This window comes from Ambystoma mexicanum, chromosome 8 (genome assembly GCF_040938575.1).
Source record: "Ambystoma mexicanum isolate Mex_15411 chromosome 8, UKY_AmexF1_1, whole genome shotgun sequence".
In the NCBI taxonomy this organism is placed as follows: domain Eukaryota; kingdom Metazoa; phylum Chordata; class Amphibia; order Caudata; family Ambystomatidae; genus Ambystoma; species Ambystoma mexicanum.
In genome coordinates, this window is record NC_090929.1 from 1,506,991,233 (window position 1) to 1,507,135,411 (window position 144,179).

General features: G+C 47.1%; 1 protein-coding gene and 1 pseudogene across 1 annotated transcript; one reads left to right on the forward strand and one right to left on the reverse strand.

The window, feature by feature from the left end:
* Positions 1–13,494: 13,494 nt before the first annotated feature.
* Positions 13,495–113,361, forward strand: INA (internexin neuronal intermediate filament protein alpha). Its single transcript, XM_069611697.1, has 3 exons — positions 13,495–15,429; positions 92,084–92,208; positions 108,589–113,361. Exons 1-3 carry the CDS (start codon positions 14,383–14,385, stop codon positions 108,863–108,865), a joined length of 1,449 nt encoding a protein of 482 aa, XP_069467798.1. The 5' UTR covers positions 13,495–14,382; the 3' UTR covers positions 108,866–113,361.
* On the reverse strand, positions 41,391–41,762 carry LOC138473805 (large ribosomal subunit protein eL39 pseudogene; annotated as a pseudogene).
* Positions 113,362–144,179: the final 30,818 nt, after the last annotated feature.

Genomic DNA, 144,179 nt, shown 5'->3' on the forward strand with positions numbered 1-144,179 from the left:
CACCCTTGAATTTTCTCTCGATTGGTTCTAGGTTCTTGGCAACATTTTTCATCTATGCGGCTGTGTTCACTTGTTGGTGATATGAGTGGTTTTGAAGGGCTCAATTGTCTGGCCAACATTTGTAGCCTAGCTGGTGGTGGTTGTCTAGTGACAGCTGGGTGCCGCTTATATTAGTGTGTTTGGGTGAGTGTTTGACTGGTGACTTGGTGTATCTGTGTTTGCATAAATTTCTGATTGGATTAAACAGGTGGTATGAGTTCTTTGTGTATTCACTCGTTGTTCTGGGTAGATTGTTGTGTTGTTAGTAAGTTTCTCGTTGAGTTGCGACAGTATCTGGTCTATCCCGATTTGGGAGTTTGCGCTTGGGAGTGGCAGTTCCATGATCCGCTGGTGGCAGAGGTGGATAGAAGGAGATTAGCATGTTTGGTGGGCCTTGGTAGTGTTTGGTTTGTTTCCCAAGGTGGGGCTGGAAGTGCTCAGAAGTGGCAGTTCAAGGTTCCCTTGTGGCAGGGGGGAACGGAAGGAGTTTTGTGCTGTATTGTTTGGTTAGGAGCGTAGTTGTGGCGGCTGGGTCTGTCGTAAGCATGTTAGTTACGCTTGATCGTGCAATTTTCCGGGTGTTGTGGAACTTGATAGATTGTTAAGAGGTTTCTACTCGTGTGTTGGTTTTTGTGCAGGAGGAGGTGTTAGGGTTGGCCTCGGCCCTCTTCAGGTGTGCTTGAGGTGTGCTTGTTTGGTGTAAGGAAAGGAGGTGTTAGGATTTGTCCTCTTCCTGTATGTGTGAGGTGCCAGGACTGATGTCATCTTTAGAATGTAGGTTGTGAGTGTTGAGTGTGAGGTTGGAATGTTTGGAGTTGAATTGGTTCTGACCCAGGCAGTTATAATATGTGAGCCTGGGTGGTGGGAGCCAGTGGGCTCTTGTCCCTTGTTCCTCTTGATCTCTCAAATAATCTGATGGCATCTGATCCTGTAACTAAGAAGCCATTAAAGTAATCTTGAGAAGTACGTATCCAGAGTATCCAGTGTCTTCTTGATGAGTGAACCCTATGGCTGACCAAGCAGTCATAACAGACAGGTACCAGGCTTTGGTGAACTCACAAATGTTTGTGTAGACTTTTTTACACTGGTGTTAGCTTTAAAAACCATATCTCTACGATTTGGAATGCAATACAAGCCTCCTAAATCGTCTCCTGTGTTCGTGTTTAATCACGCTTTTGGCTTTGTCGCCCATTGTCAAAACATTGTCGAATATGTACATACTGACTCCACTCTTAAACATATTCTTCCCACATAGCCCCTTTTTAGCACACAAAAGAGAGAGAAACATAAGAGATTTGGGGCCCCCATAACACATTGGGTAATGTGGTGATGCAGCGGTAAAGTGGCGGCAATGGAATTACCCATGGTGTTTAAACCTTACATAAGAAGAAAAAAGAAACGAGTCATGCAACTGTAATGTGTCCTAAAAACAAAACAAGGAGTGAAAAAAAGAGCTGTAGAAAGTCTGTTGCCATTTCCTATGGTGCAATGGGTGATTGTTTCAACATTTAAACAAGGCCCAGCAGGTACTTCGGCCATTTCATTACCAAGCATTGGCAAGTTGCCATGCCAACACCATAGACTGCGCCCAAGCTCCCCTTTCTGCTTTCTCTTTCATAGCACCAATATTTTGGGCACTAGGTGGCGCTTGCGTCACCAAATGTGCCAAAACCAAAAAGTATAGTGCTTTGGGTTGCCCCTATAATGGAACCACACCTGAGAAGAAATGCCCCTCAACAGCAGTGCCTAAATCGACTTGTGCCAGGGTGGGCAATCACTGCATAGAGCCAGCAGCATTGTGCAGGATATTGGGGAGACTTGGTTCTCATATGGCATATATTCTGGAGCTCCATGGATGGGGGAGCATGCAGTCATCGCTTGGATGATAACTTGAGTGCAGAGAGGTAGTGGACTGCAAATGCCCTGAGGCTAGAGTAGAACAGAAGAGATCAGAGAAAAAAGCGGGTTAATAATGTGGGGTACATTTAAGGCCCTAGGCAGAAATCCCCTTCAACCAAAAACTGGATTTAAACAGTACCACAAAAACGGTGGTGCTTTTGTCTTCCTGGCACATGTGTGGCAAGCACTGAACACTGCCACCGAAAGAATGGCTCTCCATTTGCTGTATTTCCAGTTCAATCATAAGAAAATGACCTGCAGTCAGAACGGCTCTACATTTGCTGTTCTGTCATCTGAAATCCTAAAGTTGCGCACAGCATTCAAAACAGCCCTGCATTTGTTCTTTCTTTCATTTAAAATACCACAAAGTTGTGAGCTTTATTGAAACACACCCCTGCGTGCTTTACTTTATCAGATTTCCAAAAAGTTAGGCAATACCTCCCATGAACGGCATTGTCTGCTGAGAAATTACATGAGGGGCAAAGAGTTCTGCTTTGCACTCAACACAGCTTTTGTTTTCCTTTGATGTGAACCATTGCGCTCAAATTACAGCAAATTAAAGAAATAGCGTGGCTTTTTCTCTTTTCCCATGTCAATATCAGAGAAATTCTGTGCAGTATCCCTTTGTATCCATGAACCAACAGTACCTGCAACCCCCCCCAAAAGACTAATTGAAAGTCAATGCCGTGAGTTGCAGAAACCGCATTTGCAAACTTGAAATGCAAGGCCTGCACATGTGTGAATCTGCTCTTTTGTAAAATAAGGAAAATGTAGTTTAAAAGTTAATGTCAAATGACAGCTTTTGCTCACACTGAAATGTTATTAAATATGTGGGTGGGGGTTTGGCTAGATAATGTAAATTATATTTGTCCCCACAAGACTTGGTTACTTAGAAAAGACTCAGAAACCAGTAAAACTGGGTTTTTGGCCTAGGCACAAAATACAATGGTAAGCCCCTGCCTCCCACTGAAGAATCGCATCCTTAAGTGAACCAGCCCACAAGGACATATGAAAAGGCCAAGAGTGTGAGGATTCACTGCCCTGCTAGACTAGCAGGTAGCCCTGGAAAAAGAAACAATGGAAACCAGCATGGCTGGTGCATGACTAAGAGGTGCGATTTCCTCCAGCACCCACTCTGAAGGAGGAACTGTCAAACTTCAAAGGGCATCATAAATGTCCTTTGTTGTAAGCTGAGCCTGGCAGAGACAGTTCGCTGTGGGGGTCTGCAGCACCGCCCACACAGGTGACAAATCCACCTCATTGACATTAAAGGACTCCTGTATTTTAAGAGATTTTGCCCAGCAACCTGAATAGGTAGTACTTTTGCATTATGCCAATTTTCCATGTGATTTTTGGACAAATGTAAAGAGACCAAGTACATGTTTCTAGCACTTGGTGAACTGAAATGGCCATGAAAAATGCATTTTGGGGTGAATTATAAATGGGACAAATATGAAACTAGGTGGGAAGATGCAAAATGTATTTGGGAATATATGAAGTCATTGGCAGAATTCTAAATATTGTGCATTTCATAAAAAGGGCAAAATTGTGCCAAAGGGCGATGCGACCTCGCACAGAGTCAACAATTGGATTGTACAATTCCCTGTGACCTATGAAATCTGCATATCTACTTCTCATGGCAGTGGCTAGTATCCATTTGAAGTTTTGATCCATAACTAATTTTTGGTAAAAAGTACACATGAGAGACAAAGAAAGGCCATAAATGCAAACACATAAATGATTTCAGTTCCCCTGAACCAATCGGCAGAGGGGGAGCAGCGAGGACTGGTAGGCGTCCTATCCCAGGAGAGGAATCATTTTAGAGTTCTTCCCTCCAAGTTGTAAATTCGATGATGTCATTTTGGCTATATAAGAGGGAGACAGAGAAACGCAAGGAACTTCAAAACTTCACGATACTTCAAGATTCAGAATCCATTCATGATCCAGGAAACCAGATACATCCATCTAGGCAAATCCATTCATCCAGATCCAGGCACACACAAGAATCCAGAAAGAAAGGAGAGGAGGCAGTTAATCCCATTCGAGAGAGCCCAGTGACCAGATCCCTTGCTTAGCTGTTCGGCATCCCATCCAGCTGTCCACAGTGACCAGACCTTGCCTAGCTGTCCAGCATCCCATTCAGGAGAGGCCAGTGACCAGAACCCGTGGCCCAGCTATCCCGAGTGACCAGATACCTCAGCCTAGCTGTCCAGAGACCTTGCTGGCTTTCCAGAATCCGAGACTCAAGCTTACATTGTAAGTAGCACATAACCCCAGTTCCCAAACTGCATATCCCGCTCTTTCGACTCTTGCACCCTATTGAAATCCTATTAGAAAATCCCAAATTGCAAGTATAATCTGTTCACCTTTCCATAGACAAATTTGTAGTAGCCTGTGTAAATTAATGCATTCCTTTCATAAATCTTTCAAAAGTCTGTATAAATCCTTAGCCTTATTTTCCAGTAAATCGATTAATTCCCCTATAAAGAGATTCACAGTGATTTGTTTGACATTTGAAATCAGCCACCTCATTTCAAGTGCCTTTCTTTAAAAATTATTGCCATACAAATACAGCCTTAACAGAATTAGCCTTTGTGTAACAAAAACTGAATTTGCCTGTGTATGGTGTGCTTTCCTAACAATTCCAATTTGCATTGTCCCATAGAAAAACCCAAACTGTAGTCCCATTAAGAGTAACCCCTTTCTGTCAGAATCTTATCTGTTATGTGCCTCTGTTCCTTGTCCTGAAAACTGATTCCCGATTTTGACAGCCAAGCCCTTTCCGTGGCTGCCTGTCATCACAAGTTCTGTGTAGAAACTAATTGTCGTTCTGCCGCATGGGTTTTCTTTGCATTTGTTTTTCTTTTCAAAAATTGATCCTCTCACCTTGTGTTTACATTGCCTTGGTGCCCTACCTAGTAGCCTGTAAGCTTCCCTATCTCTCGAGTGCAGCAACACAAATTTCCTCCCTAGCTATCCCAACACGGTTGCAAACTGCTGCCCAACTAACAAGTGAAATCCGATTATGCCGTTTTGCTCATAAATCTGATTTTCATTTTCTGTTCTGGCCTCCCCTTGGGGTGGTGGGTTGAAAGCTAAATCTGATTTTTCCTTCTTCATATTGACTCCTTGCCACTGCCTTCCATCCACAAATAATTTAGTTAGCAGATGTTTGGGGATGAGTGTTGCAGGGGGACTGCTTAACCCGAATGCTATCTGTTGCTTTTAAAAACGATTTCTCTTTTGCTTGCTATTAAAGGTGTCTGTATATTTTGTTAGGAGTTTGACTTAACTGTGTTGTAGGGATTTTTGCATTTGTATTGCCACAACTTTGGTGGCTGCTGCCCAACTGTTTGATTTTGCTTGATTTTTCATTTGACCATAATATTAATAAATATTATATTGTTACACACCGGCCTGGTTGGTGGACCATTACGACAAAGGGTGTTTGTTAAGGTGGCCGCGAGACGGTTTGGGGGCCTACTCAAATAAAGAACCCCAAGTCGATTAAAGATAAAAAGCGTTTTATTGTGCGCCACATTCCTTGTCAGTGGAAGGAGTCCCTGGCTGGAGTGTGCCTTGTTATAAAACGTGTGTTATAAAACGTGCAGGAAGAGCGGCAGACGATGTAAGAGAAACATGGGGAATAAAGAGAACTCCGCCATGAAATCAAGCACTGAACGACCCTGTCTTCATGCAAATAGAAGCGGATCAGAATACACAAGATATAGAATTCTAGTGCACCTCGGGAGACCAGGACCGAGGCATCTGAGCAGGAACTTCTGAAGGAGAATTGGAAAGACTACCCTGGGATTAGAAACAAGGCAGGAACAGTCGTGGTGAACACATGCAATCGGCAGGTCAAGCTGCAAAGCATCTGGCTTCAGTATATTACTTTGAGTAGTATGATGCAAAGGAGTGGAAAAGAGACACGGAACGGTGCATCAGTCTGTGACATCTCCAAAGAACTCTCCTTACTGGCAGAACACAGCAGCGTCTTTAGGACGTGGGCGGTATGCATTGGCCTGTGGGCCAATGGGAAGCACTGCAGGCACTGGTGCACAGAGGAAGTAAGGCATTATGATTGCTATCTTCTTAGTTCCAGGAGATGTAGATAAGAGGTACGTAGGACGGGAGCGCCCCAGAGCATCGTCTCCCAAGCAGCTCTGGGACCCACTCTGGTCTTCAGAACTTGCGCTTTACTCTCACCACAATTCCACGTGATCGCACCCATATCGTCACTTACCTACCACCCAGTGGTCCAAGTGTAAACAAAAAAGTAGTGGAACGATGTTCCCTCTACCCTGCCCCGCCCTGCTTTCTGCTCCTTCCCCTCCCCTCCTCCATACTCACTGTCACTCCCACCCTCACCCCACCACCAATTTTAAAGCACCTAGCTGGGTCCTTCCTTTCCTCCACTCCACTCCACTCCACCCCACAATGCTGTGTTTCACAACAGTTCTAGCAAGACTGCTGAAAACACTGTGATAGAATAAGCATTTACATGACCACCATTAGTGTGTGTGTCATTGTCCCCCACAGCATGCAGTTCTATGCAGCCTCCCTTTCAAATCACCCACCATTGGCACCTCTTAAGGGACATGCCCAGGACTATAGCCACTGACACCCCCCTCCCATGGGCCTCAGCAATTTGCAGATCACTGCTGAGCTGGGCTTTCTGACTGCTTGGGAATGGGCTTAATGCCCCATGCAGTCTATTGAAATAAAGAAAGCCAACCTTGCACCTGTGAGATAGCGCAATGAGATGTGACGCTGGATTGTTATTGGCATGGCCTAGGTTCCGGTCCCCATCCCCAGGTGGAGAACTGGTTGTACTCCAGGTCAAATACATAAAGTAAGGGAATGATGACAGATTTCCCTGAGAATTAACGGAACTTGTACCCTTTAGCTCCCTCCCAATATGACCTCAGCACCACCCAGTAGCTTTTAGAAAACAGCAAGACAGGTTATATGATACGATTGGTTATTTAATGCGCTTAATACCCAGAGGTTTCAAAACAGGGACCCGGGGATCGAACCTGTGATGCTCCGTGTCGTCTTGTTTCCAAGGTGAGCACGTTGCCCCTGAGCTATCCTCCTGAGACAACAGTAGGTCTTCTTGTCACTGGGGAGAAAACACTAATTATACGGTGCCCTGTTCTTTCAGTGCACAGGCCAAGCAGGTTTCGTAACCCTCTCATTGCTGGCTTTGACTAAACTTATTACCCCACAATTCCTGTTTTTCCAGAAGGTGTGGTAAGAGCTCTGAGGGGGGATATGGACACATTATGGAACACGTTTGGTATGTTTACGCCTGTCGTTGTCTAGGGTCCCCACAAATATAGTCAATATATTCACAAGGCGAGAAGAGCTATTAACAATTTACCCAGCAGGGCATTTGTTTTCCAAGACAGCCTAACATTCAGCAGCAAGTAAGAGAAGCCTATTATTAGCTGACTTAATTGGCTCAAGTGATTGCATGCACGTGCTAACATGTAATAGCCACAATCATTATCAATCAATTAGCATGATAAGGATTTGTGATTCTCAGATTACATTTGCAAATTCTGTCATTAAAATGCTAGCCTCTACCCTTGGTATCTACATTTGCAATCACTTTCTCATCAAGCAGCTGGAAATGGCGTTTATGGAGCTGGGTGGATTCTTGGTGTGTTCTCAGTTATGTATGCATTTATGACTGGCAGAGAGTATATGGACATGTAGCTATTGACTCGAGGAGGCGGTTGTAGGGTGATAATCAGAGGATCTTGAGGCAAAGATGAGGTCCCTAGCCTACCTCATTCAATAGATACCTGGGGGTGCTTTCACCGCATCCATTAATGTTATGGGCAACCAGCCCCTGGGATGGTTACAATAGCAGAGGGCCTGGAAGAAATGAGCAATATTTAGACTGCTAGGCCATTGCATAGAGTGAAAAAAACATATGCAAATCAGGCTTATTCCCACCTCAAAAGGGGATATCCAGCCCAATCTGCCAGGCCACAACCCATTTGCACAAGACCACCGGCAAATTCAGGCAAGTTTCTCTCATTAGGTGAGAGTGAGGTGTAGCTTGTGAATCGTGTCGGGACTTACCCGTTGAGCGCATCTCACCCAGTGTAATATGTGACACCTTGAAAAACATTTCCAAGACCCCTTTTGTTTCCCAGTCCACCTCTGATCATTTTGTGTAATGGCTGAGCTGGATGCTAGACTTTTTTGGGTTGCACTGCTGTTTTTAGATTAAAAGGTGGAAAATATAAATGAGGGTCCCTGAGACGAGTACATAATGCAGTGCAGGTACATGTAGATTGCAAATGTGGTGACAACGAAATAGCTGCTGAGCGTCCTAAACATAGGTGAGACTCAACACATCAACTGTGATTTGCATGCTAGGACATGGTGTTTTCATTTTCCAACTGGAAGCGCACACCAAAAAGTCCAGAATTGCAAAGCACCATTTGCAGGAGCGCTCCTCCATAATCGACGATGGAACGTCAACCTGCCCCATTACAGAAGAGCAGAAACCAGAGCCCAGTGAAAACCTTAGTGCTACCTCAGCTATTGCGTGCAGCTGAGAGAGCGCTCCCGGGTTGGCCTGTGTTGATGGAAGACAAGGTTTCCCCATGTGTTCAGCAACAAAGCTACACATGGGCAATGAGCCATGCACGGCTTTAATTTATTATTTAAAGTGTATATGTATGCGTGTGTTGGGTGGTCAGGGAGGGTCCCCATTATTACGAGGGATTCATGTTGCGCACACCATATTGATGACGGGGGATGGCAGCGAATTGGGGCAATGTTGCAAATCCATATGTATCGAGTGCAGTTAATTATGGATGGGATATGTTACTTTTTATGTTACAGTTTATCATTTATACATATTAGATCGTCACACACGTAGAAGGATACAATATTAAAACTGCAAATGCAACACAAACACAATCCACACGATGGGGTGCTTTGCTCCCTGGTTAGCTGCTTCACATGAATTTTAAGTAGTAGGGCCATTCTTGATGGAAAGAAGAATGAGTTACCTAGTAAGAAGACAAGGTTTACAGTCCCGCAAGGGAACAGATGTTATCTCACTCTTTGTATTCAAATCGTTAGAGGGAGTCAGTCATTTGTTTGGTGGTAATAAACATGAGGCCCGAGGCCAGGGTATCCAGTGGTTAAGTATATTTACAGGTTCATAGGCTGTAAGTGGCCGAATAAATTAGTAGGTCTTTTAGAGGCCCCAGGAGTCTGGGGAATTGAGATCGCAATCAGTAGTTCAAAGAAGATCCTGTTTCTGGAGACCTTCCTTTATTTGCTAAAATATGTAAGCGGACCATGTGAAATTCTACTTAAAGTTAAAGGCCTTAGGCCAGTTATTGCTAGCAATGAATTATGTTTTCAATACTAATGTTTAACTATGTACTGACGTCATGGCCTACTACTGGTGAATCCCAAGAAGAGGCGTGTTTTGAATATAGATCTGAAGATGATAATCAAGATAAGACTGGCCAATGAAAATGGTAAGATTGGGAAAAGATGGGATTTCTATGAATCGGTGTTGTCCAATCATATTTGGGGTGTGGATGGTAATAAAGTATCTATGAGTGTTTACATTGTTGCAAAAAGTATATAAGATGCCAACTGATGTTGTATTGTTGAGACTGGGGTTAGTTAGGCCCTTCAACACCATTTAACCACTCCCCAGTGCTTTGTTCAATAGGCTTGCTTCATTTACAACTGTGTACTCCTTCTTAAGTGGTGGGCCTGTCTTGGGTTAAGATGATTAAATGCCCATCCCCACACATGTGTGCATGTATCTGAGTGATTGTGTATGTGAGTGAGGGTCCAGTGCTTGAATGTGTGCCTGAATTAATGTAGGTGATTGTTGAATGTGCGAGTGAATGAGTGAATGAATGCTGCTGATTGCGTCGGTGTATGAAAGGGGAATGTATGCAAATGAATGAATGTTGATGATTACGTGAGTAAATGAATGGGAAATGCATGCAAATGCATTTTTTGTTTTTACTCAGAGTGAATGTTTGAATGTGCACATTTAAGGGGCTGTAGGGGGGCTTTGCTGCTTGTCTGATGAATACACCCTCACTCACACATATGCACAATGCATCTCATTGTGCAGTGCGTATTTGTGTGAGGGTGTAATGCTTTTGAATGTGCACATGAATTAATGCAGATGATGCTGAATGTGTGAGTTAGTGAATGCTGCTGATTGTGTGAGTGTATGAATGGAGAATATGCGAGTGAATGCATGGGTTACTTACCAGTAATCTTTATTGCTCATAGTCCTACTCTTTCTTGTCACAGTGCTTACGTGACATCACCCACCTTATAAGTAAGTGCTGGCAGGACGAGGAAGATGGACGTGGAGGTAATGAACGCTGATGAATATGTGAGTGTGAGTGTATGACTAGGTAATATGCAAAACAAGTGAATGCTGGTGAATATGAGAGTGAATGAATGCTGCTGATAGCCTGAGTGTATGAATGGGAAATCTATGCAAGTTAATTTTTGCATTCAAGGGCTTTATGGTTGCATGGCTACTTGTGTGATGAATCGGCATGATTGGATACTTGTGTGAATGAGCGAGTGAATGCTGTGTGGGAATGAGCTGATTGTGTGTGTGTGTGTGTGTGTGTGTGTGTGTGTGTGTGTGTGTGTGTGTGTGCGCGTGAGCGCACGTGTGTGCTTGTATTTGTTGGGCTGGGGCACTGATTTTGATGGGTGAGGCAGGAAGGGGTGAATGGTGTGCAGAATTTTTTTTACTGGGTATATATGATAAAGTAAGCATGATAAATGGTAGTACGTGGCTAGACTGTCATTTTGGTGCAGCCAGTCTAGCCATTTGTATTACTATAGCATGACATTTTCTCTGAGCAGCTATGATAAATTAGGCATAAGTGTTATTACATGGCTAGACTGCCATTTTGTTCCAGCCATTTTTACTGTGCCATGACATGTTTTTACTGGGCATCTATGATTTAAAAAAACATGATAAGTGTGATTACGTGGCTAGAATGGCATTTTGGTGCAACCAGTGTAGCCATTTGTTACTGTGACTTGCCATTTTTTTCTAGACAGGTCTTCATTGCTGCAGCCAGTTTTGACATGCGTTCTTATTGCAGCATGGCATTTTTAATAGCAAAGCCAACCGGAGTATGTTCTTACGTGGGGATACTGGCATCGCATATATTGGTAAAGCCAGCATGGAAATATGTTTGTATGCTATAATTACTGGCATTATGCGCAAAGCAGACATGAGTATGTTCTTATATGGGAATACTGGCATGTATAGGTGCAGCCAGCATGGAAATGTATGGGCACGGCAAGCGTGAAAACGTTTTTATTCTGGGATATATTGTGGGGAAAGTGTTGGGAAATACTCCTGTGCACTATTGGCGGCCTGCATCTATTGGATTTTTTCATATGTTACCCTGCAAAACTGATGGCAAACTGCCTGATTATTATCCAATAATTTCACAGAAAGTGTTCTGTATAATGCACCATTTTAACCCATTATTCAAATGTGAAGGGAATGTGTCCTGAACCCCACTTGGATGCTCGGTCTCTTTTGCCTATTTGCGGCACATATTTACGCCCCACCAATTAAAAAATTCATCAGCCGCCACTGGCATTTGCTGCAAAAGCAGGACGGCCTGTGGTGTTGCGCGTGAGGAGATACTGCGAGCTACAGCGGCAGCGACACAGGGAAATGGCGGACGCTCCTGGCTGTGTCATTTAGGATTCTTTCTGAGGCGAGTCAAGCGTCGGAGCAGCGCTGCAGAGTCATAAAATGAGAGGGAATTTTACAGACCCTTAGAGTCCAGGTGCAGTGTGCGTTACACTGAGACGCGTCAACACTGTCGATTCTGACAAGCCTCTACAACTGAGGTGGTCGAGGCGGCCCAGGCCGACGTGGATGCTCGCTGCACATCGAACAAAGGCAATCCCCCTTCCCCCCATATATGGTGCCCTCACACCCGCTCTCTTTAGCCCCCGCTCCCGGCCACCACTGCAGCTCAATTGCCAACGCGTTGAGGCGGGAGCTCTGCTACGAAAGACATGTGCATTTATCATGAGAAATCGGGAAATTCGATGCCTCTTTATTTCCCTGTCTAGCTAGCTCCCCACTCCTGATCTCCCTCCTCTTTTTCCCACCCCTCTCCTCGTGCCCGTCTGTTTCTTCCACTTTTTATCTCCCCACTTGTCCTATATAGGATACCCCCTTGGGTCGCTTCACGACACACGTTTCACCGGGAAGCGCCCTCGTGTCGGCTTCAGCGACCCCCGACAATAGCTGGGCCTGCGGCGGGCACTAAGGGCCAGTACAGACCTGCATCCTGACCCCAGACAAAGGAATTCTAGGCCGTGCCACGCGCAGCGGCCCGTCGCCAAATACAAGCGGTGTGTCACAAGCCTTACACGGCATCTAAAAGTGCACACGTCGACAAGAAGTAGACAAATAAGAAAAAACAGACACAGACTACATCTGAAACGTCCCTGCCTTCACAATAAACAGAACACCAGCTAAATAATAAATGAATCTAAGAGGCACCGCAACAAAGAATACACAATGAGTAATAGCGTTCACCTGCGCAGCGTAACGCCGCACTTCCAGAGGTCCAGCACTCACTGCCAAACACGCGTGTTCAGTAGTGTGCATGCACAAAGTGTGCTCCCCTCATCATGCGGGCGGGGGGGGGGCGGCGGTCGGCGTGCAGGCCCCGCTGCTTCCACCCAAACGAAACGACGGGTGCAGGCAGCCGCAGCCACACCCGCCCGGCGTGTGTGTCTCCCCAAATAACATGAAACCAACCGGTCTGCTTAAACAAACCTGGAAACATCGCCGCATCGAATGATCACCACAGATGCACGCGCTGCGACCACCCTGGCGGGGAAGCATTATAAATACCCGAAAGGGCAAGGTCGACGATGTGCTGATATGATCAGAATAACACACGGAAACATGGACAACCCATCTCCGTGTCCGTCGGTTCCCTAAATCGAAAAACTCGTAGCGCTCGGAAATAGGTTAACCACAAGTAGGCGCTATAAAAAAAAGACATGCCATTTATAGCACATATAGACCGGCGCTGAAACGTGGTCCTACAAACTTGAGGAAACATTGCCTTTTCATTATCTTGCGGGTGGGTTGCGCCTCGAGAGATGTTCATTTGAATCTTGGCGTGGAAAGTGGGAATAGGTTTCAGAGCGCCGCCTTTTGCTATGAAGTGACAGAGGCTGGAGTGTGTCCTAGTCAAACAGTTGGCGGAGTGTGCTCGCGTGGTGCGGCTGCTTTCAGGTGCGGGGCAGAATTCACCCAACCCTCTCCCATCCCCGCGGTGCAATTTGAAGTTGTCTTTATTGGGTGGGAATCATTATCCCACCGTGGGATAATGTGCCAGCAATGAGGAGGGCACCTGGCGATGCATAAGGCGCAGCCTGGGCAGCCTGCGGCTGAGAAGAGGGCGCGCATCTGCCCCCCCCCCCCCCCCGGACGCGCGAAGATGCAGAAGCTTCCCATCCTGGCACGCGTGTCTGGGGTGAAAAAGGGTCTGGAATTGGGAGGCTCTCTGACATCAGCACTGCGGCAAAATGTGCGGCCCCTCCCACAGACCCCCCACAGCCGCACGGAAAGTGACTGCAGGCGGAGGGCGAGCGGGAGAGCTGCGGAGGCAGACTGCAAGGTGCGGATAGGCTGGGCAGAGCTGGGAGCTGCGGCTGCATCTGGGGCGGATAGACTTGGCAGACGTTGGGGCAGTGACTGTGGGTAGACTGGGCAGAGGGGGAACTGGGACTGCTCAGGTGAGGACAGTGACTGTATCAGGTGGCGGAAGGTGAGCCATAGCTCAGGTTTTGGCTGCTATAGAGGTGCGAAAAGACAGGGCGTTGCTTTGGGATCCGGCTGCAAGAGAGGAGACAAAAGACGAGGCAGAGCTTGGGTTCTGGCTGCAGAGATCTGGCTTCAGTAGAGACGTTGAACGAAAGGGCACGGCTTGCGGTTCTGGCTGCAAAAGAGGCGAGGAAAGACTAGGCAGAGCTTGGGTTCTGGCTGCAGAGATCTGGCTTCAGTAGAGACGTTGAACGAGAGGGCACGGCTTGGGGTTCTGGCTGCAAAAGAGTTGTGCAAAGACTAGGCAGAGCTTGGGTTCTGGCTGCAGTAGAGTCGTGGACAGAAAGGGGAAATCCTTGGGTTATAGCTGCAGGGACTAGGGTACATCAGGGCGTGGAACGACACAGCAGGTCTGGTGGTTTGCAACTGCAGAGACCTGAGGTGTGATACGCTTGCTGCAGCTGGAGCATTGAGCCTGCGTAGAGCTGCACCTGAGGGACACCGAAGCACCACCAGCTATCTCCGTTTATTGATCTATTGATCAACTCGTCCTGTATAAAAGGCAGTTGCAGGCTGCAGACTTCACTTCAGCCTCCAGGATGAGTTTCAGCAGCGACCACTACCTCTCCTCCTCCTACAGGAAGGTCTTTGGGGATTCCACCCGTATCTCAGCTTCCCGCTACGGGGGCAGCACCGCCAGGACAACGACCAACATCTCCGGGGGCTTCAGGACCTCACAGCCACGCAGCAATGTCTCCTCGATGGGCTCGTACCGGCGCCCTTCTAGCCGGAGCTCCGGTGGCACCGACACCGTGGACCTATCTCAGGCCTCAACATCCAACAACGAGTTCAAGATCATCCGCACAAATGAGAAGGAGCAGCTTCAGGGTCTAAATGACCGCTTTGCTATGTTCATCGAGAAGGTGCATACCTTGGAGCAGCAGAACCGGCTGCTGGAGGCCGAGTTGGGGGCACTGCGCCAGCGGCAGGCTGAGCCCTCACGACTGGGACTTCTCTACCAACAGGAGCTGAAGGAGCTGCGTACCCAGCTGGAGGAGCTAGCCTCTGAAAAGGCACACGCCATACTGGAGCGTGACAATATGGAGGATGAGCTACAGAGGCTGAGAGAGAAGCATGATGAGGAGGTGCGCGTGCGCGAGGAGACCGAGCAAGCGCTGAGGGCCCACCGTAAGGACGTGGATGATGCCACACTGGCCCGGCTGGACCTGGAGAAGAAGGTAGAGTCCCTCCTGGATGAGATCTCATTCCTGGGGCGGGCGCATGAAGAGGAGGTGGCCGAGCTCCTGGCCGCGCTGCAGGCTGCACAGGTGTCCGTGGAGATGGAGGTGGCCAAGCCCGACCTGACCTCCGCACTCAAAGACATCCGCTGCCAGTACGAGTCGCTGGCCGCCAAAAACCTGCAGTCGGCCGAGGAGTGGTACAAGTCCAAGTATGTGAACCTGAGCGAGCAGGCGTCACGCAGCACTGAGGCCATCCGTGCCAGCCGAGAGGAGGTCAACGAGTACCGGCGCCAGCTGCAGGCTCGCACCATCGAAATCGAGAGCCTAAGAGGTACCAACGAGTCCTTGGAGCGTCAGATGCGGGAGATGGAGGAGAGGCATGGCATTGACGTGTCCAGCCTTCAGGTAAAGAGCAAAGTTCACAAACTTATTGGTGTGGCGCAAATCAAATGGTCAATTTTGAAAATAGCGTTAAAACAGAGAAGCAGGGCTTAAAGTGAGCAGGGTAGACAATTGTTTAAAATGTTCATTTAAAGACAAGGCAATGGGGTACAAATAAACATGAACTATTTCTTTCATAGGCCAAGACATTCATTTATTTAGAATTTAAGGGTCTAGACTGTAAATTTGTTGTCTAAGATCCTAAGCTGCACTGTAACTCCACCTTCCATTGAAGCCTCAGAAATATTCTGTGGGGCTCTGGTAAGCAATGAAGGAGGATCTTAAGTGATCCGACTGTACATGTCCTTTGCCTGCTCATTCCAGAGAGTTGGCTCTCATTTATGAAAACCTTGATGCACCTCAAGCCCCAGAGGCCAAATGGACGTGGCTCCCAGGGATAAACCCCCTCTTGGGTCACCTATTGAATATTTTATACTAGAGAAAGTCTTGGACCAGAAGCAATCAATGGGTGAGGTTTATGAGGGCTGAACTGAGATCGAAGTCCCTAGTCTCTCCCTCATGACCTCTATTATATCTCTCCCTAGACCTTCAGTCATCTAAGCTTGACATTGAATCATTGTCTAATTGGAAAGTCACAATAATTCAAGGTACCTTCTCCAAGTATAAGCGCAGGCATGTGCCGCAAACTTGTTTCGGCAGAAGTCTGGTTGAGTGCTTGTGTTTGCACCTCATCTATACCACTTCAAAGTACTCATATTGATTTGTACTCATGATTGATTTTGCCCACATGTCCTTTTCACTTCTTGAAACCTCTAAAATGTTCAAGCTTTAAACAGTTATTCAATTCAATTACACCACCCGTCACATATGGAGATTATATTTTGAATAATTGCACCTTTTCACTCAAACTAGGACCCTATGGGAGTTGCATGTTTTCTCTTACCCTTACAATAGGGATACATTATGACTTCATTACCCTAATTAGCTCAGGCACCATTAGACTTCTATGATATGATATGATGTGGCATTCATAACGCGCCTGTACACAAGTGTTTCTAGGCATTGTATTTATATATGTGGTCCTGATGAAGACCAATGGAAAAAAAATCTGAATAGCCGAAACGTTTACCATTTGAAAAGTACCACCAAGAAGATGTTCAGCAAATGCGCACGAAATCCCTGTATTCTACTGTAACAGACATGCTAGGATTTATGAGGATGTGGGCTGGCACTATTGGTGCGAGGGTGGCTTTAGCAAGGAGGGTGCTAGTAGTGCGGGTAGTGACATGCTGCACTGGAAGAGAGAAGGGCGCTCACTCTTGGGGTGAAGGTTTTTTAGTGGGATAAATCCAGGGGCCAATGGGGCTAGTTGGGGTGGAGTGGTTGGAAATTGGAGAGGTCAGAGGGGTGATCCCAGTTGAGGGTCAGGGGAGCTGGAGTTGCTGGAATGAGTATTTTTTTAAGATTCTGCACTTGGGGACCTGAAAAGGGGTAGGGGGTTTGATTTTGAGGTGAGTGTGTGTGTGACCGGGGTGTCCTGAGAGTGTTACAGGGGTTGGAATAAGGGTTTTTTCTACTGGGGTTTGACATGGGCCCTCGAGGAGACTGGATCTAGGGGTGATTTGGGGAGCCTGGCGTGTGCTACTGTATGGGTTAAAGCAAGGGTATGGAGTGGGCGGGGGCGCGGTAGGTCTGTACCCTAATAGTTGATGGGTTGGAGGGTAGCTGCGTGGGTATAGAAATATAATTTTTGCGTTGTTGGATCTAGTGGCATGGAGGTTGGCATGGGCACTTTTGTGGTGAAGGGTTTGCAAAAAGGGCTATTGAAATTAAGCGTCCAGGGGGGGTAAATCTCAAACTATGGGGGCACAAACTACGATTTTAGACGGGGCTGTAGTTGGAGCAAAGCATGTTTTTCTAGGGGGCTGTGGGCTGGGGTTGGAAGCGTTGAAGGCATGTACATTGAATTGGTGAAGTTTATGAAACAAGGGGCCCCGAGGGCGCTGCCAGTCTCCCCTGACTGAAGTGCTGTGGCACTACCCTCCACGCCTGAAATAATGGGGGCTCAGACAAAGCCTTCGAGGTGTGGAGGCGGGCAGTGAATGAGAAGAGCGCTGCGTGGTGTATGCTGGGCTTTCAAATAAAGTGCTTTAAGTAAAGGTGTAGATGCCTGGGGTGCAAGAGAACAGTGGTCTGCGGTGTATGTAGTGCTTTTAAATACAGTGCTGTAAAGAAAGGTGGGTCCATGAGAACAGTGATGTGCGATGTATGTAGTGCTTTTAAATGAAGTGCTGTAAAGAAAGGTGAGTCCATGGGAACAGTGAAGTGCGGTGCATGTAGTGCATTTAAATAAAGTGCTTTAAATATAGGTGTGGAGGTATGGGTGTATGAGAACAGGGCACTGTGGTGCATGTCCTGCTTTCAAATAAAGTGCTTTAAGTAAAGGTGTAGATGCCTGGGGTGCATGAGAACAGTGGTCTGTGGTGTATGTAGTGCTTTTAAATAAAGTGCTGTAAAGAAAGGTGGGTCCATGAGAACAGTGATGTGCGGTGCATGTATTGCTTTTAAATGAAGTGCTGTAAAGAAAGGTGAGTTCATGGGAACAGTGAAGTGCGGTGCATGTAGTGCTTTTAAATAAAGGGCATTAAATATAGGTGTGGAGGTATGGGTGCATGAGAACAGGGCACTGTGGTGCATGTCCTGCTTTCAAATAAAGTGCTTTAAGTAAAGGTGTAGATGCCTGGGGTGCATGAGAACAGTGGTCTGCGGTGTATGTAGTGCTTTTAAATAAAGTGCTGTAAAGAAAGGTGGGTCCATGAGAACAGTGATGTGCGGTGCATGTAGTGATTTTAAATGAAGTGCTGTAAAGAAAGGTGAGTTCATGGGAACAGTGAAGTGCGGTGCATGTAGTGCTTTTAAATAAAGTGCTTTAAATATAGGTGTGGAGATATGGGTGCATGAGAACAGGGCACTGTGGTGCATGTCCTGCTTTCAAATAAAGTGCTTTAAGTAAAGGTGTAGATGCCTGGGGTGCATGAGAACAGTGGTCTGCAGTGTATGTAGTGCTTTTAAATAAAGTGCTGTAAAGAAAGGTGGGTCCATGAGAACAGTGATGTGCGGTGCATGTAGTGATTTTAAATGAAGTGATGTAAAGAAAGGTGAGTTCATGGGAACAGTGAAGTGTGGTGCATGTAGTGCTTTTAAATAAATTGCTTTAAATATAGGTGTGGAGGTAAGGGTGCACGAGAACAGGGCACTGTGGTGTTATAGTGATTTAACATAAAGTGCTTTAAGTCATGGTCTGGGTGCCAGGGGTGCATGAGAACAGTGATCTGTGGTGTATGTAGTGCTTTTAAATAAGGCACTTTAAATAAAGCTGTGGATGCCAGCGGTGCATGAGAACAGTGGTCTGTGGTGTATGTAGTGCTATTAAATAAAGTGCTGTAAAGAAAGGTGTGTCAATGAGAACAGTGATGTGCGGTGCATGTAGTGCTTTTAAATACAGTGCTTTAAATATAGGTGTGGTGGTAGGGGTGCATGAAAACAGTGCTGTGCTGTGTATGTAGTGCTTTTAAATAAAGTGATTTAAATAGAGGTGTGGAGGTAGGGGTGCATGAGGACAGGGCTCTGTGGTGAATGTAGTGATTTAACATAAAGTGCTTTAAGTAATGGTCTGGGTGCCAGGTGTGCATGACAACAGGGGTATTGGGTGTATGTAGCACTTTTAAATAAGGTTCTTTAAATAGAGGTGTGGATGCCAGCGGTGCATGAGAACAGTGATGCCAGGTGTATGTAGTGCTTTTAAATAAAGTGCTTTAAGTAAAGGTGTGGAGTAGGGGTGCATGAGGACAGGGCTCTGTGGTGAATGTAGTGATTTGACATAAAGTGCTTTAAGTCATGGTCTGGGTGCCAGGGGCGCGTGAGAACAGTGATCTGTGGTGTATATAGTGCTTTTAAATCAGGTGCTTTTGTATTTTGGAATTTGTAATGCGCACAGAACGAACCAAACCGTACAGCGGCGCAGGTGGAAACATGATTCATACCAGGGGCGTTGCTAGGGGGGGGGCTAAGAGGGCTATAGCCCCTGATCTTTTGGTTGTAGCCCTGGATAGAATCTCAGGAGCTACAGCCAAAAGACTAGCTAGCCCCCAGTCCCAACAGTTCTGACATCAGCTTAGCCCCGGGTCTTTTCCAGACCTAGCAACTCCCCTGATTCATACAGAACACAGCCAAGCCCATATAAAGGACCCCCGGTAAATATATGAAAACCCTGTCTAAACAAAAAAGGCTTCAGTGCTCTGCAGAACTGGTAGAGTGATCTGAGGGTCCTCGATTCTAGTGCTAAAGAGTTCCACAATTTTGGGCCAAAAACAGAAAATCTTCTATCTCCCCGTGATTTAGCCACTGAGTGGGGTATAGATGGAAGGTGAAGATGACTAGAGCACAGTTGTCTTGCAGGCTGGTATGAATGAATCGGGTCCCTCAAATATAGAGGGGCAGTGCCATTTACACATTGAAAGATAAGGCAGGCCACCTTAAACCTTATGCGATCTTCTATCAGCAGCCAATGCAGCCAGATGTGGAGGCCAGAGGTTCATGAGAACAGTGATGCCAGGTGCATGCAGCGCTTTTAAATAAAGTGCTTTAAATATAGGTGTGGATTCCAGGGGTACTTGAGAACAGTGATGCCAGGTGCATGCAGCGCTTTTAAATAAAGTGCTTTAAATATAGGTGTGGATGCCAGGGGTACTTGAGAACAGTGGTCTGCGGTGTATGTAGTGCTTTTAAATAAAGTGCTGCAAAGAAAGGTGTGGCGGTAGAGGGTGCATGGAACAGTGATGTGTGGTGTATGCAGGCCTTATCATTAAAGTGTGTTAAATAAAGATGTGGATGCCAGGCGTGCACGAGAAGAGAGATGTGTTTTTAAATACGTACTTAAAGTAAAAGTGTGGGGGAGGTAGAGTGTTGTTGAGAATAGTGATTTGCGGTGTATGTAGTGCTTTTAAACAAAGTGCTTTAAATAAAGGTCTAGAGGTGGTAAGTGTATGAGGACAGTGATGTGCGATACGTGTAGATCTTTTAAATAAAGTGCTTTAAATAAAGGTCTGGGGGTAGGGGCGTTCACGAGCATAGTGATTGATACGTGGTGTGTGTAAAGCTTTTAAATATAGTGCTTTAATGGGGTTAAGTTATACACAGTCGTTGTTACCCAATTGTGGTTGGCAGACATTTTTTCGATCTTGGGAGGATCTTGGATAAGATGGTCCTGGCAGTAGATCCAGTCTGGATCTTAGAGGTAACCGCTCATCTCACCATGCCTTGTCTCTCAAGTTGGGGACCGAATGTAGGTGACTTGGGCAAAATGTGACGACAATTCCAGCGCCACACCCTGTGTAACACAGACACAGATTATCTGAATAACGCCTTGCTCATGTGACCTGTCACCGCAGAAGCTCATTGCTCCCCTGAGCCATACTATGCGTCCCTAGACAGGTGAATAAACACAGTTGAACAGTCACATCTGCCTTGTTACTCGTCCCTGCACAGCTAGATAGACTCCCGATCCACACTGCCTGTCCCCAAGCAGCTGACTAGGACCCACACTTATTGTCCTCTAAATAGGTTCTTGAAACTGCACCTACACAGCAAATAGGCCCTGAACCATGAAACATATCAGCACAGCTGCCTACAGTCTCTGACGCATGCTACATGTCACCACAACAGCTGAGTTGGACCCCAAAACATGCTACCTAATACAGCAGCAGCTGCTTGAGACCCTGAACTATGCTGTTCCCACAGCAGCAGACTAGAGCCCCGAATCTCATTACCTGTCCCTACAACAGCTGACCAGTACCTTGAACCGTGATATGTGTCCCCACTCCCCACAACAGCTGACTAGGGTCCCGAACCATGATACCTACCACAGCAGCTGACCGAGACCCTGAACCATGTCACCCATCACCAAAGCAGCTGATTGAAAACCTGAACCATGCCGCCCATCACCAAAGCAGCTGATTGAGACCCTGAACCATGTCACCTATCACCACAGCAGCTGACTAGGGGCCTGAACCATGCTACCTACCAGAGCAGCTGACCGAGACCCGGAGCCATGCTACCTGTCCCCCACAGCAGCTGACCGAGACCCTGAACCATGTCACCCATCACCAAAGCAGCTGATTGAGACCCTGAACCATGTCACCTATCACCACAGCAGCTGATTGAGAGCCTGAACCATGTCACCTATCACCACAGCAGCTGATTGAGACCCTGAACCATGTCACCCATCACCAAAGCAGCTGATTGAGACCCTGAACCATGCTACGTACCAGAGCAGCTGACCGAGACCCGGAGCCATGCTACCTGTCCCCCACAACAGCTGATTGGGACCCTGAACCATGTCACCCATCCCCACAGCAGCTGGTCAGGACCCTGAATCATGTTACCTGTCCCCCACAGCAGCTGATTGAGACCCTGAACCATGTCACCTATCACCACAGCAGCTGACTAGGGCCCTGAACCATGCTACCTACCAGAGCAGCTGACCGAGACCCGGAGCCATGCTACCTGTCCCCCACAGCAGCTGACCGAGACCCGGAGCCATGCTACCTGTCCCCCACAGCAGCTGACCGAGACCCGGAGCCATGCTACCTGTCCCCCACAGCAGCTGATTGGGATCCTGATCCATGTCACCCATCACCACAGCAGCTGATTGAGACCCTGAACCATGTCACCTATCACCACAGCAGCTGATTGAGACCCTGAACCATGCTACGTACCAGAGCAGCTGACCGAGACCCGGAGCCATGCTACCTGTCCCCCACAACAGCTGATTGGGACCCTGAACCATGTCACCCATCCCCAGAGCAGCTGGTCAGGACCCTGAATCATGTTACCTGTCCCCCACAGCAGCTGATTGAGACCCTGAACCATGTCACCTATCACCACAGCAGCTGACTAGGGCCCTGAACCATGCTACCTACCAGAGCAGCTGACCGAGACCCGGAGCCATGCTACCTGTCCCCCACAGCAGCTGACCGAGACCCGGAGCCATGCTACCTGTCCCCCACAGCAGCTGACCGAGACCCGGAGCCATGCTACCTGTCCCCCACAGCAGCTGATTGGGATCCTGATCCATGTCACCCATCACCACAGCAGCTGACTAATACACTGAACTATGCTGCCTGTCCCCAGAGCAGATGAATGCTATAGGTAACTTAACAATGATACGTGTTCCCACAGCAATAGAATAAGGTAGGAAAGAACCAGAAGACAGACCTTCTCTGTATCGGCCCCAAGACTCTGGAACCACCTCCCCGGCAACATCACATTCGATACATCGCTTCTACAGTTTAGGAAAGAGCTCAAGAACCTTCTCTTCAAGGAATGGCTCCTCCCTAAAACTAGGTCCACGCACCCTCCACTTCCTACTCCACCTAAGACTCAGTGATCTGCTCCTCACTCTCTCCTTTGAGGGTTGCATGTAGATCCCTTGCTGTGACTTGTCCGCCCTCCCCTGTAAGCTCCCCGCTCCCTTTTTCTCTGCTCCCCCCCCTGTGTTCTGCCCCCAACAATTGTAAAGTGCTCGGTTGCTTCCCAAAGCCAGGTGAAAAGAATTGGGTGAGTGGGCACCGCTAAATTCCGTCTTTTAGAGTAAGTATAGATGGTTGTAATAGATTAGATTGAATCTGTGATCCTGTTGCCAGCAGCCCTCACGTGCTCTTTGCGGTATAGTGTCAATCATTGCAGAACAATAGACCCTAGGTTGCGTAACCTGGGAAGTGTGTATCAACACATTCTACTGTTCATGTTCACAATACAACTCAACAAACATTTGTCTTGACAATGTTCATTCTTTTCACACGTGAACTTCTCATGGCATCGGTATATACTTCAAAAACTGTTCATTCCAAAGACCAGGCAGGTTAATGTCGCCCAATGCGTTTCGGTCAAAGACCATCTTCAGGGACCCAATTCTACAAAAATGAACAAACCCATTTTATATATCATGGTTCTACATATGGCATACGCAAACTTGTTGTTTGCCTTAAATCTTATTTAAAAAAAGAAGTTGTTTACCTGCTTGCTGTGTCCTGGGTGTGTACAATTCTATATCCTTATGGACTTCCTATTAGCCCCTTGATTTATTTGCTGGGGGTCTGGGTTTGAAACCCTGAAACGATAGCTATTTCTATATTAACTCAATTGCAAGTGTTTCTGGGAGTCTGTTTTATAAATAGCTTGTATTTTTGGGAATGCACACCTGTTGCTTCCCGAAGCTAGGTCCACGCTCAATAAATGCCATGACCCAAACTAACCCTTACCCACAAGTGCCTTGCCAGCAGGGCACCGCGTTATTTAATTAACAGAATTGAAAAGGCCCCCTTCGGCGCACTCTCCGATCCCGTGGGTCCAGCAAACTAACCACACCTAGGCACAGGGTGAACAGTTTTGGAGGTACCTGCTCTCAAGTCTAGGCGCCCACTTTCTGGAATTCCCTTCCCCCCTCCATCAGTGCTATCCCCCTGCGCGTCAGTTTCAAGAAGGCTCGAATGATTAGCACCTTATTACCTACTTGACTGTCTTATGACCTGACCTCCCGTTTTTCCACTGTTTTGGTTTCATCTCTTGCGTGCACACCGAGGCCTACGGGCGTGTGGCGCCTTACAAATACTAAATGAATAATAAGACTGAGCCATACTGGTCCGTAGCGTCTGTACCTTTGACAGTAAGGACAGGGAGTCCCTCCCTCCCCCACACACCTTGCTAATCATTGCCATCAGTGCAGGGATCCTCACACCCATTGCACTACTCACCATGAATCTCTTCACACCTTACATCGCCCCCCCACGACTCCCACACACCATGCAACACTAACACTGCTGCACCTCCAGCACCACACTGACTGCTGCAAACCCCCCACACCAGCTCTAGCCACAGCCCCCCCTCGCCCCCGCCACGGAAAACCCCATCTTCCGGACCCGCGGCTCCTCCCCCCGACCTAGCAAATACATCTCCCCCCCCCCGCCCCCCCACCCCCAGACAGACAAGCACTCGGGTGAGGGCTGATGATGCGCAGGGCCCGTTTCAAAATGATATCGGGGGCTCCCTTGCCTTCAGCCTCCACATGTCAGCAATAACAATGCATTGACGTGGCAGAAGTTTAAGGTTTTTAAAAACAATGGCGCAGTTGAAAAACAAAAACGGTATATCATTTTTGTGGGGGTCCTAAGCAATTTCATTAGGTATAACTTGATATCCCTGATGCACCCATCTGTTCACGTAATCAACATAGAAACAGGACTGGGAGGAAGTCTTGTGTTGTGGCTCATACTTCACACAATGTTTAACTTCTTCCTTACTGGATTGCAGGACTCCAAGATCATAATGCAAATGAAGTGGCTTCCTGAGTGAATAAATATGGCCACAGCCTCAGCTAGTGCTTTCATTCTGGGGAGTAATCATAGGGGAGGACATGGGGGGCTTGTGGCATTCAGATTATCAAGGGTTAGGTGTATTGTCCTCTGCATGGCAGAACAAAGAAAGGCAGCCAGCAGGGGAGCTGAAACCCTAAATGCCCACTTAAGAAAACTGTCAGGTTGTCTTTGTCTGAGTCAGAATACCTCCACCCACAACCCCCAGGAAGTGAAGGCCCATTTCAATTGAAAAAAGCATAAAGACTCCTGGTCATGGTTATAGGCCACCCACAGAGATAGTGGCACTCTGGAATCTGGTACTTTGGGATGAACCCATCAACACCCCAGGATTCCCTGCTGCCTCTCCCTCCTCTCCCTGTTATCTTTCCTCTCCTTTTACATTACATAGACTGAAACAGTGCCCATCTCTAAACAGGTCCCTGAATCATACTGCCTGCCCCTTAAACTGATCCCTAAACAAAAATGCCCGTCCACATAGTTCAATTCAGATGTGGACCCCTTGCTCACTGTTCTTAGAGAGGCACAGCTCCACCTCACTGATGAGGCCCGACTAGGCCAAAACACGTGTCTGGGGTTGCTGTTGGTATTCTTGTTCAGAGGAGAGTTGCCTAGCATTTCGGTGCTGGACTGCCCCTGGGCAGAACAAAGACTGATATGCAGGGATATTTCTCCTCTGTGAGAGGGACTGTGAGCTAAAGACTTGGTGGAGACTCTCCCAGGGGCCATCCACCCAAGAACAGGTCTATGGGCCAGTGCTGATAGAGGGACTCCCAGAACCCCCCAGTAGAGGGACTCCCAGAACCCCCCTTGTTTTGCATATTAAGTAGCTTTGGGTTTCACCCTACGTTAACAGGGGAATCCAGACGTGGACCCCTTGCTCACTGTTCTTAGAGAGGCACAGCTACACCTCACTGATGCAGCCCGACTAGGCCGAAACATGTGTCTGGGATTAATGTTGGTACTCTTGTTCAGAGGAGAGTTGGCTAGCATTTCAGTGCTGGACTGCCCCTGGGCAGGACAAAGACTGATATGCACAAATATTTCACCTCTTTGAAAGGGACAGTGAGCTAAAGATTTGGTTGAGACTCTCCCGGGGGCCATCCCCAAGAACAGGTCAATGGGCTGTGTTCGTGCCGGTAGAGGGACTCCCAGAACCCCCCCTGTTTTGCATAGTCAAATACACCCTTGAACCCTTGAACCAAACTTCCTGTCCTCAAAATAGGTCCCTGGACCATACCGCCTGATGACACAAACATACTATGGTGGCAGGACAATGTGTGCTGAGCAATTCCTGCTCAACATGCTCATTGTCCTGGCAGCAGGACACCTTGCCCTTTCCAAAAAGGAGAGGTATTCCACTGCCAGGACAATGTCCCAAGCAGCTCCGGGCATCAGAGGGGCTCTCGCATTGCTCTGTGTCAACAGAGCATCTCAATGTGATCCATTAGACACTGATGGGAGGGAGGGGGACTATTAGCAGGGACTTTTGTCTCTTTAGAAATGTGCATGGGAGGGAGCGATCAGAAGTGCAGAGGTTGCATAATGCTGCATGCTTTATGAAATCATGACTATGGCTTCAAACCCCAGGGGGGATTTGTTAGGCTCACAGTAACCTGCATGATGCTATTGTGACTTTGCATGCAGGAGGTGGAGAATAACACTAAAGCCATACATACTCTTACTGCTCAACATATTTACGTGACAATGTATATAGCGTATAGTTAGCTATGAAATGCTAGTTTATTATGTATTGTGGTGTGATTCCAAGGCATTGCTAAAAATAAAGTAGTATTTAAGCACATGAAATTCAAAGGGGAACCTTAATAAATATCTATATCAACTAAACCTGGGAAGATGTGCCCAGTTGCTTAAATTGTCCACATCCCAGTTTCACCATTTAACTAAAGTGTGTGATCCTGGGCAAATCTTTTAATCACACTGTGTCTTATCTGCAGCTCTGTAAGTGATTCACTTCATAGCTTATGTTAGTATAGCTTGATATTTTAAAAATAAGCCTAATGACTATAGATTTGCTCCTTATTTAATAATAGTGCAATTTAGGTATTTTGCAACACAGTTATTTGCCACTGGGCGTACTGATGGCAGCGTATTCTAAAGTCACTTCCATGGGGCCTCCAGGTATCAAAGACTGATGATGCTCCTTGGGATGTCCTTTTCTGTGAAGTCACTTCTGTTGGTGCAATCCATATGCTAATTAGGAGGTTTGCATGTATGATGCCCCAGAGCGCCTGGGCAGACCTCTGCTAGATGAGTTTCCTGCATCTGTAATTATTCTGCCGTTTTATTTGTTTGGTTATGTGTTAAAACACCATCTGCCACTAATGTTACCAGAAAAGTAGCTTCGTGCAGGGGTGGCCGGTTTAAGGCAGCGAATGAGACCGTGTAGAATTGCACGCACTGCATTTGGGGTGAAAAGTAGCAGGACTTTTTTCGTGGCTCGCAAATCCCAGCCCGCACCCCCTCAACACCCCCCCCCCCCCCCCCCAACGTACCCCTCTTCCCAAACCCCCTACTTGCAATGCTGGATACTCCCTTTCCCCTAATCCCTCATGATGGCACCCCAACCAGGTCCCAGAACATTGTGTGTATCCATATCACCAGTTGAATGCGCCCCCGAAGGACCTATAAGAGTGCTGTGTGACTGGCTCTTACTGCACTTGTGCTGGCACCTCCCTAGTCTACACCACGCCTGCCCTTCCAGTCCTTCAGAGTCCCCCCTCTGCCTCTGCACGGCACTAATTAGGAGCGTGTCTGGTGTCAGCCAAGCGCAGCCTTTGCTTGCTCGCAGCCAGCAGGGGCGCTTCATATTATTTAAAGGCAGTCAGGCGGCGCGCCCTGCAGAAGCAATGCTCCCCAGGGACGCCAAGGCGCGCAGAGGCGGCCGTGGCTGTCCATGGTGCTGAACCGCGCTCTCTGCACACACCAGGGACGCGCTGCTGAACCGCGCTCTCTGCACACACCAGGGACGCGCTGCTGAACCGCGCTCTCTGCACACACCAGGGACGCGCTGCTGAACCGCGCTCTCTGCACACACCAGGGACGCGCGGCGGGCGGCCCCTGCTCCCGCCCCTGGCCCAGATTTCCAGATTAAGATTAATGCGCGAGGCTCGAATAAACTAGGGGAGAACGTAATTGTTTCTGCGCGTTTAAACCCGCGCCCGGGTGTTTCCAGCGAACAGGGACGGAGACTGTGGTTTTGCGGGAACAAGACGGCGTCTGAAATGGCAGGATTAGCAGCAGAGCTGATGTAACTCGGGCAGCAGGTGGAGTGTGCTCGGGGGGCTGCCAGCGCCTCGCTGATTAATTTCGCTGAGTTTTGGTGCGGTTTGATCCCCGTACAGGGCGACTCGGCGACGTTTGAATCGGTGTAATCTCTTTACAAGCTCCGCGTTTAATGCCACTGTTGAGGGGCGTGGGATGGTGGGGGATGTGTGCTCGGCTGTGTAAAAGGAAGTACAGGATTCACTAAGCCCCGAATTCAAGCCACACATTATCGTAATTCACATGGGTACAGATGTTGACGTGCCACATAATCTGTGTGCGTTCACCTGTTTGGGGTGTCTCCAAACCCTTACTATACACACATGGAAAGGACATCTTGTGTGACTTGAAGCACTGCAGGCCGCTCTATGCCTAATCTCGACCGTAATCCACTTCTTCACAGCTGTGTGGTTCAAGGGGGGGGGGGGCTGGGAGGGGGGAGAAACACAGTTGATTTCGATTTCTGCGCCTCCAAATGTCTAAAATCTCGAAGGGATGGAAGGCGTAAACGTTTTCTGCCAAGTGTGCACGCTACAATTTCTGGGATTGAGTCCGATTATGACAAAATACAACTAAAATATTTGAACTGATTTAAAGTGGACATTAGTCAATATAAGCTAAAATCCACATTGTGTAGCAAATTGACCCACCAGCTTGCAACTCGTCTGCAAAGAGAGGACCCCCAAACAATCCTTCCCTTGTCATGCGCCCACCCTCTGGAACTCGATCCTGGTGTCGGCTCGGAATGCCTCCACAATTCTCCTGTTTCGCAAATCTCTCAAAACATGTCTCTTTCAACAACACCTGACCAAGGACTAATTCAAATGGACACACATACCGAGCAGAGACCTAACGGTACTGAGCTACTGTTAAAAGATGGCAGCCCAAATGCCTGCTGCCCACACTCTGTATAGTGCTCTGCTGCGCTCGAGCTAGGTCTGCGCTTTCAACAATAAAATAAAACCCAGTGCGATTTCACTGCTTTTGCATTCTGTCCGTGCAGCAACCTGCACTGAACAAATTGGCCTATTTTGAGCATTTTCTCTGCTTAGCTCCTGTAGGAAACACTTTTTGAGGTGTACGAGAAAAAAAATCACCCGTGCCTCGCCGACGTTCTCTGTACAACCATTAAATGGGGTCATGCGGTCCCTGAAAGGTGAGCAGACCGCTTGTCATGCGTTGAATGACAGACACACAATAGTACTTTTATTCTGGACGTTTGATCATATTCCCAACATGTAAATGTTATTGCACTCTTGGGACACTTTCATTCCACGGTGTGCAGCTCGCCTAAGAGTTGTTTGGTTTGTCCAAGCTTGTGGCGTGTTGTGGGGGTACCTCAAGGGTGCCAGCGTTCATCCATACACTCTGACCTCCCGACTAAAGATTGAATGAATGAATGTGTACACGTGCCTTGAAACTACTATGGTGGTAATTCAGCGCAGCACAAAATCATAGTAAAAAACCGTACGCTAACATGACTTGTATAGCACATCTCTGTGGCATGCACGGCTGTGGGTGGTATTTGTTCCCTAGTGCCTAGGAGCATTCTCATAAGTGAAATCATTGTTTATGAGGTTTGGGGAAGCTGTTCCACCCTAGAGAACACACTGCACCCTGTGTTGTGTGCAATGCGGCACGGGTATTGGTGCATGCGGCGGCATGCGTTGGCGTAGCTGCTGGCTCACATCAGCGCATTTAGCCCTGTGCCTGTAGCAGTCTCATCTCACAGGCATAGCTCACAACCCTTTGAGTGCACGGGCGGGTGAACACACACCACTTCGTTTTGGGCGGGGGAGAGTCCATTGAAGTTAATGGACAGGCAAGGAGAGAGAGCGGACCCTTTCCCTGGCGGGTGACACCCGCAAACGCGTGTGAGTTGAGAGGCGTGCACAGACCAATGTCTCTCGCCCTGTATGTTGCTGTGTCCCCCTAGCCCTGTGCTGTCTGTCCGCCACGTGGCCTTGCCTCAATGCACATCTGCATGGGCAGTGGTGCACGAGAAAAGAATACGCTCAGTTGCCGTGTTTTTCCATTTAGAAACACCGACCGTATTTCAAGAAAAAGACATCTGTGCTGTGTATATCCTGGTTATGGAGTGAAGAGGAGGCAGCACCAGCGCCCGGAACCCCCCGCCCCCCTCCCCCTCCCCTCGGACTGAGCCAATCAGGTGAGAGGTTCGTGCATTGCCATCCCTGCCCTGGATGAGGTGCAGCGAGACATGCAATGTGTTTTGGGATGATTCCCCTGGTGATCCAGGGAGGAAATCAGCCGAGGGCCTTCGCACGCGTACGAGTGGGCGCGCTCGCGCGTGCACACGCACCCCTTCATTTATCCGTGTGCTGCTCCGTGACCTTCAAAGCTTTGCATCGGGTTTCTTCATTTGCAGATGTGGTGTGAATTCCGCACGTGCACACAAACAGCTCCAATGCGTGAAGGCAACAGCAAGCCGCCTTTGTTCCTTGATGCTGGAGTGTTGGGGGGAGATGGGGGGAGGGGTTCAACGACACCTCCACAGCTGAGATGGTTGACACTCAGACTATTAAAAGAGAGCGGCTTTTGCTCCGGGCCGCCGCGCCCTCTATTATGCCTCTATTATAACTCACATGGCTTCTGCTACTGTGAAACATACAGAATTATAGCATTTTATTTATTTATTTAAATGGGTTGCTCTAGTTTACGGGCACAGGGGTTCCAAGTGACATCTGCTATTCTTTAGCATTTGCGTCACTTGCATTATTTTCAGCGTTCATGTTACGTGGCATTTGTAGAGTGCAGTGTGGTTTTCTGAGCTGATGATGGGGACCGTAGTCTATTATTCCTATTTAATAGACTACATGTAAACATATTTTATTTTGCTGTGGACACAAACTATCTAAACAAATCAGTAAGAGAAACTCAGCCACAGAGCTTCTGGAAGCTGGTTGCTGTGGACTTTGATGAAGGTAATGAGGGCGATTCGGGGCAAATCTCTCCAGAATTATGGATTTCCCACTTTCAAGGCTTGCTTTTCGACCCAGGTACTAAGGTGTCAGTAATTCCCAAGTGGAAGTGGAAATGCAACGATGTGTTATTCTCGCAGGAAGACATCATGGATCAATTGCAATCTCTTCAGAAGGGCAAAGGCACTGGGCCGCAGGGTCTTAGACCTCACAATTACATTGTATTGTGTTTGTCATTTATATAGCGCCCCCTTTCCCCATTTGTATGGTCTCAATGCGCATTGTGGTTGGAGCGCCCTCGGTGACCGCAGTCCATGTGTGGGAGGTTCTAAGAGCTAAATTAAAGATGCAGGTGTGCATTTTGCTGGGTGAGATCTTCGGAGGCTGGCTAGGCTCCAGAAAGCCTCCCGGAGGTCCGGCATGTGGGCCGGTGCTGGTGGTGGTTTAGGATAGAGTGCCAGTGCTGGAGAATCGTTTGCCCAGCTAGACCGAAATGTTGTCATAGGTTTCTTCTGCAATTGTATTCACTGTCCCCTCTTGCTTCTCCACTATTTTGACTGCTTACTCTCTGTTCTCTTCTCCTCTCCCTTTCTCCCTTTTCCTATCTCCTCCCCTCCTCCTCCCCTTACTTTCTTCTATGCACTCACTCTATTAGAATTGTCCATGGATCTAGTATGATGGCAACCTCGCCTGTCTCCTCCTCTCTCCCCTTACTTGTTTCCTCCCCACACCCCCTCCAGCACTATCTGAAATGTGGTCAGGCCTAGTACGATAGTCGCTTGTTTTGTTCCTCTCCTCCCTTTCTGCACCCCTCTCCCTCAACTTTTGTTTTCTCCGGCTCTACCAGAAATGCCGTCAGGCCTAGTACGGTAGTCGCCTGTCTGTTTCCATTTCCTTCCCACTCTCCCCCTCCCTTCCTTATCTATGTCTTAACTCTTGCACTATCTGAAATGTCGTCAGGCCTAGTACGGTAGTCACCTGTCTGTTTCCATTTCCTTCCCACTCTCCCCCCTCCCTTCCTTATCTATGGGCCTCATTCTGAGATTGGAGGTAGCCATGGCACTATTTGGGGACTTACCGGTGCATTCCAACCCTGGAGGGACCGGTAAATCCCCATTGAACCAACCATTCCCCATTCCCATTTGAGCCCCCATAGGGCTCAATGGGAATGGGGAAGGCGCTAATTACGGGCCTGCTAATGGCAGGCCCGTAATTAGCACCCTGGTCCCCTAACGGGACCCGTAAGGGAGGTGTGGTCAGACCACACATCCTTTACGATTCCCGCTAAGGGACCTCGGAATTGGGTGGTAAGGGATTACCGGCACCGGTCTCCTTACCGGTGCCCGGTATCCCTTACTGCCCAACTTGTAATGACCCCCTATGTCTCAGCTCTTGCACTATCTGAAATGTCGTCAGGCTGAGTACGATAGTAAATTTCACATCCTTATTGTTCATGGCCTGTAGGAATGTAATTGTATTTTCCCTTGTTCCCTCCCTTGCCTTGAAGCGCATTGTGTATATCATATCATATCATAGGTTGTCGCTGCATACTGATAGAATGCTAGTGCTGGAGAATTGTTGTTTTCCCAGCTAGACTGACATTTTTTCATAGGTTGTTGCTGCATACTAATGGCAGATGTATTGAGGTATGACAGGGGTTTCAGTGTGGATGGCTATGTGTGCTGCTTGACCGGAATAACATAGCCAGAGCTGCCTTCTAGGGTGCCTGGATGGAAGGCCGTGCCTTCGCCCTGTTTCCACAGACAAGGTGCAAGGTATACATACCTTAAGCTTGGATGGAATTCGGCTTCAATTGCGTTTTTCTTGGTCCAATGCGATTGGCAGGTCTTGCTAGTAATGGTTTCCCTGGAACAAAAGTCTGAGCAGTGAGAGAGGGGCCCAGAGGGATGGGGCGGCATGAAGTCTCAGGAGGATAGCTCCGGGCAACGTGTTTGCCTTGGAAGCAAGATGACACGGAGCACCACAGGTTCAATCCCCAGGTCCACGCTTAGAAACCTCTGTGTATTAAGCGCGTTATAAATAACCTATCATATCATGTTATACAATCGTCTGTCAGTGAGGGTTTGTGGGGGGATGACGAGAATTTGTCATGGCGTACCGCTGCGACCGCTGTCGGCATCCTTGGGCGTAAGGAGTGTTGTGTTTGGGTCAGTGCTTTTGTGCACCTATCAACAGTATAGAGTGTGGGAAGATTTCAAGAGGGGGAATGGAAGAGCCAGGTTTGAGTGCTTTTCTGACTGCCAATTGATTGTCAATATTGTGGATGTGCAGGGGTAGAGAGTTCCAGATGGTCGGCGCTTGGACGGAGGAGCATCCACCCAGTCTGTTGAAGTTGTAATGATGTGGGACAAGATGCTGTGCCAGATCTGAGTGTCCTTGAGGGGTGGTAGCGAGTGACTTTGTCTTGGAATAGTTCTGGGCCGGTGTTGTGGATGGCCCGGTAAGTGGTACACATGGCTTTAAAGGTAGTGCATCGTCCAATAGGGAGCCCAATGAGGACTCTTAGTGTAGGGCTGATGTGATCTCTGGGAGGTAGGTTAATGAGCAGGCGGGCTGCAGCATTTTGGATTATTTGCAATTTCCCTAGCTGAAACGCTGGTGCACCTAGGTAAAGGCAGTTTGCATAGTCTTACTGGGAGAGGAGGATGGAGATGATGGCAGAGAAACAGTGCAGATAAGTGAGGTATGGGAAGATACGCTTTAGGATGCGTACATGGAAGAAACAGGTTCTGGATACGGAGATGAAGTGTTGGGCGAGGGACAGATCCGTGTACAGTGTGCATCCAAGGTATTTCACGAGCCACCAGACACCCAGCAAAACTCTTATTAGAGGTGTCCATTCGGGGTGAGGTGGAGGCTCCCGTTGGGGGGGACATAGGGAGTAAGGCCAGGGAATCGGTTGGGAAAGGAGCCCTCTTTTCCTTTAGACTATGATTTCTGTTTTCCCAAGATTGAGGATAAGGTGGTTGGTCGTCATCTAGCAGTCAATATCTGAGAGGCATGATGACAGATTTGGATGCTTGGAACCTGGCGATTTTGGGATTTTAAGGATGATCTTGGTGTCGTCTGCATAGTTGTAGCATGTGAGATTGTGGGAGCAGATGAGTGCGGGTAGTGGGTTTAGATAGATGTTGAAGAGGAGGGAGATAGGGATGCTCCTTGTGGGACCCCTTTTGCACTGGTCGTGAGGCGGATGTGAACGGGTGGAGGAGCATGATTTGTGAGCGATTAGAGATGAAAGACGAGATCCAAGTTAGGGCAGTGTCTTTGATTAATAATGAGTGTAGCCTGTCTAGTAGAATGGTGTGGTCAATGGTATCGAAGGCGGCAGAGAGGTGAAGGAGAATGAGCACAGTGCAGCCTTCTGCTTCCGCAGTTCTTTTTAGGTTATCCCAGATGGACACTAGGGAGAGCTCCATTCGTCAGAGGGGTCTGAAGTCAGATTGGACAGGATTCAGAAGGTTGTTGGCTTCAGTGAAAAGGCTGGGCTGCTTGTTTGCTGTGTGATCCATGAGTTTGGCCATGAAGCGGGTGCTGGAGATGGGTCAGTAGTTCTGGGGGAGGAGTGGGTGAAATGAAGGGTTAATGGGCTGGTGGACACCAGTCCTGACTCAGGTTTTTAACTCAGTTGCATATGCCCTCACCTCCCCCTTCCTGCTTTCTTGGAAAAAATGTGTGGTCATCCCCTTGTTTAAAAAAGGCCAGATGAGCGACCCACATTCCTATCATCCAATCGCCTGAATGGACACCTCTAATAAGAGTTTTGCTGGGTGTCTGGTGGCTCGATTGGAAGAATGGGCCATGGAAAACTGCCTACTCCTGGATATACCGGCTGGTTTTCGGAACGGCTTCTCCACTATCGATCAATGCTTTTTATTGAATAGGATAGTTGAGAAGTACACAAGAAGGAGGGAAAATCATCTTTGTATTGCCTGCTTGGATGTATCCAAAGCTTTGATTCAATTAACTGTATTCTATTGTGGGCCAAGCTTGGTAGGATTGGGGTCCCCCCTGGGCTCCTGTTCTATGTGAACCCCTCAGCTGCGGTTCGGTGCTCCAGCAGCCACTAGTACTCCAGGGATTTTAATACTAATAGGGGTATTCTGTATATTTTAACGTCGTTATATTTATTGTATGTTACTAGATATTTTTCCGAATTGTTTAAACAGTGGAGTTAAATGAAAAACAAAAGAACAATAATCTATATAACAATGCAACTAAAAACAGGTTAGTTGAGCTCTCGTCTGTTTCTTTGTTGCAATGATTCCACGCCCGTCCTATATAAAATCATGCTTTCGTTAACCCATTCACTAATGGCAGCTATTTCTTCAGAACTCTTATGGGACTTGGAAAGCTATCTCTGAGTTCTTGTTTAGCGCCAAGATGCCTTTTTTAGTTGATTGCTTGCGCTTTACGCTTTATACGTCCTTTTACCATACCAGACCATTCATTAAAGGGGGCCTTGCTTCCTCTTACATTTACTGCTCCACATTTGAATAAACTGTGCAATCTTTGAAAGTAAACAATTGCACAGTGTTTCCCATTCATAGTCACAAAGTCTGCAGGCAGAGGTGATCCACTCTACGAAATGTGCGTGATCAACCACCACTTTATTCTGCATCATTCAGTGCTTTGCTCCAGTTTTGTGCAATCGTGCATTCATGACTCTCGTAACCAGGCGAACTGCATTAAATATTCAGATGGCGCTCCGGGTGCAGTTTTTTTTTTCTTTTTCGGAGCAGCCGAAAGGAACATCGGTGTTATAGTTAACTCTTTATGCAGCATCTGTTTTCAATGATGTGATATTATAGGTTATTTATAACGTGCTTAATACCCAGAGGTTTCTAAGCGCGGACCCAGGGATCGAACCTGTGTTGCTTTGTGTCGTCTTGCTTCCAAGGCGAGCACGTTGCCCCTGAGCTTTCCTCCCGAGACACTCCATTACCGGTTCAGCTTAGGAAAGCTAATCATTCACTTAAACAATAGTAACACATTTTTGCAGTCTGACAATTTTCCTCTTAGAACTGTAAACCAGGCCTTATGTTATGTGTTATGTTATAGAATTTATAGAGCTCACAAGCGCCCGAAGGCGCCCTTGCGCTAAAAAAAGTGAATAGGAAACCTAACAACCGATTTTAGAACACAAATGTCTTTAGCAAGCAAAGAAAAGCAAGGTGGTCACTGGTCTTGTGCAACAGCACTGGAAGGGCATTCCATGCCTTAGCGGCAGCAACTTAAAAGGCACGTCCGCCAGTGCGCATCAGTCTGAAACGGGGAACTACAAGAAGAAACACGGATTGAGAACGGAGGCACCGAGTTGGAGTATAGTGAGGGAATTTGTCCTGGATGTATTCAGGTCCCACGCTGTTAAAGGCACAGTGCACCATACACAAGGACTTAAACAAAATCCGCTTTTCCACCGAGAGCCAGTGCAGCTGCCTCAACAATGGAGTCATGTGGGTGTCAAAAGGGGGCCGTAAAATAGCTCTACCAGCAGCATTCTGCAACAGCTGAAGGTGGTTAACCAGATAGCGAGGCTGAGCTAGATACAACGAGTTGCAGTAGTCTAAGCCACTCATAACAAGCGCAGCAACCACCGGGGCATGGCATTTTTCAGGAACAAATGGAAGGACTTTCCTGAGTATAGGAAGTTTAAAATGGCCGCTCTTACATACTGCACGACCTGACCGTCCATAGTAAGATAGGAAGAAATAGTAATCCCCAGATTCTTTCCTGATGGAACAGGAACCGGAAGACGGCCAAGGGCAGCGGGCCAGTGTCCTTGCGTGTCCTTAAGCAGGCATTAAGTGTCCCAATGAATGCTGCTGAGGGCCAGTAGCAGTGCTGCTCAATGGGCCAGATTTCTCCCCATCTGGGATCCGGCAAAGGATGTCTCCCCCGGATCTCAGACCCTGGAAATACATTCGCACAGTTCAAGTGTTTCAGTGCTTTGAAACCTGCTTAAACCTTGCAGAGACGGGATATGAGTCCGTGACTTAAGAACCAGAGCTGAGGCACTTATTCACAAGACAAAGTTCAGTTACCGAGCGCGTCTGCCTGAAAACCTTACACAAATACCCGTGCTATGAACCTACTGACCTTAAAATGATTGGTTCTGATGCTTCAGCTTTGGGTACACAGCTGTTCATTGCCTGCATCAAACAGTATTCCTAATCTTAAAACGAACACCTCTTCGAATAGAGAGCCGCTGACCTCCCCTGTCACATGGAACCGCTGTATTTTAATAAGCCTGGCTCTCAGATACGCATTAGACTTTCTGCAGGAACAGATACCTTTTCTGGCAAGAAAAACCTGTCCGTGCAAAACACCCCGATATGTTCACTGAGATCAGTATAATTTGCTGATTTCAGGATGAAGTCTTTTCAGAACCCTGCCAGCATCACATTCATCCAAACAGAAATGCTTGTGCTTTGCATGAGAATTTCCCTTTTTTTTGTTTAACATTTCTATCTGGCAAACGGAGATGGAAATGTAAAAATGTAATTTGCAGTGGCCTTAAGGCCATCACTGAAAATGCAATCACTGACCCCAAGTGGCTATGAAGGGCCCCTCCCCCCGATTGGGCATCAGGGACATTCACAACTCTAGGGCATGCACACAGGGGCTGGTACTAAGCCCCTCGCACCTGCAGCCGGCCCCTCATCCACTTCGCAAGTTAAGCAGGAGCTTGGGAGGAGGGTTCTGTGACATAAGTGGCGCGCGGGGCACTGTCCCCTCGCATTCTGCACCACAGTTCCTCTGTGTGTTGTGCATGTGGCTTCGTTTGCTTTCTCTAACCCCACAGTTTAATCTTCGTTGAGAGACCCTGGCGCGGGCATGGTATTGGCCAAATTGACCCAATCGTTGCAAAGACCTTGCCCCTGACAGGCCACGACTATACACTCCACACCCGGACTCCACCCCACTGCCCAGCACGCTAGCCATGGACATGAGGGTGCCACGTTCCATCACCTCGGCGCCATGTTTTTTCCTTTCCCACATTGACTGCACAGGACATGCCATAGCCTCAGCCAGCGTTCTTTCACGTTTTACTTGCTCTTAGGACACAGGTACGTGCTTAGCCTCGCTGTGCCTATACAGCACTAGTATCTAGTTCTGAGGTCTGTGCCCGGTGATCATGCTACTGCGCCTGCGCTAAAGGCGTGAGTGGGCGGATTCCTGCCCGCTGCCACCCGGCACAGTCCTTAGAACCAGGTATTATGGCTTAATTATGTGCTTACACTCAGAGCCAATCACAATATAGAGCTCACTGATGGGCGCAATGACTGCAGGGAACACACGCTCAAAGGGAAAAGAGTCACACTAAGAAAAACAAGGAGTAGAGTGACAGGGGAGTGAAGACAGGTGATGCGTGGATGAACCCAAAACTAAGAACATAGCTTTTCTCTCCCTTACTGTAACGATAGCAAAACTACAAAAATAGAAAAGGTCAACTAAAATAAGCACATGCCAGTCCTATGCACAGCTGGCACTAGACTGCCATGAGGATGAGTAAAATGGGCCTAAGAGATCTGCTAGCAGTAAAGTCTGTTTAGGAGAAGAGCCAGAGTGTGACATGGTCCACATTATAACGGTATAGCACTGCTTCAGAGAGGATAGGTCAGGGACAGCACAATTGTCTTGGAAGCAAGACAATGCAGAGCAATACGGGTTCGAATCCTGGCCCACGCCAGTATTGTGCATTATAAAACATTAATTCAGTTTTTAATTAAAAGTCCAATTATATTGGGAGGTAATATCGCATGTGATGATACAATTAGTCCATCTGCTGTCTACAGTAAAGCTATGGAAACTCTTAGGAAAATAGGAGGAAGTGCATAAAACACACGTTCTCTCAGAAATATTGAACCTCAAAAAGAGTGGAATTAGGGCTTGAGGGGAACAAAAGTTTCAGACAATTCCCAACCAGTCTATTCCAGCAAGTTATCCAAAGCAAGGAAACAGGATGTGGCGCAGCAGAACATATGCCTGAATTGAGTACAGGTTCCTTTGAAACACAATTTTTTGATGTATGAGCGCCTTACAAATGCACAATAAAATAAATAAATAAATAAATAAATAGGATCGTATAGAATTAGGGACAACTACACAGATCAGAAACCAAATTGGCCATTGCATCCCTTTCAAACAATAAATCGCCTGGACCCGATAGATTTTCAGAAAATGTCAATAAGAAGGTCTTAAAAAAAGAGTCAATGGTTCCCTGAGGAAGACCAATAAGTCATTCCTGAAAACTGATGCACTGTCCATCTCAGTGTCACAATCGACCACTCCCTTAATTTTGAGATGCTGGAAAGAGAAAACATATTGTAGCTCACACCGCCCCATCTCCCTCCTCGATATTGCTAAATAAACATGTGGGAAGATTATTGCCAATGAGTCCTGCCCATCTGAGTTTCTGATAATATTCAGGAAGGAGATCCTGAGTAAAGAGAAATATATTAGTGGGATTCAGTTACCTCTGCTTCTCCGGTGGTGCTTTTGGGTGATATTGGTCGATTCTCCCCGATCGCACAATTGATGAATATTGTAAGGTCGACATTAGTTGAAGACCAGACTTGTAAGAAGTGCTGATCTTTGCAAGATGGTGGCTAAAGGTCCCGGGAAATAACTAATGGAAAGCATTCCAGCCACCGTTTCCAACCAATGCTCCAAATATCTGAAGGTATGGTCACCATTTCCAGACGTCTGCCAAGCTGGCGGATAAGCCTCCCATCAGGGTCAACGTATCTCTGATGTAAATTGCACCGGGTTGGTTCTCGCTGAAGAGCAAGGAATCTGGGGAGGGTATGGGCGTAACATTAGGGCGAGACACAGGTGTTTGTTCCACCCAACGTTCATGGCACACCATTTTGTCCCTCTCATTTGGCAGGGGCCCCTTTCCTTTAGATGTCATGCCCCACTCCCGCCAACATTTTCAGCAAAGTTACTCCACTGGGGGATGGAGCGGGGAACAGCAGGGTTTGGGGGAGTTGAGCTGGATTGTGGTCTTACTAGGTAGTTTTCTTACTTCCCCGACTGTTGTCTTTCCTACCAGTGGCCTTCGGAAGTCCTTATAATGTTTGGTTAAGTGCATTGATGAAATTATATCAAAATAAAAGTATTACAAAAGAAAAGCAACAACAGCAATATATCCTAACAGCCGACTACATTAGTGCATTGCTTTTGTTTTTTGTATTAATTTGAAGAACAGAGATGTCAATTTCCATTAGAATTTGTTGGCATAAGAATTCCCACAAGCAATTCCAAACACTAAAAAAAATGACATGTTAAAATGGTGGTAATTTATATTTCTGTTTTACTATTCCTATCCTTGGAGAAACCCAATACATCACGCGCATGCGTAAGGGCCCAAACCGGTTAGGTGTGTAGATGCGTAGCTGGTTTTAATGCGCATCATCTGATATTTTTCCAAAATCAAATTTCCTTTCCTAAGCGTATGCACTAGAAAACAGAACAAAAGTAGTTACACAACTTTCAATCTTCTCTTTGCCACAATTTTCAAGCAACACCTCCCTTAGTCCTGTCTTTCTTGCCCACGAATCAAATCAAATGCGTGACTTTCCAGGTGATTCTCCGTGATCTTAGTTGATTTCCTGTTCGACCAGGATTCTGGGATATCCATGTTGGAAGCACCGATGCATTAACTCTAATAAGATGTCGTTTCACTCTTCTAGCGCTGGGGGAAGCACCGTCCTTGGTTCAGGAGCAGCGGCCTGTGCCTGGCCTATTGAGAGTTCGATCAGGATTCTGGGATATCCATGTTGGTAGCACCGATGCATTAACTCTAATAAAGATGTTTCCTTTCCTTCTTCCAGCGTTGAGGGAAGCACCGTCCTTGGTTCAGGAGCAGTGGCCTGTGTCTGGCATATTGAGAGTTCAGTTATTTCTCCCAGCATATTTATAAATTATTCAACCCTTCTCTAAACGGATTACCACTCTTCAATTTTTTTCGCTCTCAGTCTCTCTCTAACGGGTGAATAATTCATCAGGTTCACGCTGCCTTAGCAGCTCACTAGGGACCTTTGTGTCCGGGGAGCCTTATTTTTCTCTCTGTTCCTTTAATATTTGCTACATTTTATTTTTTTCTATAATGCAACACCGACAAATCTGTTTGAGTCCAACTATGTTCCATATAACCTGTGAAATGAGTACAAAAATGGCCTGTCCGAAAGAGGACTAAGATATCAAAAGCACATTTGAAGGATTCTTTCTTTTTTTTGTTTTTTTTTGTTTATAGCATGTTCAGTTTTTTTTCTCCATCAATTTTCTCACCTGCAACAATGCAGGTACATGCACCACGTGGTATTGAGGCTAGACGTTTTTCAAGTCCTCAAAAGCAAACAAATAGTGGCAACCTGCCACCATAATGACATTTGGTCTTCAACTGTTATCAAAGCACAGGAAATAGTTTGCCATCCACAGAGCAGTCTGCAGTTTGCGTTTACAATCCAAGCTTTGTCCTCCTCCAGGGTCTTCTCTTGGAGTTGTACCTGATCTTGTTACCAGTTTTCATGCGGATCCACTGTGGGGTGGGTCGGTTCTGCTTCTTAGCGAGAAACCGCTTGATCTTGAACGTCTTGTGGGAGGACATAGTGAAAGACTTCCACCCTGACACCACAGTGGCGGATCGGGAAAAAAAGACATTTGAAGGATTCTTAACAGCATTATATGTTGGAAAAACGTGCTGTGTATGTGAAAAAGTATGACCTTACCCAACTTATTTCATTGGCTCCCAAAGGTCAGGAGGAGGGATGGAGGCGGAGCCGTGGCAGGGCCGAACAGAGGAAATCCCAGGACATACAGCTATTCGGCAGATTGCAACGCAGGCTTTTATCTGCATATAATGCCTGCGGTCTGCATACTATTCTATGATTGGACTACTGGCATCCCCAAATGCTAATAACACCACATCATGACTATGGGCCTCAATACACGGAAGGCGGTAAACCATGGTGCTATTAGCACCATGGTTGCCGCCGGTACCATACTGGTACCACCATGGAGGAAAGGGGAATTACCACCCCATTCCAAGGTTGGCGGGACGGTAATTCCCCCTTTCTCCATGGCCCTTCCCCATTCCCATTTTTGCCCCATAGGGCATAAAGGGAATGGGGAAGGCGGTAATTACGGTACTGCAAATTGCGGTACCGTAATTAGCACCAAGTTCCCTTTGCGGGTCCCAACTTTAACGGCTGGTCTACACCAGGCGGACGGTCGGGTCCCGCAAAGGGACCTCGTAGTAAGGCGGTAAGGGTTAACGGTCACCGGAACCCTTACCGGTGACCGTTAACCCTTACCGCCTTCCGTGCAATGAGGCCTTATGTCTTTCTTTATTTTAGGGATTGGAATTTGAAGGTATTAGATGTCTATTTAAAGTGCAAACATTTTATAGTTCAAACCTTTCCCTTTCTCACTTGCCTTACCACTGGGTTTCGACCTCCTTCACCAGGAACATCCTCTCAGTGGAAACATTCATGCCAGAGTTAGAAAAGTGAAAGCAGCGTCCAGAAGCTGTAAAATACAGATGTAAATTGTGGAATATTGATTCTTAGCTGTCAAGCAAACATATGAATTTCACGCATATCTGTTTGCTGTTCAGTAGTGAGATAATGCTATACAAACCTTTAAAAATGAGCACCCTAATCTTAATCGGGGTGTACAATGGTGCTGATCCATGAAAATCCACAGAAGCCATATTTCTGGGGATTTTTCCACATCTGCAGCACTTTGAGCCAGATTCACATCCTGGAGCGAGATCCACAGCTGGCAATTCTCTCCATGCCTTTCCCGCTCCGTACAGGGAATCTGAATGCATCTCTTCCTGAATCAGTTCTGGTGCAGGCGGAGAGGCAGAGATTCCGACAGATTCTTGCTGCTCCATGTGGATTTACTATAATAGATGACTAACATCTTTATTCATGACGGGCGCCATTACCAATCTCCACCCTGCGCACATGCACAGCATTGTACTTTTGTATACCTCCGTAAAGCACTGCGTTGCTTCTTGAAGCTAGGTCCGCGCTCAATAAATACAATACTAATAATAATATAAATAATGCATGCATAGCATAGATTAAAGGGGATTCACAGCATGATGCAGTGCACCGGGCCCGCACCCCGGTTTCCGGCCCTAACACCACATAATGCGGTGAATCATCGGAATCCCTCGAAAACAGCCTGCACGGCAGACATGGGTGTGACCGGTCCGTACCAGCAGATTCTACGGCTCATTGATAATGTGGCTGCCAGCGTTCTGGTTCCCTCTTTTATTTGGAGTTAGAGCACTGTCTCCCATTCAAACAGAGGGAAACAATTGAAATCTTTTTTCTAGTGCACATAGCAACACGCTAGGGCAGTAGGCCGCTACCTTCGGCTCTCCATCAGCCATCAGTCAGCATGGCCAATGCTGAGGGATCCTGGGAGTGGTAGCCCAACACATCTGGAGAGCTGCAGATTGCAGACCCTGTATTAGGGGAAAAAACTGTTGAATTTAAAATACTATTAAAATTACACATTTTGTGTGTTTTTCCATCCCGAAGATGACACAATCTGTATCATAGGTATCAGTGCTTAATTTGTCAAAAAATTGGGGTTACACACTATAACTTGCACCTCTCATTGTGATTCATGGATGCACTGACTATCACCTCTTCATAATTAAAGTGAATCTCAGACAATAAGTGCCGTGGCTCAAAAATAAGTGCCAGGGCTTAGCCCCGGCAACAACCCCCACACTTTAAGCACTGATATGTATAAACCTCAGGCCAGGTCTGTTGCACTACTTAGCGACAGAACGACGGTTGAAATGTGCACGAGTCTGAGTCCGTGAAACCTCATGAGGGCAAAAACACAAATAAATATATTAAACACAAGCTTATAAGTGCCTTCAAATTAAAAATGCCACTACTTCAATTGTGCTTATAGTGCATCGTGCTGGCGTTTCCAGAGTTTCCAAAAACTCACACATTTCACAAGTGTAGGAAACTAGCAAAAAGTACCTGTTCTCTGAACAGGTTCTGTAGACTTATATGATAACACTCTCAACAATTGTTGACAATCAATGATCTTTTAGGTTGCTGTTCCGATTCACTTATTGGTTGGTGTGCTTTGCACCCTGAAGTACACTGCACTGAGAAGGGGTGCTTGTGATTGGTTGACATACCCCAGAGCAAACGTTGGGGGGAGGAGGGGTGAAAGTTGATGTGCTGCTGTGCTCTTGCCCCACCTGTCACCTCACTCTGGCGTGGTGCTGTTCGTTGCAGTGCATTGCGGTGGAAATATCTTGGGATCAGTGCATAATAGGGCCTATAGACATGGTTTTGGGGGTCCCATGGGACCACAAGTTTTGTTCCTTGTATCGATACCGGTCCTTCAACGACCACATAGAAGTTTCGCCAATTCCGGGCAACCGTCTCATGTGTGAAGGTGCTGACATCTGTGGAAAAGGGATGGGGTGTCCAAATGTCATGTAGCCAGTCATGTCCGGAGGGTCCTAACAGGTAACTGTGCAAAATCTGGTGCAGGTTGGTAAAGCAATGTGGAATTGCATAAGGAAGAACTCTCCGCCAAGCCACAAAACCACAAACAAATATAACATTTTGCTGGCATCCAGGGAAAGGGGTGGGGTGTCTAAATTTCATGTATCCAGTAATGTCCTAAGGGTCCTAACAGGTAACTATGCAACATATGGTGCAGGTTGGTGAATCAGCGTTTAATTGTATAAGGAACAATGGTTCACCAAGCTATACACCCACAAACAAATATCACCTTGTGCTGAAATCCAAGGAAAGAGGTGGGGTGTCCACATGTCATGTAGTCAGTATTTGTAACGCTCACCTGATTCCCGTAGAGGCGCCGGTCTTGACTGGGCGTATCCCGTATCTTCAAAGGTGATGTGTAACACACGGCTGGCTCTTTGGGCTGGACCTCTGTGCACTGTATGTCTGACTCGAAGGGTAAGATGTCTTAGGTAAGTGAACGCCGTGCTCTCCATCTGCCTCGGGGCAGGGTGCTGTAACCAGTTTCTTCACTGGATAAGGGGAGCAGGCCTCTTGACTTCAGAGGACTGCTGTCCGTCGTTTACTGCACAAACGGTAAGTTTCGAGTAATTCTAATGTCTTTAAAGTCTTTAGTAATGATGTTTCTTGTTTTGCAGGGTTCCGGCGATGGCGGATGACGGGCTGAAGTGAGTTGAAGATGGAGCCCGTGTGATGAATAGAAGCGCCTGGAAGCACGTAAGTAAGCGCTTGTTGCCTGCTTCACGATGCGCTCTAACTGTCTTTTTATTTTGCAGGTACAAGTTCGGAGCGGCTGCATGGTGCCGGAATACCCACTGGGTTAGATGTGGAAAGGAGTAATGGCACGTGAGAATTAAAGTTCCCCAATGTCTTTAAACGCACCTTGTTTTGTCTTTCAGATGCGGGATGCAGCGCCGAAGGCCTCCGGAGCGTGCGAAGAGTTGGTAAACTTTTGTCTTTCAGATGCCGGAATGCAGTGTGAAGACCTCCGGAGCGCACGAAGAGTAGGTAAGCCTTTGTCTTTCAGATGCCGGAATGCAGCGCGAGGCGTTGGTGACAGCCGATGGACCAGGTAAGTGAAGAGCTGTCACTGAAGACCGTAATGCTAACCTGTTCTTTCTTGTCTTTATAGGTGTTGCTGAAGACTGGATTCAGGATGGTAAGCCTTTTTCCTTAGGTCAAGGATCAGATGCAGAAGACACCTTGAGCGTTCTGCTGCAGAGGATGCAGAATAACGCAAAGCAAGATTCATCCATCGGGTGTGGTTTAAATAGCCTCCTGTAGTGCTTAGGTGTCTCCTTCCACAGCCACGCCTAGGTAAGAAAAGAGTTCCTGCTTTCCAGAAGAGTTCCAGTGTTCTGAATCTAGGGAGTGGCTCCTGCCCCACCCAACAGGAAAAGTAGTTCCAAACAGAAGAGGATCAGAGGCTCAACTGGCAGGCAAGTAAGCAGCATGGTCTGCTGCAGGTAAGTCCACCCAAGCATTATGAGCCCAGCGCTTCCAGCGCTGGGACTGGGCATATTTATGAGCCTGGTGCCACTGGCGCCAGGACTGGGTCCAAAAGGTCCCAATTGGGACTGGTTGGCACTCGGAACCTGGGTTATGGATCTGCTTCCAAGGGAGTTGGGAAAACCCTGACCTTTTGGAAGCAGAGATCATGACAGTACCCCCCCTCAAGGCCCCTCCCAAACCGGGCTTCTCCGGGGGTTTTGGCTTGTCAGGAAATGTTCGGTGAAATCTTTTGATTAGGCGAGGAGCGTGGACATATTCAGCAGGTTCCCAGGATCGCTCTTGGGGGCCGTAGCCTTTCCAGTCAATTAGGTAAAATAGTTTAGATTTGGAGATCTTGGAGTCCAGAATGCTTTTGACTTCAAACTCGAGTTCTCCATCAACTAGGATAGGTTTTGGAGATTTAGTTAGTCGGGTTTGAGGTTGCACGGGTTTTAATAGAGAGACGTGGAAGACCGGATGTATCTTCATGTGCGGGGGCAAGTCCAACTTGACCGCTACTGGGTTTACTATGGTAGTGATGGAATAGGGACCAAGGTATCTTGGGTTGAATGTGCGTGGCCCTTTTAGAGGTAGATATTTGGTGGATAACCAGACTTGATCCCCTACTTGATATTGAGGGGCTTCCTTCCGATGTTGATCTGCTCCTTTCTTGTATTGTTCTTTAGCCCTTTGAAGGTGAGAAACAGCTTCCTTAAAGGCTTGGGTGATTGTAGAATGCAGGTAGTCTACTGCTGGTGTTTCAAGATCTTGGAGGGGATCCAACTCCGAGGTTCGAGGGTGACTGCCGTACAAAAGAAAAAACAGGGTTTTCCCAGTTCCCGAATGGACAGAGTTATTGTAGGCATATTCGGCTATCCAAAGGATGTCTTTCCAAGTTTTTTCAGTTTGTTGCAGCATGCAGCGTAAATACTGTTCCAGAGTTTGATTGGTCCTCTCGGTTTGTCCGTCGGTCTGAGGGTGGTGACTGGTCGATAGTCTCACATCAATTTGAGCCGACCGACAGCAACTTCGCCAAAAATGAGAAATAAATTGACTACCTCGATCCGAAATTAGAACCGAAGGAAAACCGTGCAGTCGGACGATGTTTTCGAGAAATTCACGGGCCAGAGTTGCTGCTGTTGGCAAGCCTTTGAGCGGAATGAAATGCGCCATCTTGGAGAATAAGTCCACGATTACTAGAATCGTATTGTATCCGGAGCATGGAGGTAGATCGGTGATGAAGTCCATAGAAAGCGTATGCCAAGGGCGAGGTGGGATGTCAATAGGGCGTAAGAGGCCTGCTGGTCTTTCCTTTTGACTCTTGTTTTGGGCGCATACTCCACAGGACATTATAAAGTCTCTGATATCTTTTTTCCAAGATGGCCACCAGAAGTAGCGCTTGATCTTTTCTGAGGTCTTGGCCATACCGGGATGTCCTTCCATTAAAGAATCGTGATAACAAGAGATTACTTTTTTCTGTAAATATGTGCTGGGTAGGTATAATCGTTCTTGGAAATACAATAAGTTGTCCTTTACTGCAAAGTCCTTTCCCTGCAGATGCCAATTCTGCATGTCTGCTGGAGTTACAAGTTGCCTGGCTTTATCCTTAACTTCCTCTATGGATTCTGTGGCGATTACACCCAGAATTCTTTGTTCGGGAATGATTGGTACAGGTTTAGGGTTGATCAAGTGTTCTTCCACTCCCATCCGAGAAAGGGCATCAGCTTTACCGTTCTTTGTACCAGGTCGATAGGTAATTATGAAGTCAAACTCGGCAAAGAATAATGCCCAACGGAGTTGTCTAGAGGATTGGGCTTTTGCGGTTTTCAAATATTGCAGGTTTCGGTGATCCGTAATCACAGTAACGGTGTGTCGGGCCCCCAGCAGATAATGCCGCCAAGCCTTAAAGGCAGACTTGATAGCCAGAAGTTCCTTGTCAGTAATCGTGTAATTGATTTCAGGAGGCGAGAATTTGCGGGACCAAAATGCCACGGGATGCAACTGATTGGTTACCGGGTCCTTTTGTGATAGAACTGCCCCCATGGCAAGGCTTGAAGCATCAGTTTCCACGATGTAGGGGAGTTCGGGGCGAGGGTGTTTTAAGATTGGTGCAGAGATAAATTTAGTCTTCAAATCCTGGAAAGCTTGTTCCGCCTCGGTAGACCATTGAAAACATTTGTTTTTCTTTAACAAGGCAGTGATGGGCTGGACTATTCGAGAGAATTCGGGGATAAACCTGTGGTAAAAGTTAGCGAAGCCTAACATGCTTTGCACACCTTTTACGGAGGATGGTGATGGCCATTTGAGAACTGCATCGACCTTCTTTGAATCCATACGCACTCCGCCAGGTGATAATATGAATCCCAAGAATTCAACTTCAGTCACGTTGAAAACACATTTTTCCAACTTAGCGAAAAGTTTGTGTTGACGCAATCTTTCGAGGACCATTTTCACGTGTTTCCGATGTTCAGATTCCGATGAAGAATAAACGAGGATGTCGTCAATGTAAACAACAACACACACATCTATGAGCTCTCTGAGGACATCGTTCATAAAATATTGAAAGGCGGCCGGGGCATTGCAAAGTCCGAAGGGCATGACCTGATATTCAAATAGCCCATACTTGGTGCGGAAGGCCGTCTTCCATTCATCGCCCTCTTTTACTCGTACCAAGTGGTAAGCTCCTCTAAGATCCAGCTTTGTATATATGCATGCTTTTCTGACTTGGTCCAGGAGTTCAGGGATCAAAGGTAACGGATATCTATTCTTAACGGTGATCTGGTTCAGGGAGCGATAATCTATACAAGTTCTAAGGTCTCCTTCCTTTTTTGGAAAGAAGAACAAAGCTGAAGAAGCAGGGGACTTGGAAGGACGAATAAACCCATTTGCCAGGTATTGATCCAGGTATTGTCGAAGGTGAAGGTTCTCAGGCTCGGTGAGGGCATAAATTCTACTACAAGGAGGAGTAGATCCAGGTATCAGGTCTATCTGGCAGTCATAAAACCTATGAGGAGGTAGAGAGTTAGCCTGATCCTTCCGGAAAACATCTTGGTATTCTAGGTATTCGGGAGGTAAATGGGGGGTCTCTGAAGAAATTGCTGCCAGTGCAACACCAGGTGGAGGGTGACAAGTAGAGACACATTCTGGAAACTGGACCGTTCTTGCTCGCCAATCGATCAGAGGATTGTGTTTCACTAACCAAGGTATTCCTAGAATAATCTGAAACTGAGGGGCCTTGATCACATCGAACACGATCTTCTCATGGTGTCCATCTTGACTTACTAGCGTCACCTCTTGAGTGGTATGCGTTACTGGCCCGGAGGCTATCTCCGTACCATCCACCGTAGTAATGACGTCCTTTACAGCCTTGGGACAAAGAGTTAGATTCATCCTCAAAACCATTTCATGATCCACATAATTGCCGATGGCACCGCTGTCGACGTAAGCTTCAACTGCATGTAATCGATCCGGATTATCAGGGCTAATGAGGACCATAGGTATCACGAAATGCGAGGTCACGGAACTGGTTTTCACGCTCGGCAAGAGGACCTCTATTCTTGTCGGGCGAGGTCGTTTCCCTGCTCAGAGTTTGTAACTTTGGTAACTGCAGCTCCTACTGCCTTCTTGGCAGGTTTCACCGGACAGTCTCGAAGAAAGTGCCCTGAGTTTCCGCAATAGAGGCATAATTGCAACTGTTTTCTCCTTTCCCGCTCCTTTTGTGTTAGAGGACCTTTCAGACCCCCTATTTGCATGGGTTCCCCGGAGTCTACTCCTTTGGAAGGAGTTGGCGGTTTGGAAAATACTCGAGCATCAAACTTGGAACGATCGGCCTTCCTGTTCTGCAGTCTGTGATCTATTTGAACGACTAAGTCTATATAGTCCGAACAATCTTGTGGGGGATTCACTACTTGGGCTAACACATCTTTGAGCTCTCCACGTAGACCTCTATAAAACAGCGTAATCCTTTTGTCCTCAGGCCATTGAGTTTCCACTATCAGTCTGTTGAAAGACGCAATATAAGCCAAAAGGTCTTGATTACCTTGTCGCAACGAAAGAAGCTCATTGTCCAAGGCCTCCCCTGTGAATGTCTTGCGAACAGTTTTTCCATACTGAGCTGAAAAGCTTGAAAATCACGGAGGACCGGATCATCTTGATTAACTAGAGGGATCGACCAGTCTGCCGCATTGCCAATAAGGTACGAAAGCACGAAAGCTACTTTAGCTTGATCAGTTGGAAAGGCTGCTGGCCGGCATAAGAAATGCAACCGGCACTGATTGATAAATACTGCAAACCTCTTTGGGTCACCAGAAAATCGTTCGGGCGGAGCCAGAGGTACATTCCCAGGTAGGTTGATCTGCACTGGATTCATAGAGGATGTAGAAGGAAGATTTCCCCCAGATGCGGGTAACGGGGTCTGTCCGGCTTGTGACTGTAGCAATTGTCTAGCGAGATCATCTGTTCGCTCCTTGGAAATAATCAGTTCCCTTCTTAGAGCGTTCGTTTCCTGACGGGCTGCATGCACTTCTGCCCTTAGTTCCCCAAGTAACTGGGCTAGCTGGTCGGTATCCGAGGTTTCCATAGCGCCTGGACGGGAGTTTTGTGGTAGGCTTTGCGTTCTGTAACGCTCACCTGATTCCCGTAGAGGTGCCGGTCTTGACTGGGCGTATACTGTATCTTCAAAGGTGATGTGTAATACACGGCTGGCTCTTTGGGCTGGACCTCTGTGCACTGTATGTCTGACTCGAAGGGTAAGATGTCTTAGGTAAGTGAACGCCGTGCTCTCCATCTGCCTCGGGGCAGGGTGCTGTAACCAGTTTCTTGACTGGATAAGGGGAGCAGGCCTCTTGACTTCAGAGGACTGCTGTCCGTCGTTTACTGCACAAACGGTAAGTTTCGAGTAATTCTAATGTCTTTAAAGTCTTTAGTAATGATGTTTCTTGTTTTGCAGGGTTCCGGCGATGGCGGATGACGGGCTGAAGTGAGTTGAAGATGGAGCCCGTGTGATGAATAGAAGCGCCTGGAAGCACGTAAGTAAGCGCTTGTTGCCTGCTTCACGATGCGCTCTAACTGTCTTTTTATATTGCAGGTACAAGTTCGGAGCGGCTGCAGGGTGCCGGAATACCCACTGGGTTAGATGTGGAAAGTAGTAATGGCACGTGAGTAATAAAGTTCCCCAATGTCTTTAAACGCACCTTGTTTTGTCTTTCAGATGCGGGATGCAGCGCCGAAGGCCTCCGGAGAGTGCGAAGAGTTGGTAAGCTTTTGTCTTTCAGATGCCGGAATGCAGTGTGAAGACCTCCGGAGCGCACGAAGAGTAGGTAAGCCTTTGTCTTTCAGATGCCGGAATGCAGCGCGAGGCGTTGGTGACAGCCGATGGACCAGGTAAGTGAAGAGCTGTCACTGAAGACCGTAATGCTAACCTGTTCTTTCTTGTCTTTATAGGTGTTGCTGAAGACTGGATTCAGGATGGTAAGCCTTTTTCCTTAGGTCCAGGATCAGACACGATGGGCGTTCTGCTGCAGAGGATGCAGAATAACGCAAAGCAAGATTCATCCATCGGGTGTGGTTTAAATAGCCTCCTGTAGTGCTTAGGTGTCTCCTTCCACAGCCCCGCCTAGGTAAGAAAAGAGTTCCTGCTTTCCAGAAGAGTTCCAGTGTTCTGAATCTAGGGAGTGGCTCCTGCCCCACCCAACAGGAAAAGTAGTTCCAAACAGAAGAGGATCAGAGGCTCAACTGGCAGGCAAGTAAGCAGCATGGTCTGCTGCAGGTAAGTCCACCCAAGCATTATGAGCCCGGCGCTTCCAGCGCTGGGACTGGGCATATTTATGAGCCTGGTGCCACTGGCGCCAGGACTGGGTCCAAAAGGTCCCAATTGGGACTGGTTGGCACTCGGAACCTGGGTTATGGATCTGCATCCAAGGGAGTTGGGAAAACCCTGACCTTTTGGAAGCAGAGATCATGACAGTATTGTCCGGAGGGTCATAACAGGTAACTCTGCACAATTTGCTGGATATGGGTGGAATTGCATAAGGAACAACGCTTCGCCAAGCCAGACATCCACAAACAAATGTTGACTTGTGCTGAAACCCGGGAAACAGTGTGGGTGTCCAAATGCCATGTAGCCTGTATTTTCTGGAGGGTCCTAACAGGTTACTATGCAAAATTTGGTGCAGATTGGTGAAACGGTGTGGAACTGTACAAGGAACAATGCTTCACCACAAACCAAACCACAAACCCACAAATGTTCACTTTTATAAATATAGAAGATAGATAAAGCGCATTATAAATATAGAAGATAGATAAAGCTCAAACAAAGGACATAAATTGGCTATAGTTACACAATGTGGTCCACCGAAGAGTATCTCATTTAAAACACCAATTTTCTAGATTGGCAGTTAGTAATTTAACAACTGGCTCCCATCTCCTTCTAAAAGTTCCTCAAAGACAGTGTAATTTCTCCCTCTCCGGATATTTATGATAACGATAAAGAAAATAGACATTACAGCTTTCAAAAAAATAAAGAAATACAATTGTGCAGTCCAGTTTGTATATAGTGCTTCAGCATTTAGCCATTTTCAAAGTACTCTCAGTTTTGACAGATAATGGAACTAATACATAGAGAGAATAAGTACTTTGCCCAGGATTGCACAGTGTGTTCAAGGTGAAGAACATAGTATTGAAACCAAGATTTCTTGGATCAAAGGTTTTTATCAGAACTTCTAGACACAACCTACTCTGTGAAAGTGGGGTAAAGCCACTCGGGCAATGATGCCTCTATGAACCAAATACATTCAATCTTACGATTTAAAAAAAAAATACACCCAGTGCAATTGTACACATAGCAGGTGATACCGAGTATTTATCCAAATTCAATACAAGCCTTAAAATTGGTTTCTAGGCCGAAACAATATGAACTTTAACACAATGCTGATTTGTGAGCCACCCACAAAGTTGTGTTTTGGTTTAATGTTATGTTATGTTGACTCATACTATGGACCGCTACCACCCAGGGGCAATCTCCAGGTGCTCACGTGGCTCTGCGAGAAAGAGGAAAGGGTTGGTTAGTGAGGGTTAGGGATAGGACAGGTTCAGAACCAGGAGAAACTAGCATCTGCGTGTGTTGGGTTGCCGGTGGTTTAATTGTGTGCACTGGCTTGCTTTATCGTAAGGGCTGGGCCCAATGTGTGGGTTGTTTGTTATATGTGAATACCTGTTATGTTGGGTGTGTATTTGCGTGTTTTATGTGTGAATTGGCTCGTATTTAAAGTTGTGGTTGAGCGCACTGGCTTGTGTATCTGTAAAGGCTAGGTCCAGTGCCTGGGATTGTTGTTGTATGCAAGTGTTAGTTATGTTGGGTGTGTGTTTGTGTGTCATTTGGCTAGCCCATGGGTGTGTATAGTACAAGTGATGTCTGTAGGAGGGGAGCAGGAGCAGGGTGGTTAGTACTTTGGGTACTCTCAAATGTCATCTTGGTGGCTAATCTTCACAATTCTATATAAATGTGATGCTTGGCTAATCATCACCATTCTATCTAAATGTGGCGCGTGGCTAATCTTCTACTAAATTATCAACAAGGTTAATTTAATTTAAAAAAACATGAACACAGCAATCATTTGTGCAACCCACAAAAAGCAAATGCTTTAAGTTACACAATTTTGAACAAAGCAACAAATGCAGAATAGAAACAAAAAAAGAACAAACATTGGCAAACCAACCATTTTGGCATTTCTGTAAGCAGATGTGTTCCGGCTTTTCATTTATTTTTAATATTCCAACTTTTATATATTACAGTTTTGTACAAATCACTCCAATTAAATGAATATCTAACTATAACTCTTGCAAAACAAAGAAAATGTTACAATCAGCCATTACTTTTTCTACGTACAAAAGAAGATGTCAGGGTTGTGTGCTGGGATCCTGTGACATTAAGTGGCAGAAGGCAATCTTGATCAATATATTTTTATGACACATGGGGTTGATTAATAGCTGTAATTAACCTATTAAATTCAGATAGTTGTTTTTGCAGTTAGAACTGGCTGTTTTAAATAACCTTAACATGACGAGAATTGAGATAACAGAATAAGTGCCACTGGTCAAGCTCCATATGTCTCCATACAGAAAAAAGTGTCAAGTGCCCACATACTTTCTATACCATTAGTATTTATGTCATACATGTGGCTGGCGTGATGGTGCCATCTCCCTGGGCCAACATCGCAAAAACTGCAATTTCCTTTTGTCTGGCACATAAAGAACATAGAGTGCAGACAGAGAGTTACATTTTTTCAACTGAGAAAATAATGACTGCTGGTTACAATAGCAGCTAATGTTTGGGATGCGGGATCAGGTAGGCACGTATCTCGGCTAGCTATCTTACTAATATTTGACATATTTTAACAAAAAAACATTTTTTTGTCAAACTTGTCGAATAAATGCAAACACCGGCACTGTTTTACAACCCTGATATGTATGGCTTTGGTCCCGAGAAGTTCAACTGGTTCTATGTGTTTTAATCAAACTTGAACTGTTCGAATTTCTTTAATAATTTCTTTGTACCAGACCCCTAACAACCGCACACACCTTTCCTCCTGACTCCACCCCAACTAGTATTGCCTGACCCTAACCAACCTTCTACATTTTGGTGGTAAACAGTAAAACAAATTCCAGTAAAAAGAATTGGACCTGTTGATGTTCGACCAAAACCCATAAACCCGTTCATTCACTACAGCATCACCAACTAGCACATGGTGGTATTGTGATTTTGTAGAGGAGCAGCCTTTCCCCTGCTCTTTTTATGACAAGACAGGTAAATATGGTAATTAGGGCCAATACCCCTCTCTCCTGTCTAACATTGTAAAATTCAGGAGTATTGTCTATTGAGGCAGCTAGGCTGCCCTTATTTAAGGCAAATACATTGAAAATAGGTAGCATTGGACACATTTATTTAGGGCAACATAGAGCATGAAGGTAAGGTATGATTACATTGTGCACAACAACAATTATATTATCACAGAATATAGGTTAGCAAAAGATAGCCATTGTATTACAGATGGCTGCAGGTCTCAGAATCTCGTGAAGGTTTAAAAGTGCTGGAAGCACAGGAAAAGTGCTGTGTACAGAAAAAGGGAGTATGCTGGGCAGAAAGCCAAGGTACAGTGAGATGTTAAAATTAAACAGCAGGATATGTGGTTTCCAGCGGTGTGACTATAAAACAAAACTGGCATAACAGAATGGAAAAGAGAAAGTGGAGAAATTAACTAATAGAAAACCAGACAGTCTATTTATGTCTTGAACACAGTGTGCTAAAAGGTCTGAAGACGTAATTCCGGGAAACTTGTTTTTGTCCAGCTTTAAAGTTGCAACATATGTCAATGATTCCGTGAAATTTGGGAAACTACCCAGTCTTGTTAATTTGCATAGAGGGTCATGTGTTTCAGGAAGTGCTTATGTCCAATGGGACACAAGTGATGTTTGGCCCAATGTATCTGCTGCACATGCACAGTATACTCTGCAATGTGTCGCTGCCAGGGATTTCCTGTTATTGCAAAACTGATGTGTAAACCACAAGGATTTTAAGCGAAACATGTTTGGCCATAAGCGTTATAGAGTCATGGCTGATTATTTGATTACATTTCCATGACCAAAGCTTCGACAGAAGCTTCTTCGCTCTGCCTGAACCTATGGCCAACTTTAGATGTCCTAGCTCGCAGAAACCTAATTTAAAAAACTGAAAATCTTTGCCGATTTTGTAAAACACCTAATTAAAAAGAGACATTGGAGCATTGTGTGGTTTATTGTCCTCAATTGAAAGACATTTGTAAGATATACTTTAAAAAAAATGTGAAGAACAAAATGTATACATACAAAAGGACATGTGGCAATGCATTTTTGATCATCTCGGCTGTCCATTAAGATAGCAACTGTACAATTTCTGGATGCTTTGTTCCCTGATAAATGTCACTGAAATAATTCAAGAATTGGTGTTACTTGAAGAGATTTTCCAAAGCTAACCTCAATTGTTTATTGATAAGGTCATTAACTGTTTTTTTATTATTTTGCGTTTGCTTATGTGTTTCATTTGTATGTACTGTAAAAGCAAGGTCGAAGTTTTTTTTCCTAGTTTTATTTGTAAAACTTGTTCCAGTTTTCCTTTTGTATTTTACTTGTTTATGAAAGATAGTTTTACCCCCATTTTCTTATATTGTATTATGGTTTTGTATGTTCTGAATATTTTTTTAAAGGTTGATTGTATCAACCAAACAAATAAAATAAAAAAATAAAAATTTTATTGCATGCCTGCAGGCGTTACTGAGCGATAACGCCTGTATGAACGTGAAGGGAATCTCCCACAATATCATGAAGAGCTTATGCTATGCACCATGCAATGTGCTGTGTGCTTGGTGCATTGCATATCATCTTATTTTTGCACCCTGCGCACAGCAAATACCCACTCACTGGAGACAGTATATGCTACCCCTATGTGCCTAAGGTCCATCATCAAAAAAGGCTCTCTCACTACCCAATGAGATTAAAAAAACATTGTTTCAGGAAGAGCTCTGAAAGTACAAAACTTTAGCCTTTGGAAGACCAGTGAGTGCACTATAAAAAAGACTTAAGAAATAAAAAATGCGTATATTGAGTTCCCTGCACATAGCATTTCTCTTGCCCCTGAAATGTTAGCATGTTTTTATCTCGCCAGATCCCCTTCTCCCCCTCTTTTCTGCTGCTAAGCCATTTCCCCCATAAGAATACTTCTACATGTAGTGCTAGGTGTTCCTTATTCTCCCAGTAATCTTTCAATGTACCTGCGCTATTGCTGCACCAAGTGGATTTCCTTCTTCAATTCTCTATATATTAATCTCAGATTGTTTTTAAAGTTTGATGATCCTTCCTCTATCCCCAGCCTTAATCCTTTTAAAGCTGGCTTGTAAAATAGTGGTATTGACAGGTGCAGCAATTTAGTACATACAGGTTGGGTAAAACATTTCCTCCCACCTACATTAATTCCTCCAATGCTTCTTGATTGTAGGTCTACACTTGCCCGAATGCACCTGCTGGTGGCTGTGCGCATCTGTGTTAAGATATGTTGGGGTAGGGGAAGTGAGGCTGTGCTGAGTGAAGATGAATTGTGGGGCCATCTCCATTTCCATTGGCCGCCTCTTGCCATGCAAAGGGAGAGCCACAGTTCACAGCAGTTGCTGCAGCAGTTCTGTGTTCAGCGATCGAAGTGGGTGGGAGCGGTCAGGAGCGGTGTTCCACTACTTTTATTTTTTTCTGTTTACAATTCCTCGATCCCTGCAGGCCCATCAAGTGTGCAATTAGCCATGAGTGATGAAGATGAACTCCCACTGGATCCATCCACGACATTGCCTGAAGTGAGAAGTGATGCCCCCCGCAGGTCTCGACTGCAAATTGCACCTAAGGAGGAATCTAGCATTGCCAGGACGCCATCCAGTCAGGGTCCTCGCCAGGTTCTCTGGGTGGCAGTTCATAAGGTGATGATGCTGCCAAAAACTCGACCCTCTGTGATGAAGTGTTCTACCTAGTTCCAGGGACCACCCAGGCAGTGACTTAGGGGGCCAGATGCCACCCTGAGCCAGTGGATGTTGAGCCTGCGGGCAGAATGGGGAGATCCCCTGGTCACCCTCTTTGGCTCGCTGTCACAAGCACTGTGCCCCAGTGCAAGGTTGCCCTGACAGCTTCGATCCTTCAGTCCTATATTAGATGCCTCCTTTTTCTTATTCGCTCACACAGTTTTAGATATTACTCCTACGCCGATGATACGCAGTTGCTAGTTCGTCTGGACCTTTCTCGCATGGACACTGCATCTCGGCTGTGGAGTTGTCTTGAGGATCTCGGAGCTTGGATGGCGCTGAACTCACTCAAATTGAATGGGAATAAGACAGAGGTCCTTGTAGTGGGCACCACCTGCCCCCTTTCTTTTTGGACCCCCGACTTTTGGCCCACCTCTCTTGGCCCGTTTCCTCTTCCGCCGCTACTGTGAAAAATCTGGGGGTTAAGTTATCGTCTTCCCTCTCAATAGCTGATCAGGTTGCGGCTGTCAGCAAATCTGGTCATTTTAAACTTTGTGTGTTGAGCAAGGTTCTTCCTTTGATTTCTATCCAATTTTATACTCCAGTGGTCGCTGCGCCAGTTCTCAGCGCGATCGACTACTGCAATACGCTTTATTCTGGCCCACCTGTTTATCTGATAAATAGACTCCAACTGCTTAAAAATGCTGTAGCTAGAGCAATTCTTCACCCCCCATCTACGGGCTCACATGTCCTCAGTGCTCAGACCATTGCATAGGCTTCCGGTGAAGAAGCAGATTTTGTTCAAGTCACTGTGCATTGTTCACTGTGCCTTCTATAAACAGGGAGTGGAATACCTCCAGAATTTTTTTTCTCAATATCTTCCCTCACGCGCTCTCCAGTCTCAGTCTGCTCTCCTGCTTGTGGTTCCACGGTTCAGACGGGCTCGGACTGGAGGACGTGCTTTTTCTCTGGCGGCAGAGAGGTCCTAGAATACATTTCTGCTTACTTTGCGAGCCATTGTTGACCATCTTACTTTTCGACGCTCGCTTAAAACATTGCTCTTTTAGGTACTCTGTCTTTGCTGCTGATCCTCTTGAGCCCTTAGCGCCAAGATACCCTTGGGCGATTGTGCGCTCTATAAATAAATGTAAAATAACATAACAGGCCATGCTAGATAGTGATAGTGAGCTCGCTTTCCACCCGAGAGACTGACACACTCTCTAGGCAGACCCAAAGCCCCAAAAAAGAAAAACAATAATTTCACTTTTTCAGGGCCAGTTCCATGCATCCGTCAATAATAACATTTATTTTGATACCGTTTCACTTCACCCAACGGAATAATACAAATCATTTCAGAGCCCTGACAAGATGCTCCAGGAACTCTGAGGGGGTCTGGGACGGGAGTGCTAGGGGCTGTGCTTGATGCAATGTTGCAAGTAGTTCTGGTTTTTCAGTAGAGTGTTCCTGCACCTATGGTACAATGTTTCGAAACCACTGCAAGAGAGCAATTCCTATACATTCAGGAGGTTGTAGTTTACCAAGAGAGTTTCCAGCTTGGAAATAACATGCTATGGGAATAGGAGACCTGGGCCCGGAACAGGCAGCCCTAGAGGGAGGCAGGGACGGAGGGCTGGAATCCAAGATGGTAGACAAAATGAAGGCAGATTATGGGCCACTAGGCACAAAATAAGCCGAGGTGCACCCAGAAGCAGGAGACAATCCAAATGCTGCCCCAAATACCAGATATAGGTGCAGCCACTCACCAAGAGTCCAGCCCAGGGAAAACACTATAACACCTAGGGTTCCCATTTAGCCAGTGTGGGTTGGAGGAGCAGAAGGCTGAAGTTTGCTGGTGGCTTCTTTAGACTGGAAAGAGTTGGCGAAAGCAGAGGCTGGTGAGACATTTGAGGACAGAGAGGTGGCAGCAGTGGAGAGCAGGAACAGGTGGCAAGAGCTAAGTGAAGTGTTTTGTATTGTATTTGGTTATTTATGTAGCACTGTTTCCCCACTTGTGTGGCCTTAATGCGCTTTTTGCCTCAGTTGAACGCCCTTGCTGACCGTAGTCGATGTAGTTGGAAATTCTAGGGCGTTTAGCTTAGGAGATGCATGTGTGCATGTTTGCAGTTCTAGGACTTGGGTGGCTGGCATGGCTCGACTAAGCAGCCCAAGAGAGGTCAGACACAGGTGCTGTTGATGGTTAGAGATAGATTGCTATTGTTGAAATAAAAACATACCTGAGTCCCAGGCGGGGGACGAAGACGGCCTCCAGCCGTGTGGAGGCTCGGAGCAGGGATGGCCCTGCTTCGAGCCTCCTCATTTGCTGAGGGGCAGCCACGCCCCCCGCCGGGGACAAAGGCATGGAATCTGAAGGATCACCAGCTGGGTAATGCCCCGGCAAGGGCTAATCAGAATGGTTGTTTCATTCTGATTGCACCCTCGCCGGTTATTAATATCAATTATCTAAAACAGGGAGTACAACGGACACCAACAGATGTCTCATAGCATGGTCTCTCAATTTGCTTCAGACAAAATATGCGTTATATAGCTAAAACTCGTGATGGATGACTTGAACCTATGTATTTACTAACGTCATCCTACGTGGCAAATTACTAAAACCTAGTGGAAAATGTGAAAGGCCCAGAGGGAACATCAGGGTATACGTTCCATGCTAGTATAAGAAAGTGATAGGCTTCTTAACATCAGTTGGGGCAACTAAGCCCTCCCCTCAAATAAATCACTATGAACGTCACCAAATACACAACGTCCCATTGGTTACACAAAGTATAGGGCTCTTAATCATGCAGCCCCCTAAAATTGGTTGGCACTCTTACATTTGTCAGTACTTTTCCACCCATGTTAGCAGCACACAAGCTAGACTTCCAGGTTCCGGGTGCTGGTGAGCTGGTCATAACCATAGCTTCCCACCAATTAGCATATCATCTATCATCACCTCAGTGGTCTGCTGTCAATTAAGGCTTTGAACTTGTCCTTGGAAATGTTCCTTGCTCTGTAGAATACAGGGGAGTGAAGGCACGCTCTGCCTTCATGCGTAGGTGTGGTACGTTATATTTGTCCAACTTCATCCTTCCACATGACTTTAGACCACAAATTCGAGCTCTGATGCATTTTAAAATACTATTTTTCAACAGACCTCTGATGTCTTCCTTGTTTTGTCCATGCCTTCTGAACAGGAGTTTTGTTCTTTCTCACAATTTGAAAACTACTTTCTGCTCATCCAAGTCTGATAAGACCTCGGCTTCTTGGTATCCATCCAACCTCGCCTTTCTGAGATCTGCTTCTGCAATTCAATTGCTTTTTCAACTGTGACACACTGGAAAAGAGGCCTTCCTTCTTTTAGTCTAGCTATGCTATAACAACTCGTGGAATCATCCATAATTTATTCATTCGTTCCTATATATATATATATAGATATATATATATAGATATATATATATATATACGTTGGTGCTTGCCGCAATCTATTCACTACATAGCTAGCCTCAAGAGTACTTTGTCTGCTTGTGTTTCTTTGCATATGTACAGTACACGTGTAAAATTACTTGATATCTTCATCGTTTCTGTAGCATAAGTTTCTTCATCATGGGCCCAAGATGTCAATTATCTTTTAATACTTTCTTGATGTCTTAAAGAATATTTTCATTCTCTTGTCTCTGCATCTCTTCTATGTACGTCAGTTCAACTTCATGTGTGATGTCATCAATCTGCTCTTTCATACATTGGTCCTGCTTCACAATGGGAACCTTCCCTCCAGGATTCTCCTCGGTATTGATATTTTCACTGGTACTGCACGTGTCTCACACTCTGGTTCCCAACATATAGGTAATGTGGGCGAGATGGTTGAGATGGGGGTACTTGGCTCCTCCTCTACACAGTGCAGTTGGTTTAGGCATATGGTAAACAAAGACAGAGGCTATGCCTAGATCTGAGAATCCTGTATAGTGGGAGAGAGGCCCAGGTGTAACAACGCAGCAGGATTAATCTTACAGTAAACAAAGATGGAGGCTACACCTATATTTGGGAGTCCTGTATAGTGTGCAACAAGTCTAGTTCTCAAAATGCAGTAGGTCTCATCATATAATAAACAAGGGAGGAGGCTACACCTAGATTTGGGAGTCCTGTATAGTGTGCAACAAGTCTAGTTCTCAAAATGCAGTAGGTCTCATCATATAATAAACAAGGGAGGAGGCTACACCTAGATTTGAGAATGCTGCATGGTGGCCGGGGGGAGTCTTAGGGGGAGGGGAGTGCCTAGGCTTCACAGTGCCGTAGGCTTCAGCCTATAGTACATTAGGATTCTGTAGTGTAACAGAAATTGAAGGTCTGTTGTACCTAGATTTGGGGATACCTTAGTAGTGGGAGATTGCTAGTGTTGAGAGCTTCCCTGAGTGAGCGATGCAGGTTAAGAGTGGCAATTTCATTGTTAGTCGTCTCTCATTTGGGCTGGCGTTGTGAGTGTTGCAAATGTGCCACAGCAAAAGCTGCTGGCTTACCTGGAGTGCTTGTCCGGTGGGAGTGTTGTTCTGGATGGGTTGATGGTGGATCAGGTGTGCCACAACGAAAGCTGCTGGCTTATCTAGAGTACCAGTCGGCTGGGAGTGTTGCTGAGCAATATGTGGTGGTGTGTCAGGAGAAACCGCTGCGAGAGCTGCCGGCCTCCTGCGTTGTGATTGATGCAGGGCGTTTATTAGTGGTGTATTCACGGGGAACAGTGGATTAGGAGAATATTGGGAAGAGCCAGGTTTTAAGGGCTTTCCTGAATTTCAGGTGGTTTTCTGTGTTGCAAATGTGTAGTGCAAGGGAATTCCAGATGATTGGCACTTGGACAGAGAGGGAGGAACCGCCAAGTCTAATGGAACTGTGGGGTGGGATCACTAGGTGAAATGCAGTGCGAGATTGAGGTTCCTGGAAGGTTGGTAGGGGGCAATTTTTGGCTCAAAGGAATTCAGGGGCGGTGTTGTGGACTGTGCGATGGGTGATACACATGGCTTTGAAAGTGATGCATCGAGCAATAGGGAGCCAATGGAGGACTCTGAGGGTTTGGCTAATGTGTTCTCTGGCGGGCAGGTTAATGAGCCGGCGTGCTGCCGCATTTTGGATTCTTTGGAGTTTCCTTAATTGGGATGCTGGGGTCCCGAGGTAGAGGCAGTTTGCGTAGTCTAGGCGGGAAAGGATGATGGAGTTGATGGCAGAGACACAATGGGGATAAGTGAGGTAGGGGAAAATCCACCTGAAGATACGTAGGTGGAAGAAACAGGTTTTGGATACACTGGTGGTGTGTTGGAGAGAGATAACTCTGAGTAAAATTCACATCTGAGGTTTTTAACCACATTAGAGGGTGCAGGTGCTTGTCCTAGTGATTTGGGCCACAGGATTGGTTGGGGGATGAGTGATGTTTTCCTGTAGACTAGGATTTCAGTTTTCCACATTAGAGGATGAGGTTGTTGTCGTCATCGAGTGATCAATGTCAGAGAGGCACGATGATGGGTCCGGGATGACAGAGCCTTCCTAGTTTGGGATTTTGAGGATGATCTGGATATTGTCTGCATAGATGTAGCAGGTAAGGTTGTACGAGCGGATGATTGCAGGAATGGGATGTATGTATAAATTGAAAATTAGCAGTGAAGTGGATGCTCCTTGGCGGACACCTTTACAAACTGGACGTGATATTGATTTGAACTGGTCGATATGCATGATTTGCGACTGGTTAGAGATAAATGAGGAGATCCACGAAAGGGCTGTGCTTGTGATTCCTAGTGTTTGTAGTCTGACTAATAGAATCGAGTGATCAATGGTATTGAAGGCTGCGGAAAGATCTAATAGTATTAGAACCTCCCAGCTGTCTGCGTTGGCTGTTCTCTTTAGGTCGTCCCCGATGGAGTCTAGGGAGGATTCTGTTCCCCTTTGTGGTCTGAAACCTGATTGTGCTGGGTCTAGGAAGTTGTTGGATTTGGCAAATTGGACAAGTTGTGTGTATGCCGCGTGGTCAATCAGTTTTGCAATAAAACGTGTATTGGAAATAAGTCGGTAGTTTTGGGGGAGGAGTGGGTCAAGGGTCGGTTTTTTGAGAATGGGTTTGGTGTAGGATGTTTTTAGGGCTTACGGGAAGGATCCTGGTGTGAGTGATTAAGGATTGTGCGTGCAACGTTACCTGCACAGGTGGAGATTAGTATTTATTTTTTAGCATTGAGAGTGGGCACAGGTCTACTGGGGAGCCTGATGGGCAGCTGACTGCTACAAGCGAGAGGTATTCTTGGTGTGTGATGGGCGAGAAAGAGTCAAAAGAAGATTGCGATTGTGGAGGGGGGTATGGGTGGGGGGCTGCGGGTGAGTGGGCGGTGGCTGTAGGACTTTTAGTTTGGCGATGATGTCTTTCGTTGGCGGCATTGTAGAAGTGGAGCAAGAGGGTGTTGCATAAGGCTTGAGAACTTGGAATGGACAGAGATGGGAGCATGAGGGGAATTTGAATTCTGCTGTGATTTTATGTAGTTCCTTACTTGGGTTGCGAGCAGTTTGGATTCGATTCCCATAGAAAGATTTCTTGCTTTTCCTGATTTCCGATCTGTAAATTCTGGTTGTCCTCGCTAGGGCAGTTTTGTTTTATGGTGAAGGCTCGGCTCTTCAGGCCTGTTCCGGACAGTGCTTGAGAGTTTTGAGAGGTTTGATATTGGGTGTCTACCACCTCGGAATTGGTCCTGAGATCTGTGCGGTATGTTTTGGGAGGGTGAGGGGTTTGAGGGCATTGGAAAGCCAGAGGTCGAAGGAGTCTATTGCTGGGGTCCTTCCACGAGGAAGAGTGAGTTGAGGGAGTTGCGGAGAGAGAACTCAAGATCTAGGGTGATTACCACTTTGTTCCATAGTGGGGAAGTAGAGGGGGCTGTTGCTGGATGTGTGGGGTGTTGGCCACTGACCACAGTGTTGATTGGTATGGTGAAACAGAGTGCTGAGTGATCCGTCCATGATAGGGGGCACAGGGGCTTGGTGGATATGTTTGCGGTGCTGAATATTGCGTCGAGGGTGTGGCCTCTCGTGTGGGTGGGAGTGAAGGTGTGATGTTTCAGATTGAGTGGCTCAAGGCTGTCTGTGAATGCCCTGGTCATAGGGTTTGATGGGGAGTCAAACCATATGTTGAAGTCTCCTAAGATGGTGATGGTTGGGTGTAGGATACGATTGGCAGCCAGTGCTTCACAAAATGTGTCTGTGAAATGTTTGTTATAGCCGGGGAGGGGGTCTGTAGATGAGTAGGAAGCTGTGTGAGGCGGATGGTGCAAGTTGGAGTTTTACCAAGAGGGATTCATAGTCTGTGGTGCTGGTGGAGGTGTCCTTGGTTATTAGCTTGAATTGGTCTTTGTGTAATATTGCAAGCCCTCCTCCCCTTCGTGATCTGTTCCGGACGGTGAGAATGTAACCAGGTGGGAAGCTCTCATGCACGAGGGGTTCGTAGTCGTCTGAGAACCAGCTTTCTGTGATGAATAGGATGTCTGGGTTTTCTTCTGTGATGAGGTCATTGATGTGGAGTTTGTTTTTGGAAACTGACCTGGCGTTGATAAGGATGCAGATATTTGGTGGGATGCCTTTGTGGGTAGAGGGTGTATAGGGATGGGTGGAAGAGCAGGGTCTGATGTGGGGACTGGGAGTGGGGGGAGGATCACAAGGGAGGGGGTGGGGCGTGGGGATGAGTGAGCAGTTGGGATAAGGGGGAAAGGCGACTACTGGCAATGGGGAGGTGGCGTGTGGAGATGAGGGAACAGTTGGATTGGGGGCACAGGGGGTGGGGGGAAGAGCTAGGACTGGGTTGGGCGCGGGTGGGGAGGTTTCGCTCTTATATTGCGGTGGCAGTGGTTGCGAACTGTGTCGGAGAATGGGTGATGATAGGGGGCATTAGGTGTCTGCGGTCTTGCCCTTTCCTTGCATTCTGAGCAGTCATTTGCTGCATGAAGGGTGGGGAAGTGTGAGTGGGGGTGGTGGGTAGTTGAATGGGGGGAATATGCATGGGAGGTGTCGGGGGTCGGGTACTGGCACGGTTGGAATGTGATAGGCATGTTAGGTGTCTTGTTGCATTCTCTGGTGTGTTCTGTGGGGGGATGCTCTCTAATCTGTCTTTCCATCTTGCAGCTCTTATTTGTGCCGAGCTGGATCTAGGGGTCGGGGATAGTGTAACAATTTGAGGCCGGTAGGTATGGTGGGGGTGGGGGAAGAGGAGGGTGAGGGATGCAGGTTAAAGGTGCGCTGTGGGAGTGGGTTGGGCTGTGTGAGGGTGGGGGTAGTGAAAGACTGCGGTGGGTCTCGTTGGGGCTGGTGGATCGCCAAGGGGCTGCATTGTTGTGGCCTGTGAGTAACATGGCGCCTAGTTTACTGTGTTGCGTGGTTGAGGCCTAACATTCGCAGTGCAGTTTGGGTACAAGGTAGAGCGGAACTACCTTTGTGTATAAAGTTGACACAGGTAGGTTTGAGTGCCCTGTGTAGTCGGAGAGAGGAATACGTCCCACAATGCAATTTGAGTACAGGACAAAACAGCTAGATTTGAGAGTCCTGTATAGTGGGAGAGAGGGCTTCATCCAACAATGCAATTTGAGCACAAGATTAAACACAGTGAGGTGGAATTAAAGAGGTGGAATGACCAAGGGCATGGAAGAGCCGGTAGCATCGGTAGTGCCCTGTGTAGTCGGAGAGAGGAATACGTCCTACAATGAAATTTGAGTATAGGACAAAACAGCTAGATTTGCGAGTCCTGTATAGTGGGAGAGAGGGCTTCATCCAACAATACAATTTGAGCACAAGACTAAACACAGTGAGGTGGAATGAAAGAGGTGGAATGACCAAGGGCGTGGAGGAGCCGGTAGCATCAGAAGGAGATGGGGAAAATGATGTAGACGTAGTTAGAGCAAGGGTGGAGGAGGTGGAGGCACCATCAGGAGGGGAAGGGGGAAGCCAGGTGAAGGTGGTGAGACCAATGGCACAGGAGGGGGTAGCAAGATCCAATGGGGAGGAGGAAGTGTCCACAACTCAGGTGGCGAGAGTGATCCAGAGGAATCAGAGGTTTAGACATCAAGTGGCAAAGGTGGTGCAGAGGGAGCGGAAGTAGTAACATTGAGGGGAGGACATAGTAGCAGGGACGAGAGGAGCCGATGGTCTGGAGGCAGTAAATGTGTGTGGTGAAGACGGCAAAAGCAAGGCGGTGCTAGCAAGAGAGAAGGTCAATGGCTAACAATAGGAGGTTAAGGTGTTAGAGTAGAGGAGGAAACGGGAACATCAGGTGGGGAAGGTGGGACTGCGGAGAAGGCAGAAGACAGAAGAGGAAGGTTCTGGCAGGCCAACCAGTCCTAGGCCCACAGGAGGGAGACAGTGGGAGGATGAGCATGAGTAGATCAGGGAGTTTATATTGAGATCAGAGAGGTAAGCAGGTTGGGCCCTGGGTAATGGAGACCTCAAGAGACGCCCTGCAGCTCTCTGTGCAGGCTACTCCTGGTAACCTGTCTGTTAACAGGACTACACGCCTGAGTGAGCCATGAACTACGCAACTAGACAGTCATTGGAGGAAGGGTTCAGGAAACTCAGATGCCCACAACTCCCAGCTAGAGGGGTAGCAATACCACTTTGGAGCTGTAGGCGCTTGGATGGACAATCAAGAGACCATGAAAGGCCGACAACTCAGCGGGGAGGACTTCGGTTCAGGGGAACTATTGGGGGGATAACTACAGGGGGGGGGGTACCTGGCTAAACTAAGGAGAAGCACCATCATGCCCGTATGGTTTGAAAATCTAATTTTTACTTTAAATTGAGGCCTCTTGTAACTAATGACAAAAATAAAAGTGTTCAACTCGCACATATGGCCTTGGCATACTTCTTGCTCTCAGGCAACCATGTGACGCCTCCTATAGATGGCAAGTACAACGGTTACAAACGTCTGAACACTTTGCATCCCACATATAACACCTACAAGGCAGCGAGCAAGGCTCTAGCAGTGCACTGTAATCCACCAGTGAATGCCAAGGCTCTAGCAAAGGCTCTAGCAGTACACTGTAATCCACTGGTGAATGCCAAGGCGCTAGCAGTACACTGAAATCCAATGATTTATGCCAAGGCTCTAGCAGTGCACTGTAACCCACTGGTGAATGACACGGCTCTGGCAGTGCACTGTAATCCACTGGTGAATGCCACGGCTCTAGCAGTGCATTGTAATCCACTGGTGAATGCCAAGGCTTTAGCAGTGCATTGCAATCCACTGGTGAATGCCAAGGCTTTAGCAGTGCACTGTAATCCACTGGTGAATGCCAAGGCTCTAGCAGTGCACTGTAACCCTTTGGTGAATGCCAAGGCTCTAGCAGTGCACTGTACTCCACTGGTGAATGACACGGCTCTGGCAGTGCACTGCAATCCACTGTTGAATGCCAAGGATCTGCCAAGGGTCTAGCAGTGCATTGTAACCCACTGGTGAATTTCAAGGCTCTAGCAGTGCACTGTAACCCACTGGTGAATGCCAAGGCTCTAGCAGTGCACTGTAATCCACTGGTGAATGCCAAGGCTCTGCCAAGGCTCTAGCAGTGCACTGTAATCCACTGGTGAATGCCAAGACTCTGTCAAGGCTCTATCAGTGCACTGTAATCCACTGGTGAATGCCAAGTCTTTAGCAGTGCACTGTAATCCACTGGTGAATGCCAAGGCTCTAGCAGTGCACTGTAACTCTCTGGTGAATGCCAAGGCTCTAGCAGTGCACTGTACTCCACTGGTGAATGACATGGCTCTGGAAGTGCACTGTAATCCACTGGTGAATGCCAAGCCTCTGCCTGTAACCCACTGGTGAATGGCAAGGCTCTAGCAGTGCACTGTAACCCACTGGTGAATGCCAAGGCTCTAGCAGTGCACTGTAACACACTGGTGAATGCCAATGCTCTAGCAGTGCACTGTAATCCACTGGTGAATGCCAAGGCTCTGCCAAGTCTCTAGCAGTGCACTGAACTCCACGGGTGAATGCCAAGGCTTTAGCAGTGCACTGTAACCCTCTGGTGAATGCCAAGGCTCTAGCAGTGCTCTGTAACCCACTGGTGAATGTCAAGGCTCTGGCAGTGCACGGTAACCCACTGGCGAATGCCAAGGCTCTAGCAGTGCACTGTAATCCACTGGCGAATGCCAAGGCTAGGCCAAGACTCTAGCAATGCACTATAACCCACTGGTGAATGCCAAGGCTCTAGCAGTGCACTGCAATCCACTGGCGAATGCCAAGGCTCTAGCAGTGCACTGCAATCCACTGGTGAATGCCAAGGCTAGGCCAAGACTCTAGCAATGCACTATAACCCACTGGTGAATGTCAAGGCTCTAGCAGTGCAGGGTAACCCACTGGCGAATGCCAAGGCTCTAGCAGTGCACTGCAATCCACTGGCGGAGGCCAAGGCTCTAGCAGTGCACTGTAATCCACTGGTGAATGCCAAGGCTCTAGCGTTGCACTGTAATCCACTGGTGAATGCCATGGCACTGCCAAAGCTCTAGCAGTGCACTGAACTCCACGGGTGAATGCCAAGGCTTTAGCAGTGCACTGTAACCCTCTGGTGAATGCCAAGGCTCTAGCAGTGCTCTGTAACCCACTGGTGAATGTCAAGGCTCTGGCAGTGCACGGTAACCCACTGGCGAATGCCAAGGCTCTAGCAGTGCACTGTAATCCACTGGCGAATGCCAAGGCTAGGCCAAGACTCTAGCAATGCACTATAACCCACTGGTGAATGCCAAGGCTCTAGCAGTGCACTGCAATCCACTGGCGAATGCCAAGGCTCTAGCAGTGCACTGCAATCCACTGGTGAATGCCAAGGCTAGGCCAAGACTCTAGCAATGCACTATAACCCACTGGTGAATGTCAAGGCTCTAGCAGTGCAGGGTAACCCACTGGCGAATGCCAAGGCTCTAGCAGTGCACTGCAATCCACTGGCGGAGGCCAAGGCTCTAGCAGTGCACTGTAATCCACTGGTGAATGCCAAGGTTCTAGCGTTGCACTGTAATCCACTGGTGAATGCCATGGCACTGCCAAAGCTCTAGCAGTGCATGGTAGCCCACTGGTGATTGCCAAGGCTCTAGCAGTGCACTGTATTCCACTGGTGAATGCCAAGGCTCTAGCAGTGCACTGTACCACACTGGTGAATTCTAAGGTTCTGGCAGTGCACTGTAATCCATTGGTGAATGCTACGGCTCTAGCAGTGCACTGTAACCCACTGGTGAATTCCAAGGCCCTGGCCGTGCACTGTAATCCATTGGTGAATGCCATGGCTCTGGCAGTGCCCTGTAATCCACTGGTGAATGCCAAGGCTCTGCCTGTAACCCACTGGTGAATGCCAAGGCTCCAGCAGTGCACTGTACTCCACTGGTGAATGACATGGCTCTGGCAGTGCACTGTAATCCACTGGTGAATGCCAAGGCTCTGCCTGTAACCCACTGGTGAATGCCAAGGCTCTAGCAGTGCACTGTAACTCACTGGTGAATACGAAGGCTCTAGCAGTGCACTGTAACCCTCTGGTGAATGCCAAGGCTCTAGCAGTGCACTGTAATACACTGGTTAATGCCAAGGCTCTGCCTGTAACCCACTGGTGAATGCCAAGGCTCTAGCAGTGCACTGTAATCCACTGGTGAATTCCAAGGCTCTGGCTGTGCAGTGTAATCCACTGGTGAATTCCAAGTCTCTAGCAGTGCACTGTAACCCACTGGTGAATGCCAAGGCTCTAGCAGTGCACTGTAATACACTGGTGAATGCCAAGGCACCGCCAAGGCTCTATCAGTGCACTGTAACACACTGGTGAATGCCAAGGCTCTAGCCGTGTACTGTAACCCACTGGTGAATGCCAAGGCTCTAGCAGTTCACTGTAATCCACTGGTGAATGCCAAGGCTCTAGCAGTGCACTGTAACCCACTGTCGAATGCCAAGGCTCTAGCAGTGCACTGCAATCCACTGGCGAATGCCACGGCTCTAGCAGTGCACTGTAATCCACTGGTGAATGCCAAGGCTCTAGCGGTGCACTGTAATCCACTGGTGAATGCCATGGCAATGCCAAAGCCCTAGCAGTGCACTGTAACCCACTGATGATTGCCAAGGCTCTAGTAGTGCACTGTATTCCACTGGTGAATGCCAAGGCTCTAGCAGTGCACTGTACCCCACTGGTGAATTCTGGCAGTGCACTTCTAAATGCTCAGGCAGTGCACTGTATTCCACTGGTGAATTCCAAGTCTCTAGCAGTGCACTGTACTCCACTGGTGAATGACATGGCTCTGGCAGTGCACTGTAATCCACTGGTGAATGCCAAGGCTCGGCCAATGCTCTAGCAGTGCACTGTAACCCACTGTCGAATGCCAAGGCTCTAGCAGCGCACTGTAAACCACCGGTGAATGCCAAGGCTCTGCCAAGGCTCTAGCAGTGCACTGTAACCCACTGGTGAATGCCAAGGCTCTAGCAGTGCACTGTAATACACTGGTGAATGCCAAGGCACTGCCAAGGCACTGCCAAGGCTCTAGCAGTGCACTGTAACCCACTGGTGAATGTCAAGGCTCTAGCCGTGTACTGTAACCCACTGGTGAATGCTAAGGCTCTAGCAGTGCACTGTAATCCACTGGTGAATGCCAAGGCTCTGGCTGTGCACTGTAATCTACTGGTGAATTCCAAGTCTCTAGCAGTGTACTGCAATCCACTGGTGAATGCCAAGGCTATGCCAAGGCTCTAGCACTGCACTGTAACCCACTGGTGAATGCCAAGTCCCTAGCAGTGCACTGCAATCCACTGGTGAATGCCAAAGCTTTAGCAGTGCAATGTAATCCACTGGTGAATGCCAAGGCTCTAGCCATGCACTGTAATACACTGGTGAATGCCAAGGCACTGCCAAGGCTCTAGCAGTGCACTGTAACCCACTGGTGAATGTCAAGACTCTAGCCGTGTACTGTAACCCACTGGTAAATGTCAAGGCTCTAGCCGTTTACTGTAAACCACTGGTGAATGCCAAGGCTCTAGCAGTGCACTGTAATCCACTGGTGAATGCCAAGGCTCTAGCAGTGCACTGTAACCCACTGGTGAATGCCAAGGCTCTAGCAGTGCAGTGCAATCCACTGGCGAATGGCAAGGCTCTAGCAGTGCACTGTAATCCAATGGTGAATGCCAAGGCTCTAGCGGTGCACTGTAATCCACTGGTGAATGCCAAGGCTCTAGCAGTGCACTGTAACCCACTGGTGAATGCCAAGGCTCTAGCAGTGCACTGCAATCCACTGGTGAATGGCAAGGCTCTAGCAGTGCACTGTAATCCAATGGTGAATGCCAAGGCTCTAGCGGTGCACTGTAATCCACTGGTGAATGCCATGGCAATGCCAAAGCTCTAGCAGTGCACTGTAACCCACCGGTGATTGCCAAGGCTCTAGCAGTGCACTGTATTCCAATGATGAATGCCAAGGCTCTAGCAGTGCACTGTACCCCACTGGTGAATTCCAAGGCTCTGGCCATGCACTGTAATCCATTGGTGAATGCTAAGGGTCTAGCAGTGCACTGTAAACCACTGGTGAATTCCAAGGCTCTGGCTGTGCACTGTAATCCACTGGTGAATTCCAGGTCTCTAGCAGTGCACTGTAACCCACTGGTGAATGTCAAGGGTTTAGCAGTGCACTGTAATCCACTGGTGAATGCCAAGTCTCTAGCAGTGCAATGTAACTCTATGGTGAATGCCAAGGCTCTAGCAGTGCACTGCACACCACTGGTGAATGACATGGCTCTGGCAGCGCACTGTAATCCACTGGTGAATGGCAAGGCTCTGCCTGTAACCCACTGGTGAATGCCAAGGCTCTAGCAGTGCACTGTAACCTACTGGTGAATGCCAAGGCTCTAGCAGTGCACTGTAATCCACTGGTAAATGCCAAGGCTGTGCCAAGGCTCTAGCAGTGCACTGTAATCCACTGGTGATTGCCAAGGCTTTAGCAGTGCACTGTGCCCATCTGGTGAATGCCAAGGTTCTAGCAATGCACTGTACTCCACTAGTGAATGACACAGCTCTGGCAGTGCACTGTAATCCACTGGTGAATGCCAAGTCTCTAGCAGTGCACTGTAACCCACTGGTGAATTCCAAGGCTCTGGCTGTGCACTGTAATCCATTGGTGAATGCTAAGGGTCTAGCAGTGCACTGTAATCCACTGGTGAATTCCAAGGCTCTGGCTGTGCACTGTAATCCACTGGTGAATTCCAAGTCTCTAGCAGTGCACTGTAATCCACTGGTGAATGCCAAGGCTCTGGCAGTGCACTGTAACCCACTGGTGAATGCCAAGGCTCTAGCTAGCAGTGCACAGTAATCCACTGCTGAATGCCAAGGCTCTGCCAATGCTTTAGCAGTGCACTGTAACCCACTGGCAAATTCCAAGGCTCTAGCAGTGCACTGTAAACCAGTGGTGAATGCCAAGCTCTGCCAAGGTTCTAGCAGTGCACTGTAGCCCACTCGTGAATGCCAAGGCTCTAGCAGTGCACTGTAACCCACTGGTGAATGCCAAGGCTCCAGCAGTGCACTGTAATCCACTGGTGAATGCCAAGGCTCTGCCAAGGCTCTAGCAATGCACTGTAACCCAATGGTGAATTCCAAGGCTCTAGCAGTGCACTGTTATCCACTGGTGAATGCCAAGGCTCTAGCAGTGCACTGTAATCCACTGGTGAATGCCGAGGCTCTAGTGGTGCACTGTAATCCACTGGTGAATGCCAAGGCTGTACCAGTGCACTGTAAACCACCGGTGAATGCCAAGGGTCTGCCAAGGCTCTAGCAGTGCACTGTAACCCACAGGTGAATGTCAAGGCTCTAGCAGTGCACTGTAATACACTGGTGAATGCCAAGGCACCGCCAAGGCTCTAGCAGTGCACTGTAACCCACTGGTGAATGTCAAGGCTCTAGCCGTGTACTGTAACCCACTTATGAATGCTAAGGCTCTAGCAGTGAACTGTAATCCACTGGTGAATGCCAAGGCTCTGGGTGTGCATTGTAATCCACTGGTGAATTCCAAGTCTCTAGCAGTGTACTGTAATCCACTGGTGAATACCAAGACTATGCCAAGGCTCTAGCACTGCACTGTAACCCACAGGTGAATGCCAAGGCTCTAGCAGTGCACTGTAATACACTGGTGAATGCCAAGGCACCGCCAAGGATCTAGCAGTGCACTGTAACCCACTGGTGAATGTCAAGGCTGTAGCCGTGTACTGTAACCCACTGGTGAATGTCAAGGCTCTAACCGTGTACTGTAAACCACTGGTGAATGCCAAGGCTCTAGCAGTGCACTGTAATGCACTGGTGAATGCCAAGGCTCTAGCAGTGCACTGCAATCCACTGGTGAATGGTAAGGGTCTAGCAGTGCACTGTAAACCACTGGTGAATGCCAAGGCTCTAGCGGTGCACTGTAATCCACTGGTGAATGCCATGGCAATGCCAAAGCTCTAGCAGTGCACTGTAACCCACTGGTGATTGCCAAGGCTCTAGCAGTGCACTGTATTACACTGATGAATGCCAAGGCTCTAGCAGTGAACTGTACCCCACTGGTGAATGTCAAGGCTTTAGCAGTGCACTGTAATCCACTGGTGAATGCCAAGTCTCTAGCAGTGCAATGTAACTGTATGGTGAATGCCAAGGTTCTAGCAGTGCACTGTACACCACTGGTGAATGACATGGCTCTGGCAGTGCACTGTAATCCACTGGTGAATGGCAAGGCTGTGCCTGTAACCCACCGGTGAATGCCAAGGCTCTAGCAGTGCACTGTAACCTACTGGTGAATGCCAAGGCTCTAGCAGTGCACTTTAATCCACTGGTAAATGCCAAGGCTGTGCCAAGGCTCTAGCAGTGCACTGTACTCCACTAGTGAATGACACAGCTCTGGCAGTGCACTGTCATCCACTGGTGAATGCCACGTCTCTAGCAGTGCACTGTAACCCACTGGTGAATTCCAAGGCTCTGGCTGTGCACTGTAATCCATTGGTGAAAGGTAGGGGTCTAGCAGTGCACTGTAATCCACTGGTGAATTCCAAGGCTCTGGCTGTGCACTGTAATCCACTGGTGAATTCCAAGTCTATAGCAGTGCACTGTAATCCACTGGCGAATGCCAAGGCTATGCCAAGACTCTAGCACTGCACTGTAACCCACTGGTGAATGTCAAGGCTCTGGCTGTACACTGTAATCCATTGGTGAATGCTAAGGGTCTAGCAGTGCACTGTAATCCACTGGTGAATTCCAAGGCTCTGGCTGTGCACTGTAATCCACTGGTGAATTCCAAGTCTCTAGCAGTGCACCCTATTCCACTGGGGAATGCCAAGGCTATGCCAAGGCTCCAGCACTGCACTGTAACCCACTGGTGAATGCCAAGGCTTTAGCAGTGCACTGTAATCCACTGGTGAATGACAAGGCTCTAGCAGTGCACTGTAACTCTCTGGTGAATGCCAAGGCTTTAGCAGTGCACTGTAATCCACTGGTGAATGCCAAGGCTTTAGCAGAGCACTGTAATCCACTGGTGAATGACAAGGCTCTAGCACTGCACTGTAACCCACTGGTGAATGCCAAGGCTTTAGCAGTGCACTGTAATCCACTGGTGAATGCCAAGGCTTTAGCAGTGCACTGTAATACACTGGTGAATGGCAAGGCTCTAGCAGTGCACTGTAACTCTCTGGTGAATGCCAAGGCTCTGGCTGTGCACTGTAATCCATTGGTGAATGCTAAGGGTCTAGCAGTGCACTGTAATCCGCTGGTGAATTCCAAGTCTCTAGCAGTGCACTGTATTCCACTGGTGAATGCCAAGGCTCTAGCACTGCACTGTAACCCACTGGTGAATGCCAAGGCTTTAGCAGTGCACTGTAATCCACTGGTGAATGACAAGGCTCTAGCAGTGCACTGTAACTCTCTGGTGAATTCCAAGGCCCTGGTCGTGCACTGTGATCCATTGGTGAATGTTAAGGGTCTAGCAGTGCACTGTAACCCACTTGTGAATTCCAAGGCTCTGGCTGTGCGCTGTAATCCATTGGTGAATGGTAGGGGTCTAGCAGTGCACTGTAATCCACTGGTGAATTCCAAGGCTCTGGCTGTGCACTGTAATCCACTGGTGAATTCCAAGTCTCTAGCAGTGCACTGTAATCCACTGGCGAATGCCAAGGCTATGCCAAGACTCTAGCACTGCACTGTAACCCACTGGTGAATGCCAAGGCTCTAGCAGTGCACTGTAATCCACTGGTGAATGCCAAGGCTTTAGCAGTGCACTGTAATACACTGGTAAATGCCAAGGCTCTAGCAGTGCACTGTAACTCTCTGGTGAATACCAAGGCTCTGGCTGTGCACTGTAATCCACTGGTGAATGCCAAGGCTTTAGCAGTGCACTGTAATACACTGGTAAATGCCAAGGCTCTAGCAGTGCACTGTAACTCTCTGGTGAATACCAAGGCTCTGGCTGTGCACTGTAATCCAATGGTGAATGCTAAGGGTCTAGCAGTACACTGTAATCCACTGGTGAATTCCAAGGCTCTGGCTGTGCACTCTAATCCACTGGTGAATTCCAAGTCTCTAGCAGTGCACTGTATTCCACTGGGGAATGCCAAGGCTATGCCAAGGCTCTAGCACTGCACTGTAACTCACTGGTGAATGCCAAGGCTTTAGCAGTGCACTGTAATCCACTGGTGAATGACAAGGCTCTAGCAGTGCACTGTAACTCTCTGGTGAATGCCAAGGCTTTAGCAGTGCACTGTAATCCACTGTTGAATGCCAAGGCTTTAGCAGTGCACTGTAATCCACAGGTGAATGACAAGGCTCTAGCACTGCACTGTAACCCACTGGTGAATGCCAAGGCTTTAGCAGTGCACTGTAATCCACTGGTGAATGCCAAGGCTTTAGCAGTGCACTGTAATACACTGGTGAATGCCAAGGCTCTAGCAGTGCACTGTAACTCTCTGGTGAATGCCAAGGCTCTGGCTGTGCACTGTAATCCATTGGTGAATGCTAAGGGTCTAGCAGTGCACTGTAATCCACTGGTGAATTCCAAGGCTCTGGCTGTGCACTGTAATCCACTGGTGAATTCCAAGTCTCTAGCAGTGCACTGTATTCCACTGGTGAATGCCAAGGCTATGCCAAGGCTCTAGCACTGCACTGTAACCCACTGGTGAATGCCAAGGCTTTAGCAGTGCACTGTAATCCACTGGTGAATGACAAGGCTCTAGCAGTGCACTGTAACTCTCTGGTGAATTCCAAGGCTCTGGTCGGGCACTGTGATCCATTGGTGAATGTTAAGGGTCTAGCAGTGCACTGTAACCCACTTGTGAATGACATCGCTCTGGCAGTGCACTGTAATCCACTGGTGAATGCCAAGGCTCTGCCTGTAACCCACTGGTGAATGCCATGGCTCTAGCAGTGCACTGTACTCCACTGGTGAATGACATGGCTCTGGCAGTGCATTGTAATCCACTGGTGAATGCCAAGGCTATGCCAAGGCTCTAGCACTGCACTGTAACCCACTGGTGAATGCCAAGGCTCCAGCAGTGCACTGTAATCCACTGGTAAATGCCGAAGCTTTAGCAGTGCACTGTAATCCACTGGTGAATGCCAAGGCTCTAGCAGTGCAAAGTAACTCTCTGGTGAATTCCAAGGCTCTGGCCGTGCACTGTGATCCATTGGTGAATGGTAAGGGTCTAACTGTGCACTGTAACCCACTGGTGAATGACATCGCTCTGGCAGTGCACTGTAATCCACTGGTGAATGCCAAGGCGCTGCCTGTAACCCACTGGTGAATGCCAAGGCTCTAGCAGTGCACTGTAACCCGCTGGTGAATGCCAAGCCTCTAGCAGTGCACTGTAACCCTCTGGTGAATGCCAAGGCTCTAGCAGTGCACTGTAATCCACTGGTGAATGCCAAGGCTCTACCTGTAACCCACTGGTGAATGCCAAGGCTCTAGCAGTGCACTGTAACCCACTGGTGAATGACAAGGCTCTAGCAGTGCACTGTAACTCTCTGGTCAATTCCAAGGCTCTGGTCGGGCACTGTGATCCATTGGTGAATGTTAAGGGTCTAGCAGTGCACTGTAACCCACTTGTGAATGACATCGCTCTGGCAGTGCACTGTAATCCACTGGTGAATGCCAAGGCTCTGCCTGTAACCCACTGGTGAATGCCAAGGCTCTAGCAGTGCACTGTACTCCACTGGTGAATGACATGGCTCTGGCAGTGCATTGTAATCCACTGGTGAATGCCAAGGCTATGCCAAGGCTCTAGCACTGCACTGTAACCCACTGGTGAATGCCAAGGCTCCAGCAGTGCACTGTAATCCACTGGTGAATGCCAAGTCTCTAGCAGTGCAATGTAACTCTATGGTGAATGCCAAGGCTCTAGCAGTGCACTGCACACCACTGGTGAATGACATGGCTCTGGCAGCGCACTGTAATCCACTGGTGAATGGCAAGGCTCTGCCTGTAACCCACTGGTGAATGCCAAGGCTCTAGCAGTGCACTGTAACCTACTGGTGAATGCCAAGGCTCTAGCAGTGCACTGTAATCCACTGGTAAATGCCAAGGCTGTGCCAAGGCTCTAGCAGTGCACTGTAATCCACTGGTGATTGCCAAGGCTTTAGCAGTGCACTGTGCCCATCTGGTGAATGCCAAGGTTCTAGCAATGCACTGTACTCCACTAGTGAATGACACAGCTCTGGCAGTGCACTGTAATCCACTGGTGAATGCCAAGTCTCTAGCAGTGCACTGTAACCCACTGGTGAATTCCAAGGCTCTGGCTGTGCACTGTAATCCATTGGTGAATGCTAAGGGTCTAGCAGTGCACTGTAATCCACTGGTGAATTCCAAGGCTCTGGCTGTGCACTGTAATCCACTGGTGAATTCCAAGTCTCTAGCAGTGCACTGTAATCCACTGGTGAATGCCAAGGCTCTGGCAGTGCACTGTAACCCACTGGTGAATGCCAAGGCTCTAGCTAGCAGTGCACAGTAATCCACTGCTGAATGCCAAGGCTCTGCCAATGCTTTAGCAGTGCACTGTAACCCACTGGCAAATTCCAAGGCTCTAGCAGTGCACTGTAAACCAGTGGTGAATGCCAAGCTCTGCCAAGGTTCTAGCAGTGCACTGTAGCCCACTCGTGAATGCCAAGGCTCTAGCAGTGCACTGTAACCCACTGGTGAATGCCAAGGCTCCAGCAGTGCACTGTAATCCACTGGTGAATGCCAAGGCTCTGCCAAGGCTCTAGCAATGCACTGTAACCCAATGGTGAATTCCAAGGCTCTAGCAGTGCACTGTTATCCACTGGTGAATGCCAAGGCTCTAGCAGTGCACTGTAATCCACTGGTGAATGCCGAGGCTCTAGTGGTGCACTGTAATCCACTGGTGAATGCCAAGGCTGTACCAGTGCACTGTAAACCACCGGTGAATGCCAAGGGTCTGCCAAGGCTCTAGCAGTGCACTGTAACCCACAGGTGAATGTCAAGGCTCTAGCAGTGCACTGTAATACACTGGTGAATGCCAAGGCACCGCCAAGGCTCTAGCAGTGCACTGTAACCCACTGGTGAATGTCAAGGCTCTAGCCGTGTACTGTAACCCACTTATGAATGCTAAGGCTCTAGCAGTGAACTGTAATCCACTGGTGAATGCCAAGGCTCTGGGTGTGCATTGTAATCCACTGGTGAATTCCAAGTCTCTAGCAGTGTACTGTAATCCACTGGTGAATACCAAGACTATGCCAAGGCTCTAGCACTGCACTGTAACCCACAGGTGAATGCCAAGGCTCTAGCAGTGCACTGTAATACACTGGTGAATGCCAAGGCACCGCCAAGGATCTAGCAGTGCACTGTAACCCACTGGTGAATGTCAAGGCTGTAGCCGTGTACTGTAACCCACTGGTGAATGTCAAGGCTCTAACCGTGTACTGTAAACCACTGGTGAATGCCAAGGCTCTAGCAGTGCACTGTAATGCACTGGTGAATGCCAAGGCTCTAGCAGTGCACTGCAATCCACTGGTGAATGGTAAGGGTCTAGCAGTGCACTGTAAACCACTGGTGAATGCCAAGGCTCTAGCGGTGCACTGTAATCCACTGGTGAATGCCATGGCAATGCCAAAGCTCTAGCAGTGCACTGTAACCCACTGGTGATTGCCAAGGCTCTAGCAGTGCACTGTATTACACTGATGAATGCCAAGGCTCTAGCAGTGAACTGTACCCCACTGGTGAATGTCAAGGCTTTAGCAGTGCACTGTAATCCACTGGTGAATGCCAAGTCTCTAGCAGTGCAATGTAACTGTATGGTGAATGCCAAGGTTCTAGCAGTGCACTGTACACCACTGGTGAATGACATGGCTCTGGCAGTGCACTGTAATCCACTGGTGAATGGCAAGGCTGTGCCTGTAACCCACCGGTGAATGCCAAGGCTCTAGCAGTGCACTGTAACCTACTGGTGAATGCCAAGGCTCTAGCAGTGCACTTTAATCCACTGGTAAATGCCAAGGCTGTGCCAAGGCTCTAGCAGTGCACTGTACTCCACTAGTGAATGACACAGCTCTGGCAGTGCACTGTCATCCACTGGTGAATGCCACGTCTCTAGCAGTGCACTGTAACCCACTGGTGAATTCCAAGGCTCTGGCTGTGCACTGTAATCCATTGGTGAAAGGTAGGGGTCTAGCAGTGCACTGTAATCCACTGGTGAATTCCAAGGCTCTGGCTGTGCACTGTAATCCACTGGTGAATTCCAAGTCTATAGCAGTGCACTGTAATCCACTGGCGAATGCCAAGGCTATGCCAAGACTCTAGCACTGCACTGTAACCCACTGGTGAATGTCAAGGCTCTGGCTGTACACTGTAATCCATTGGTGAATGCTAAGGGTCTAGCAGTGCACTGTAATCCACTGGTGAATTCCAAGGCTCTGGCTGTGCACTGTAATCCACTGGTGAATTCCAAGTCTCTAGCAGTGCACCCTATTCCACTGGGGAATGCCAAGGCTATGCCAAGGCTCCAGCACTGCACTGTAACCCACTGGTGAATGCCAAGGCTTTAGCAGTGCACTGTAATCCACTGGTGAATGACAAGGCTCTAGCAGTGCACTGTAACTCTCTGGTGAATGCCAAGGCTTTAGCAGTGCACTGTAATCCACTGGTGAATGCCAAGGCTTTAGCAGTGCACTGTAATCCACTGGTGAATGACAAGGCTCTAGCACTGCACTGTAACCCACTGGTGAATGCCAAGGCTTTAGCAGTGCACTGTAATCCACTGGTGAATGCCAAGGCTTTAGCAGTGCACTGTAATACACTGGTGAATGGCAAGGCTCTAGCAGTGCACTGTAACTCTCTGGTGAATGCCAAGGCTCTGGCTGTGCACTGTAATCCATTGGTGAATGCTAAGGGTCTAGCAGTGCACTGTAATCCGCTGGTGAATTCCAAGTCTCTAGCAGTGCACTGTATTCCACTGGTGAATGCCAAGGCTCTAGCACTGCACTGTAACCCACTGGTGAATGCCAAGGCTTTAGCAGTGCACTGTAATCCACTGGTGAATGACAAGGCTCTAGCAGTGCACTGTAACTCTCTGGTGAATTCCAAGGCCCTGGTCGTGCACTGTGATCCATTGGTGAATGTTAAGGGTCTAGCAGTGCACTGTAACCCACTTGTGAATTCCAAGGCTCTGGCTGTGCGCTGTAATCCATTGGTGAATGGTAGGGGTCTAGCAGTGCACTGTAATCCACTGGTGAATTCCAAGGCTCTGGCTGTGCACTGTAATCCACTGGTGAATTCCAAGTCTCTAGCAGTGCACTGTAATCCACTGGCGAATGCCAAGGCTATGCCAAGACTCTAGCACTGCACTGTAACCCACTGGTGAATGCCAAGGCTCTAGCAGTGCACTGTAATCCACTGGTGAATGCCAAGGCTTTAGCAGTGCACTGTAATACACTGGTAAATGCCAAGGCTCTAGCAGTGCACTGTAACTCTCTGGTGAATACCAAGGCTCTGGCTGTGCACTGTAATCCACTGGTGAATGCCAAGGCTTTAGCAGTGCACTGTAATACACTGGTAAATGCCAAGGCTCTAGCAGTGCACTGTAACTCTCTGGTGAATACCAAGGCTCTGGCTGTGCACTGTAATCCAATGGTGAATGCTAAGGGTCTAGCAGTACACTGTAATCCACTGGTGAATTCCAAGGCTCTGGCTGTGCACTCTAATCCACTGGTGAATTCCAAGTCTCTAGCAGTGCACTGTATTCCACTGGGGAATGCCAAGGCTATGCCAAGGCTCTAGCACTGCACTGTAACTCACTGGTGAATGCCAAGGCTTTAGCAGTGCACTGTAATCCACTGGTGAATGACAAGGCTCTAGCAGTGCACTGTAACTCTCTGGTGAATGCCAAGGCTTTAGCAGTGCACTGTAATCCACTGTTGAATGCCAAGGCTTTAGCAGTGCACTGTAATCCACAGGTGAATGACAAGGCTCTAGCACTGCACTGTAACCCACTGGTGAATGCCAAGGCTTTAGCAGTGCACTGTAATCCACTGGTGAATGCCAAGGCTTTAGCAGTGCACTGTAATACACTGGTGAATGCCAAGGCTCTAGCAGTGCACTGTAACTCTCTGGTGAATGCCAAGGCTCTGGCTGTGCACTGTAATCCATTGGTGAATGCTAAGGGTCTAGCAGTGCACTGTAATCCACTGGTGAATTCCAAGGCTCTGGCTGTGCACTGTAATCCACTGGTGAATTCCAAGTCTCTAGCAGTGCACTGTATTCCACTGGTGAATGCCAAGGCTATGCCAAGGCTCTAGCACTGCACTGTAACCCACTGGTGAATGCCAAGGCTTTAGCAGTGCACTGTAATCCACTGGTGAATGACAAGGCTCTAGCAGTGCACTGTAACTCTCTGGTGAATTCCAAGGCTCTGGTCGGGCACTGTGATCCATTGGTGAATGTTAAGGGTCTAGCAGTGCACTGTAACCCACTTGTGAATGACATCGCTCTGGCAGTGCACTGTAATCCACTGGTGAATGCCAAGGCTCTGCCTGTAACCCACTGGTGAATGCCAAGGCTCTAGCAGTGCACTGTACTCCACTGGTGAATGACATGGCTCTGGCAGTGCATTGTAATCCACTGGTGAATGCCAAGGCTATGCCAAGGCTCTAGCACTGCACTGTAACCCACTGGTGAATGCCAAGGCTCCAGCAGTGCACTGTAATCCACTGGTAAATGCCGAAGCTTTAGCAGTGCACTGTAATCCACTGGTGAATGCCAAGGCTCTAGCAGTGCAAAGTAACTCTCTGGTGAATTCCAAGGCTCTGGCCGTGCACTGTGATCCATTGGTGAATGGTAAGGGTCTAACTGTGCACTGTAACCCACTGGTGAATGACATCGCTCTGGCAGTGCACTGTAATCCACTGGTGAATGCCAAGGCGCTGCCTGTAACCCACTGGTGAATGCCAAGGCTCTAGCAGTGCACTGTACTCCGCTGGTGAATGACATCGCTCTGGCAGTGCATTGTAATCCACTGGTGAATGCCAAGGCTCTGCCTGTAACCCACTGGTGAATGCCAAGGCTCTAGCAGTGCACTGTAACCCGCTGGTGAATGCCAAGCCTCTAGCAGTGCACTGTAACCCTCTGGTGAATGCCAAGGCTCTAGCAGTGCACTGTAATCCACTGGTGAATGCCAAGGCTCTACCTGTAACCCACTGGTGAATGCCAAGGCTCTAGCAGTGCACTGTAACCCACTGGTGAATGCCAAGGCTCTAGCAGTGCACTGTACTCCACTGGTGAATGACACAGCTCTGGCAGTGCACTGTAATCCACTGGTGAATTCCAAGGCTCTGGCTGTGCACTGTAATCCACTGGTGAATTCCAAGTCTCTAGCAGTGCACTGTATTCCACTGGTGAATGCCAAGGCTATGCCAAGGCTCTAGCACTGCACTGTAACCCACTGGTGAATGCCAAGGCTTTAGCAGTGCACTGTAAACCACTGGTGAATGACAAGGCTCTAGCAGTGCACTGTAACTCTCTGGTCAATTCCAAGGCTCTGGTCGGGCACTGTGATCCATTGGTGAATGTTAAGGGTCTAGCAGTGCACTGTAACCCACTTGTGAATGACATCGCTCTGGCAGTGCACTGTAATCCACTGGTGAATGCCAAGGCTCTGCCTGTAACCCACTGGTGAATGCCAAGGCTCTAGCAGTGCACTGTACTCCACTGGTGAATGACATGGCTCTGGCAGTGCATTGTAATCCACTGGTGAATGCCAAGGCTATGCCAAGGCTCTAGCACTGCACTGTAACCCACTGGTGAATGCCAAGGCTCCAGCAGTGCACTGTAATCCACTGGTAAATGCCGAAGCTTTAGCAGTGCACTGTAATCCACTGGTGAATGCCAAGGCTCTAGCAGTGCAAAGTAACTCTCTGGTGAATTCCAAGGCTCTGGCCGTGCACTGTGATCCATTGGTGAATGGTAAGGGTCTAGCTGTGCACTGTAACCCACTGGTGAATGACATCGCTCTGGCAGTGCACTGTAATCCACTGGTGAATGCCAAGGCTCTGCCTGTAACCCACTGGTGAATGCCAAGGCTCTAGCAGTGCACTGTACTCTGCTGGTGAATGACATCGCTCTGGCAGTGCATTGTAATCCACTGGTGAATGCCAAGGCTCTGCCTGTAACCCACTGGTGAATGCCAAGGCTCTAGCAGTGCACTGTAACCCACTGGTGAATGCCAAGCCTCTAGCAGTGCACTGTAACCCTCTGGTGAATGCCAAGGCTCTAGCAGTGCACTGTAATCCACTGGTGAATGCCAAGGTTCTACCTGTAACCCACTGGTGAATGCCAAGGCTCTAGCAGTGCACTGTAACCCACTGGTGAATGCCAAGGCTCTAGCAGTGCACTGTACTCCACTGGTGAATGACACAGCTCTGGCAGTGCACTGTAATCCACTGGTGAATGCCAAGGCGCTGCCAAGGCTCTAGCAGTGCACTGTAATCCACTGGTGAATGCCAAGGCTTTAGCAGTGCACCATAAGCCTCTGGTGAATGCCAAGGCTCTAGCAGTGCACTGTACTCCACTGGTGAATGACACAGCTCTGGAAGTGCACTGTAATCCACTGGTAAATGCCAAGGCTGTGCCAAGGCTATAGCAGTGCACTGTAATCCACTGGTGATTGCCAAGGCTTTAGCAGTGCACTGTAACCATCTGGTGAATGCCAAGGCTCTAGCAGTGCACTGTACTCCACTAGTGAATGACACAGCTCTGGCAGTGCACTGTAATCCACTGGTGAATGCCAAGTCTCTAGCAGTGCACTGTAACCCACTGGTGAATTCCAAGGCTCTGGCTGTGCACTGTAATCCATTGGTGAATGCTAAGGGTCTAGCAGTGCACTGTACTCCACTGGTGAATTCCAAGGCTCTGGCTGTGCACTGTAATCCACTGGTGAATGTCAAGGCTATGCCAAGGCTCGAGCACTGCACTGTAACCCACTGGTAAATGTCAAGGCTCTAACAGTGCACTGTAATCCACTGGTGAATGCCAAGGCTTTAGCAGTGCACTGTAACTCTCTGGTGAATGCCAAGGCTCTAGCAGTGCACTGTACATCACCGATGAATGACATGGCTCTGGCAGTGCACTATAATCCACTGGTGAATGCCAAGGTTCTGCCTGTAACCCACTGGTGAATGCCAAGGCTCTAGTAGTGCACTGTAACCCACTGGTGAATGCCAAGGCTCTAGCAGTGCACTGTACTCCACTGGTGAATGACACCGCTCTGGCAGCGCACTGTAATCCACTGGTGAATGCCAAGGCTCTAGCAGTGCACTGTACTCCACTGGTGAATGACACAGCTCTGGAAGTGCACTGTAATCCACTGGTAAATGCCAAGGCTGTGCCAAGGCTATAGCAGTGCACTGTAATCCACTGGTTATTGCCAAGGCTTTAGCAGTGCACTGTAAGCCTCTGGTGAATGCCAAGGCTCTAGCCGTGCACTGTACTCCACTGGTGAATGACACAGCTCTGGCAGTGCACTGTATTCCACTGGTGAATGCCAATGCTCTGCCAGGGCCCGAGCAGTGCACTGTAACCCACTGGTGATTGCCAATGCTCTAACAGTGCACTGTAACCCACTGGTGAATGCCAAGGCTCTAGCTAGCAGTGCACAGTAATCCACTGCTGAATGCCAAGGCTCTGCCAATGCTCTAGCAGTGCACTGTAACCCACTGGCAAATTCCAAGGCTCTAGCAGTGCACTGTAAATCGGTGGTGAATGCCAAGCTCTGCCAAGGCTCTAGCAGTGCACTGTAACCCACTGGTGAATGCCAAGGCTCTAGCAGTGTACTGTAACCCACTGGTGAATGCCAAGGCTCCAGCAGTGCACTGTAATACAATGGTGAATGCTGAGGCACCGGCAAGGCTCTCGCAGTGCATTGTAACCCACTGGTGAATGCCAAGGCTCTAGCCGTGTACTGTAACCCACTGGTGAATGCCAAGGCCCTAGCAGTGCACTGTAATCCACTGGTGAATGCCAAGGCTCTGCCAAGGCTCTAGCAATGCACTGTAACCCACTGGTGAATGCCAAGGCTCTAGCAGTGCCCTGTGATCTACTGGTGAATGCCGAGGCTCTAGCAGTGCACTGTAATCCACTGGTGAATGCCAAGGCTCTACCAGTGCACTGTAATCCATTGGTGAATGCTACGGCTCTAGCAGTGCACTGTAACCCACTGGTGAATTCCAAGGCTCTGACCGTGCACTGTAATCCATTGGTGAATGCTAAGGGTCTAGCAGTGCACTGTAATCCACTGGTGAATTCCAAGGCTCTGGCTGTGCACTGTAATCCACTGGTGAATTCCAAGTCTCTGGCAGTGCACTGTAACCCACTGGTGAATTCCAAGGCTCTGGCAGTACACTGTAACCCACTGGTGAATGCCAAGGCTCTAGCAGTGCACTGTAATCCACTGGTGAATTCCAAGGCTCTGGCAGTGCACTGTAACCCACTGGTGAATGCCAAGGCTCTAGCAGTGCACTGTAATCCACTGGTGAATGCCAAGGCTCCACTGGTGAATGCAGATTATGAACTTTTCAATCTGAGACAAAGCACACTAGGTGAAACGGGAGACCCTAGATACCTTGCACACCTGATTGCATTAACATGCACCCCCATGAATGAAGAAGACGAGGTTCATGCTCAGTTGATGAAAGGGTGTTTAGGTGTCACGCTGCAGAGGCAAATTCTGGGGGAGCGTGGTATCAACCTTCAAAGAATTCTGGATCTAGGCACCAGTCATGACCCCGTTGAGAAAGGACAGGAGGCCGCACGTGGATAACGGGTTGTGTATCTCTTTATAGACTACAACCTGCTTGAAGGGTCTTTCACTCGACCCCGACTGTGTTCCCCTCCAACTGCTCACCCTCCATTATGCCCTGAGCAGTTGTATAATTCTCAACCCTAGGTGGTCAACATATGCAACTCCACTTCTGCTTCTTTGCCTGTGCCCCAATACTTCCCTGTTCTCGTCCTTTCAGGAGGTCTCCCCTAAACTCCACTTTCCTACCTCCTCCACTGCTCCACCCACTGTCCCTGTGTTGTACCACCCTCTACAACCACTCCCCCATTTTCCCTGATAGTTACCCCTGTCCTGCCACCTCTGACCCCTCCCCACTTCATAAGCATATCCCCTACTATACACCCCCTCCCAACAGAACTCCATTAACACCTTACTTTCATAAACCCCCCACATTAGCTCTCTATCACCTCCCACATCAGCCCCACCCCCAATGTACATGTATATGCCCACCATGCATTCCCACCACCATCCCCTTCCATCCCCTCACTCATCTTGTAGATTTGGGTGGCTGCTCATTACTAAGTGGTCAATCAGTTGGAAAGGTTGACCTGTTTAAAGGGTCTACCAGTCGAACGTGATGACCACTTAAGGATGAGCAGTTGCATCAATGAGCAGTTAAGGTCAAGCAAAAGACATAATACTAGATAAGGCAATCAAAGTTCTCAAAGTGGAAGAACCAGGGCTTTAAGTGGGCAGTGGCTAGCTGGGACAGAGTCGCAGCAGTCTCTAAAATAAGCTGCTGACCCGGGGCTAATGCAAAACAAAAGAGGTGATGGCTGGAAGGTTTGATATTAATCCTAACCTCTGGCATTTCTCTGGGCAACCCTCCAGACCATCGTTTTTCAGCCTGCCAAGCCATTACAGAAGGGGAAAGACCATATACAAATCAGGCTTGGTCCCACCCCAACAGGGACATACCAGCCTGAACTGCTAGGCCAGATCCCTTCTGCACGATTACCACAAGCATCCCCAGACCTATTTCCGCTTCATCGGATGTCCTCAGTGAGGAGTAGCATGGATCTCTAGGCCTAGCAGGCTCAGGACCCACTTCTGGGCACCTGTCTCACTCAAGGTGACTTATGCAAAACAAAAGAGGTGATGGCTGGAAGGTTTGGAATTAATCAGAACCTCTGGCATTGCTCTGGGCAACCCTCCAGACCATCGTTCTTCAGCTTACCAAGCAATTACAGAAGAGGACAGACCATATGAAAATCAGGCTTGGTCCCACCTTAAAAGGGGCAATACAGCCCAAACTGCTAGGTCACATCTCTTCTGCATGAGACCGCAAGCATCCCCAGACATGTTTCTGCCTCATCGGCATCATCAATGAGGAGTATCTTGCATCGCTAGGCCCAGCAGGCTCAGGACCCACATCTGAGCATACCTGTCCCACTCGGGGTGACTTATGCAAAACAAAAGAGGTGATGGCTGGAAAGTTTGGAATTAATCCTAACCTCTGGCATTGCTCTGGGCGACCCTCCAGGCCATCGTTCTTCAGCCTTCCAAGCCATTACAGATGGGGAAAGACCATATGCAAATAAGGATTGGTCCCACCCCAAAAGGGGCCATCCAGCCCAAACTGCTAGGTCACATCCCTTCTGCACGATACCACAAGCATCCCCATACATGTTTCAGCCTCATGAGGTGTCATCAGTGAGGAGTAGCTTGGGTCTCCAGGCCCAGCAGGCTCAGGACCCACGTCTGGCCATACCCATCCCACTCGGTATGACTTATGCAAAACAAAATAGGTGATGGCTGGAAGGTTTGGAATTAATCCTAACCTCTGGCCTTGCTTTGGGCAACCCTCCAGACCATTGTTTGTCAGCCTGCCAAGCCATTACAGAAAAGGAAAGACCATATGCAAATCAGGCATGGTGCCACCCCAAAAGGGCCAGTCCATCTGAAATGGTAGGTCATATCCCTTCTGTACGAGACAACAAGCACAATATACATGTTTTGGCGTGCCCCGAGCTATGCCAGGGCTTCCACACCTATCCCTACTTTTCACCCAACCTTTGGGCCTCATTACGAGGTGGGCTGTAAGGGGTTAACAGCACCGGTAAAGGTGCCGGAGCCGTTAACCCCCTACCGCCCTATTACAAGGTCTCCTTGCGGGACCCGCTAAGGCTGGTTTTACCAGGCGGCCCTAGCGGGTCCCGTGAGCAGGCCAGCATGCTAACAACGGGCCCGTTATTAACGAAGCAGTATGTGATTTATGCCACCTGTTCTGCCAGATATGCCACCTGTTCTGCCAAGTAAGAGTTAGCTCTCTTTTTCTTTACCTCTCTGGTGCATGTCATCTATGGAAAACCTAATAGGTGGTCCATCTGTGGTGATGTTTGCCTCCCTGAATTGGCTGAATCACTCTATGGCCCTCATTACAGTTTTGCCGGTATCCCGCCGGTAATTCCGGCAGGATACCGGCAAAATTGCCTTACCATTTCTGCCACCCGAGCAGAAGAAACGCTGATAAGTTCCCATTCCATTGCTGTGGGAGATCTCTCCCATGGTATACCAGAGGTCTGGGGGTCTGCCTGACTCTCAAGGGCCCCAACCCCAGAATAGACAGAGTACTCAGTCAATGGCAAGTTAGAACTGTGGTTTATTGCAAATAAAACCAACAGGGATCAATACAAGACAATGAGAATTCTCCCGTACATCTCAGCTCTCCATGTCATGCTGTACATTGTGTACAAGTATGGTGTCATCACCTGGGCCCTTTCCCCGAAAAACATATAATCACAGAGGATTGGGTATCGAGAGTACTATTACCTATAGGGATACCCTATAGGTGTTATTCTACTGGTCCTTGCATGTCAGGTGGCTGGCCTGTCCCGTCCCCAAGAAACTATTATATTGTTGCAGAGTAATGGGCTTACCATTGGTTTGTCCCCTTTGCCATCTACCCCAGGCTTTCTAAGCTGTGATTGGTTAGAGCTGATCTCCCCAGGCCAAGGACTCAATTAGGTTCTCAGCCCTCTGTGCACGTCTTCAAGGTGATGTGAATGATGATGTGTCTGCATTGTAACTTGCATGTACTACCTTTGCCTATGAGAATGCGCTCCTTACGTTGCAACACTTGTTGCCGTCTGCGCCTGACTTGCTGGGATCGGCTCCACTTTCTCACCATGGGTGACGGTCCATTGTCTTGTTTGGCTGTACCACGTGCTTAGGGACCATAAAATTTAGCTCTTCAGCTTGCATTTATGAGGATTTATTCCGTTTGTGTGCATCTGGTGCCCTTGTCGTCCGGAGATTGGAATGTGTCTGCGTATCTCTGACCTTGGCTGTGAGCCTGCTTCGTGCTCTGTGCCACCTGAATCAGCTCTCCCCTTCTCAGGCTCTGTGGCTTTTGGGCCTTCTGTAATTTTCCTTAGACATATAATATAAATTCGACATGTTCATGCTACTCTGAGTACTCTATACGTTAGTCACACGTGGTCGTATCAGGTTCCATATATTTTTCTGTAGTCCTATATGGTTGTCTAATGCTGCTACGTTATGGTATCACAAATGACATCAGCATTGTGGCTTCTTGGTGCTTAGTCGAGACTGTCCACATAGGTATTTCCGTCCACGATCTCTGTTTTTTCTCCTATGCCTGTGAAGATGTATGCAGGATTTGGTCTGTATGGTTGGCTGAGAGGATACCTTTCTGTGTACTTGTCAATCATTGGTGCATTCGGAATTCAACCAAAATAAGATGGGTGGCTGTGAACGTTTCTGGCTCTTCATCTTGACATGAATCTGGGGGTGATGAGGGGCATCCTTGGAACCCTCTCTTCACCATGGAGTCCAATATGACTCCATGGATGTGATTGCTGGAAGTACCGGCACCGGTTTTACTAGTGCCAGTGATCCTGGCATTTATATGCCAGTAGCGGCCTGAACTCCCGGCAGGTCAGGCTTCCCAGTAAAGCATGCGCCCACCAGCAAACTTGTGTTTCTCTGGTCCAGAGAAAATGCCAGTGCCAGAATTACTGGCATTTTTTTCGAGACCGGGGAACTTATAATGAGCCCCCATGTCTACACATTCCACTGAAATTGGGTCTTTGTTGATCCTAAAGGTATTATTGTTCCCTTTTGGGCAGATCCATGACGCATCTGCCTGGTTCGGTTCCAGAACCGTAGGCTTGTTTAGGACTCAAACATGGATTTATCACTTGGGCGTTTCCAGTGATCCTGAAAGCCCAGGTGGATACGGTCCATTCGGCCGAAGGAACTATTGTGGCATCTGGCTGCTGGTTTATAGTCAAATGAGGCCACCAGGAGACATGCTGTGAAATTATAAAGATGTTCTCACTTCCGTACCCAGATTTTATCCTCCATTAACCCAATTGCTCCTCTTTTAGAGGGATTAAGCCCCAATCACACACAGAGAGGGTTCAGTTTATAATGTTCTAATTGGAACATATACTTTGTTACAGGGCCTACTTGTACGTGCCCAAACGCATGTTGAGGTCATGAGTTTATACCATTTGCACTGAGGCTCTGATGGACACGCATCATGGAGGTGCCTTGATATGATATGATAGTTTATTTAAAACGTGTGTGGACCCGGGGCTCGAACCTGAGTTGCTCTGTGTCGTCTTGCTTCCAAGGTGAGCACGTTGCCCCTGGTCTATCCTCCCTTCAACCTGGAGTATGTTTTTTGTCCTAAATGAAGGTCTGTTTCTCTTATATTTTGCCTTGCATGATGTAGGGCACCATGGTACCACCAGCTGGCAATATCGCTAGCCCGTAACGAAACTGCAAGCTCATAAACAGGGTGCTACAGATGTGTATCAACCATTGCCTTCAAACATTAGGCAATGCCATCTTTCAATGCTCTTGCTGTATGTTAAAATGGCTGCCACGCCCTTCCTTGTGCTGTTCCTTCAGATGTCTTTCGTTCTCTTGGAGTGCTGTGTTAAGCTAGAGGCCAGCTAAGACCGGGGTATCTCACTTGTTGCGTAAAAGAGCATGACTTTTATAAACAAACTCATTCAACATCAAGATGTCTTGTAATGGCAGTGTTGATGCTCTGCCATGTGAGGGCGCTGTAAATGAGTAATGTTGTGCACCTTCTTTGCCTTGAAAATGTGAAGATTCATGCGTGTGCTTCTCCTCGTTTTAGGACACGATCAACCACCTGGACAATGATCTGAGGACCACAAAGGGTGAGATGGCCCGCCATCTGAGGGAGTACCAAGACTTGCTGAATGTCAAGATGGCTCTGGACATTGAAATCGCTGCCTACAGGTAAGGCCAATTCCTCATGATTTTCTTATCTGATGAACAAAATGGATGACCCCTTGTTTGGCAAAACCAATTGAATGCCAGTAGGAAATGTATTCATAAATAGTCGCTTGGTAGACCATGTCCTAAATAGAGATTTAATAACCGTGAAATATCTTGACGATGCTAAAGCCAAATGAGGCGTGAAACATGAGCGACTAGGAATTTAAGCCACTGAGGTAGGAATCAAAATGGAGGTAACCTGAGATTTCCTGAAAGGCTGCTTCCTCTGAGAAGTCAGCGAGACTGGGCCAGTCAAAACGAAGCCCCTATGTAACTTAGTTTTTCACTTTTTTTAAAAAAAAAACATTATGGGCCTCATTACGACCCAGGCGGTAAGTTACCGCCTGGGCCGTCACTTTACCACCATGGCGTAAACTACGTTTACGCCATGGTGGTTGGCGGACTTACCGCCCCATTCCGACCTTGGCGGGGCGGTAAGTCCCCAATCCCCATTTACCCTTCCCCATTCCTATTTTTGCCCCATAGGGCATAATGGGAGTGGGGAAGGCGTTAATTACGCCACCGTAAATTACGGTGGCGTAATTAACTCCATGGTCCCTTAGCGCCATGGATTTTAACAACCGCTAAAAGCGGGTGTTAAAACCTCCATGGCGCTAAGGGACCTCGTAATTGGCGGTAAGGGGTCGGCGCAGCTAACGCTGGCGTAAACCCCTTACCGCCAGGGTCGTAATGAGGCCCTATAATTTGTGATTCCACCTCAAAGGAAGGGGGACCGGAGGATGCCACGCCCACGGTTTAAAAGTACCCCCAGATTCAGACACTTACAACACTCTTCCACAATGACCAATGAGTTTGATGTGGTTTACGCAAAAGTGTCCTTTGCATCACCACGTTTGTGTTTACATTACTTCTTTCCACATTGCTACTGTGAAAAACAAAATACGTCATTTTCCGTCACTGTAACTGACTTAATAACATTCGTTTGGTCATTCATTCAGAAACACTAAATGGGGATTAACACAGCCATACCACCACTTGTGATCTGGTGAGAATTCCTTCTGACCTAGTCATGGTAACGGTAAATCCGTTTGGTGGTACTCTGACAGATTTACCACCAGAATACCGCCCAATCTGTAATGAAGCCCATAATGAAGATTCCCCCTGCTAATAGCGCTGGGAGCTCTTGATTCTATTAAAGACACGGAGGTGAGCATTAAGCTTTATCTTCTCTTTTAATCTACTCTCCAGCAGTTTCAACAAAATATACATTTTCTTTCAGATACATTGTTTTGTTTTTTTTTTACAAAACTTCAAGTCCCATCATCCTTGTAGTCCTTAGTCTCTTAGCCATGTGACCTAGTCCTTCCTCTTCCTCTGTTTCTCCTCTTCTTTGACTGCTTCGAACTGCAATCTTTTCCAAACTCCATAGCCAACCTGGCCAACTTTTATTCTGAACTTCCTGCTTTATGCTGGCACGGACTCTCGCATTTCAACTTGCGGATTCGCTTCGAGCGATCTTTTCTCCACTCTACTGATTTCAGCCGTTTTTCTGCTCGTCTCCTATGATCGGAAATAATAATAGCAACATGTTAGGGTGCGGAATACACACCCTATTCTGGAAGGAATGATCATGTTAGTCATATGCAATACATCATTTATTCAGATCATCATTGATTCACATCTTTAGTGTATTTGGGTCGGGAATTTAATGCTCGCCTCCTTGTCTTTAATAGAATCAAGAGCTCCCTGCGCTATTAGCAGGGTGAATCTTCATTCTATGTCAAGACAGAGGCGAGCATTAAGCTTGTTCAAAGCTTCTTAATACTGTTTCTGCAATTGAGTTAATTGGTCGAAAGTAAAACGTTCTAAACGTTGTATCTCTAGCCCAATCTGCTGCTTTCATAATGTCTTGCAAAGCTGCGCCTTGTCCTAATGCTTTCGAGGCCATTGCTCCTCTAACTGAATGGGCTCCAAATTGTGTCATGTCTATGCCCACTAGAGTCATAATATCTCTGTCCCATCGCGCTATAGTGGCTGTTGCTACTCCTTTGTGTGGTTTCCTGCGCGCTATTAACAATTGGGGTGTTCCTGCTGACCTTAGCTGTGCTGTTCTACTCTCGTACTCTTTAATACATGCTGCTACGCACCACTTCGGGTGCTCTTGCATATAGGGGTACGTGATTGTAGAAGAATCAGTTTTCGTTCTTCTGGCTAGGTTAAATGTTACTCCTTCAGGCCCATATGTCTTTCTATTTACTTCTAGTGCCTTGACGTCTGCTACTCTCCTGCATGACACCATGCACAGTAGCATAGCTAGTTTTTCTGACAGCTGTCCTAGCGACATATATCTGTTACTGGGCCAATCTGCTAGTAGCTTCAATACTACATATACGTCCCATAGTACCTCGTACCTTGGCTGTGGTGGCTTCCTAAATCTTATTCCTTTAAGAAGTCTTATCACCGCTACGTTCTCTCCTATTGGCACTCCTTCTAGCGGCAGGTGGCCTGCTGAAATTGCGGACCTATAGTCTCCTATTGTTCTGTATGCTTTGCCATCTTGTAGGAGTTCCACTAAGAAATTCAGTATTACGACTAGAGGGGCAGAAACGGGATCAATACTTCTCCACCATGTCGACCACCTACTCCAAGCTGCGTCGTACCTCCTTCTAGTCGAAGGTGCCCAAGACTCGGTGATGAGGCTTGCAGCTTGAGCCGAAATCCCTGCAAGATTCCAACGTCTCCTGCTATCCTGTTCGCCATCAATGGCAGAGTCCCCTTCACTCTCAGAGGGTGATATGACCCAACTGGGTCCGTGAGGAGGTTTTCATTTTGTGGAAGTACTCTCGGGTAGTCCACTATCAGCTCCATGAGCGTTGGAAACCATACTTGGGATTTCCATATCAGAACCACAACTATCAAATTCACTGCTTCCCTGCGTACCTTTTCTAGTACCCTGCTCATCATTATGCACGGAGGGAAAGCGTAGAGTGTCGGCTCTCTCCAGTTCTGTAGAAAAGCATCCACTCCTGCTGCAGCTCGGTCCAATCTCCAGCAGTAAAACCTCTACTATTTCTGTGCGTTCAGTCTGGACGCAAACAGATCTGTGTGTACTGGACCCCAACGGTCTTCCAGCTGCCAGAATATCTCCCGGTCCAGCATCCAGTCGCTGGAGTCTGAGACGTGCCTGGAGTTCCAGACCGCTATTACATTCAACGAACCCGGTAAGTATTCGGCTACTACCGAGATCCCTGATTCAAGGCAGGCGTGCCAAAAGTCCTTGGCTATCTCCGCTAACAATTTGGATCTTGTCCCTCCTAAATGATTGATGTATTTGACTGATGAAATGTTGTCCATTTTCAACAGAATACAAGAATCACTTTTCCTTTTGTAAAAGCCTTGATCGCGAAGGATCCGGCTAAAAGTTCCAGGCAGTTTATGTGTAGTTGGAGCTCTTCCGCGCTCCACCTCCCTCCTGTCTGGAGGTCTCTGCATCGGGCTCCCCAGCCTGCTCTGCTGGCGTCTGATTCTATTATTAAGTCTGGACGGTCGCCAAAGATGGCTCTCCCGTTCCAAGCTTCCATGTTTGCTAGCCACCACTCCAGCTCTGTCCTGGATTCATGGTCTAAGTGCACTAATTGGTGGTAGTGCAGCCCTTGCTGAAGGTGCTTTATCTTCAGCCTTTGCAGTGCCCAGTAGTGTAGTGGGCCTGGAAATATTGCTTGTATCGATGCTGCTAGTAGGCCTACTACTCCCGCTTTAGTGCGCAGTGATATCACTGGTTTGCTGAGACATGTTCTTACTTCCCTTTTTGTGTCTCTGATCTTCCTGCTTAGAAGTTCTAGAGTTGCTGTCTTGGTATCTATAATAAATCCTAGAAATTCTATCCTCCTCGTTGGTTTCATCTCTGACCTCTCCCGACTCACTAGAAAGCCCAGGGAGGTCAAGAGCTTCACCACCCAGTCGGTCTGGTCGTCATGATTCCTGCTCCTCATGTCCCGAGCCCTCCAGGATGTCAGGCTGGAGCCATGCCACGATCACCTACATGGCCCTCAAGGGCCTCTCCATCCCTCTAAAGACCCACTTGGAGTCAGACTTGGCGCTTGTGGCACCAGACTCACTCACTCCCATAGGATAACATTGGGGATTGGACTTGTAGTGCATTGATGGGGACAAGATGGATGCCCCCACATATTTCGGTTCCCAGAACTGCATGTGCAGTCTAGTCTTTTGGGTGTGGTTCAGCCCAGAGATACCTGGGATATCCAGAGACTATTTAAGCTGAGAAACATGCTTTGTGTTTTCTGCACCTGCAGTGTGACACTCACCGTGTTCGGATCGGTCTCCAGTAGGCCTGCATCTTTCTTCTGCGCTCAGCTCCTGCAAGAACAAGAACACCGTTAGGAACAGCCTTACCTTGCGGCGCTTCTGCCCATCTTTCATCGCTCCTTCTGTTCTGCGGGCATCTTCGGCGGTGTCATTCCCATCCCGGCAAGCCGCATCCTAAGGAAAAGGGAAAAGAACAGAAAAAAAGGCATTAGTAAGCATTCTGCAAATCTTCGCTTATTTTTAAATACTGTACGAGCTTCAAATGCTTACCTGAATCCCAGCCGCTCTGGGGCAACTCTGTCTCCGGAACTTCTCATCCATCTGCAAGAGGGAAAAGACACTCCAGGTTAGCGTAGAAACATCTAGAGGCGCCGCATACCGCGCTTACTCGCCGCATTTGTTCTTCATAACCGGCATCCACGCTGAAAACGTCGCAGCACCTAAAAGACACAGAAAAAGAACTCCGTTCAATACAAATACAAAAGGGGTGCATCGCGCATCGCGCATCACGCATCGCGCTCTCACTCACCTTCAGCACTACTCATCTCAGCAGCATGCCGCCATCCCCGGACGCCGGCTATCATCTAAGGAAGGAAAGGAACGAAGTTAGAGAACTGTTCAAAAGACTCATTATACTTACCTGTCGGACTCTTGCCAGTGAAGTAACTAGGCAGCAACGAGCCCGCATCAATCAACGTGCTCCTGCGCTGAAAGCAGGATGGAGAGCACACTATCCAAGAAAACAAGGTGAGCTGTGGATCAAAGGGAAGGGTTGGACCCCGGGGAAGAAGGGGTTCAAGGACACAGAGACAATAGGGAGTTAAACTCTACCAATCCTGAGGTTTCGGGCCCAGTCTCCAGTCGAATAGCCTCCAGGGAAGGGTTCTAGGTCGTAAGAGGTCAGAACAGGCTGAGTGACATCCCCGTGGATACCAGGTGAGCGTTACAGAACACAAAGCCTCACATCAAAATCCACCTGGGCATCATGGAAACGTCAGAAACCGACCAGTTAGCCCACATGTTGGGGCAGCTATGTTCTGAAGTACATGCAGCCAGGCAGGAGACCAACACCCTGAGGAGAGAGCTGATAGTAGCCAAAGAACGTACTGATGATTTAATCCGGCAACTTCTCCAGTCACAAGCAGGGCATGCACCATTGCCGGGAAGTGTGCCCTCGATGCCAGCGCCATCAGCCAATCCCGTTCAGATAACCCTTCCTGGGGCAGTTCCCTTGGCCCCACCCGAACGATTTACGGGGGATCCCAAGAGGTTTGCAACGTTCATGAACCAGTGCCGCCTGCACTTCCTTTGTAGGCCAGGGGCCTTTCCGAATGACCAATCACGGGTCGCTTTTGTGCTATCCTACCTGAGTGGTAGCGCCACAGACTGGTCTGTACCCTTTGTGGCCCAAGACAATCCTTTGCTGCATGACTTCAGGGGCTTTCAGCAGGAGATGGAAAAGGTGTTCATCCGTCGTACTAATGGGCAGGCATTAGACAACGAACTTCTGTCCCTAGGCCAAGGCAATCAAGACCTATTAACATACATATCCACGTTCAATAGACTCGTAGTTGAAGCAGAATGGCCAGTGGAGAAGAGAACCATGTTATTTCATCAGGAGTTGTGGGGGGAGCTCAAGGATGTTCTCGCACAAGTAGTGAACACCCCGAAAGACTGCTCAGAATTCATTGACCTTGTTGTTCAACTGGATCATAGGTTGCAGGTACCGAAGAGCAGATGAAACCAGACCGGACCCTCGCCCTATGTATGTGCGTTCAAAGGACAATAATGCCCGAACAACGAAAGGTTCAGGAGAACCAATGCAAATTGGGAGGGGTCAGATCCCCCTTGACTAAAGCTGAAAGGGATAAAAGGAGACAGCAGCAGTTATGTCTGTACTGTGGAAGGTCAGGTCAATTACTTAAAGAGTGCCCTGTGAAGCCACCGAGGAGGACGGTAGGAGCCACGGACAAGGAAGATACCATCAAGGAATTGGAAAACTCCCAGGCCCGGCAAGTGTAGAGGTCCACTTGTCGAGCGAAGAAAGTGAACTACAGACCTCCCATTTTGTACTATCTGTGGTCTTGACCAATCACCAACAACCATCTCGGATGCACGCAGTAAAAGCGTACATAGACAGTGGAGCCGTTGGGAATTAAATCGACCAGGATCTTGAGGCAAAGATGGGGCTTCTGTTACGCCCTAAATCAACCACCGACACTGTTACCACTGTCCACGGCACGGAAATAGCTTCTGGTCCAGTATCCCAATGCACTGCAGCTTTAACCCTTCTGTGCCAGGATGGACACCGAGAATCTATCGTTTTTTCGACCTCATTAAGGCACCACAGTTCTGGTTGATTTTGGGAATGCCATGGTTGGTAGCTCACAATCCTCGAATCGATTGGCGAGCAAAAGAATTGGCCTTTCCCGAGACTTGCGCCCATGACATGTTATCGCCAAGAGAAACAACCAATAAACACCAGAACCTCCACGCTTGCGACTGTGGCAATAGGCACCCTACCAAGTGAATACCAGGACTTTCAAGATGTCTTTTAGAAAGAACAGGCTAATACCCTGCCACCGCATAGACCATACGATTGCCAAATCGACCTGATACCCGGCGCACAAATCCCTTGTGGGCAAATTTACGCACTCACGGAACCAGAAAACCAGCACCTGAAGGCCTATCTTGACCAATACCTGGCCAACGGGTTCATCCGTCCCTCGAAGTCTCCAGCAGCCAGTCCTCTATTCTTCGTACCGAAAAAGGAGGGGGACTTGAGAACGTGCATCGACTATCGCGCACTGAACCAGATTACCGTAAAAATTCGCTACCCCCTGCCACTGATCCCTGAATTGCTTGATCAAGTCAAAGATGCCCAAATCTACACAAAACTAGACCTGAGGGGGGCATATCACCTTGTTTGAGTAAAACAGGGGGACGAATGGAAAACGCTTTTCGCACCAAATATGGCTTGTACGAATATCAAGTAATGCCCTTTGGCCTTTGCAACGTGCCTGCTGCATTTCAATACTTCATGAACGATGTCCTATGGGAATTGATTGATGTCTGTGCTCTAGTGTACATCGAATATATCCTAGTATATTCCGCATCAAAGCAGGACCACGTTAAACACGTCCAATCCGTATTGGAGAAACTCTGTCAACACCAGCTCTACGCCAAGCTCGAAAAGTGCTCATTCCACATCTCCGAGGTGGAATTCCTGGGCTTTATTCTCAGCCCGAATGGAATCCGAATGGATGTACACAAAGTAGATGCTATCCTGAACTGGCCATCCCCAAATTCATTCAAGAGGATTCAAAGTATGCTGGGTTTTGCAAACTTCTATCGTCGGTTCCATTTCTATACCATTCATCCCAGGATTTTTTCAAATCGTGCATCCCATCACGTCATTACTAAGGAAAAGCAACAAAAAGTTCCAGTGGACGACAGACGCAGAGGAGGCTTTTCAGGAACTCAAAGCAAGATTCACATCTGCCCCAATCTTACGCCACCCTCGCCCTGATCTCCCATACCCAGTGGGAACGGATGCCTAAAGCATGGCTATGGGAGCCGTCCTCTCACAAAAGGACTGCGAAACGGGCCAGTTACACCCTGTTGCCTTCTGGTTCTGGTCGCGTAAATTCACCCCCCCCCCGGACTCAATTACACTCTCACAGACAAAGAACTCCTGGCCATTAAGTCAGCCTTTAAGGCATGGCGTCACTACCTCTTGGGCGCCAGACACACAATCACCTTAATAACTGACCACCGGAACCTCCAGTACCTAAAAACGGCAAAGGCCCAATCTTCACAACAACTACGTTGGGCTCTTTTTTTTTGCTGAATATGACTACGTGATTACATTTCGACCAGGGGTGAAAAACGGGAAGGGCGATGCCCTTTCCCGTATGGGGGTGGAAGAGCAGGCTATCAGACCCCTGACCCAATAGCAATCATCCCGAGTGACAAGCTCCTAGGAATCACAGCAACCATAACTCAGAAAGAATTACATGAAGAAATCCAAAACCTGATGAGTCCGGAGCAATTACAAGCGTGGAGTGCACAAGGAGAACATTACATGATAAAAGATCAGTTGCCCTACTTCAGGAATCGTTTATTCTTACCAAACCAAGAACTACGAGAACAAGTCATGTCCGGTTACCATGATTCCTTGATCAAGGGCCACCCCGGAATCGCTAAAACCCTAGCCAAGGTAAAACGAAATTATTGGTGGCCCACGTGGCGTAAAGACATTATCCAATTCATCCTATCTTGCGAAGTGTGTGATCAAAACAAGTCATCCAAGCAGAAACCGGCTGGGCTATTACAACCATTGGAAATCCCACCAGCACCCTGGCACACGTTGTCCCTCGATTTTATTACTGACTTACCACCCAGTCAAGGGTTTAACACTATTCTTGTTGTCGTGGACCTATTTTCAAAAATGGCACATTTCATTCCTCTTAAGGGGCTCCCAAATGCTTCCACTCTGGCAAAGGTATTTCTTGAAGGCATCGTACGGCTCCATGGGTTTCCTTCAGTTTTGGTCTCAGACCGAGGTACTCAATTCATATCTAACTTCTGGAGAAAATGCTGCTCTATGGCCCAGATCAACATCCGGCTATCCACCAGTCACCATCCCCAAATAGATGATCAAACTGAGAGGACAAATCAGACGCTCGAGCAGTATCTGCGTTGCATGTTACACCAAGCTGAAGGAAGCTGGTTCGACCTATTATGGATAGATGAATATGCTTATAATAATTCCCTACACACCAGCACTGGGCAGATACCCTTTTATACCATGTATGGCAGGCACCCACATACTTCCGAGTTGGACATTCCTACAACCCTGGAAATGCCAGCAGTCAAAACCTTGCACACGACAATTTCTCAAACCTTTAAAAGGGCAGCTGAACACCTACTTCAAGCTAAGAATCGCCAAAAGAAGTTTGCTGATCAACACAGAGCAAAGGCCCCCAACTACCAAGTGGGAGACAAAGTCTGGCTGGCGTCTAAACACGTGTCCATTAAAGGAGCCCGAATTTTCCGTCCAAGATACCTGGGTCCATTCACTGTCACCTCCGTGATAAATCCTGTGGCGGTCAGACTAGCTTTGCCGTCAAACATGCAGATTCATCCTGTGTTTCACGTGTCTCTCCTTAAACCTGTTCAACCTGGGACCCGGGTAGCAACGCCAACGCAGCCAGTAGTAGTCGCCGGGGAGCCAGAATTCAAAGTCAAGGACATCCTAGATTCAAAGTACGTCAGATCCAAATTATACTACTTAGTAGACTGGAAGGGATATGGTCCACAAGACAGGACATGGAAGCCTTGTGAGTACATCCAAGCACCTCGCTTGCTTAGACGATTTCATCAAAACCATCCAACCAAACCAGGATCAGACAGAAGAGCCACCTTGAGAGGGGCCTTGGGGGGAGTGCTGTCATGATTCCTGCCCCTCATGTCCCCAGCCCTCCAAGATGTCAGGCTGGAGCCAGGCCATGATCACCTGCATGGCCCTCAAGGGCCTCTCCATCCCTCCAAAGACCCACTTGGTGTCAGACTTGGCGCTTGTGGGACCAGACTCACTCACTCCCATAAGATAACATTGGGGATTGGACTTGTAGTGCATTGATGGGGACAAGATGGATGCCCACACATATTTCGGTTCCCAGAACTGCATGTGCGGTCTAGTCTTTTGGGTGTGGTTCAGCCCAGAGACACCTGGGATACCCAGAGACTATTTAAGCCACACCCAGGCTGAGAAACATGCTTTGCATTTTCTGCACCTGCAGCGTGACACTCACTGTGTTCGGAACGGTCTCCAGTAGGCCTGCATCTTTCTTCTGCGCTCAGCTCCTGCAAGAACAAGAACACTGTTAGGAACAGCCTTACCTTGCGGCGCTCTGCCCATCATTCATCGCTCCTTCTGTTCTGCGGGCATCTTCGGCGGTGTCATTCCCATCCCGGCACGCTGCTTCCTAAGGAAAAGGGAAAAGAACAGAAAAAAGGCATTACTAAGCATTCTGCAAATCTTCGCTTATTTTTAAATACTGTACGAGCTTCAAACGCTTACCTGAATTCCAGCCACTCTGGGGGAACTCTGTCTCCGGAACTTCTCATCCATCTGCAAGAGGGAAAAGACTCTCCAGGTTAGCGTGGAAACATCTAGAGGCGCTGCATACCGCGCTTACCCACTGCATTTGTTCTTCATAACCAGCATCCACACTGAAAACGTTGCGGCACCTAAAAGACACAGAAGAAGAACTCAGTTCAATGCAAATAAAAAAGGGGTGCATCGCTCACCTTTAGCGCTCCACATCTCAGCAGCACGCCTCCATCCCCGGACGCCGGCCATCACCTAGGGAAAGAAAGGAACGAAGTGAGAGAACTGTTCAAAAGACTCATTATACTTACCTGTCGGACTCTTGCCAGTAAAGTAACTAGGCAGCAACGAGCCTGCATCAATCAACGCGCCCCTTAGCTGAAAGCAGGACGGAGAGCACACTATCCAAGAAAACAAGGTGAGCTATGGATCAAAGGGAAGGGTTGGACCCCGGGGAAGAATGGGTTCAAGCACACAGAGACAATAGGGAGTTAAACTCTACCAATCCTGTGTTTCCTGCCCAGTCTCCAGTCGAATAGCCTCCAGGGAAGGGTTTGAGGTTGTAAGAGGTCAGAACAGGCTGAGTGACATCCCCGTGGATTCCAGGTGAGCGTTACATACACTGAAGAAATGCACCTCAACTGCTCACCCGAGCAGGGTGTGGAACCAGCAGTACACAAGGGGTTCACCCCACATTAGAACTCAGGCAGAGACTGAAACCGAGCAGGTTATGGCAGACAAACAGTTAAGGTAATCACCAATGCCATATGCATCACCCAACAAAGTTGCCGACCTTAAGCGAGGAATACACTGAGCAAGTGTACCTCCAACTGCTCACCCTAGCAGGGTGTGGCAACCAGCAGTACACGAGGGAGCACCTCGCAGTAGAACCCAGGCAAAGCCTGAAACCGAGCAGTTTATGGCACGCTTACAGGGAAAATAATGACATCTGCCATATGCAGCACCTAAACAAAGCTGCCGACCTAAGGAAAGAACACACTGAGCAAGTGCACCTCAAACTGCTCACCCTAGCAGGGTGTGGTAGCCCGCAGTACACGAGGGGCAACCTCGCACTAGAACGCAGGCAAAGCCTGCCACCGAGCAGGTTATGGCACGCCTATAGAGAAGGCCATCACTTAAGTTATATGCAGCGCTTAAACAAAGCTGCAGATTGTCAGCTCATCAGGTTCCTGAGTGGGCACTAAAATATATATTATAAAACATCGCTATTAAAACATCCAATTAAAATGACAATTTTTAAATATATCTAAAATAAATATGTACTGGAAACATCGGGAAGTGAACCCAGGACCTCCAGCATGGAAAACATGCAGCTCCATCATTAAGCGATCCTGCTTTTTAAATGAAGCGAGGGCTTTGTTACACTCCAATATAAAATCAATGAACAAAGCCATAAAGGGCAGGCAAAGACCAAATCACATTCAAAGTTACCACATAATAAAATGCTCATACATGCACCCATAATATATTAAAATATTTCATAACATTTTTTAAAATATACATATATATTAAAATGTAAAAGGTTTCCTGAACCCTGCGTGACAGCACTGGAGGACTGGAGCTCTAACTGTTGAGCTATGTAGTCTCAACCTCCACTGGCCGGGCCTGAAGCAAAGGTTCTACCTGGCCGGCGCGTGTTACGTACAAAGTGGGTGGGGTGGGCCTCCCAGGCTCGGAACTCCCGAAGACAATGCCTGGAAGAAGACGCAAACGGAGGCATCATAAACATAAAGCCTAAAGCATAAAGGCTCACACGCGTCGGGTCTGAGGTGAAAACCTCTAATAGACCGCGCGTGTAGGCCTGTTGTGGGCGGGCTAGAAAGCCGGTGTGCGTCTGGCCTGAAGCTAAAGCTTCCATCAGGGCCGCACGCGTCGGGTTGAGAGAAAGCGGGGCTCCGAAGCGGAGCTGCTTCCTTAACAAAACAAATACTGTTTTAAAAACAAAGCGGCGCTCGCATGCATACGTTACAACACTGCAGTCTCAGTGACACATGAGAATGAACAACCCAATAACCTAATTAGTGACACCAAAGTGAAGCAGTAAGAGTGTAACTTAAATGTAAAACACCATACACATTCTAACATATCCTATATGTATATATATAATTTCCCAATAAAGTATAAATATTATGCACTCTACTGAGACTAGCATGCAAGCACAACTAGAAGGAGTGACTTAGCTGTGGTGTTAGCAGCAAAGAAAGAGGAGTTGGGTTTAGAGTGATTGACTTATATAAGGAAGGGTCCCTGCTCATTGGTCTCCTGCAGGTCATGACCTGTCCTCCATAATGGATTGGGGAGCTCCCTTAGATTGACATTGAACTCTATTTAGTTCTGTTCTTTACAACTTTTTTGTTTGTAAAAGGTTTTTCTTTGCTGCTGTGGTTTTAGAGTAAAGATTGTTATTCATAATATGAGCCTCTTGTCTTGTCATAGAATCAGCACTTGAAGGTCAATTTTAATAGGGAAAAGGGGAGTTTAAATCTGTTGAAATCCAAATGTCAAAAACTTGCATCGTGCCATTTGTGAAACTGATGTAGGTTTGAGGAGGGCGGGGGCCTAGACAGATTGAATATCGTGTACAGAAGGCCTTACACAGAGATGATTTAAGAAGGCCTATTTGAGGACAATCACCTTGGCAATGGCACAGGGTTCTCGTGACCGGGACCACTATGGCTGGATGTTCTTAAGGCAACAATGCTTAAAAATAGTTTTGGAGCTGCAACACACACTGTGGGCCTAATTTACAAAGCGCTGTTCAATGGGTTTGGCCTTTGCAAAACACTTTGGTAAATCAGGCCCTCTGGTGGGAGCAACTAAACCAACTTTGGGCTTGATCTCGATAAACTGGGATAAGTGTGATAAGTCTACTGGAGCTGTGGGCCTAAACATGTAGAGTAGAGAACTCCTTAGAAAAATAGGCCTTGAAGGAAGCTTTGGCTCTCATATATTTAGTAGAAGCCAAGCAGACCCGAGTTTGGACAGAGGGTGTTTGGAGGCAGGCCATCTTGGGCAAACAGTGGACTACTGAGACAGATGCGCACACTGAGGGGCACCACGTTTAACTAGCTCTTTGGTTGCTTGTGACTTCAGAGAGTTGACACCCAATTTGCATTAAATGTTGAATGGCAGCTATGGGTACAGACTTTGGCAGATGTAGGGCTCGTTGCCATATGAAACTTTCAATCCGAGGAAGGGGAGCAATGGTCCAGAAGAGGTGGATTTCACAACCATAAATTAATTTAGGAATAATTTCCCCTTCATAGAATCGAAGTGATGGTAACAATGAAAACCTGTCAAATTTAACGTCCACTCTTATCAGTTGATTTGCTAGAATAATGGAATGAGCCCACAACCATTCGCTGATCTGGACTTTAAATGGACGGGACACAATCGGAAAACCCAAATATGTGAAGCTATCAACCCATTCTAAGGGTTGATCTTCAACCCACCATCTAAAAAAAAGTGATTTCTTTCTCTATGAACAATGCATAATTTTTGTTTTCTTTGAGTTAATCGATTGTTAATCAATGACTGCTTACAAAGCTGCCGAAAGTCTTCATCTGCCTTTGAAGGCCGATTTCTGTGGTGTCAAATAATAAGAAGTCATTGGCGTAGCTTAAATACGTAACTCTCAAATTATTCAATTTAGGAGGTACAATTGCCACCGGATGAATGCAGTCCTCCACATCAGACATATAAAGGTTGAACAGACAGGGGGCCAAAATGGACCCCTGTCTGACACCTCTTGATGTGGGAATAGATCTAGACAAGGCACCAGATGCATTAAGTCTCACCGGTATTATGCACTGTTCATGGAGCACAATCAAAAGATGAAGAAGACCATTTGTGGATCCCCCAGTTGCTTAATTTGGAACAAAGTAGACATCTGCAAACTGCATCAAATGCAGCAGAGATATCGATGGTGGCTATAAAAACAGAGTTGTGGTTTTTTTTGCCCATGCAAGGGATTGGACCGATTTTAATATCATTCCATTAAGTGAGGTGCTCATGTGCTTACGAAAGCCAGTCTGCCATTTCTTCAAGATACCGGCTGTACTGGCTCAAGACTGTAACTCATCCAACAGCAATGTCACAAAGACGATGTTGTCAGTGTCCAGAATGGCTACAGGCCTGTAGTTGCACGGATTAGAACATGATCCCTTTTATAGCTAGGCACCAAATGGACCACTTGCCAAGAAGCCGGAGAAATGTGTGTGGCCAATATATGTCCAAATAGCATATCTAATACGGTTGACCGAATTTTCCCGGGAGCTTTTGAATAGGGCATTCGACAGTTTGTTTGGACTAGGCGCACGCGAGGAACTGATCTTTATTAGGATCCCTTCATGAAGAATATTAACATGGCATCCATAAAGACATGAAGAATACTAACATAAGCAATGTAGAAGCTGAAAGCTACACGAGTGACATGCGACTAAAGCTCACTAACATAGACATTCGAGAGTAATGGGCACCCTTTTTTTTCCAAAATGGAAGCAGCAGCACGCTTCTAAGTTAATGAAAGGCCTTAAGACTTCACAAGAACAAAAAATGCTGAATTTACAGAAATACAAATCCGTGGAGAGCTCAGACAGTAGCTAAACAGATCAAGCCACAGTACTGAGAAATTAAGGAGGGTCTGAACGTCTCAGAAAGAACACAAGATAGCAATTGCCAGAACGCGAGAAAACCACAACACTTGCACATATTTGCTAAAATCCCAATAAATACAGTGTGAAATAATTCCAAACACAGTCTCATCACACATGACACAAAACTGAAGAACACTGTCTATTCATTAGCAACCGATACAGATAGGACACCTGCCTCACTCCTTACACACATTTCCAGGCATGAGATGCCATACAAGGCCAAATACAGAGCAATCATCCTGGCTCATGGCCTAGGAAGAAGGGATGGTATCTTTTTTCATTGAAAGGAAAGCAGTCCATGGACCTCTCTTCCCCTAATCCTGTCCGGCTCATGTCTTGAAAACCTGTCAGTTGCCCAAGGTTGGTCGGTAGAAAGTCAAACAATCAAAACCCCCAATGTTAGGTCACCCAATAACTTATTAAGCCAATCAATAGCTTAGTGTAGAGATGATGTGTTTTTATTATTATCAATTTAGAGGTGGTCTCAGGAGGAGCTATCAGATTATTGTTATCCAATTAGAAGTTTAACCCATATAGAATGCATATGTAGTCAATCCCCTTAACCAATTCTCAGTCCCCTTAGGTTTTCTATGAAGAGATTATATTGTGATGTCAGTGTTTAATCCATTGTTTGTTTTGAATTTACTGAGAGCGACACATTTCTTGCTTGTTTGCTTTATTTGGATGTTAATAAAGCTGAGTATTGCATTTCACTTTGTCTATTTCCGTCATTGAGTCTGTTTTTTTCTGGCTCCTGATCCTCTGTGTAATTCAGGGGTTTTCCCAGGCCGTCTAAACACCATATTCAAGGGGATGAGAACCTGAGCAAGAGAAATCAAAGTAAAGTGGTCTGGGACCCTAAGCAGTACCTGGCAGGGGAGTACACCAGGACCGCCTACCAACCCACTAAAAGAGCTCTAGCAAGAGAAGCCTGAGAAAGACCAGGGGTAGGGGTACAATCCCCCCACCTTTGTCAAACTGCCAAGAGAGGCCTGAGAAATGCCAGGGGAAGGGAGACATTCCCCATTTTTGTTCAACTATGAAGAGAAGCCTGGGAAAGGCCAAGGGGAAGGAACACATTTCCCCCACTTTTGCTGAACTATCAAGAGAAGCCTGAGAAAGTCCATAACATTTGTATAATGTCCTTACAATTGATTGTAGGAGTTGCCTTACTTATGAATCATAGGAAAGTACTGCTATGCCTTAGTACTGGTTGTCTGTGTCCAGTTTTTCTAATGTGATTGTTTTTTTCTGTCCTTATAGGAAATTGCTGGAAGGTGAAGAAACCCGATTTACCACCGGAGGAATTAGCGTTTCGACTCAGAATCCGTATTCAAATCCTGGATATTCCTTTCAGTCTAGAGCGTATGTGTCAACTCCTTCGAAATTATCACCCACTCTCATACCTGTTAAGAAGGAAGAGCGGGATGAGACATCAAAACTGGTGTCTAAGACGCCTACTCATACAGGGGAAACCTTTGAGGAAATTATTGAGGAAACCGTTGTGTCCAGCAAGAAAGTGGACAAACCAGAGCAGTAGGGAGGAGAGAATCCACTTAGAAATAGTCAAGTCTAGAGAAATGTAAACCCAACTTTGTAGAATAGGTGAGTGGGTACACACAGAAGTCCTTTTGACTGAATCAAGCTAGAGGAAAAATCCTCCACTTTTCCTCCAAAAATCATTGGAATTACCAATTGGTAATTCCGCCGATGGGAATCCCGCCAAATTTGTAATTTGGTGGTGTGGGAAAAGTGTCAATAACGGAATTACCACCACTTTTTTCCCCCACTGTCAAACTGGTAATTAGGCCCAATATCTTAGACATACACTACAGGGGTCATTATGAGTTGGGCAGAGTTTAAGAATGAAATATCACTGGAGCAAGTTACCACCTCTGCCTGTGGTATTTCTGAAAATCCACTCAATTCCGAGTTTACCACCGCACAGGGTATTCCAAAAATATCACCTTTGCCAATGGTGACAATAACGTGTCTTTTTTCATTACATTTCTTTTAGGCATTCCCTCCTTCAATATGAAAGTGAAACAGATAATGTGCATTAATGATTTATACCACTACTGTACATTTGTTACTGCACAAAGGGATCAGTTCTGACCCTTTCATGCATTACATGAGTAATGTGATGAGAGGGTGGCATCAGAGATAAAAACCTTTTCACTCCTTACCATGTCCCGTTCTCAAAACCTGTTTTACTGTATTGAAGGGAAGCACCCAAGCTCCCCTTCTGTATACTAAGAAAGGTTAGAAAAAAGTTGGGGTCACTTTGGAATTTTACCTGCTGGAGGTAAAAATGTGCAGATTTTGTGTTGAAAATCCTCCTGGAATACTATCTGCAGTATTCCATGGCATACCACCAGTGGTGTTTGACACAACCCTGAATTGGGCAGATGGTAAATCTGGTGGTATTTGGCATATACCACCATATGTTCCATTACCACCCCAACTCGTAAAGACCCCCTAAATGAAATACATTACCGTCAACATTTTGAAGATGTCTTGGTGCAGTCCAGAGATCTCTGAAAACAGAAAGCAATAATATGGAAAATATGATTCTTTATTTAGTAATCACTGAAGATGATATAAACATACACATATGTAATACTAAATAAAAATGCAGTCAAAGTATGAATGCTTAAATATAAACTTAGGCTATACCAGTGGCATTTTAGATATCCCGGGTTTACCAATTAAAAACATCTGGGGTCAAATTCATAAACAAATGGGCATCTCTGTTAAGTGCAAATGGTGTGGTTGAGAGAGATTCAAAATTTGAAGAAAACGCAGGTCACCCTATTTACAGAGGTGACCTATGCATTTTTGGAGGGACGAGTGGATTGCGCTACAAATCGCAGGCAGGCCCCTAAAAATATGCAAGTATCGATGACTCCATTGTGATCTTGGAGGGCTTCTTGTATTAGCAGTATTGATCCCTCTTATACTGGTAGTGCAATTCATCATGTCCGTCCTTGAATGGTGCACCATGAAGAATGTTCTAAATGAGAGAAATGCATTCGGGAGGCTGCTGCTTTCCCAATCTTTGGCAATGCAGAGAAGGGTCTGAATTGATCTTTTTGGCTATTGCACTTTCAACTGTACCTGTTCTGGACAAATGCAGGGAAAAGGTTGAGGCGATGTCTAGATTTGTACACCAATGCACACTGTACAAAAAAAGGTATGTGTCAATGGATACATAATTCAGATGTACAAAAATGCAAAAGGTTGGGCTAATGCTTCATTAAGCTAGATATCACAAGTTTAACCTAGCAAATTAGTTACAACTGATAACTGTGGTACAGGGTGATTAGCTTGCAGCGGTCACCACAAATTACACTAGTCCAAGGTCACAAAAGTAAAGGTCTAATGGGATGTTTGACCAATTGCGCTACACCCTAATAAATGAGAAGCTGTGGTTGTCCTTTAAAAATAAGCAATCTCCCAAATCTAGCTATAATCATCATTTTTAGTGCAATTATCTTTTTCTGGGTTGCCAACACGTGTTTCGCCCTGAACACTCAAGTCTTCTTCAGGGCGTTAGACAAAGATTGATGGTTATTGTGGTCTACCATCTATGCCACGGGTCACTTGTTTAAATTATCACCATTTGGCTTGGAAAAACTCCTGAGTTTCTACGCATCAAACCCTTAACTTGAGGATCTAGGCGAAAATGCAATGTATCTTTTTAGATACTTCTTCTTAATATACGTTATTTTTACAAATCCATTCTCAATATGTGGAATCCCTCCAATCCAAAACTTCTATTCTCTCTATGTCACTAGTCAAATTTTGGCAAACAGTCAGGAGCTACCATGCGAACTTTGCATTTTATCTCCATTATGATGAGGGTCCTAAGAGACCCTTCTTGAAATAATTGGTCTACAATTATCCTGACTGTCAAACATCCCATTAGATAATTCAGATGTACCTACATGAATTTGAAATTACGCATCTTTGCATGTTTATCATTTTGTATGTGTGCAAGTGCTGTGCACTGGCAAATTGAAAGATACCTTTGTGATTTGACCCCACTTTGAGAAACAGATAATTTCTTTGTATTGTTCCCACTCCCCTATGATCAGGTTGGCAACATTTCTCTTCTCAGCACTTCACCTTCGAATAGTCCACGTTTTTTCACGCAGAACCACACCATCCATTTCATGTAGCTCAATGTGGCCCAATAGGAAGCACATAGGATCAGACCAGGGTCTGGGCAACTATTTTCCTCCAAGGCAAAATCTCAGCACAAGCAATACTGATCGTTTCACCCATGCCCTCCGTTCTAGCATATGAGAAGGAGCTGTTCGGAATCGGAATCCACCTCTCCCGATTCTTTCATAGCGGCCCCGCGCATGAGTATTCCTGATCACGATCGATTGCCAGCAACGGAGGCCTTTGATCTTTGAACCAGCACCAAATGCGAAGTAAATCATGCACAAGTTTAGTGGTAAGCACATGCAGTGTTAGGTAGATCATTTTAACTCTCCTTACCTCTTAGGGTCTTGGGTCCACAAGACATGTAGAAAGTGAAGTGAGAGTTGTCTAGTTTTTAGGTGTATGAGTTTCATGTAGAACATGAGGTTTGTTGTATTGGAAAGGAAGCACACAACTTCAGGATCCAGCAGTACGTGTGGGTATGGATACGTCTTCCAGTGTAGACAAATGTTTGTTGAAAGAGCTGCATCATTGACTTTATTTTGGATGTGTGCTACCCAGGTGTTACCCACATTTAACCAGAAGTAAATTAAGGGGGAACAAACAAACCCCTTCCTTGAATAGAATAACAGTCTAAAAAGGTGTGTTTGTGCGGGCTGAATTTTTGTTTTGAAAAGGTCTCTAAAGAGACAGAGGGGAAAACGATGTCTTAGCTCTGGCGTTGGATCTCCCGGAATCATTCTTCTGACATGCTACCACCATTTGGAATCATTGCCTGGCATTATTAGGGAGGCAAAGGAGGCCCCTTTGGCGAATCAATGTTTCAAGGAAAGTAGGGAGTCATTAAGAAATGGTCTACATACATGGAATCGCCATTTGGAATATTCTTCCAGCATCAGGCCAGAGGAGTATTCAAATGGGTGACACCTTGGGTGTAAAGGTCATCAGGGAAGAGCTTAGTGAGAATTGGTCTTCATACATGGGACCACCGCTTGTCATTTTTCCCCGAGATCAAGCCAGGGGAAGACTGAAATTTGTGGCACCTTGGGGGATTTTAAACATTAAGAATTAATAGAAAGATAACAATAATTGGTCTTTATAGGCGCATGATTTGTAATCCTACCCTGACATCAGGCATAGAGGAGATTCACATGTATAGCACCATAGATGAATGTTTTCATGAAGGCACCTGAAAAGGACTTTGAGGTATGTTCCCACATACTTGTCCTTAATCATCCTTTGACATTGGGCACTATATAACTTGCTGATAGCTTGGGTGAATAAGCACATCATGGAGATGATGTGAGGCATTGAGAATAGTTCTTGATGAGTACATGGTGCAGCCATTTTGAATCTTCATCTGGTGTCCTGTCATTGGTGGCACGCTGGATGAGTAATCACATCAACACACCTGAGTCTGTGGCATGACAATAAATCACACTAGTTTATTGAGTGAGCACTTGAGGTGTCAACCACGTCTATGAGGCGTCACTGCCTTCCATTTATGACCAGCAGTTAAAATTGGGTATGGACCCCCGGTGGCTTAGCCCCAGGGGCCAGCCGCATCCGCCTCCCCTTTAATCAGGCACTGCTCGCTTCACCATAACATTCTACAGCACTGCCTGTTCACAGCAGCTTCCTCAGGCAAGGCTTATTAGCACTCAGTGGGATTTGGGATGCCTGGAGGGGAGCGGCAGGTTTGCAAGAATTCAAGGCTGGTGTGTTGAGTGTTTGTATCAGAGCACTGTGCAGTGAGATTCTATTCACATGGAACCTTCTATGGTATCAATGTTTACAATGTGGAGCACCAAGCCACTGTTTATCTTCTCTTGCAAGGCACTAGGTAATAAAATCAATACTTCCAAACGGCGAGTCTTGTTCTCTTCATATTACATTGTCTCGGTAGTTGCGTTAAGGAAAGTGAAACATGTTGCTGTGCGTGCTGTCTTTATTCTGATTGGAGCTTAAAGTCGGCCTATTTTTGGAAGACCTGAAGATAAATATTGTTGTGCCTTTTCTTCCACACAGATAAACAACATTGGGGAGAATTATGATGAAGGGGTAAGAGTTCTTGTGCTACGAAACCAATCCAAGCGGGCCACACACTCTACTGGACTTCTTGAGCAGGTCTCCAGGCCACCAGGCAACTAACCATCCTGTGCCCTGTTTCTGAGTACCCCTTATTGGTGCTAGCAGACTTGCTTGCTAGGGTACGCCTTAAAAGATGTTGCACGTCGGGCCCCACACTGCTCGTTTTCTGTGCTTAATGCTTCAACTAGCGCCGACATGCACACAACTCACTACACCCCCACCACGCTGCCGCTCCTTACCTACATCCTATGGTGTGTTCCCTGCTCCCGTTTTCTCCAACTGCTCCTTAAGCCACCTCCTCCTCTTCCCACCACAGACCAACATCCAGAATCCCAGGTGTGGCCACAATGCATGATAGCCACTCGGGCAAGCCTCAACACCTGGACAGCGCCACAGTGGCTACGGGCACATTATACATGCATATGCCATTGCACATTAGCGACAGAATCTGGGCTCTAAATATCTGATTTGGCAAATGAACCCTTGGACAGACTGCACCGAAGGTTAGAAAGCCTACTTGACATTCAAAGACTATACGGCAGATCTTGGCCACCAAGTGTTTGCTGGCCATTTGTATCCCAAACTGCTTCTAATTGTTTCTAAATGTTCCAGAGGCAAGCCCAGAATGTGTGCGCCCGCATCATCACAATTTAAGACATTTTTGTTCATTATAAGTTCCCCAGTCTGGAAAAAAGGCCGGAAAACATGCCGGTAATTCCAGCACCAGCATTTTTTCCGGACCCGGGAAACACAAGTTTGCCGGTCTGGTCAGTGATCTACCGACAGGCCTGACCTGCCAGTGAATCAGGCCCCTACTAGCAAATACATGCCGGAATCACCGGCACCAGAACTACTGGTGCCGGTGATTCTGGCAATCCCATCCCATCCAGTCCTGGACTCCATGGAATGGTAACTTACAACCATTTGCGCTGCTTGGAATATCCCGGTAATACTGGGGTATCAGGCAGCAGAAACGGTAGGGGCAATTTGCCCAGGATATCAGGCAGTGGAAACGGTAGGGGCAGTTTGCCCGGGATATCAGGCAGCGGAAATAGTAGGGGCAGTTTGCCGGTATCCTGCCAGAATTACCAGTGGGATACTGGCAAACTCGAGATGGACCCCATATTCTCCTGTTCCGCAAAGACAAATGGCACAAAAGGGTGTATGGATCGTGTTTGCCATGAAGAAGTTACCCATTATATGGCCCATGGGCCACTCACTGCCCTTCAAGCCATTTTCTTCCGCCCTCCCTACCCCCACACACCTCACCTCTTGCCCGTCCCATATGCCAGGCACAGCAGCTGACAGGGTGGGCTGCTCCCAGAGTTAATCACTTGCTGAACCTTAGAAGGATATTTATTTGACTCTCAGCTTCATTTCAGGGTGAAGGCAGAAGGTCATACGTGACAGATTCGGCCACAGTCATGGGGTCATAAGTGGGAAACAGCTAAAAGGATCAAAAAGGAGCCCCTGAGAGAGAAAGAGAAATATTCAAAGAAATAGCCATTGATAAAAGCTTATGCTTTGGGTGTTGAACTGGATCGTTTCTGCGTGTTGACACCAAGGCTTTTGGTTTTAAAGATGCAGCCTTAGATGTGGCTGCAGCCATATGCTTGCAGATGCTGCCACCCCAAGCAAGCACAGCCCCCCACAGACGAGTGATGCCATCACATGCCATGTCATGTCTCCTATGCCACATGCGGCCATCGTATGGCAAGCACAGTCCAAATTGCCCCAGTAATGACAGCTGCTGATGCCTCATGCAGGGAGCAGCTGCAGCCCTCACATGTCCAGCTGCTGCCAGCGTATCCCAGCGCAAACATCATGTGATGTGCTGAGATCGCCACACGCAGCCTCTTGGCACTATGGCCACTGGCCCCCAGGGCTCCAATCAATGGGATAAAGGGTGTAAGCATTGTAATAAGATGCGCAGAGATGTGTCTTTCATTTCAAAGATGAGGAATTATAATGTTTCTCTCCATGGTCCTGGTAATGCCACCCAAATCCAGTTCTCCATGAAACTGGCAAAATGTCCTTGACAATGCATGCGATTAACATCATTGTATTAAAATGTCTTTGTGAAGCTCTCCAACTCCTGTCATTTTTAAATTCCCATCACATTTTGGGTCAGTGTTAGCGACACAAGGGGCCTCATTACGAGTTTGGAGGTAGCCATGGTGCTAGTAGCACCATGGCTGCCTCCAACCGGCCTCCATTACCGGGTTCCTTCAATGAGGAATAACCGGGTCATTCCAACATTGGAGGACCCGGTTATTCCTCCTTGAAGGAACCATTCTCATTTGAGCCACCATAGGGCTCAATGGGAATGGGGAGGGAGGTAATAGCGGGCACATTACAAATGGCCCGTTATTACCTCTCTCTTCCCCTCGCGGGACCCGGAAAGGACGTCTGGTTTTATCAGACGTCTGTTCCGGGTCCCGCAAATGGCATCTCGTTATCTGCGCTCCTGTCCGTTACCGGCGCCCTTCATTACGGATTGCAAGGGTCGTAATGAGGCCCATGGTGCTTTAAAATGCATTATTTGGCACAGTTTCCATTTCGTTTTGGCCAAAAATAATGAAAAAATTCATTCGGCATGGGAAAAAAACGTCTTCCCATGATTTCGAATAAAAGGAGCGGGGGTGGTGGGGTTGTCTCCCTCCCGCCTTGTTCGACATTATGAGTTCAAGGGTTGCTGGAGTGTCCCCTGCTTCCATAACATGGAAAGGGGGGAAAAAGAAAGCTAAAAAAGGAACCCTGCGGCGGGGGGTGGAACTCACGCTGCAGGGAACAAAATGACGCAGGTAAGTCAAAAAGGTAAGTAATTCTCACTTTACAAAGGGGTTTAGGAGTGGCGGGTAGGGGGAATGCTGGCATGGACAATCTATGTGAATATTGCGACACGCAATTTTCGAATTCGGATTATTAGGATTTTAAATTTTCTGCACCACAATAAGCACGTAGATCCTTCCATTTTACACTATTATTCTAAGAAGGCGTGCTTTCAAGCCTCTCTATAAAGTGCTCTTTGCATCCATCCATGCCCAGTGTCAAGCAAATTTCACCAAAATGACAGAGGTAGCAGAAGTAACACCACACGACCCTTGACCTCTGACATCACAGGACGTGATGTCATTTGACCCCACCCCATAGTGACATCACGGGAAGCGATGGCACACAACCCTTCACCCCTTGACAAAACTGGAAGTGGCATCACATAGCATTGTTACTAAGTACATTATGAAAAGAACAAGTTACTTACCAACTGGTAACGTTATTTCGATTGGATGTACCTCCAACGTATTCCTCATCTTAGATGAATTCCATCCAGCTTTAGCTGCTTCGGAAAAAGTTTTTGGCAGAGGGCGCTGTGCGTCGATGTCGTTGAGTCGATGGTCGCTCGAATGCTTCCAAAGACGGGTGATTGCATCGGATATAAAAGTAGCAAGCGCGGCGCCCGTTGGCCTCAGTTCTGTTTTTCCCTCCACTCTTGTTCTACTGTGTAAATTGTACCGGTAGTCAGGTATTAGCCTTGTGAGAGTTGAAGTGGCAATAACCTGGAAAAGTTACAGAGGGGTAGGATGGGAGGGCGATGAGGAATAGGTTGGAGAAACATCCAATCAAAAGAACGTTACCAGTTGGTATGTAACTTGTTCTTCGAATGGATTGTGTCCTCCAACGTATTCCTCATCTTAGATAGACTCGCAAAGCAGTATGGACAATTCTCTGGAGGAGGGAGTAGATTTTTGATATCCTTAAATGACTGAATATAGTACTGCTTTACCGAAATTCAGCTCCTTAGACTGGGAAGCATCCAGACTATAGAATTTTGAAAAAGTATGCAGCGATGACCAAGTTGCTGCTTCACAAATAGATTTTATGGGAACACCTCTTTGAAGGGCTGTCGAAGAGGCAATGCCTCGGGTGGAATGGGTCCTTAAGCCTTCTGGTGGGTCTTTCTCTGCTAATCTGTAGCATTCTGAAATGCAAAGCACAATCCAACGTGATATGGTTTGTTTTGACACCGATTGACCCAATTTCCTTCCGGCGCAGCCAATGAAAATTTGATTATCCACTCTAAGCTTGGAAAGCCTAGAAATGTAAAAGCTTAGAGCTCTTCTCGGATCCAACCTGTGCAATCTTTCCTCTTATTTACTAGGATGAGGTGGAGGATAGAATGCGGGTAGAACAATTTTCTGATTTAAATGAAAATCGGACAAAACTTTAGGTAAAAATGAGGGTTTAACCCTTAATGCCACTATGTCCCTATGGAACATAGTATAGAGTGGCCCAGAAGACAGTGCCTGCAATTCGCTCACTCTTCTTGCAGATGTTAAAGTAACTAGGAAAGCAGTTTTCCATGTTAGTAATCTTAATGGACAAGTGTGGAAGGGTTCAAAAGGGGCACACATTAAGAATTTTAGAACCAGATTAAGATCCCAAATTGGTACTTGGAAAGGGTAAGGAAGAAACACATTGGTACTACTAAAGGAATGTTGAAATAGGAGCATTCTTCCGACGAGCACTTGAAAATGGAAAGCGCTACCAGATAAGCTTTAATGGTCCCAACATTTAGACCTCTATGTGCTAGGGACAAGGGAAGGATAGTACTTCTGCAATAGAACATGGAAAAGGATCAACATTCTTTTCTCTGCACCAGTTGCAAAACTTTTTCCAACGGCAACGGTATAGAGATTTTGTTGCTGGTCTTGTTGAAAGCAACACCTCCATGACGTCATCTGGAAGGTCCCAATCCTTGTATCTCAGCCCTTCAGATACCAAGTGTGAAGGTTGAGAAACTTGACCCCTGGATGGAGAACCTGGCCCTGCATTTGTGAGAGAAGGTCCTCTCTCTGAGGAAGACGTAACGGGGGACAGATGGACATGTCTAGGAGGTCCGGGTACCACATTCTCCTGGCCCAATCTGGGGCAATTAGGATCATGCGGTTTCCGAACCGTCTCAGTCTCCTGATGACCTGAGGAATGACAGGAATCGGAGGGAACACGCATAATAGTGGGAAGTTCCACTCCACCACAAACGCATCCCCTAGGGCTCCTCTCGGGGGAAATTCCCTTGAACAATACCTTTCGCACTTCCGTTTGATTCCAGTCGCAAATAGGTCTACTTGAGGGGTTCCCCAAAGGGCGAAGATCTCTTGAATGACTTCCTGAGCCAGTTACCACTCCTGGGCACTGTGCTCTGCCTGCTCAGAGCGTCCACCGTCATATTCTCCTCCCCGGCTAGATGAACTGCCGTTAAGGAGATTCCTTCTTGAATTGCCCAATACCAGAGCTGCATTTCCTTTCAGCACAGAGGTAGTGACCCTACACCTCCTCTTTTGTTTAGATAATGCCTGGCCACTGTGTTGTCCGTCATTATCAGGACATTTTTTCCTCTGACAGATGGTAGAAAAGCCTTCAGCGCTAGTCTGATTGCTCTCAGCCCTAAAAGGTTGATGTGTAGTTTGGACTCCGATGGAGACCAACGACCGCTGATTGTCAGCTCGTTGGCATGAGCTCCCCACCCCATGAGTGAGGCGTCCGTCACTATTGTAATCTCCGGCCATGTTTGCCAAAACTGTTCTCCTTTTAGGATATTCTCTGTGCAAGTCCACCACAGAAGATCCTGCCGAACCCTGTTCGGAATCTGAACAAAATCCGTCATTTGACCTGAGAACTGGGACCATTGAGTCCTTAGTGCCCATTGAAAGGATCTCATCCTCAGGCGATAGGAAGATGCAGGATGCCATGAGGCCCAGCAACCTTAAAAAGTCGTAGGCCTGGAGACTTTGGGCATTTTGGAATTTGGAAACCATCTGAAGAATGTCTTGAGCCCTCGACTTGGGAGGCGAGCTCTTTCCCAAGGATGTGTCTAATACAGCCCCTATGTACTGGAGCTGTTGGGAAGGTGTCATTTGTGACTTCTTGAAATTGAGGGAGAAGCCCAGTCTGTGGAGGAAGTGGCAGGTGACTTTCAGATGACCCAGTGCTTGTTCGGCAGAACGTGCCCTGATCAACCAATCGTCCAGGTAGGGGTAGACATGAATCCCTCCTCTCCTGAGGTGCGCTGCCACTACTACCATTAACTTGGTGAAGACCCTCGGGCAGAGGTCAATCCAAATGGGAGGACTCGAAACTGATAGTGTGAGTCGCCAACTACGAACCTCAGGTATTTTCTGTGCATGAGAACAATTGGCATATGAAAATAAGCATCCTGGAGGTCCAATGACACCAACCAATCCTGACGTTGCAGGGCCTGAAGGATCTGAGAAAGAGTAACCATCTTGAACTTGTCCTTCCTGAGGAGCTTGTTCAAGCCTCTTAAGTCCAAGATGGGTGTCAGTCCTCTGTCCTTTTTGGGGATCAAAAAGTAGGGGGAGTACCATCCCTTGTTCCTCTCCGCTACAGGTATTGGTTCTATAGCACCTTTCTTCAGCAGAGTTAGAACTTCCTGCTGCAGGAGCGGGTCTGAAAACTTCAAAAGGTGTCTCCCTGGTGGATTGCTTTGAGGTTGCGTTGGAAAAGGATGGCAGTAACCTTGGGCTATTATTTCTAGACCCCAAACATCCGAAGTAATGGCTCGCCATTTTCTTGCAGATGCTGTGACAGCCTGCCTCCCACTGCTGTCTTGTGATGCAAGTCCTCAAAGCGGTTTTGTGGTGGTTGCTGCAGCCGCTGATGCCAAAGAGGCTGCAGCTGGCGTTGGCTTTGCACGTTTTCCTCGTCCACCGCGAGTGGCCTTTGTCTGGCCCCTTTGACTGGCCATTCCTCTCGCCTTTCCATATGAGGAGTAGTAGCGATAGGATCGTCCTCTCCAAGATTGTCTCGGCGCATGAAAAGGCTTAGGTTGCCTAATAGCAGCTCCTAAAGACTTGGCAGCTGCTTTTGAGGTCTGCAAACTCTCAAGACTCGAGTCAGCCTTGCTGCCAAAAAGGTGAGACCCGTCAAAAGGCATGTTCTGAAGACTGTTTTGCACGTCTGGTGCGAAAACCGACTTCCATAACCATGCAAATCTGCTCATTACTGTGCTAGTACCCATGAACCTGCTCACACTATCTGCAGTGTCCAATCCAGATTGATGGAATTCCTGCATGGCCTCCTTTCCATCTCTAACAATGTCTAGGAATCCTTCCCTTTCGTCCCCTTCTGGTGTGTGCTCCGCCGCCATTGCAATGCACTCCCACAGAGTGTACGAAAACTTTTCCAAGGCACATGTGGAGTTGGCTGATTTTAACACCATACTCCCAGCTGAAAATACCTTGCGTGCCCAACCATCCACACGATTGTCGTCCCTATCCGGAGGGATAGAAGGGTACGCCATTTTATTTGAAGATGTGGCTGTCTGGACCACCAGACTCTTGATAGTGGGGTGTTTAGACAGATAGCCGGGGTCGCTACTGGAAGGGCGTTATTTTGAAGTAAGGGATTTATTCACTGGAGGAATAGAATCCGGAGTCTCCCAATTTCTGGCCACCCTATTTTGCAAGGCTACATGGAAGGGTAGGATTGGATCTTCGGTGGGACCATGATCCAATATATCGGTCAAATCTTCCTGGATGAATTGGGTTGGTGGTCTAGCCCATCCTAAATAATCAACCACGTTTGTCATTAGTTGACGGTATGAGGGAATGGCATGCTCCCCTGGTTCTGGCCTACCAAAATCTGTTTCAGGAGATGTATCAATGCCACTTGCATTATGTAAGGATTCCACCAGGTCCCTCATCCTGCTTTCTTCAGAAATCAGGCATTCTGGGACATTCAGGGTACCATATTCCAGTCCAAAAGGAACATTCTCCTCATCAGATCTCTCTTGTTCCTCAAATATTGAAGTAAGGGATTTGAAAACTTCCTTCCTTGGAAGAGGTTTAAAAACCTTTTCTGGGAGAGGTGTATTTGTGGGACCTAAAGGCATTACAGCCTTTGCAGCCTTCTCTTATTCTTTTTCTGGCTGAGTTGGCTGAACTGGAGCCTTTGGAACCTTTGGTGCCGAGGGCTTCGGGGCCGACGTCGACAAGGGCGTCGATGGCGCCAATGAAATAGTGGTCGTCGACAGAGCCGGCTTCAGGGCCGTCGAGGCACTCTTCGAAGATTTGCCCTTCGAGGTACGTCGGGTTTCAGACAGCGTCGGTGACCTCGAGCGGTCGGCCCGACTCGAGCAGTCTTTTTCGCTCGGCGTCCTGGAAGGTTCCGATCCTTCCTTCTTCGATCAGCAGGGCTTGAGGGCGCGCGAGTGTCGGGGCGATAACGCTCCCGGCCGGCTCCTGAATGCTTCCCACTCTTCAGAGGAGGAATGCTTTGTGGGGCATTTCATCCTTTTTGGGGATTTGTCCGAGAACGAGGTGGAAGGGGACCTGTGGCGTCTTTTCTTGGATTTTTTCATCAAAGACGAACAGCAATGGGAATCGCTTCGGGACCTAGACCAATGCCTTTCGCGTCGAGGAGACTTTTCCTCACTGGACCTCGACTCGACGCTAGAGGCTTTCCGGTCAGATTTACAACCTACCTGCAGTTTTCCCTTCCTCTCTCTCAAGGCCTTCCCCATCATCGCCTGACACTTCGTACAGGCCTCCATGTCGTGGCCTTCCCGAAACACCACAGACATTCTCGGTGCGGGTCCGTGATGGACATTTTTGAACTGCAAGATTTACACTTTAATATTCTTCAGTATTTACTGCTTCACAGAACTCGAGGCGCACCGAATCGCCGAAGCAACATGCACAGCGGAAAAACGGAACTGAGGCCAACGGGCAGTATGCGTGCTACTTGTATACCCGATGACGTCACCCTCGACGGAGGCCTTCGAGGGACCATCAACTCAATGACATCGATGCACGGCGCCCTCTGGCGAAAATCTTTTCAGAAACAACTAAAGCTGGATGGAATACATCTAAGATGAGGAATTCGTTGGAGGAGACAATCCATTCGGAATATGGTTACGATATTGCTGTAATGTGATATACATTGCATACAAGAATGGATCACCATATGTATTTTATTTATTTATTTATTACATTTGTTATACGCCCAGACCCTCAGGTATCATCGCGTAGTTGCAGACAGTTTGGTTATTACACAGTGTGAATAAAACAAAGCAAATCACCCTTTTATCAAACAATTATACATAATGAAAACATGCTAGCATATATACAGGCTGGATAGGGTAGGGTTCGAGTGTTTTGGGAATTGGTAGTTGGAGGTTAGTTAAATAGCCAGGTTTTTAGTGATTTTTTGAAGCATTGGAAGGACTCTTCCTTCTTGATACTTATCGGTAGTGCGTTCCAGTGTTTAGGGGCCAGAACTTTAAAACTACTGCCTCCAGCCCCGGAGCTTTTGTATTGTGGGATGTCGAGGAGAGCATTGTCATTTGACCTCAGAGTTCTTGTAGAGAGTTTGTGTGGACAGTGTTGTTGATTTATTTGGGTGCTTTGTTGGTAATGCATTTAAGAGTGACGCATAGTGTTTTAAAGATAATTCTAGCCTTGATATCGTTAATATCATTGTGTATAGGCCCATATTACCAAATTACTGTGAATGCAATCAGACGTCTGAGGCCAAATGATAATGATGTGTTATTATATAGCAGTTACGCTGAAGAGCTTTGGTTTATATAGAATAAATATACATACAATATCACCCAACCTCTGTTGGCACTCATTTATCAACCTCAGAAGGATGAAATGCTGAATTGGCCTTGCCAGGATTCAAACTTGCAACCTCAGGTCTCACACACATCGCAGCAGTGAGCGCTCAACCCAGTGAGCTATCTTACCGGCTATAACTATCTTGCCGACTATAGTAAAATTAGCAATTACATGCCTGAATGTTCTCAAAGACAGAAAGCAAATTACACTCTGTAGTGGATACCAATAAACTGGTTACTGAGAACAAAGCATCAATTGCGGCACAAGGAAATCATCAGCCTTTTGATGTGCTATGGTCAAACATTTCCACACTGTACACAAGCTTTTAGGCACAAGGATTTTGTCACGTGACCGAGCACATGGAGATGGAATGTCCTGTGATGATCGTAACAGACACAATGGCACAAAAAAACATGCTATAATTGCAATTTACGAAAAGCAAAATACATAGAGCGAAATGGATGCTTTTTGCAAGTTTTTGTCTGCATTGTGAATTTGAAGTGTTTAAGAACAGACTAAATCAGTGACTCACCCCCTGAAGTGTGGCTTAAATAAAGCTTTAATGATCCCCCCATATTTTCTTAAGAGGCCTGAACAAGAAAGCCAGACACTCCAGAAAGAAAGAGCCACATGTCGCTGGTCACAGCCCAGGAGCTTCAATTTAAAAGAAATGTGTTTTTTTTGTTGTTGTTTTTTTAGGGGTGGAAAAGGGAGACCACAGGGGTAGCAAGGGAGACATCAGGGGTCGTAGTTGCAACCCCTGGTGATCCCCAAATGACGTCCCTACCCAGTGTACTTTAAAATGCACCATTTAGCACTGGTGTCAACCAAAGTCTCTTGGGGAGAACCATCAAAACGTCCTCTTTGAATCTCATTACCCGTGATGTGGTAACACTAATACTGTCTATTTTAGCACCCACCATATTACAAACCTGGGAGATTATATACGCATGACATTATTCTGTTAGAATGTTGCTGATGAATTACAAGATGAGATGCGTTGGAGTACCGCCAACTTTTCCCTCCACCCATGAGGTGCGGAAAAATTTGTGAAATCTCCACTGATGTAATTAAAATGAGTTTACCTTTACAGAAGGGAGAGTACTGCTTCCCTTCAATATTCAATACAGGGAAAAGATTATTTTGATTAGGACATTGGGCCTCATTACAAGTATAGTGGTATTTCAGCTGTAAATCTGCTGAAATACCACCAAACGGATTTACTCTTATCGCCACTTGGTCCGCATTGCCGCCGGATTACAAGTGGTGGTAGGTGGTGTTAGTCCCCATTACTACTGAAATATATCCACTGATATTTCAGTAAAACTCTGCTGTTACCACTACAACGACAGTAAACCTGTAATGAGGGGAGACCCTCAGTGGTAATCATCGAGGAAACCCTCTGCTCATGTAAGGAGGCTCAAGAATGTGGTATTTAAAAAAATGTAATGTTCTATCAATATTTTTGTCCCAGTGTGCTTTTAAGAATAACACAATATTTGGAGGATTTGAAAACCCCACTGTCATTAAAACTGAAGTATGTATTTTTGGAGGGTCTTCATGTATTGGGCCTTTTCCAGCGATCAATACGGCCCCTAGAGAAAGACCAAACCACACTATCATTTTTAGTCCTGAATGAGTGGAGCCTTTTTCCAGTCATTCATTCTTATTGGCTCTGTCTTTTGAAACTCTATTCTTTGTATTTCACCTGTACTCTTGAGTCTAATTTCTCCATAACCCTTAAAGGCATCTGTATTTCGCTATTGCAGCACCCAGCTCCTCAAGGGCAGTGTTTCTGGGGAACCATGGGGTCCTCCTTTGAGATTCTTTTCTTTATCCTAGAGTAATTACATCTCTTAAGGATAGAGAGATACTTAGTATCTCTCCCAAAACTCTATAGTCTGAAAGATTGGCACACACCACCTTACGTGGAGTGCCAAAGGGATACCTAGCATCCACCTTCTCTCTGCTTCTGTGACTTTTTAGTCACATACACAATCTGCTAGTTATGGCTGGTGGCAGTGGACGTGTTCTACCAACCATTGTGTTATTTGTGTACCGCAGGCTAGGTACATAACCTCGGTAGTGCACCAACTTGGGGCCTCCCTTCTTTTTTCACCATTACTAGTGGGGTTGTTCTTTGTTAGCCCTTCTACCTGGGAGGGGGAGGTCTGTGTGTGTTTTGCCTTTGGTGGGAACCTTGGCTGTCCCCGTCTAGGCACCAGAGTATCTGGGCAGGCAAGAATTGGGGAGGAGTTTTCCACCCTCCTGTCCTTTGTCTGCCCTATTGCCTGAATATAACCAGCTCCCACTGGGGTCTGGCTGTCCTGATTGGACAGCCATACGCCCCTTTCTGTAAATTGCTGGGAGAGATTGCAGAGGAGTGTGTACTGGAACTGTATCAAAGGGGAGGCTTCTAGAGTGTAAAGCAAGTCAACCACTGGAAGCTGAAGTAAACGAAGAAGAAGACAACCCGAGACACCTGCAGGCTCTTTGCAACACTGTGAAGGCGACCACTGCTGTCCTGACCCCGTTTCTATGAAACAGAGGAGCTAAAAAAAGGACGAAACCTTCGCCTTTGGTTGGTGGGAACAATCAGTCCCAAGATGAACGTTTATTTGAGCCATCTCTCGAGGTCCTGTGCATTTTAAGGGTCGCAGAACCCTAATACCAAGAGACCAGCTGCCCATTTCGAGTGCATCATCGTTCATAGGACAAATCCATCTAAATCTTTGCTGAACCCTCAAGAATACTCCAGAGATCTGATCCAACTTGCTCAGACCCCCTCAACAGAGTGAGTGAAGAAGATTTATCAGGCAAGTCACGTCCTTTGTTGGTGCTCAGAAAAGGCGCCAAAACCGCAGAGTGACCAGGGAAGTTGCTGAAAGTCGTGCCAGAGGTCCTCCCTCGAGACTGCTGCTGAGAGATCCAATACATTGTCCTACCTTCAGTCATCAGACCAAGGAATCCAGAGTTTGGGTCCAGAACTGCAACATTGCGGAGCATCCATCACAAACATTTTCTTCTAACCTAAGGTACTGTGGTGAAAAAGGTATTGCTTACCTGATTCTAGAAAGACGCTCCAGAGCATTGGAGTACACCTAGAGGTGTCCAGGGCAACCCCCTCTTACCTCCGACTCAGGCCGCTGCTTGTGTCCCTTTAGTGAGTCCTTCAACAGGGTCTCCAATGTTGGTTAAAGCTTCTTGTATCTTCCTTGCTAGAGACTATAACATATCCACAGGAATTTTTGATTTCTTCTGCTTTGCAAGACTTTAAAGGATAGTTCCGGGACTTTTTTTTTATTGTCCCTACGGTTCGGCCATGTGTTTTTAAGCATAACTCGGTAGATCGTAGAAAACTTTCCTATGGACCTTACCCGACTTTTCGTCCATTAACGCACTCGAAATCAGCCGCCATTTTCTGATAATCCTATCATTTCCCCCCATCGCCCTGGTTCACCTGCTTTTGCGGCACTAAATCAAATCCCCCGCCCCTGAGCCTGACATCAGCAGACGCGTACCGCCCATTTCCCAACGCCAAAGCACGTTTCGTGTCAACAATCGCTGCGCCTCAGCTAATGAAGTGTCGCCATGGAAATGGCAGGACGCCTCTTTCCTCAATTAGTATTAACAGACCGTTTCACAACACACAGCAGCAGATTTTCGATTCCATTCCTCTGTCTGTGTTACTTTGAGTATTCTGTGACTTGTTTCTGTGCTCTGGTCAGCTACCTTCGCCGCTTCTAGGCCTTGTGAACACCTGTACCATCTCTGTAAATTATTTTACTTTCTTTACCACACAATGGCTACAATAATGCTGTATATGTACGAGCCCGAGTACACCGAGGAGGAACTACTGGAAAGGCAAGCACGCGAAAACGATGGGGATTCGGACGGCAGTTGGGAGGACCAGTCAACGGATGAAGAGCAATCGGTGCGAGCTAATGCCAACTGAGGAGGAGAACTGCTGCTGCCGTGACAATTCCGGGTGCTTGGCCTACATTTCGGAAGGCGAGCCAAGTCCGCAATGCATCACCGAGCTGCCAGAGTTCAGGGAAGCCTGCCTCTCACGGACCGTGTTGAGGATGATGATGGTGCTTATGCACGAACTTCGCGGCACTGTTCGTCCGCGTAATCCGAGTAACGAGTAAGTATACTCTGGTTTTGATGTCAGTGATGCCACTACTATGTCATGGTCGTCTCCCACATATAAAATGACATCTACATATCATTCGAATGCATGTAAATTGGTTCCATATTGTGCATTTTCTAGATAGAATTTTTTTCAAAGCAGAATGACATTTTTTACCTGAATCGACAGTGATAAGAAAGTTTTGTCATTTTAATACAGTTTGCATCTTTCGTTTTCACAGGTGGTACAGGCTGGTGGCCTATCGTTGCTTCACTTGGTGGCTTCACAGGAGGCTCGGACACCGCGTTCGGAGAGTAATACCTGCCTGTGCGGTACTTGCCATTAGACAACATTTCCCCAGCGACAGTGGACAATACCGCGGATTTTCCCTGGATGTGCTGCAACCGGAACTTTACAATGTGTAATGTTTATTATTTATGTTCAATTGAAATTAAGATCTAAAATAAAACCCAACATATATTTTAACAATGGTTGTTTTGATTTTTTAAATAAATCTAGTGTGTCTCCATTGAATAGTCTTCCTGTGCCTTGTCTTGTCACACCACATGTCTCCGGCCAGCATCCTCCCTCACGCTGGCCGCCCACCTTCAATCCACATAACCGTTGAACCCATATGCAGCAGACATACATATGTTATTTTGCGGGTTGGCATCAAGCCTCCCGGCCTTGCCTCCTCCCCCAAAAATACTTACCACACCACTTTGTTCAAGCGTTGGCAATAAAAGGAAGGCCGTTGGATTTTATTGATACAAAACATGGTTATAGGTAAATAATCAATATGGTTGATCATAATAAATCATCCTTTTGGGCACCGGGTACAGAGATGACCCCCTCTGGCCCGTGCCGCCTTGCCACCACAGGCCAGCCTGCTGCTGACTAACTGCCTAGGCATCCAGGGTCTCCAGGGTGAACTGCACCCATATATTCTCCTGGGAGGGTGAGGTATTTATAAACTCACCCCCCTGCCTTCCATGTACTAGATCCTGCAGCCTGCCTCTTACATGCAGTTAGATGGCCTCTCCTTGGTGAGGCCCTGCGGCAAACGAGTCTTGTCTGCACGACCACCGCCCCAATCCATCCCCCCCCGCCCTATCAAAGGCAGTTCGCACCGGGGTACTTGCGCTGGCAAGTGGAGCTGTCAGGGAGCGATAAAGGCCAAGAGGTGCCAAAGACCATGTACACTTCAAAGTGGTCTATAGAGCATGGGTTGTTGTTCCCATGTCTACCTCCAGACCCCGTGTCTCCTGCCAAGCATCCCCCCTCACGTTGGACGGCCCCCTGCAATCCACATAAGTGTGTCTCCATTCACGAGTCTTCCTGTGTCTTGTCTGCACGACCACCGCCCCAATCCACCCCCCCCGCCCTATCAAAGGCAGTTCGTGCAAAGGCAATGTGACTCGTGCAATTCGAGGCACTAACCTTAAAATACATGCCACCTGTACAAAATATCATCCTTTCTCATGGTCTGCACAACCCATGCTGGGGCAACTGCCAGCAGGCAATCTACTTTGTGCAGCGGCTGCACTTTTTAGTGGTTCAAGTTTTAAAAAGTTAGAGTCTTTCTTTCAGTTTGTGGGAATCCATTTCATTGCGAAAACTCAGTTCTACAAATACCAAACCGATTATCTATTTCCAGCCATTAGCGAAGCTTGGAGAATGGAAAAAATGTCTATTGATAGTACATTCGCGGGCAAACGGTTCAGGCTAGCCGGTGATGGACAGTGCGACAGCCCAGGATTTTCAGCCAAGTACTGCACCTACCACTTTCAGGACATGGAAAGTAAGAAAATTGTGAGTTCGGTGGTCGTGCAGGTGTCACAAAGTACATCCTCAGTGGCCATGGAGAAAGTTGGCTTTGTAGCATCATTGCAAGAACTACAATCGCGGGGAATGGTGATCGACCTGATAGCCACGGACAGACACGTTTCAATTGCCAAGACAATGAGAGAAGAGTACAAAAATATAAATCACCAATTTGACGTTTGGCATCTTGCAAAAACAATCAATAAAAAAATGTCGGCTGCAGGTAAAAAAAAAAGATATGCAGGGTATTTCACAGTGGTCCAAGTCAATCAGCAACCATCTTTGGTGGAGCTCAAAAACTTGTGGAGGGTCGTTGGAAATTCTACTGGAAAAATGGCGGTCAGTAATGCTACACTGTACCAACGTTCACCGTTGGAACACAAACCAACATTTCCACAATTGTGAACATGGCCATTTGTCCACAGAGGAGGCACGGAAGAAGAAGTGGTTGATTCCTTCATCACCCACTCACAAAGCCATTGAAAAGATTGTATTTGATAAAACTATAACAAGAGATTTGAGGGGACTCACGGAATTCTGCCACACAGGAGATTTGGAGGTGTTCCACAATATGTGCCTAAAGTACAGGCCAAAACGATTGCATTTTGGCAGGGAGGGCATGATAAATCGGACTCTTCTAGCGGTCTTGGCACATAACCATAATGTTGGCCGTCAACAAAGTAGGACGACCGGAACTTTAGGGACGCTTCGCTACAATAAGGCCTTCACTAAAAGAAGTAAACAATGGATTATCAAACCAGTGTTTGAGGATATGCAATATGACTTTATTGAGAGACTTATTGTTGATGTCCTAGATAGGCACATACATGGAGTTGTGAACGAACCTGTGCAGGGGACAACTGCATTGCCACCCAACATTGCCTCTGTTCCATGTCCACCTAAAGAAGAGCTCATTGAGAAATACACATCACGGTTTAAATGATTGTAATTTGATTGTCTGTTCTCTCGTGTCTCCTCATGTTGCAGGCCCATTGAATATGTGTATCTATGTAATGTGTAAATAAAAGTGATTGTTCAGTGTACATGCAATGTGTCTCTCCACCGTTGCCCCTCCCTTCACCGTGCAGTAGTGCGAACCACCCGGGTGTCACCTGTGACTTTGCTCTCGAGTCTCCTCATGTCGCAGGCCCATTGAATATGTGTAGCTATGTATTGTGTAAATAAAAGTGATTGCTCAGTGTACATGCAATGTGTCTCTCCAACCTTGTTCATTTGCGCATTGAATTAAACCAAACAGTAATATAAATCATTTTTCAAAATATATAGAATGTCTCCGTATTTATGGTTCTCTGGGGCTGCAAATACACGCACACAAAATGCAAAGATGGAGTGTAAATTTCAAGTCCTGTGAGATGGCCTTACACTGAATGTAGCTAACTAGGAATGTGTGCTCGTTCAAAGTGAAGGTCAGCTGCTTTGATTTTTTGCTCGGGCGCCGGAATGGCCCACGACTCAGTATAAGGTTCTATTGTTATTTGACCTTGACAGGCCGGGACCATCCCGAAAGACTTCTTTTTGGGGGTGTGGTGCAATAACGAAAACGATAATGAATATAATTTCAGAAACGAAAGCCATTTAATGTTCGTTCATTAGAAGAAATAACGTCGGCATAGAAGGAGTGGTATTTCGGGGCTGCCCTACGCACAGACACAATGGAAAATGCAAATATAATGTAAGTAACTCTTTAGATGAGTTTATACCGCAATTTAATTACTATACAGTAGCTTTAAAGACGGGTTAAGTTGTACTTGTTCGTTCTATGTGGCATATTGTTTTGTACCGCGCACTATCTTGAGGAGAACCATCTCCTTTTACGGAAGCACCTCAAAACCTTCCTCTTTGCTTCTGCTTTCTCTCTCCCTCTCCCCTGCTACAACTGGTCCACTGTCTGCGACCTCGGTCCTGGGCCCTTCCACTCTCCACCTGCACTGCCTCCCTGCCAACCCCTGCACTGGGGGACTGTCTCAGTATTCTACAGCCCCCCCTTGACGTATAATACCCAGTTGCACTGTCCTAGCTATGAAATAATTTCCCGACCTAATATATAAAATGAATAATTTTAATAAAGATCTGATGGTGAGACTAATTTCATTTTTTATGTTTTTCAAACAGGTACATCATCCATTATTGTATGTGTCACGAGTACCAGACACCGGCGGATGGGTTTTTCAACCGCCAGTTGCTTCTCCGCGTGAACAACGTTACCACACTGACCATTTTATGGGACGATCGCCAAGTACAAGTATGCCCTTATGCGGTACTAACGGCTAGATGCAACATACAGACCGTTGTGGTGGCCTAGTGCCTCGTTGTTGGAACAGCCATGCGATTATCAGTGCGACCGAAGAGCTTATTTTATCGTAAACCAACACCCTGTATACTGCACACGAACATCGCGTGCCTCAAGACGAACTATTTTGGATCGAGAGCAAAGAAAAATGCAAATCGCTGAATATTCTCAAAACATTTGATGTCAAAGAAATGTACTTTGCCAAATGTACAATCTTGCCGTTTGCTTTTAAACCACAGTTTCATATTCCGAATTGTGGCGCTGTATTGTGAGATGATCTAAGACCCTGTGTACAGCAAAGGAACATCGCGTGCCTCAAAACGAACTTTTTGGAACGTGAGCAAATAAAAATGCAAATTGCTGAATATTCTCAAAACATTTGATGTCAAATAAATGTACTTTACCAAATTTACAATCTTGCGGTTTAATTTAAAAGTACAGTTTCATATTCCCAATTGTGGCGCGCTGTGTTGTGTGAGCTCATCTGTGTTGATTTCCGGGTTCTGTGTGGAGTCGCGTAGAAGACGCCTGGGCGCGTTTGCCTACGCAGCTCAGTCACGTCACGGATAGAGGCGGGGAATATGAATGTTTTGATAAAGTCTGTTTCAGGGGCGGGGGATTTGATTTAGTGCCGCAAAAGCAGGTGAGCCAGGGCGATGGGGGGAAATGATAGGATTATCAGAAAATGGCGGCTGATTTCGAGTGCGTTAATGGACGAAAAGTCGGGTAAGGTCCATAGGAAAGTTTTCTACGATCTACCGAGTTATGCTTAAAAACACATGGCCGAACCGTAGGGACAATAAAAAAAAAGTCCCGGAACTATCCTTTAAGCTGCTACGAACTGCCTTTTAGCTGGGGTTGCATTTTTGACTTTGAAAGACTTGCTGTGACGCAAAACTAACCTGAAGCTCTGCTAGTATAGCACTAACCAACTGTTTTCCTTCCCTAAAATCACTATCTTATATATGTATGGAGACTAAATACAATTACTGTATTATTTTGTGGGTGCATGGTATTAGCAATATAACTGTCAAACTACAGTAACAATTGTATGCGTTCAGCAACTACCAACTAAGAAGTGACCATTTGAAAATATTGAAAAGTATAAGCATGTGTGTTGGTTTATTGTGCTAAGTATTCAACAGTCACTTGTAAATATAATAAATATATATTTAATATAAATGTATGTGTAAGTGTTTCTTTGAATGTGCTTTACTAACTGGATTCAGTGTACTTGCCTACAGTTCACATCTTCCTCTTATGATAAGCCTGACTGCTCTGCCACTCTACCAAGGTCTGAGTTGTACAGACTGATACTAAGAGTTGGGGATCTACAAACCACCGGAATAGCTTACCAAAGTCTTACCTCCAAGTGGGACTTTAGGAAAACTCCCCTAACAAGGGGTGTGCAGGAGGAGGAATTGATAGGAGAGTAAGAATTTGCATTCTTGAATCCTGAGGTGAAGCAAACAGAATCCTTAGCAGACTCTGTTTAGCGAGGCACAGACCTAGAACTAAAGCAAACGGAAGCATCAGGACGATCACATGATTAGCCTCCGCTGCAGTGGATTGGAGAGGCACAATTGGAACATACTGACTAGGTTGTCATCTTCTTCTCAAGCATCCGTGAATGAAAGAAAGTATTGAAGTTTTAAATGTTAACATCTGATCTTGTAACGTGGTGAAATAACGCAATACATTCTGCGCTTGAAGGACTGTTATGGTCAGCCAGGCACATGCATTGGACTACTTTACATTAGTTCTTTTTTATCATGCTTGCCATTTAAATTGACTACATATACCACACTACAGTTGCTCCTAGCTGTGGTAGTCATGGGATCCCAGCTGAGTGAGAAGGTTTCTTTGTTGTTAGGATGTGGCTGACAGCACACAGTCATGCCCGCAGGAGTGTGGCCAGAGCAGGATAATGGTCTGGATACGTTGAAGTCAACTCTAAGCCAACTGTAGACCAATAGTGGGGTCTCAGTGTTTAGTCAGAGATTAAGGGTCATACTGGGAATCATTCATTACATTTACACCCAACAACAAATCATCAACAAATCCCTATTATCACCATAGCTTCGTATGAAACAGGAGATTTAATAAACATAAGTTTCTGTATTATCTACAGAAGATGGATTATTCATTTAATGCACAATTCTCATCATAACATTTCTCTGCCATCTCATCATCATAATCAAACCTATTTGTGCTATAGCAAGCACATGTGATTCTTCTATAACACATGATAATGTCCATCTTCCCAGAACAAAGTTATGAATCTTGTACTGTGAGATTTCCTGGAATGTCATTGATATTAACCAAATTGACCTTTTACAATTGATCTTTTGTCCTAATTGATCTAATCATAGTGGTCCTAATTGACAAGCTTCACAATTGACCTTTATATTATTTTAGTTATTTTATAGATCTATTGGGTTGGCTTTGGATAATAAATAATATAAGGGGATTGGGTGGGAGGTTTTGGATTGGGTGGGGGCTGGCGGGGGGTTTCCCCCGCTTATATGTCCTAATTGTCCTTTTAAATTAGGCCAATTCTCCTGAGGTCATTTCTCCCGAGGTCAATTGTGAAAAGGTCAATTAGTATACATCCATGTCATCACCACATTCTTTTATCGTATTTGGGACATAGCCCACACATGTTTCAGCTCCTATACGATTTGTTGGGCCTTCCTCAGGGGGTTCTTAAGTCAACGATGAGGTGATGTCACAGGTTTAGTGTAAACAGAAAATATAGTGACCATATCAATGAAATATGTGCTATGAACCTACTCGTTATTTCTTTCTCTACCTGGATATGTTTCCTCATATGAATTTCAATCATGCTTTTAATTGGTATCTTTTGGTTACTTTGCCCCCTCGCCCCTTAGGAAGGGCTGACCTGTGGGAGTTTGGGGGTGTAAACCATTCCCTCTCTGAATTCCTAGGTTTTAGGTGTGTACTAAAGAATTATGCACCAGAACATACTTCCGCACCTACCTAAGATCACTCCTTTGGTTGTCAGTGCTCTGTTAGTGATATCTTGGTGTATTGGTTGTCTGTGCTCTGTTAGTGATGTCTTGGTGTATTGGTTGTCTGTGCTCTGTTAGTGATGTCTTGGTGTATCCCGTACATTCTTCTCTCCCTGTTCATGTTCAATTGTTACCTGCAGCAAAAACACTTTTGACACTTAACTGATTGGTTTAATGACTCCTTAATGATTCTTATTGTTTGGCCACTTACCTAATTATGTCAATACAAATGAATCCAGTTACTTGAATGGTCTCTGCTGGGTTGGTATTGCATGGAATGGGTCTATATGGAATTGTCAAATTTGGGAGTCATGCACATTGCAGATGCTCTCAAAAATACAAAATAATACTTGGTTTCAAAAAGCACCTTCCCTATTCTTATGTAAAAATCAATAATTTTAAAAACATTTTGCGAGCATATTTAATTTCAATGTGTATGCATGATTGTCCATCTAATAGTTGGTTCGCTTTATCTCTATTGCTCTATCATGCCAAGCCCCCAAGCCACCTGTTCCAATTGGACAGGCTGGCCCATTCATCCAGAATATCCGAGTTCATAAAATACGGATTCAAATATTTCCACAAAGAATGTCTTTGAATGAGGAGAAGGTGGATAAGAGAGAAGAGAGGAGAGGACAAAGTGCAGAGGAAAGGGTGGTGGTTGGAGGAGTTTGAGAAGCGAGTGAGGTAGAGGATTAGGAGGAGAGAGGAGAGTGGAGGACGTAGAGAAGAGTGAAGGGAGAGAGGAGGAGGTGAAGAGGAGAGAGAATAGGAGGAGATGGAGAGGGGAGGGAAAGAGAGAAAGGTGAGAAAGCGGAGAGGAGAGGACAAAGTGGAGAGGAAAGGGCGATGGTTGGAGGAGGTGAAGAAGTGAGTGAGGAAGAGAATGAGGAGGAGAGAGGAGAGTGGAGGACTTAGAGAAGAGTGAAGGGAGAGAGGAGGAGGTAAAGAGGTGAGAGAATAGGAGGAGATGGAGAGGAGCAAAGAGAGTGTGTAGAGGGAGGGTGAGAAGGTGGAAAAGAGAGAAGAGGACAAAGTGGAGAGGAAAGGGAGATGGTTAGAGGAGGTGGAGAAGTGAGTGAGGAAGAGGAGGAGGAGAGTGAAGGAGGAGAAGAGAGAAGGGAGCGTGGAGGAGGTAAAGAGGAGAGAGAATAGGAGGAGATGGAGAGGAGCAAAGAGAGTGTGTAGAGGAAGGGTGAGAAGGTGGAAAAGAGAGAGAGAGGTGAGAAAGTGGAGGAGAGAGGAGAGTGGAGGTGGTAGAGCAGAGTATAGGGAGAGTGGGGAAGGTGGAGAGGAGAGAGAGTAGTAGGAGGGGAGAGAGAGAAGAGGAGGAGGGAAGGAGAGGAATTAAGAGAGTGTGCAGAGGAATGGTGAGGAGGTGGAAACGTAGTATAATGGGGTGAGCAAGAGAGAAGTAAGGAAGTAGAGTGGTGGAGCAGTGAGGAAGCAGAAAAGAGAGATACAAAAGAATGGGAGGAAAAAGACATTAGAAAGGTAAACGCCTGGTCGTACGGCATGGACGTGGATACGAGTAAGAGAGCATATGAAGGATGGAACAGGGGAGCACAAGCAAGAGTGAAGGAGAGGAGAAGGTGAAGGAAACCAGGAAAAGAGGAAAGGAGAAGCAGGGAAAAGAAAGGATAGGTGGGCAAAGAAAAGTGGGGGGAGAGAAAGGGGAAATGCAAGGCAGCTTCTAGGCCATCCTTTCTGATCAAGATCATACAGTGGGGTTGGTGCACCAAAGAGCCTGTTGGGCCAATAGGTAAGATTGTGCACCACCATCAGGAGAGGAACGCCTGCTGACCTCTGGGGTCTACCATCTCTACTGTTGCCTGATGCGCAACCCCTGTCGGATGACCAAAGGCTACCATGTGGGGGTACCTGGGAGGAGAGTCCAGGAGAGCCAAGGACAGACCCTGACACCATCAAGGGCAGCCCAAAAAAGACGCTGACAAGGCTAAAAAGAAGTGTGGGTCACCACAAAACCCAAAGGGCGTGCATGAATGTTTGTTGCAAAGAAGGTGCACATGAACTGTTGAGAGGGAAAGGAAAAGATCAACATATATATGATATTGGGGCTCATTACAGGTTTGCCAGTAACCTGCCTGTACTACCGGTGGGTTACTGGCAAACCTGCCTTACCATTACCACCACCCGATATCCCAGTGTTACCAGGATATTACGGGTACCGGCAACAGCGTTAAGTCCCCATTCCATGACGTCCCATAGGGCTCCATGGAACCTGGTGCCGGTGATTGGGGCAATTCTTCATCGGCAGAGGACTGAACTCCCAGTTCAGGGCTACCGGAAGTTCACTGCCCCTACTGGCAAACATGGAGTATGCCGGTCCGGCATTTTTTTCTGGCATTTTTACCAGATCTGCACACTCATAATGGAGCCGATGGAGTCATTTGTCGATCCCTCAGTTGACACTGTGTGGAATATTTTTGTGGAAAATCCAACCAGCCAGTGAAGCTGCACAGATAGGTGTGAAAATTCCACACTGACAACCTGCACTTTATAATAATGACACATGTTAACACCATACTTTACACCAGAAACGCCACCTGGAATTTGCACCTACTCAGAGCAGATGATAATCAGCAGCGGGGTCCACAAGTCAGCACCACTACAATGAAAACAAGTCCGAAGAATGCATTAAGCAATCAGCACGCGAAAACCTTCGCAAATTAGGGGGAAATTGACGCATACACTACAACAGAGCAGCAAGGAAGGAACAGCGTTCTGCTGCATTGGGAAATCCCGCCAATAATAACAGTCCCCCTGGCGAAGCAGCAGCAGGCAGCCGAGAGCCCCTCCAACACCCGGCGCAGCAGGAGCTGCACTAGAAGAGTTGCACGACGAGAGTGACACGGGTGCTCACGCTAAGTCTGTACAGGACCAGGTGGTCACCCCTAGGCAGGAGTGAGCAGCAGGCTGTTGCCTGATACTGGAAGGGCATGGCCACAATGCAATCAATCTTGGCTGAAATCCAGGAAGACATAAAATAGCAACACATTAGAATGACAACACTCGCCATGTTGCAGCTGCTCAGGCAGCTGCAACTGTGTGCCCGTGGCGCATTCCAGGGCACTGCAGCACTTGCGCATGGCACGAAACAGACATCTTTCTCAAACCTCCTATTTTCTCCTCACCGTGACGCAACGCATAGAGCGCCACATCACATTCTACAGGCTTGAAAGCTCCATCCCATGCCATTGCTAGATTGTCTACTGTGGTGGGGGCACTAGGCTGCACGCATGTCGTGCTTGTACCACCACGGCCCAAGAGCAGGTCTTTCCGTACAGATGCATGCAGCACAGCAGCAGCGTACACATGGTATGTCATGCAGACTTGCTCTTCACATGTGTGTGCAACACATGACTTGATGATCCTACACAACAGATGTCTGCAATGCTTCATGGACTACAGCAATGCCGGGCCTGGCTGCTGGGTATGTGTTGCATAGCGCACTTGCACAGCAATGCGTGTCAACACGTTTACATAAAGGAATTCGCACTTCAACCCCTTAAGTGCCAGGCTATTATGCAAGTCTATGCAAAAATCTCGTCCTTGGCACATCAAGTTTTCCAATATCTGAGTGAGTGGAAAGAAAGGTGGGGGGACACAGCCAGAACAACAATACCGCTCAAGGCAATCACATATGAGAGCACAAGCAATATTCTGTCACTTCATAACAGCCATCCATTCTTATTTGGGAAGGCCATTGGTGCATGAAAGACAATGAGCCCTCAATGAGTTTACACAAACTCCTCTGCAGTGCACAGCACCCTGCTGTTATATCGCGAGCCTGGCTCTCTGATTAATACATGGGTCTAACTTGTTGGTTATGCACTGAAAGGACAGATGCTAGACCTCAGAAAGCAGCCTCAGACTCCCTGAAATGTACCAAGTATAACAATGGCCCATACCCACCTGCACTCCTTCTGACGGGCGACTCTGGATATCCCATACAACACGCGGCACTGCTCCGATGACGCCCAGTCAGCATTGCTACAACTAGACCCACATCATCACCTGGCACACAGATGAGCGGGCGTTTGGGGGGCTCACTGACTGTTTCAGATGTCTCTACAGAAGTGGGGAGGTGGTGGCTTAGGGTTCACACCTGGCAAGGTGCGCAAGATGTGATGAAGGTCCGCCTTAAAGACCAGGTATACCCATCCACCAAATGCAGTGCTAACTGAAGGAGGTACATGGGGGACTCCCGCCCAAGGCGTTAAGTGAGCCCCGAAAACTGTGTGTCCCCAGCTAACCTCAGCCCACCAGGCTGGTAGTAGGCAAGGCTGTTTTGTAAAGTCTGAAGCTCTCACGTGCAAGTGAGCATGATTCACACAGAAAATGTGTGTGGCTGCATACCTAGGGTCATTCAGACCGATTTATAAAGTCTGCGTCCCGTGGAAAAACATGCACCCCTGCCAGAAAGGCCTGCTGGCCATCTGATGTGGCTCCTGTGCGCAGGGAGGTCAGGGATTTCATGCTGGTAGGGCTCGCTTGGTCTTCTATGTATCCTTCCGAAGTCAACACATTGGGGCTCATTGTGAGTTTGGCGGTATATGGTAAAAATGGCAGTAACGGAATTACTGCCGCTTTTACCCTACTAGCCGGGGCTAATTTCGTTGGAGGAATTACCACAGAGATTGAAAACGGTATTTCTGATACATTACAAGTTGAAATACTGCTGAAATACTGCCGAAAAACACAGTGCAGTTACCGCCACCTAAAAGTGTAAAACTAGGCCACACCCACATGACCCTATGAACCAGAGGTGGTGAAGACCACTACAATGGAGAACATCATGACAGACTCGGCAGAAGACAAAGTTTCCAACTACAAGAACCATGAAAGCGGTTCTAGGGCACTGAAACCCCAAAGACTGCCAGGGAGGCATTTTGAGCATTGGTTGGATAATCCTGAAGGAACGAGTGCAGAAATGAAATACATGTTCTCTTGGTCTATTACGTTGCCTTTTTTTCTTATTTGGAGTCCAACCTTATTCCTTATCATATTTGCGTAGTGTAATAAAGACCCTTGAACTGTTTTACCTGGGTCCTGAATGGCCTGCTGACCCCATGGCTATGACTGCTTGCAGAGAGAGATCTCCTTGCTTCCAGCAAAACCCACAAATGCCCCCTGTTTTATCACAGAGCGGGGTGTGACAGGAGTGCCAGGGGGACCACCTGCTGAAATCGTGGCAGACATACTGTGACCTCTTTGCCGCCTGATCCATGTAGGATCAGAAGCTTGTAAGCACCATTAATGAGGACAATCCTACACCAGTGATCTTGTTGGACCCCTCTGCAGCTTCTGTGCAGGAAGGAAATGCAGGAAGTGTATTTGGTTCTCACTGTTTTGAGCAGATTGTTGACACGTTATTTCTCCCCATTATATCAGTTAACAATGATCAGTCCTTCTTGTGGGGTTCTCCAGGCCTCTGCAGTAGCGCTCCAACTGCTAGACATGTATTTTCATCGACTGACTCAGCGGATAAGGTCTTTGAATAACTATGTGGATTAAATAAATATTGCACTGAGGTTAAAATCAGCCCATGGCACTAACCTTTTCAAAGTTCCTGCAGACCTGATGGATGGATTTATGTAAACTTCTCAAAATGGATTTCCTTGAACAAGCGATCCATGTGATTGGTGCCCATTCTACCAACTATATCCCTGACCTCTGGACTCAATCTCTGGGCAATTGCCCAATTCTTGCTAAAGTAATGCAGTTCTGGAGCGCTTAGTCTGTCCTTAGATATCCAGATCGCAAATGGAGTCAAAATATGAGTCTACTATTTTAGACCACCATAAAAAAAGTTATCACCTCATTACTGCACAGCAGAAAATACCGAAGATGAAACATAATAAATGTTTAACTGCACATTTGAATGCAATTATATGTGCGGGGTGGGTTAGGGTGATACATAGTAAGAGGAGAGTATGGGAGAGCTGGGGGGGGTCTCCCCTCTCATATAATTGCGTTGAAATGAAAACAAATCTTAGACATTTTCGTCTTCAGTATTTTATTTTCGCAGTATTCACATAGATCCCAAAAATCTATTTCCCTATTTTGCTTTCCATGACAAGGTGCAGACGTTGTTTTATTGATGGTTTAGTCTGCTCCGGATTATGCCAATAGTCTCTTTGTAGGACTTTCTGCAGAAAACTGCAGGCTTCCTTTTGTCCAATCAACTAAGGACTTTTGCATATAAAGAGGTGTGCGGGTGGCAGGGTGCTCACACTCCTTCTTTCAATCATCTCTGGACTCAAACCTTCAAGAAGAATTTGTTGGAACCTGGTGGGAGAAATACCCTTTCCAAAATCTTGCAGTTGTGAGGTGTAGGCAGATGATTCAGGGCAGAGGCAAGCTCTGCTGCCTAACTATCCCCAGGGCGCATTTGGGGAGGGTCTGCTGCTGGAGCAAGACCTGCCTCTCAGCCAGCTACACCGGTACCCAAGACCTCACTGGAAGTGAAGACCCCCTACAGGTGTTTGCCAGCCTAACCCGTGTTTGGGCGGATGAGTACAAGAACCTATCTTGTCCATGACCCCCAAGATTCATACTTGCAGCAACCTGAGAGCCAGATCAGCCAGGATCCCAGTGTTTTCACAGTCAAACTGCTTTGAGATGCATTTCACATCTGTTCGACGCATTCGAGACACTAGGACCCACCGGTGCTGCTTTGGGCACTGTCTTGATCTTCAAACAGCTTGCGCAGCCCCAAGAAGTCTTGCCTGACGCTGTTGAACTGCCAAGAACAGCGAGAAGGTATTATTGGCTCTTAACTGCCCCACTGGCCCATGTTTGGGCCCTAGTGACTGGTTAGGTCACTTTTAGTCCCCTTTTCGTACAGGAACATATCCTTTTATGAACATTGGGGTAATTTTTTATTTTTATTTTATACGGTTTATACAAACCTTTAAAATCTTTTACAAACACATTAACAAGACAACATGAATCATGTGTCAGTTTACATCTTATCGCAAGTTCCTCCCAACTTCCTCCTCCCTCCATCATCCGATTGTCCCTGCTCTCCTTCTGGCCGTTTCTTGTTTGTTAAGCAGCATCAACCAGACTTAGACGCTCTTCGATTATTCTTAAGAAGAGGGTCAGAGGGATTAACAATTTGAAATCAGTTCCATTGAACATGTGGCTCCACCAGTCATCCGCATCCAATGAGGGGTGTTTATTCCCGCCAGGGGCCCAGATGTAAAGTTCTTTCATTGCGGAAATTAGTACAAAACAGAACCAGATGCTTCAATGTTTCCGATTTACTTGTACAAAATCTGCAAATGAGATTCATGTTACTGTTCCCTTTCCACCTCTGTATTCGCTCTTTAGTTTTGAATAAATTCATGCGAAATAACATAAAACGTCTACGTGCCTCAGGGTCTGGAAAAAGACTGATGTAGCGTTGTGCCGTGGCAAATGCACGAGCTTCGACTGGGACGTCTATCATCAGTTTCGCTGCTGATCTTTCTGCGCATGTTCGCTCCCAATCAATATGCCATATTTTTGTTTTTGCAGCGGTCGGGTTTTCATGTAATGTGAGTATCTTAATGTCGAATTCAGTTAATAGGCTCTCACATCTCTGCATCCACATGGACACTAGATTCTGACCGTTTTCCGATGCGGTGTGGAGAATTTCATTTTGCGGTTATTGATTGTCTTTCACCTCTCTTTCATTACTCAGAGTTCTGCATCTTTCTATCTCTTGCATGGTCGATGTGTTCTTTCGACAGGGGTGAGATTTTGTAGTGTATTCTGTTCAGTTATTTTAGCATATGGGGTGTTTAATTCAAATTAATATATATTTTTATAGAACCTTTATTGGACAGTGCTTTATTTTGGACTGTTGTACTTTGCGGTTTGGGTTGCTACTGTTTCACAATGACACCCCTTTTAAGTGTTAGCCTGCTCTCGGCCCACATCACCACAAAAGGCAAAGGAGGTATATCTCTTACCTGTCCCTGTTTCCTCTTTATAATTGTAATCATTCTTGGATTATAGATGTGTGAGGGTTGAGTAGGCGGTTTAGCCACTACTGATCTTTGTACTCCTGCGGGGCAGAAGTCATTTAGTCACATTCACTTCCAGCAAAAAGCTGGATGTGAAACCTCCACTTTACCTCCAGTCATTTGTAGATTTACCAGGCAGAATTACTGCTCACAGTACGTCTGTCAAACATCCCCATGGACTCAAAAAAACTGGTATTTACACTGACATACCACCACTCGGAATCCAATAGTAATGCCACAGGACAGAGTGGGGAAATGGTAAACGTGTTTGGCGGTAAATCAGTACATATACCATTGATTTACTGACAAACTCATAATGTGGCCCAATATCCTTTCTGGTGCATTTTAAGCATCCTTTATATTTGTTTTTTTATTGAGCATTTTTCTGGCACCTATACAACAAAACATTGTTTCCAGGTGCCAGAAGGCTAAGGGGGAGGGAAGATGGGAGTAAAATGATAATGGTAAAAAGAAAACAGTAAATGTACATTCGTGGTCCTACTAGGCCTTGTGACATTCGGACGTGCAAGTGCAGTGAAGGAAGTGCAGGATAGGGATAGGAGGGGGAAGGGAGAAAGCAAGGTATGGGCAAGAGCTGGTGAGGGCCCGGAAGGGAAGTGCCGAGGGGAGCCATGGGAGGAGGCTGCAGGTTAAGTGCTACGGCAGAGGAAACGCAGGGTGGGATGCACAGCTGCCAGGTAGGGGGCCCACAAGGGCAGTGCTGGGGGGGGCTGGTGTCGAGGCCTGGTAACCTGAGAGATTCATGAAGGTCCAGGCTGCCAGCCTCAGCGGCAGTAGGGTGATTAGCAGGGAATGAGAGAAAGAGGTGGAGAAGTTTCCGGAACTTGAGGAGGTCTGGATCAAGTCTGAGAGGGGAAGGGAGGTTGTTCCAAAGAGAGGCACCAGCCGAAGCTAGAGACCTGCCACCCACTCTTTGCTTGGAGAACCGTTTGACAAGCAGAGAGTTGGAGTTAGAGGAGCAGAGGGCTCTGGCGTGGAGGCATTTAGGGAGAGAAAGTTGTAGATAGCGTGGTCCTAGGTCCAAGAAAGCCTTGAGGATGATGCAGAGAGTCTTGAATTTGCTCTTCGCAGCCAGAGGGAGCCAGTGGAGAGATCTTAGGGCAGAAGAGATGCGGTCCCTGGGCTTGAGGCCAAGGATAAATTTTGCAGCCCTATTCTGGATTAGATGAAGGGGCATAGGGAGGAAAGGGGGAGATTGAGGAAGAGGCTGTTGCAGTAGTCCAGCCTAGAGAGGAAACATTGAGTTTCTGTGGAAAGGTGAGGAAAGGGAGAATGCATCTAAGGAGGTAGAGCTGGAAGTGGGTCTTCTTGCAAGGTCCAAGATGTGAGTTGTGAAGGAGAGAGAGGAGTCAAAGATGACCCCAAGGTTTTTGGCCTCAGAGGATGGTGATGGTAGAGGGCACTAGGAAGGCAGCCAGAGGGTAGGAGGGCAGCAGGGCGCCGGTGTCCCAATAAGAAGGATCTCCATCTTACTGGCATTAAGACAGAGGTCATTAGCCGCACACCATGCTGGGATAGAGGAAAGACAGTCGGGATGATAGAGGAAGAAGTAGAGGGAAGTTTGAAGGAAAGCTGCGTGTTATCAGCTTAACACTG

Excerpts from the sequence above, each read along its gene's own strand:
- INA (XM_069611697.1), top strand. The coding sequence starts at position 14,383 with ATGAGTTTCAGCAGCGACCACTACCTCTCCTCCTCCTACAGGAAGGTC. Across the intron at positions 15,430-92,083 it reads TTGACGTGTCCAGCCTTCAG|GACACGATCAACCACCTGGA; the intron begins GTAAAGAGCAAA and ends TCCTCGTTTTAG. Across the intron at positions 92,209-108,588 it reads ATTGAAATCGCTGCCTACAG|GAAATTGCTGGAAGGTGAAG; the intron begins GTAAGGCCAATT and ends CTGTCCTTATAG.